This window comes from Pagrus pagrus (genome assembly GCF_965226575.1).
Source record: "Pagrus pagrus genome assembly, chromosome: 10".
Lineage (NCBI taxonomy): Eukaryota > Metazoa > Chordata > Actinopteri > Spariformes > Sparidae > Pagrus > Pagrus pagrus.
In genome coordinates this window covers 19,342,950-19,445,162 of record NC_140194.1, presented here as the reverse complement: position 1 = coordinate 19,445,162, position 102,213 = coordinate 19,342,950, and the positions used below count along the sequence as shown (strand labels likewise).

The following is a 102,213-nucleotide window of genomic DNA, read 5'->3' as shown; positions in this document are numbered from 1 at the left end:
GTGTGTGTGTTCAGGTGCCTGCTGCCCTAATGCTGAACTTACACACATGCTGCAGAGTGCAAATCAAAACACTTAAACGCACACACAGAATTGAAAACATGGCTTTCATATTAAAGGCTACACCCTTTGATTTAAATGTAAGATATACTTCACAGCTGACTGGAAAGCAATAGTTTTAAGCATTTTTCACCTATGACCACAACCAGTATCAATGCTGGGTGCGGACAGAAATGAGCTCTGTTGCACCTGTAACCACACCCAGCCGTTATGTCATAGGGTCCTGGAGTACACACGTACATCACAGCAGCGAAGTGGAAAAGTTAAACTGGGGGTCAGCCAGGACGAGAGACAAGATTTTCAAGGGGTGTAAGTCACTCATTAAAGGTCCATTAACAGTGTCTAGTTGTGAGGCTGCAGATTACAACCAACTGAGCACCCTTCATCTCACCAATTCCTACAGTGGCCGCTAGAAGTTATGGGGTTGGGGGTGCCCTTGATAGCTCACCCCGCAGAGTCCTCAGCAGGCCTCGGTTTGATTCCAGCCTGTAGCCCTTTGCTGCATGTCTTCCCCTCCCTCCCCCATCTCTTGTCTGATTCTCCTAGCTTTCCTGTCCCCATAAAAGCCCAAAACTATCGTAAACAAAAAAGTGATGGTTGTTAAGTTATGGCAATGTTATGTTAATGATAGCAGTGAGAGTGAACCAAAACAATAAAGCTGTGGGCCAGGAAACCAAAACAATTAGCTGAAAGACACTAAAATACTGAGGAGAGCCGCAGATATTTCTCTGTGGGTTCGTCACACTAGAACATCTTCCACATACACATTGTCATTTGATTGGTTGTTCATATAAAATATTGATTAGTGCAGCTTTAAATAATATGTGGGTATATATGCAGGGACATGCACTGTGTTGATGAATGTGTAGTATTCATATCTCACAACTGTATCAATTTATATCAGGTCGTGTCTGATTAACCTACCAGATAGAAGTCTTGAGTTCTGTGTCATCACTCTCTCCTTTCTTTCTTTGACATAAGAGCACACAATCCCTTATGCACAAAGACAATTACACCCACCAAGAAATACAATATCTCACTGATTGCCACAGGAACCTCCCTTATGACTGTATTTCCTGGATTAGGACTCAATTATACTAAACTTCCTTTGTCATTGCAAGCTTTTTATTGCAGCGGTATCACGTGTGAGCCCAGCTTCAGTCTGTAGCGTCCTGAAGACAGAGCGCTGAAGCCCCGCCCCTGCTGCTGCATGAAACGGTTTTCACTGTTTGTTCAAAATGTATTGATATTTCCATCTGCCAATTGCACCAAATTCAACCCTGCACTTCCTTGGATCCACAGTAGCAAGTTTGAAGTAGATCAGATGAACGCTTCTCGAGTAGTCAGTCAGATGTAGAGAGATCTGAAACATTTTCCAGTTGCTGCTTTATGGACACATGATTTTGGCCTGAATAGAGAAACAAGAGAAACAAGAGAAACGCCTGCCTTATTTTGGTGACAGAGCACAGAAAAGCTTAGATATAGAAGAGAACTGCAAACAGGCAAAATTGACTTCCACACTAAGGATTCTTTGTGCTGACAAGAGTTGGCTGACAGGAATGGGAGTAGTCTTCGTTTTGCTCTGGACCATTGCAGAGACATTGTGGGATCTCTTAAGCTCACTTTAAGCAACAGTGGCAAAGTTATTGTATGAACCATTTTGTAATACATATTTTCATGTTTTTAATACCTAAATTGTATCAAAAAGTCATAAAACTAAATTGTTGAGTACTTCAACCAGGGCCTTATTTTGACTGTCAATAGCAACAGTACAAAAAAGAGAAGTAAATTTAGCAAGTCAAAGAGTTTATTGAAATTATTGAAGAGGAAGTGAGTCCTGAAACAAGACTGCAGAGACAAATGAAAGCGAGATTTTCAATTTTATGCACAGAAATAATGGGATAAAACTGCTAAACAAGAAATGATGCTAAAGTATACATACCCAGCTTGTCTTTTATGCTTTATACCAGCAAGGGTACACAGAAGCACCTGATGCCAAGCTTAGCCCGTGTCACTCAGGTCTACCAGAAGTTGTCATTCGGGTAAACTGGGTTAATCGGCAAGGTCTCAGCCAGCGGGGACAGGATGTTTTCCTATCATTTGCCTTTCAAATTTAGATGTGTTTTACATAAAGGTCCCGTTTTAGCAGCAGTATATGGCGTGATTGTTCGTGTCATGGCTTTATTTCTCAATTTGTTTCTTTTACCATCATAAACAAATGCATTTATTTGTGAAAGTAGCAACAAAGAAATGTTCCCCCCGTGTTTCCAAGTGGTATTATTGTTGAACAACTGGATTATTTCTGTTTTCCTCAGTCTTAAATGACAACACAAGACAAAACATGAGTTTATTCAATCATATAGTCTGTAGTAGAAATGGGTTCAGTTAACTGCATGCCCAATGGCAGACAATAGTGATAGCCAGGTTTGTATTGAACAAATGGAAATGCATGGTTTCATTATCCTTGTCGTAATGACACGCTGAAGCAGAAAACGTGTCTATTGCCAGTTTAAATACTCCTGTTTATATATTTTCTGTTTTTTCCAGGCCTTTTTGCATTAACCGTTGAAAGGTGTGTGAAACAGATCTGATGTGTGTTTTAGTCAGTTATAAAAGAAGTTAGAGATGAAAAACAAATCACTGAATGAGTTTACGCTGCTGTTTACATTTTTTTTTTAAAGCGTCAGTTTTAATCTACACTTTATGTGGTTACCAGATGATTGTTATTAACCATATACTGTTATTACACAAACTCCACCCATCTGGCAAAACAGCACAAAACAATAATTATTTGAAATAAGTATTTGCAGCTACCATATTGTAGGTCTGTTGTCTCCTGTAAAATGTTACTGTTGAGTGCAGACTGTGATACAGGTTAGCATTTCTGGCATTATAGCTAAAATGACTTTTCAAGACAGTAAAGCAAATAGCAACACTTTCATCTAAAGTCTCGCCAATTCACCACAAAAGAAAGCCATGCTTGCAATATAAATCTTTTAATCGTTTTGTTGTTGGCGCACCTTATTACGCAGAACTATTTCATCATGGTGAAGGAATTCTGAAGTAATTCATGTCTAATCCAACCTGTGTTTATTTAACAATACCACAAACCTGTTTTGGCTTCAAGCCCTAGGCAAACAGAGTCCTCAGTTAGAGAGAGAGAGACAGACGAATGTGCACGTAACAATATCCGTCTTTATCTGGCAGTCTCTCCCTCCCTCCCTCTCGTCGTAATGGGTAACCAAGGCTCTCAGGGATTCAGAGAGGAGTTTGAGGGTCTTTGCCCTCGTCCATATTGCATCAACATCCGTTGGCAGAGCAGCAAAAACCTCAGGTGGCAAAGGAACTCAGAGAAATGCTCACACACTGAACACACAGCTCCGCCGTACACAATTCTCGCTCGGTTATGCCCCATTGTGTCTTATGTAAATGTAGGGTGAATAATGCATGGCTCGGCGCCATATGAGAGCTTGGCCTGCAGGCCCAATGGAGCTTCAACCATCCTGCTCAGACTTTCTTAATTTAAAAGCTAAATTTACTACCTGAGGGAGCCTGGTGGATTCAAAGCTTAACCTTTGGACTCCAGACAACAACCAGAGAAACAAAAACAATCCGACATTAGTCATTTTATGTATTTATTTATATCGAGATGCGCTCAATCTCTCTAGTCACTTTCAGCACCTGGAAATGTAGAAATTGTTGCTGGAGAAATCAATTATTTTATCTCAATTAAATGTTTAAAAATGTCATTTCTCAACCTTGAAACCACTATGTGTGATAGAACATTGTAAACTCAAGTTTCACTTACTTTTTCAAGATCTTTCTGTGATTTTTGCATCACAACACTGAATTTTCATATTGACACCACATGATGACACCAGAGCAAAATCCCCAGACCGAAGACGGTTGTGGGATATGGTCAAAAGCTCCAAAAAGAGGGATTTTCTATGACAAATATCACTGTCAAAAAACACATATGGGGTTTTCTGAGTCAAGGAGCTTCAACTGAACCGATAAAATGTCCTAAATTATGTCATATTAATTTTCTATTATATATTCCTGATTGTATATTGTGGATGATCATTAAATTGTCATCAACAAAACCATCTGAGACATTTTCTACATTACTCTGTCTCCCTCCAGTGGATGTCAGATATCATCGTCCTGCTGACTAAGACATAAGTATTCAGTGCAGATGGTATGTTGATTTTATTTCATCTAAATATGTTGTAAAATCCAATGAAATGTCAACAATATATGAAAAGGCAAACTCACTAAAGAGCTTTGCTGACGGGAATCATTACAGAAAATATTTTCCAGCTTTTGCATACAAACAAATTTAAGTCAAGCTGTTTCCCTGGACAAAAACATCAACAAACCAGAAAATAAATAAGACGTTCCTGCTCTTGGAAGTGCCAATTATTACCAACTGAATTTGTGTATGAAGTCTTTTTTTTTTCTTTTTCTTTTAGCTAGCTGTGTATAAAACTTCCTAGGTCACAGGAAAAACACATTTAGACTATCTAGATTAAATCAGAACAACAAAATTATTTTTGTATAGGCTAATTTTGTCGATATTGTGAATAAAAAAACAAGAAAGACAAAAAATGTATGTAAATCGTAAACAGAAAGACATAAAGGGAAAGTTAATCCCATAACACAAATTGTCCTAATTGTCCTCACAGACAGTTTTATTGTGATTCTCTGAGCTGTAGTTTACACAACACAAATAACACAGTTCTTGATGATAATTCATGGATTCATGAATCCCATTGTATCTAAAAACTACTTTCTAACAAAGTACGTCTGCCAGCTGTCAGAAGACTGCACACAACCTCTGTGAATTACACAGAGCATCTATGTAACAGACTACAGATCAAGTGGTTGAATCACAGCCATTATCCATCAGCCTCGGCAAAACACACCAATCCTCAGCGTTTCGACTGCCCTCTGGGTGTGCATTTGGGTGAACTTTGCTTTTAAACTGACTGCAACAATTTGGATAGATGGGATCTGGGGCACATTAGAGCTTAAAGCAACATTATGCAACTGTTTTACCTTAAAATAACAGCTTCAGAATCATGTTGATGGTTCAGTGTCTTGAAAAAGGGTGAATGGTGTCTCTGCCCCCTATCACTTGTTTCTGCACTATGTAACTTCAGTCAGAGAGTCAGCTTTACAAACATGTTTACTTCAACATACAAGTTTTCAACATTGTTATGATGTAATGAGTTTTGTTTTTAGTTAACACCTACTTTACTCAGAAACTGTGGGGGTGCCAAACCGAACAAAATGCCACAGGTTGCTTTAAATAGTCCCCCTCTACTCAAACATAAGTGTTTCTATTTGTTCCAACAGTTAAATGTTTGAGTTTCACTGTGCATGATATGTTTGCAGAGTTTGACAGCAGGAGTCTGTTTTCACCTTATTGCGGCAAGTGGAAAGTTTCCATTTGCTCATTTGAAATCCCATATTTAGGGGTGGGCTTACATGCATGATTTATGACATCACAAATAGTTTGTAAGCCAATCCTAGTCCAGTATTCGACTTCCATAGGAAACACCTGTTGTCTAGCAGTTCAACTTATATTTATAGATTCTTGATTTTAAATGAAGTAGAAGGAGTCGATGTCATTTCAATGGTTTAAACAAAAGGCTGTAATTTTTTAAAAACAATACAAATTATGATTAGAAGTAGAACATGTCCAGGGTGATCTTTAAATTGACCAAACAAATATGTGGATTAAAGGTCAGTCATGAATTTTCCTTTCATATCTATACTGAGTTTTACTGATGGTAAACACAAGGGGTAATGAGTCCTCTGAATGAAGACTGAGGACTGAACAGTTGTCTGCTGAACTTTGAACTTTCTCACTGCTGTAGAATTCCTCTATATGATGGATGCGAAGCTGTTTGGTGAATAACATGAGTGCAGCTAACTTTAGCACCACTGACAATGGAAAGCCTAAACCAGTCTGAGGGTGGCACGTCATTATAAAGGCACTTTGTTTATTCACACTGACTGACAGATGATGAGGATGTCACATGGCTAACTCTTTTTTTAATTTTAGCTGATGATTACACATTCTTCTGTGGGCTTAGTTCTTTGAATTTTTGCAGTTTTGGTCCTCCGTAAATGAATCCAGAATTTAAATGTATAAATGTATGACCATCAAATCTGTGATGAAACACTTGAACAACCTTCATAAACTCCAAAAACAGCAGGTTTAATGCCTTGTCGTCCATTCCTAGATGATCCCAGGAAGTTCATAAACTTAAATGTGAGGCTTTGTGATCATAAGCTTGGTTCTCCAGTAAGAAGACCACTGCTGCTGGTCAGTCAGGAGCTGGTCTATCAGCCGGATCAGAGTGGGAAATCCCCCTAAAGCAGCTTAGTGGATTGGATTACGGTGTTGTTCTCTTTCAAGCCGCTGAACGAAGATGATTTTGCTGTTTACATGATTCTCGGGGACCTTGTTGGAAAATCTGTTTTCCTCTCCTTTCAATACAGAATTCTTGGCATAGGGGTCCAAAGGGAAGTCAGTTGTAAAAAGTAATCCAGATTTAAATGTTTTTGGTGCGAAAACATGACTCTATTATGTTTTCCTTGTCGAGGTCAATGTCTAAATGTTTGCATAGGTTACTCCATTTCTTTCCTGAACAATTAGCTGTCTAATTCTACTCCACTGGTTCTAACAGATACAGGAAGTAACAGACAGGCTTGATAAATGATCAGCAAGATGAAAAGTTTTAACTGGAGCTGATTCTACCTTTTTCTTTATTATCAACTGGGGTCTGAATTTAAGTCACAAACAAGTGTCTGCAAGCTTTTTCTTTTGGCCTTGATGTTGTGAGTTTCACCACATGAGGGCAGCAGAGTTACATGCTTTTTGCCTGAGGTGACGTTAATAGTGTGTGTCCAAATATGGTCCTCTGGGTATAGCAGGAAGCTCCAAATATGTCCCACAAGTTGTAACAATAAACAGAGGTATGTTGATGTCATGGTGACCTAAAATTGAGGGCTGCGCCAGTCAGAAAGACCAAAATAACCCTCCTGCTTCCTTTTTCGACAGTAACTGCAGTCAAAACAAATGTAATAGGTCTATATATGATATCACTTGTAATTAAGTATTTTAAGGAGTTGTGTTTTACAGATAGGAGACAAAAGACAACACACATCCACACACACATCCACATGCACACACACACACACACACACACACACACACACACACACAGCAGTTCCAGATAAAATAAGATTGGTAAAAGTGACATTAAAGTTCAAATTAAAATACAACAAAAGAGACAATGTAAATAATGATACATGCGTACATCAATAAACAAATAAAATGACCTGAGTGAATCTTTGATCAACCAGAAAGGAAAAGGAGTTCTTTTTGACACATTTACTGTTTAAATGTGAAGTTTGGCGTTAAATAACTCTGACTCTAACACAACCACCTGCAGTGTGATGGTGGAAGGCTGACATGTGATTATTGCACTTGTTGTGGCTTTTTTGTGCTGTCATCTTTAGATAGCCATGATGTGTGTGCAGTGTCACGTACCAGAGGAGAGGTGTGTCCCCCAGTGGCTCAAATGAGACATTACACCTATTCAAACTCTTCACTGAGCAATGAGTGCGCTCACTGGGTGTTGGTCAGACAAACTAATCCTCATGAGCATGTGTTGGAGTAGATAAGTGTTCACCACACATGTACGTGTCACATACTATTCATACTTTCTGTTTCATCATGTTAATTATTTTTTTGCTGAGGGCATCTGGAGCCCCATTAGGGCCCCACAAGGGTCCATGACCAGGTGAATCTGAGTGAAACTATTAACCCCCTGTGAATATGGAGGATGCAAACTGCCAATATCAAAAAACATATATAGATAAATAAATTACTCATCCAATTCATTAAAATTCTAATAAATGCATTAAAATAACATTGAATGAATTTATAAAATGTGACACTGACATTTCTGTTTTCATTTGCTTCCATTTTATTTTCCATTTTATTTATCCATTTATTCCCTTTGTAAATTCTACTAACCAACCCAATAGGTGAAAAGCTGACCCCATGACAGACTGTGAATGACAGGAGAGCTACCCCTCATTTGCAGAATGAAGCAGAAATACATAAAGAAATGTAGAAAAAATAATAATGGGAAATACATTAAATATCATAAATTAAACGGAAAATACAATGGGAAAGGAAGTAAATAAGGGAATTAATAAAAAGGTAAATAAATACAGAGGCAAATTAAAACAGAAATTTAGATGCATAATACATTTGATAAATTATTAATGCCTGCATTTCTTTTTACTATTGTTTATATTATTTTTTGTGCATTTAATGACACATTTATTTATTAATTGTATCAATTATTTATTTCTTATTTCTTTGGATTTTGGCAATTTTGTTCCTCGATAAATGAATCAAAAATGATTTAATGGAATTCATAACAATAAGTTTAGACGTATGAGGTTTAAATGTTTAAGTCAAAAATAATGTAGAAAAATAGCAAATTAAGGCAGATGAGGTGTGGACTCTGCTAAATATCCTGGTGTTTTGTTTGTAAATTGTACCGTACAATACACAGGACAGTTAGCTTGTTTCCTTTTGTATTTCATGCGGTCTGTCTGCATGAGTTGGTGTCAGACACAATAGCTGCTGGTAGATTGCATCATCAGCTAATTGTGACCCAGGAGATCCCCTTCTCTGGCAGGCGAGAGAGAGGGGCAACCACATGTGTGTATGTGTGTGCGGCTGAAAACCCACTCACTGCTGCTGCTGATTCTGCCGCTGCTGCAATCACCTGCAATCCTTTCAACGCCTCGCCACTCCTGCTGGTTGCCTGGAGACGGGGTCGCCTAGGCCACAGAGCTAATGATGCTGGGAGAGGATGAGGAGGAGAAAGATGGAGACAAAGATGCAAGGAGAGGAGTGGGGAAGGAGAAGGGAAGGGGGCGATGATAGAGTAGAAGGTGGAATTCATGATGTAACTGGGAACCCCGCTGTCTGCTAGACATTTGCATCTTGTTGAAGTGCCCTTGAGCAGGACACTGAACCCTCATCTCTGGATGAAAGCTCCTCTGGTTGTTTTCACTAACAGCAAAATCAGAAACAGGGGTAGCAGACAGAGGGAGATCAAACAGACAAATGCAACCACCCGTCGCCTTGTCCTTGCACACCAAAGAAAAACACATATTAGTTTGTTTTTCACTTTCTCAGCTCACAGCTAGTGTCAACAGGTCAGCGTCAGAAGCCTCAGGAACAAAGGCACGGCATCTAGAAATGTACACTCTTGACAAACTGGTTCCTCATGCTTGTGTCGTAGAAAGCATTATTGTGAAGGCTGTAAATAAGTAAAGATGCAAGAAAAGCTCTGTAAATCTGAAGGTTTGTTACAAAATATTAAACTCAAAGGTCCAATTATAAGCTAATAGTCTTGGAAAATACTAATTTACTTACCAGATTTACATATAAAGCTGAAAATCACATATTTAACTCAAAGGGGTTTAAAGCAAACATCTTCTAGTTTCAGTCAATTCATACATTTTTGTGTTTCTTTTAAATTCATGAGATCCTTGTTTATTTCCAGCTAAATTTTTTATACTCTGGACTGGAATTTGGGCTGATTGGTTGGTTAAATGTCATGGGATGTGTAGCTATTCTTGGCTTAATAAAACAGGATTCAGACTTTTAAATTATTAAAAACACTTCCCTGAAAATGGTTTCCTTGCCTCATACCAGAGCAGAGATTTTCCTGCTGCTGTGAGAAACTGAAGCGACATGCTCGAGTGGTTCCACATCGATGCTTCATGATGCTTATAAATGTATTAAAAAATGCTTTAACCAATATTAATATGAACTCTTTTCACAAAATGTTAAACATTAAATTGATGTTTGAGTTTTTTGGTTCAAATTTGAACCACTAACGTCAACAAAGAACCTTAATTTTTCTGTGTGCAACACTAGCAGGAGATCAATTTACATAGACAACATGGAGGAGGGAGGGTGGGGGAACAAAATCAGCAAAAGACCCACCGCTGGGTTGACACAGCAACAGTGTCAGCGATTGCTCACCTTTGCACCATCTCGGAGTACGTGTCTTTGTGTGAAAACAGGAGGGGTGGGGTGGTGAGAGCGTTGGAGACCTGCTAATTGATTTCATGTCTCTGGAAAGTCATTTCATCATCCTTGGTGTTTTTAACCCTTGTCTTACGACAGGCTTACAGCAGTCAGTCTGCACTGAGACTCACAGTCCTCTGGGAAATTATAAGCTCATGAGTAAGTGTGTGTGTGTGGAGGAGAGAGAGAGACAGGATACATGAGAAAGGAGTCTAAAAAATGATGCAGGGATTGTTTAGGATGATGAATAAAGCAAAAACCTATGTATGAGAGAATTTCCGCACACTGCAGATATTTAATTGCATCCTGACTATGTTAGGCACATAAGAGGGAGCACATATTACAGAGACTGCAAACATACTGTAAAACCCAAGACACTGGTTTGATTTTTGCAGAAGACTTGTTTTACTTTTAGGTTTTATATATCTTTGTATAAGTGTTTGATAACCACATTTGAGGGATCACTGCAAAATTTTGTGATTATCTGCTGATATTTCAACATTAGAAAAGTCGAGTATTAGTCGGGCTCTAACACTTACTTGTAACATAGACAAAAATGTTCCTTTTTCAATCTAGAATTAGCCAGGTTGGCATCCTGATGTCTTTGTACTTATTCATCTCTACATGAATGCTTATGTGGAAGTCAAAGTTTGGTGTGAATATGTCACTAAAGAAGAACCAGGTTATGCAGTTATCCTTTGTCCCTCCTTGTTTCACCATAAGTCACACACAGGCGTGTACTGGTATGCTGGAAACCTTTCATCCAGTTTGGACACACCCAGTGTGTTCAATTTTTTGTTTGACCGCTGTGTAGGCACTGCCTGTTGTGTTAGATACAATAGGTTTCTTCAAATCTTTGTTTTAAGAAGGTAAAACCATGTGAATTTTCTGCCTGTTGATTCTGTTTTGGCAGCTGGAATTGTAGTTGTGATTGTGGTGCAGTATTTTAAAAGTATCAGTGGCACAGATCTTTTTAAAGCATCTGAACTGATTATGTCAGGCTGTTTCCAGATAATGTTATCTTGCCAGGCAGATAGGATTCCAGAAGTTTTGATGTGACAAACCATCTGGTTCGTCAGGTTACCCAGAATGTGTCCTCACACAGCTGATAACATTGCATGCATTTTGAACTTAGGAAAAACAGCTGAGAAATTTGACCTCCTGTGTGTGCTGTATACTTGTTCTGGGACTTTGTGTACTGTACTTCACTGTTACGCTCAAGGCAGGAAATGGCAGACAGACAAGTAATTCCAAAGAAATTTGCATGACTCAACAGGAAGTAATTCTGGTCAGGGTAAGATAACTGTGTCATTTGCTTCTCTCTTATATTAGTAACATAAATCTTATGTTACACCTCGTCCGTCTCTTGAAACTGAAAAGCAGAAAAATATGATACATTGTGACAAATTTTATTGATTTGACAAAAGCACCTAATGACAAATTTGCTACAAATGAATATTTTTGGCTACACGATGGTACCATGAGAAGCTGAGTGAGTCACAGGACAAAGTGTTCTAACATTTCCGGTCAATATAATAATGAAGACATCCATCTTCATGCCATCTTCAAGTACAAGACAACATAAATAAAGAACTAAAATATGTTAACATTTAATATTAACAATAAGACAAAAATTGCACCAAAACATTTAATGTATTCATCATGCTTAAACATAACTTTTCCAAACACTTTGTACTGTAAAGCTCTGCTTGCTTATGTTAGCATCAGTATCTACTTTTAACTTCTAGATTCACCACTGTCGATTGTTCACATATAAAACCACATAAAAACAGTCAAAACCAAAAGGTAGAAAATAAATGACAAGCTCCATAGGGCATAAATAAGTTACATTACTAGGTCATTAGTATATAAGGCATACAAAAACAACATTCCACACATCAATGCTGAAGTTAATATAAGAAAGTGTCAGTCAGTGCAACAGTCACACAATGTATAAAACCTTTTGAGGTACAAGGTTGTTCAACTTGACACCGAACAATAAAGTTGGCCTAACATCAAATTTCTAATTGGCCTAAATCAAAATCACTGTTGCATTGCAACCAATCACAAGTTCTCATCCAAAAAGGAAATTAAACATTCAGTGTTCAGGACTTTATTTCAGGAATTTATTTCAAGGCACCGTCCAGATACGCCTGCATCATCTCTCTGTGGGGCTGGGTGAAGCAGTGGCCGATGGCCTGCTCCGTTTCCTGGATCCGCCTCCTAAAGCGGTCCCGGTCTCGCACCATTTCTTCCCAGTGTCCTTTACGAGACGCCTGTCGAGCAAATGGCCAGGTCCGCATGACATGGACTTGGACCAGAGGAGAAAAACGCACCTGAAATCCAGAAGAAATGGAAACAAATGTTCAATAAATTTGGTTAAAATTATCATATGATGTTTGTGTACGTCTTTTAGGTTTATAACCTGCTACGGATTCAGGTAACTTTTTCATTTTATTAACTCTAAATAAAAGTTACTAAATGTATGATTATTACCACTCAAAGCTCAGTATTATGTGCATCAAAATCTATGGGAAGATACCCTACAAATTAAAAAAGAAAAAAACCTACACAACAAAGACCATGTACTTCCCAGCACTGACAGGCGTGTACTAAGAGTGTAGCGTGTAGACTAAGACTGTGACTTGTTTTTCTGGCTCAGGATTTGTTTTTTGTGCCTGATGTAACAGGGCTTAAATGTACAGGTGATTCAAAATGACTTTGCAATACTGCCGCAACTTCATTTAGTCCATGAAGAAGTAAAACTCTCTGCTGACTTTGCGAGGATCACATGACTGGCTTAGTCATGACGACCAGCGGCGTTGCTAACCAACAACAAACAACAACTCAGTTTAGCACACTGAGCAGTGCAGTACGTGTCTGCTGAGCCAGGAATCAACCTTCATCCTAGACTGTCTCACATGAGGGTGTTAAAGTCAGCAGAAGACACTCCCTTGATATATTACTTCCAGTTTAAGTGATTTGGTCTACAGCAGATTAAAGTAGAGTAGTTACATTTATTTAATCCTTTGTCTTGATGTATCAAAGCTCATTATAACTCTCTGTGGTATTTACAGAAAAGACTTATTATTTCAAATCCCACAGGGATCTCATTTAATGCTGCATCTAATCCTGTCTGGCAGTTTAACTATGAATTATTATAGATAATAACCTTTTTCTGGGTGTTGCTGTCCTTGCTTTCTTTCTTCTCCTCTGGCTGGGACTGAGGTGTTTGTCCTGGTCTTTTCCAGGGTACCAGGGTTTTGTCTGGGTGGGAGTGACTCTTTAAATGTCTCTCTGGCAGAGTGGGCTTGGTGACTTTGGATCTTCTGGGCATTTTTGCCCCTTTTTCACATTTCTTGCCCTTGGTAGGTGATTTTTTTGTGTGGTGAACATCAAGAGCATCTGGATCTTTTCCAGACTGGAGTGTTGTTGTTTGAGAGCTCTGGAGGCAGACCTGGAAGTTGAGAGGGTGGTACGGGTCATCATTTTTGCAGAGAGACTTCCACAGCTGCTCGTCATCCTCCTCTGTGTCTGTGTCAGACTTGGAAGGAGGTGCAGGAAGTGGGGCCTGTTGTTTGGAGACTGTGGTGGTGTTTTGAGGCGCTGTGCTGCTAACTGTGCACGCAGTAAAGCACATGGGATTGTAGGGGTCAGGACTGCTGAAAAACTCCAAGAGTCTTTCACTCTCTTCGTCGATGTCGGGGCTCGAACCGTCCGAACTGGCCCAACTGCTCCAACTGCTTTCGCTGTCAGAGCGACTGACCCAGATATTCAGGCCTCGAGGCCCCGACATCTCCTCGCTGGTCTTGCTCACTGACATAAAGTCAGTATCACTGCTGTCCCTTGCTTCGCTTTTACTTCTCCCCATGTTTGTCTTTGTTGAAATGCTTGCAGAGAAAAAAAAGGGGTTGTAAGGATCACTAGATTTTGACAGAGACTCCCAAAGCGCCTTACTTTCTTCACTGTCAAATTCTACAACGTTTGGGTCTTCCTCGCTGCTCCAGTGAGAGCTTCTCTCCTCTTCTGAAGTGTCCTGTTTGAAAATGTTCTCTTTTGAAATATCCTGTTTGAAGCCTCTTTCACTCTTTTTACTTTTACGGCAGGTGTCACTTGAACTGGAGCTGTCGTTACTTGATACAAAGATGTTCCACTCGCCTGGGAACCCCATTTTCCAGCCGGATTGGTGTCCAAGAAAGATGCCGTCTTCTTTGCCAGCTGTTCTGGACACAAAATCATCCACTAGTCCGCAGCACAGGTCGTCAGCACGCAGACTGGACAGCAGGGCCTCAGCAGTGGATTTCCCAGCGAAGGAGTCGCCAACATCAGCACAGAAGTTAGAGAGGGGATTGGAACCTCCAACCATCACGCCGTTGTCTCCGTCAAACAAGGAGGAAAACAGGAAAGATTCGGTTGGGTTTGCTGCCGTGGTCATGTGCTGGATGTGTTGACCTGTCTCGTCTGTGATTCTTACATGAACCTCAAACCTGAACATCTGGAAAACTGGAAAATCCGAAGAAAAGTGTTAGAGTGGGTTGAAATTCAAAAGAGAACGTTTTAAATTTACATTCTGTGTTATGTTAATTATTATCTCTTTTATTGCTTCTTTGGGTACTTGGTTATTTTAAATAAACATAAACTGCACTGTGCTTAAAGACCATAATAATAGAACCATGACATGGCCGGGTGATAGTAAAAATATAACTGTAATCAGAACTTTACTTTGATATAAATATACAGTACCCATTTATGCCACCTAGTGTCACTTTTAAGTATTTCTATAGTTAATCTGTGTAAAATCTGACAGCAGAACTGTTTTTTAATGACTTATAACATAATCTAATAATATTCAACTCACTATGAAGAATCAACAGCATCTTGACGGTTATTATTAATTTGGTAGATGGAGAAGTACAAAAAATGGATTAAAGGTACACTGTGTAGTTTGGGGGAAGAAATGATCATCAGGAGAGAAAGATCGTCATTAGCTGTTTTTTTTTCATGCCTAAACAAACTAAATAAACAACGACTGAATAAACAAACTGACCTTTAAACGACAGTTTCATACTGTTTTACTTTGTTTATATGTGGCGGACCCTGCCACCTTTCTAGCTCCAAACAGTGTTCTGGGGACCTATTTTCCTCTGGGAACAGCTTGTTTATTCAGTTATGGTAAAAAGAAATGTTTCTGAGTTTTTATTTTTACTTAATTCATATTGTAAATACTAAAATGCTGCATATTAACTTCTTCTCCAAAACTACATAGTGCCCCCTTTAAAACGAAACAAACGACGAGAGCTAGTTTATATATCTGAAAATAGGTAACGAACACCTAGATTGAACTTGTAGTTAAAAGGTATTATTATGGGGTATCATAATGAAGGTGTATAGTGAATTTACGTCGTGGCTTAAAGTATGTTAATAAACAAAGGAGAGTGTCGTATAGTTAGCGACTCCCCTTGTAAACACAGGAGCATTACCATTAAACCACAACTTTAACACAGTAATGGCGGATGTGAAAGCAAATAAACAAAGACAGAACAACAAAGTTTTTACATTTACTTGGCTCTCACCTGAGATGAAGGTGTAGTAAATGACCTGAACCAGCAACCGAAGCTGTTCCCACAGTACGGTTAGTATTTGTTTAGTCCAGGGAAGAAGCGCCATTCCTCCACTACCGAACCTCTCCATCGCCGCCCGCTCAGAACCTTTATCGGGACCAACAATCGTAGCCATTTTTACTTCTTTCCTCTCGGCTTGTGGCGGTGATGTTAGGGAAAAAAACCCTCACGTATTCTGATATTCCTCGTCGAAAACAAACAGATTTCGCGTATTTGTCAGTGACAGATAGGCGTCGATGTGCTGTCGCTTCATTTTCCGGCAAGTATGTGCCATTTTTCGATCTCCTTCGTCAAATGTGCTCATATATTTTCTCCATGTTTCTCTGTTGTGTTGTCTTCGTTGTTGTAGTAGAGGCGAATGACTCGTTGTTGCAACACTACCCGTTAAAAGACACAAGCGTCGTGACGTCAGGCGGCGCTGATTGGACGCAGCGGGGTGCGTTCACCGAAAGTCCCGCCCACACGTAACAGACATCTCCCCCAGATTACGAGACATCTGACGCATGGAAAGTGCCCGTAATTTCCTCGGTCTCCAGGAAAGCCCTTTCTATTGGATAGCCTCTCAGATTAAATGAATACAAAGGTTTTAAAAGCGAAATTAGGGTAATATTGTGCGAAAGTCTTAAACACTCACATTTTCAGTTTCCATGTAACATAATTGCTTTGTTTGAATTTAACACTCCCACATTTAATCAGGGTAACTTTAAAAATGTATTGATAGTTACCAATTACCTGTTAAAAATGTAGTCAGTAATCCAAGTATCACAGTATTAAAGTAATGTAACTTGATCGCTTTGTTAGAAAAATATAAATGACTTTTTAATAACAAGCCCGTTTCGTTTCACAATACTGACTGATAGTGTTTTGAGTCATGAAGCAATTGTGTGTGCATGAGTACAGACTCATTAATAACTTTATTCTAAATTGCAATCCTTTTTTGGATCCATTCTCACTAAATGTAATTACCATTTTCTGTAACTTTACCAGAAGTTACTTTTTGTATCCTAATAACATCCCATTACATGTTTTCAATTACTCCACAAACATGCATACGATGTCAGTGCTATAAACCATTGGCTAAACCATTTCTTGTTGAGATTTCATGATAAACACAGGATTTACTAGACAGTAACTTATAGTAATAAAAAAACAGCACAATTTCCAATTTCAACTGTTTTATTAATCCAAAAAGTGTAGTTTATGCCACCAGAGCAGAAGCTGTAGAGGACTCGCTGTAAACAGAAAGAAAACAAACCATTAGAGGGAGCACTCCTTATAAATTAGCATCGCAGTACATAGTCAATTTGTACAGTTTGTGGTTTGATTGTAATCTCAGACCAATAACAATCCATGTTTGTGTTTAAGTAAAACGACCCAAAACTTAAAACTCCAAAGTCAGTTAGTTCAAGATCTAAAGTCTTGTAAATGAATATAGAAGAAAACATGTAACAAAATATATGGTTTCATTGTGTGAAGGGGACTGGCAAAGATGGCACCAAGTAGCCACTCTGCTAATTTACCTCCAGCTTTTTTATAGCACAACAGAAATATCACAACTCTCAATAATGGGAAGAGCAGGACAATGATTTGTGCATCTTTCCATGGAATTAAGCCCATGCAGAACAGTTCATAGTAAATCTATGCAACTGTTGAGTTCAACTTTGCTAAAAAAGTTTGCTAAATTACATTTCATTTAAAAATTCTTAGATAGAAAAGGAGCAACTGAGCATACACCCCAGAAATAACCTGATAGGTTGTAAACCACTTAGCCACTTGCAAAAGAGACCAAGATTTGGCTTGTGATCTTTGTCCAACATTTAAAGAACAAGTTCAGAAAACCCAGAAGGAATACGTACTACTTCCAGTTGGGGGCCAGTACTCTCTTGGTCTTGTAGTAACGGGCCAGCCTGTGGATCCTGCTCTCGATGAGAATCAGGCGGAACTTGGCATCCTTGTCCTGCAAATAAAGCAACAACATGTTATATTATGTATGAAGTAATTACTGAATATCTGCATTCTCCAAAGTTTACCGCATTAATAAGGAAGCTATTGTGCTTTATTTCAAGCACATTTATCACTGCTGAGCTTTCTTTTGCATCATATTCCTTGAGCATTTTAATTTCAGTACACATTTAAAACAAATGTGAAATTTCATGAGACCAATGTCAGATAAAACAAAAAATGATTGCTACTCAAACTCAACCTAATAGGAATAGTCTTTGAAAAGCTTCCTTATCCAAGTTGGCATGCAAAGCATTGGGTGGCACTTGCAAATTACAAGTCTTGTTATACCTTTCTGTTTCTCTCCAGATGCTTCCTGACTGCCACAGCCTTCTTGATGAGGTGGTAGAGATCCTCGGGCAGGTCAGGGGCCAGACCCTTGGACTTGAGGATCCTCAGGATCTTGTTGCCAGTGACGAAACGCACCTGGGCCACACCATGGGAGTCCCTCAGAATCACACCTATAACACGGTGACAAACAGGCTCAAAAGTTAGAATTCTGTTGTTCAAATAAAATCTGTTTTATGCTTTGTCCCGTCAGCTTGTCAACAATTGAATGATGTTTGCAAACACATCAGGTTATGTAAGTGAGATTAAGCTTGTGCCAAGCTTTTTAAAAACTAAACAGATACAAAAAAGCCTTCAGCAAGGTACAAATCAAACATTTTTTGCTTAGAAAATATGTTGAGAAGTTAAAACAGATTACATGACTTAATTTTTGAACGTTTATCAAAATTGATGAATCTTATCCAGTAATCTAACAGCCCTAGCAGGATTCTTTACTAATGTTTGGATTGTGAAGGGTGAACTTTCAGTTCTAAGTGGGCCGAGATTCAGACGTTTAACTCCAATAGAGCCAATAAAAAGTTCAGATACAGAGGGAAGAAAAAACATTTACTGTAAGGAGCATCATCTACAATCAATGACAACTAATGTAGTTTTTACCAGAAAGATTCCCAACTTGCAACGCAATTTTGGTCCAATACTACTACATTACAACATTTTTTTTTAAAAGTGTGCATTAATGAGCCCACTAAGGTATGTAAATTACACTCACAGCTCCGTATTGTAACCTAAGCACTTGTTTTCACGAAAGAGATTGTTTTCCTGCCACTTTGTGTGGACACATTGCTGATCTGACAGCGGTACGTATGAACTGCCCAGCCCTGTTCTTTGTACTGACCCATGCCACAGCTAACATTTCACTGGACCAAGTTCATAAAGCTCAGTTGGCAGCTGATGCAACATAGCCATTCACTAAGTACCAGTGCCCTATGTTAAATAATACAATGACAAGCAAGCTAGATACCCAATATATACATATATGTAAGAATATAATATCAGATCTGATGTTTAAACTATTAAATCACCGTTTTACTGCAACCCACAAGTTGCCCTACTTGAATATACACTGGGTTTTTAACAGACATAATTGACTTATAAGGGGTGTGAATGGTCATGAGATGTAAAATTTGTATCTATATTACCTTCACCATTTGACAGTGGTCACATCCACTCTACATCACATTTGTTTTTCAAAGTATCCTTTTTCATATTAGCCAACACCAAAATCGAGTTAAAAAACCTTCAACAGTTTTGTAAAGGTCCTTTATAAACTGCTAAATTTGTCGGCACTTCAAATTCAATTTAACAGCTAACAATAAAAAAAGATAGGCCTCTTTTGCAAGCATACTCAATGTGGCACAAGCGGATGAGTTTTTCCTGCACACCAAGTGCAGTTAGTTGTCACACGATCAGTCCTGCTATATACTTACTACTTTAAGTGGTCACTAAATATACAATAAAAAAACATTTCTCTATCTAAGTATCTCATAGAAACACTTACCAATCTGAGAGGGGGTCAGACCCTTTTTGGCCAGCTTGAAGATCTGCTCTTTGACATCGTCAGATGTGAGCTTCAGCCACTGCAAGTAATATTTACACGATTACCGACTTAACAGATCGATCGATCCAGAATATTTGTACTCTTGCCACTGAATGAGGCTGAAACACATTTCTGAATACTTACTGTGGGAACACTGCGCCTGTAAGGCAGAGCTGACTGGGACAAGCCCTTTCTGTTGAATAGAAAGAGATGCGACTAGTTAGACACCACGGAAGTTTGACGGAGAAACGTTAAGAGAAACAACACATGCATGTTTCACAGTAATGAAGGAAGCCAATACCTAGACGGGCCAGCTAGCGTTAGCGCCACACTCGTGCTAGCGCTAGCTATTGTAAACTTGACATCAAGTTACTTTACAGGAGTTAGTTTTCGTCCTCAACAACACGTACTAATCTTGCATCTAGAATACAAATGTGTAATGTGTAACTGTCTAACTCGGCCGAGGAAGTCAAGGAGCTAAATCGTGGTGAGCGGCTAGCGCCGTTGGCTAATGCTAGCTAGCTGAAGATGGATGTCGATTTGAAGGTGCACATATTTTAGTTATTTTCTCGCTTCCATGTTGAATTTAAGAGCTCAATTTGTTCCTTGGCCGTCCACACCATGTTTACAAGCCATAACCTGCCGTCAAAACCGATCAAGACAGACAAAATCTTTACTTAATATTATAAAAAGAGAGCTCACCCGGGAGCGTGCATGCGACCCATGATGGCGGTAGAGGAAGAGAGGCCGCACACGCGACAGAAAATGGTATTTTGCGCCTGCGTCGGAAATGACGCAATGACGCAAAGAAGTCTTTACGCTGATGACCCTTCTAGTCTGTTCCAGTCAAACACAGCGATCTACTATTATGTAGAGTTTTAGTTTATAGAGTTTAATATAAATGCATTTCTATATACTGTCATCCTGACCACGTGTCGATAAAAGTTGATCAGAGAAGGATATCAGTCCTAACTGTTCAAACAGTGACGCATTCTTGTCCCACTCCTGTCCTTGTAATTTCTGCTCCTAATTTTTTTTTTCAATTTTTTCTTTGTTTTCAAAAACATTTTTTATATTTATTCTTATTTTATTTATTTATTTAATATTTCAATTCATGGATTATCTTCATGGATATAGGTGACAATACATTTCCAATATGGTCCCTGATGTCAGAAAAACAGGATGGGATAATTCTTTGAATATTCTGTACAGTAAATAAGCATCCCCTTCACTTTACTGCACACTTTACTTTGTATCTCTGTGGAGTACAGGGTCATTTCTCTAATCCCAGGTTACACCAAACATCTGATTTAGTAAACACATAGTGATTTAGTCCCCCTAAAATATTGTTAGAGGTTTCATTTTCAGCAGCACAGATGCAACTAAATGCTCACAGAAATGCTATAGGAATATTACAGACTATGACACCCAGCAGTGCGTCCAATGATCCTCTCATTGGTACTTGTCTTTCACAGTGTTCAAATAATCTAAATCTATAGACAATTTATTGCATGTTAAATTCCATATCAACAAACTCATGTTTCCATTCTTTAATTTTGTTTTTAGCATTTATAAATTTTACATTGGGAAATAACATTCACATAAATATAAATGAAAAAAAAAAAAACCCCGACTTATAATTATGATGTGATATATCGTTGCAATTGGTCTTTTATTGAATTATAAATGATTTTCATTTGGTTATTGAAATACAATCAATCTCAGTCATACTATGTTATGAAAATAAAAATATACTTCTTTTTGTTAATGAAGACTGTGTTATAAATATATGTTTTTGCTATTATCTCCTTCAAGTTCCACAATTAAAATCATTTGTGTATTAATAATAATAATAATATTAAATGTTGGCTGTGGCTGATTAGCAGTCCAGACAGCTGGAATGTAAACACATAGAGAAAATAAACTCTTTATTACCCTCTTAAATATTCTCTCGTCTCTTTCAGAAGTGATCTGCTGTGCAGACGGACAGGATGTAGAATAAAATGTAAAAAGGCAAATTATAACGATGCAAATGCCCCTGTACACCACAAACAGAACAGGTCCCAATTACTCCTCTCTACTATTTGAAGGAAACAGGCTGAACTGCAAACACACAATGAGCTAATATTGCTCATCAAACTAAAGTAAAACAACTGAACAAACTGATGTTTAAATACTTTTTTTTTTTTTTAGAAAAAATAGAATCACATATTACAATATGTAGTATTGGCCTATAGTCTTATGTCCTGTCAATCAACTGAACAGAATATATAAAATTTCATTAGATGCTTAGAAAAAGCTAACAGCAAGCTGCTTACACAAACTTTTGTTAACATTGAGGTGTAAAATAAAACAAAAAACAAAAAACAAAGAGACAATGAAAGTGAATGGAATGATGGACTTATTTGACAGTCTTTCAACACATGGTGACATCATCTGGTGCACCAAAGACCAGACAATAGCAAGTGGTGGTGTCACTTCATACACTAAACAGCAGATCGTCACTGGTGTGTCCAAATCCCCATTACTTTTCCAGTTTTAAACACTAAACATCTTTTAAAAAACAAACAAACAAAAAAAAAAAAAGCTTTCGGTTTTGACAGGAAATAGCAAAATATGTATGTTGACATCAATCAAAATTTGATTTTGGAATAACACTGCCAATTAAACTTCATAAAGAAAAAGCTAAATATTTACCACAGATTTTGCAGCTCCAAGTCTTTTCCCACTATATGAGTCAATAGTCACCACCACACTGTTTTTTAGTCTTTAATATTTATTTAAGTAATTTTGAATTCGAGCAGCTACGACTCAAAACTTGCTTTAAATTTTTTTTCAGTCTGGAACTGAGACCCAGCTACCCTGTGATGAAACGCAGGTTTTGGTTTAATTGACAGGTTAGTTAGCCCACACTCAGCTGTAGTTGACGCCACTCCCACCTGAGCTGCATTCAGACTCTAGCTTCTCTCTACCCATATTAGTACTTCCTGGCTGCCATAGGAAGGGACTGTGCCCGGTGGAAAAGCCCGAAGTCCAGGCATTTTTTAAAATATATATATTAGGCATGACCACACCCACTACCATTTCCCCTGCACCAACAATCCCTGCTGGTCAGTCCAACAAATCAACAAAATGGTTTCGGTCCACTTCCTGTTTGCTTTCTCACTTTGGTGCAGAATAAAAAGTCTTCTACTTTGCATGGTTTGTTGAACCACAGAGATGATTATGATGTCAGAGTCTACAGTCTGAGCTCCACATCAGGACCAGCTCCTGGCTGGTTTTCTTGTCAGCGTTGAATTCTGGTGACCAGGTAATAAAGCAGGAAGAAGACCAGGACCAGGCCCACAGACATGTAGCAGAGGATGCGACGGTTGTCTCTGCCGGATCGGACCATGGTGGAGAAACGTTTCACGCTGCCGGTCAGTAGACCCGTGGCACTTAGGAAGTTTGAGTCCTTATAGACAAAGGAGAGGAGAAAGGGTAAAGATTGTGAAGGGGCTTTCACAAATTGGAGAGAGTAGCAGGCAGAATATTTGAGAATCAAATCTGTAATTTAACACCCCTGTACACTAAAAAAAAAAATGCATTTAAACCCAGAAGAGTTGTGTGGATGTATCTGAGGGTCAGTTGACAGCAGCATCCCTTTTTGAAGCCTTTTTAATGGCAGTCACTTGATGTCCTATACAATGTAACAATCCACGCCATTCAATAACTACAGCTCCCATAAGGCTTAAAAAGTATACTGATGGCTCAGAATCACGGGATGTGTTGTTGCTGAATGGAAAACTTAAAATCAGCAGAGACAGATGGAAAAAATCGTCTGAGAGAAAGAATAGATGATGCATATCATTTAGATTGACACCTGTCAGTTAATCAGAAGTCAGCTCTTTCCAAGGATGTGGGATGTAAATGAAAATTCAAAAACAAAGGCTAATTATACATTCCTATATGGCTTCATAGATTGGAAGGACTCACCATGCCATCCAAATACTCGTTCTGATCATCTACTTCTCTGTCGATGTCGTACGCCAGCTGTCAGATTCAGAGACAGGACGGAGGATCAAAAGTTAAAATGGCAGGTCTTGCACTTTCATAAACAGAGGACTAATGACATAAATCAATCCGAGTGTCTAATTACAGACATAAAAGAGAACATCAATGCAGATTTCAAGAAAGGAACATACTGTACATCATAATCGTGGCTTCAGAGGAGCAGTAATTTCTTATTGATCTTATTGTCCCAAATATGTCTCAAGGGGCTTTACAATCTGTCCAACATATGACACCCTCTATCCTTAAACTCTCTTATCTGATTCATGTCAGTGTCACATTAATACTCAAAGCTGTGTGGACTGTAGGTCAGACTGAATTAACCATCTGAGGAATCGCCTCGTCTAAAAACCATTAACAGATTTATTGGAAATTATGATACTAGTAGATGAAGAGAGTGCTTGTTGGTCGTGACTCACAGATTTCAGTCTGGAGACTTTATTGGCCAGATTCTCAGCTATCCTTTTGTTTTCGGCATCCAGCATGTCATCCACAGAGCCATGACCTGGAAACGCACAAACATGTCAGATGAAAAACAAAACAGTGGTTAAAGAAATGACTTAGTTTGGGTAAGGTTTATCAGATTACATCAAGCTTTCTCTGTAGCTATGAAAGGCTTTATACTACTTTTTTCACATATGCAATAGTGCTCCTCAAGACCTGTGAACACACATTTTAATGTGTAAAACTGGTGGAGTTACCCTTCAAGTTTTTGGCACAGCTAGCAGATGACTGGTTGGGGTGAGGGATAGGGAATAGACCCAGATTTAGGTAACAGGAAACATATCCTTTTCCATGTCCTGTTTGTTCCTCAATGTACCGACAGTAAACAAGCCATCATTTCATCCTCGGAGTTTTAGATGGTAACTATGTGCTCATATTAAATACGTTTATCACTAACACCAGGAACAATAATGTTGGCATATTCATCGTAGTCCAGACCTGCTACATGTTCGGACAGCAACATGAACCCAGAAGCTCTAAAACGTTAAACTCCTCGGCTAGTTAGCATGCTAGCTAGCTCCAGACTTGTGTCCGGCTCTAAGTGAAGAAACAAACCCAGACACAAAGTAAACTACTAGTCTGAACTGTAGTTTATGTTATAAACTCCATTACATGGCTGTGACGTTAGTTCTGTCCTGCTAGAGGCGGTCAAAGGCTCAACATTTAGAAATGAATACGTGTCAAAAACATTACCTCTGTCCCAGTCCGCCATGTTGACGAGTGACGTCACGATCAGCTGTGCGCAGACAGGTTTGATGATACTTCCTGTTTGACACAGACGTTTTCTTATCTGGATACAGGTTTGAAAACAACTGTAATTCCAGGGTTTTCCAGAAACACCCGATCAGACTCGTACTCTTCTATTCTGATAAGAAAAATAATGCTGTTTTAAAATGAGTAAAACCTGTAGCTGTCCTAGATTATGATCCCAGTATTTACCCTTACAATTATGTGTTAAAACTGGTGGGTGGGAGAAATCTAGGGCTCAGTTCAAAGTCAAAATGTAAGTCCTTTAACACGTTGTCACTTGTTGAAGACTTATTGATTTCTTTATTTTATTTATTTATTTATTTTACAATTTATTGCTGTGGTCTGCCACCACTGCTGTATGAGTAGTATAGAGGAATATACAAGATCTGCAACAATTAATCAAATGACCAATTGCTTGTCAACTAAATTATAAGTCACCAAATATGGTGATTATTGATTAATCAGTTAGAGTAATTGGAGTAAAGTTAGAGTAAATTCTCTGATTCCGGCGCCTCCTCCATGACAGAAAACTGAATATCCTTGTGTTTTGGCAAACTTTGGGAAAATGCAGATGGGGAATTCACTATAATGGGAGCTCAAACTTTGTCCCTTGCGAGGCCAAAACTGAAACTTAATGGTGGGAAGCAGGCTTAAAGCAAGCACATATATTTTTTTGTATTGTTAAGAGGCTCTATGATACTAGGATCCCAAGCTCTCTTATTTGACTGACTTCCTGCAAAAAGTGTTAACTCTTCCAGCCATGCACAGATTATGAAATATAATTTATAGTTAAGGATCTTACATATTTAAAGAACGTTTAAAACTGTAATCATTATTTTTGCTGAAAACATCTGGCAGGCCACCTTTCTCCCATCTTGTCTTGAACTAGCCAAATACACATCTGCATTAATGGAGGCAGTCATAAGTGTAACTGCAGTAGTAGAAGTAAGTAACTATACCTATACCATGTAACTGGTTTGAAGGAATACAATCTTATAGGTTACTCACTCTTATTTGGATAAAAATAGGTTAAAAAGCACCAGTATATATTTGTGCATCAAAACATATTAATGTGCCACTAGCTGGCACTAGTTGCATTTATGTGATTTTTTTTATATGTACGGTAACTGTAAGAGCACTAAGATATAAGAATTTCATTGCCAACGACTGTTTCACTGTAATGGTGCATGCTATTTGACAATTAACAACTTGCCATGTGTCTATAATTCATGCACTTCACCTTCAGTACACCCAACACATTTTATACAACAGAAACAAACAAAACGTCACATAACATTTGTTCCAAAAACATTTAATATGCTTTAGGAAAGAGGGATTACAGTACACACTGATCCATTCGGGTTACAGGTCACCAATTAAGAATAAATAACTGGCCATGTTAATACAAACTCTGCTTGCGTTCTTTGTACAGTCACTAAAAGAGTGGATCAAGTCACTAATATTCATAGTGTGAGTGTTGCCCTTAGATCACAAATGTCTTGTAGATCTTCTCTTAAAAAAACGTTTCAGATAAATTCACCTTAATTTCTTTATTAAACATTAACAACAATTTATAGTTAGCGAGTGGAGAGGAAAGCAGCTAATCTCTTGCTCAGGATCTTGTTCCCTTTTTGTGGAGATGTTTTAAGATAAAGTTGCCTTTAAAGCGCTGATCTATGTTCAGTTTGCCTCAAAACTCAGAATGTTTTCTCATGTGAAAATAAAACCTTGCTGGATCTGAACTTCACTGGCAGTTTAAGTTATTGATAACCTTTTACCCATTTAATCATCACGGCGTCATTACACCACTATTAGGCACTGGGAGTGAGTGTGGTATTGCTGCCTGAGCTGAAACAGCCTCATGTCCAGACTCCAGTTTTTACTCAGTCTCTAAACTTCATTTTGAAAACTCTGACATGTGGTTTTAAACCACCTGAAGGAAACACTGAACTGACTTATGATCAGCGATATTGAGCAACCATATTCTCTTCATCCAGAGCACAGACAAGAGTGTTTCAAAGCTTATGATACAAATTCCCCTTTAAGGTGTGCTGTGTGAAAATAGTCAAGTAATCAAGAGAGACCTGGTAGTGTGCATTTAGTGGCAGTCCACTGTTACAAAAAAACCTTTAGACCTGCTCTGGAAGAACTACTGATATAGCTTTACAGAATATAGATTTTTATTTAATAAGGACATATCAGATTGTTAATAAAATATATATAGCAGTAAGGCCAAGATGAGCATTATAGAGATTGTGAGCACAAACAAAGGCACCCTGTTCAGCTCCCTACTCGGGAGAGTGGTATGATTTACTTTCCCTCTCATTACTTTTGGCACATTCTTGGGGAATCATAAGGTCACTGATGATTTCCTGGAGTCTGGTATGTTGGACTAATCTACCCAGAAGTGTCTGCTGCAAAGCAGGAAACCCTGATGCCTCCTATTTGTCTATATAGAAAATAAACAAGGAAAATGTAAAAATGAGCCCCCTTTCTATTCCTTAAAAAATAAATGTGTCAATCTATATATACTCTTTTGAAAGTAAGCCGTTTTGGTCCTCTAATATCAAAATGTACAAAACATTACAGCTCTTCGTTTTAGTTTAGGAAAAAAGAGAGACAAAATAAGTGGAGATTGTTTGTCACAGAAACAATCTTGATTAGTTAAAGAATAATAAGGGAAGAATGGAGAGCAAGGTTCCTCTTTGAGGGTTTGAGAATCGGACTGTTTGAACGCCCTTTGAGGGTGCGTCTGAAGGAGTTTTTAAGTCTGCATTCATGTCATATGGGAATAATCACAGAAGCACCATGGTCATTGTTACAAACAAAGGTTTGGAGGTGTTCAACCTTTGGTAGCTTTAAGAATACCGTGATGAAACTCTATAGAATCAGCCGATACTGATCAGTTATCCAACACAAATGTACTTAGTAATACATGCTTTTCATCTACAAACTGTAAAAGAAATGGTCCATTTGGTTTGTTAGATTTGAAATGAAAATATCACAACGTATACTTAAAATTTGATGATGTCAGAAATCCTTGAAAAAAATAAGAGTCTCCAGACCCCCCAAGTGCTGAAGTAAATTTTTATGAACTGACACTGAGGTGATTTTCAAGTAAGGCCGCATCTGCCACTTTCCCATGTGATGTGAATGCAGCTTGTATCTGGAGAGGTCGGAGAGGCAGTTGGGGGTTTAGAAGTAGGGGACGGCCGTAAGTTTGTACCACTTGACCGTCTCCTTGCTGAGGTCAAAGTCTTTGAGTCTGAGCGTGATGCCGCCCAGAAAGTAGTTCTCACGCAGCGACTCGGCGCTGAGCACGCTCAGTTGAAGCTCCCGCAGGCCCAGGGTTTCCTTGCTGTAGCCATTGTACACCAACTGCGGAGGAAGAGGAGGGACAAGTGCATTTTTATGTTTACTTTTATACAACCAAAACCATGTCTTTGAGTTGAGGAATATATAAATATAGGTAATAATGTTTTAGTATTTCCTCACCATCTCATTGAAAGTAGGGTTCCTGGTTTTCCTCGAGATCTTGGTCTTGCGTTTGGAAGTCTTGTGTGGATCTGGAAGCAGGTAGGTTTTCACATATGGGTTGGGATCTGCTCCGTCTTCGGAAACCTGAGATAGAGACGATGGATTATTAGTATGACAGCAGTTAGATAAACAAAATAATAATGAAACAGCATTAACTGTCTCAGGATATGTATGACATAACTGGTGTGTTTACCAGATCTCGGATGTGCATGACCATGATGAAGAGAGTGCTGTTCCTGTAGGAGATTGAGAGCTTCACTTCTCCTTCCACCCGGCCTGAAGTGGGACTCAGTGGAGGCTCTGCAACAATCAGATACAACATCACATTCATGAAGTTGTTACCATGAGAATACACCCATGTCTAATAGACACAGCCTTTGTTAAGAAATAAAAAACTAGAATTATTAAATGATTACCAACATTACAGCTGAATTGTTTGAGTTGCAACCTCCCTGTATCATACTCACTGTATTTGACATAAAATGAGTATGACAAATACTTGAGAATGGGACTTTAAAATGCAGGTTTTCTTTACCGGGGGCTTTGGGCGTGGCATCTAAACCTTCTGTCTTGTCATCTCGTGCAATTGGATGAAAGAAGGTGTAGACCAGGTCACACTAGAAACAAAGAACATGTTATTATTCACTGACTGGAACAGAATACTAACATTGGCCCCAAAACCAATGGACCAGCTTGAAAGCCTGGCTATGATAAACCATTTATCATAGCCAGAAACTTCAAAACAGAAATTATTGTGGTACTTTCAAGCTTAAAATAGTAATATTTCCTCCAAATCACTTTATTCTACAAGTCTCATTCAAAATTTTGCCCAAAAATAAACTGTTAGTAAGAATTAGAAAACCTGTAAAATCCTGGCACCTGAACACAGCTAGGAAGAGTTTAATCACTAGGCTGAGCGCAACAGTCATATGCATAGCATGTGGAAGCCCAATTTTTTCCATTATTGGTGAAACTTGTGGGCACTTGGAAAAATGTTTTTCATATTGATTATGTTTTGTACGTTATATTTTTTCTTTTTAGGATTTATGGCATTATAACTGCTTTACTGCACAAAAGACAGTTTTGAGTTCTCCCTGCTTCTAGCTATGATTGTGCTGAGTCCACAGTGAGTAAAAATGTGTGTACCTGCGTGACCTCTGTGGAGCTCCTCATTAGGTTGTGGACGTAGTTGTTGAGCTCCAGCTTCCTCTTTGCTGCCACCTCTTTGATGTGAGTGCGACCGAGCACCATCTTGTTAGGGAAACTAGAGAGAAGGCGACAGACAAGGTATACTTACTATTCGACAGAATCTGATGCAATTCTCCTCAATGTTACTGTACTGAGGTATCATCTGCATAGCATCCCCAGAAGGGAGAAAATTGAATGGGCTTGCAGCGTAGGGATATTATTCCAGAATTTGTGCATGAGCTTCTATTCGAAGCCCTGATGTCAATAAAAAAAAGTACTGTATCACATTTTTTTATTAAGGAATTCAGATCAGTAATTTTGACACAAAGAGGTTGAGGGTCAAAAAGGCTGTGATGCCTTACCTCGGGAGCTTCCAGAGGGGGAAGAGGATAGTGAGTTTGTTGTGAAGCTCTTGAAACTCATCAAAAGTGCGGAAAACAAACTGGGGCTCATTCTGACCTTCCCTCAGGATCCTCACCACATACGTCTGCACAGACATGACAAGGAGGGAGATCAGATGTCAGTACAGTTTATATTCAAAGATGTGATGAAAGACAGAAAAGACAGACAACCATGACACACTGAAACTCACATAGTGCTTGTCGGGGTTGTATCTCTTCTGGAAGGAGAAGATGGAGGCGTGGAGGATGCGGCCCTCCTGTTTTAGGGTGTAAGTCTTGGGGGAGAAAGAAAGGATGGGCTCGTCGTTGGCTGGCAGACCAGAGAATCGTAGCTGGGCTAGGTTGTGGATGAAGAAGTTGAACTTGGTGGCCACACTGCCCAGACTAGACTCTATCAGCCTGGAGAGGAGGGGATAGTGGGCAAGGGGAGAAAAAGAAGAAAATCAGAGGGGTGGAGGTAAAACAATCCAATCAATATTCTGTTTTCTCTTTGACATAAAGTTATAAACAAAGTTGTCACAAGGCAAACAAATTGGTTAAAAACTGTCTCACAAAAACAAGACAGAGGTTTTATTCTGTTCCCTCCTATGCCTATAATGCCACCTGGTGGATATTTTAGATAATAACAGCAAAGAAAAAAAAGTTGGCCTTGAACTCAAGATAAATGGTCGGGACAAAATAACAGCTCTGCAACATGGGAATACCCCTTTCCTTGTGAGGTTTCCAATTTTAAGGTTGTGTAAGAGTTTAGTGCAATTTATTATTAGAATTTATTTGTTATTTACTGAAACAGGACTGAAGACTGGAGACAGTTCAGCACTGGAAAAATAGAAGTTAATGCATGTACCTGGTGAAGAAGATAGTTGCCTCAGCGTCTGTATTGTGGGGCTGAAGAGCATCAAACACATACTTGAGATCCTGAGAGCCGGTCAGCTCTGGGAGGCCTGAGGACGTCATCTATGACAGACACACAATGAGAAGAGATGAATTGGGGGTTTTTGGGTTATTTCTTTAGAAGTTCAGAACAAATTTATGTTTTTTCTTTTTACAGTCACACTATTCCATAAAATCTACAATATACATATATACCACATATAATAATAGAATTGTTAGGATTTAATCCTGCCTTTATATAATCTTATACTGCCCTTTGTGTTTATGAGATGATAAAAATATAATTCACCCTTTAGGAATACAACTGTAGAAATTCTTGTGAGAAACATCAAGAGGCCATATACTAAAGCATACTCTGTAAAACAGACATTTCCAGGACAACAGTGAAGCACTGATTTATTATCAAGGCACAGCTGCTTTGTTTGCATATGTCCTGATCTGGCTCTTGCAGGTGCAAAAGAAAACAGCACAGCTACACAAGGAGGACACTTTAAAAAGGAGGCCAAAATCACTAAAAAGACTGACAAAGATGCTGAAATTTTGCAGCAAGATGCAAGAAAAATAATCTAGAACAACGCACTACAACTAGAGCTGCAACATTTTGCTGCTTTTCTCTGTTGTTTTATAAACTGAATATCTTTAGGTTTTGTACTGTTGGTACAACAAGACATCTCAAGATGTCATCTTCAACTAAGGCAAATTGTGATGGGTGTTTGTCACTATTTTCTGATACTTCATAGACAAAACAATTATTTAATCAATCAAGACAATTATCTGCAGATTTGCCAATTATAGAAAAAATATTTTGTTACCATGTCCTCACAACAACTACCTAATGTAACACTTAAGTGACCGAATGTGCTGTAATCCTTTCTGCTATGTATGTATGTATAATAGCTGGTGTCTATATGAATCTATGCTCCATCTGTTCATATGTGTGAGTATATATTGTTTGTGTCTCTGTGTGTGTTCTGTCTCACCAGTGACAACAGGTTGAGGAAAAGCCCGGAGTGCTTGCGGATGAGGTTGTAGGCCTGGCAGCACAAGTCTACAAACAGCTGGAAACGACTGGTGGGACGCTCGCCTCCATTGATGACGTACGCCATGTCAGAGGTCAGAACGAACGGAGCTCGGTCCCTGATGGGAAAGGCAGCAGAGAGAAAAGATTTACAATCAGCTTCTGACAAGGTTTAGCCAAGAAGTTTTTGAAAATGGTTTGTGGATCAAAGGTCTGTGGTTTAAATCCCTGGGAAAATCTGGATCAGGAAAGTGAATGCACCTTCTTCCCCTACAATAACCTCAGGGGCACCCTGAGGCAAGATACTACAAAGCTTCTAAATACTTCAGTGGAGATGCTCAGTGGCCAAAAATAGAAGACAGTTGTGGAGCGGCCCACCTGGACAGATCCCAGCTGGGAATGAGTGCAGTGTGTGAGCTACGAACCAGGTCATGCTTGGAAATACACATTAATTTTGCAAAGTGAAGTACACCAACTCCGACACCGGCAATTCAGTGACCCACAAAGGAGCCTTTGACTCATTTAATTCCTGATGCCATTCGTACACCAAAATTAGCAGGTTTTAGATTCTTTTAATACAGGTAAACCAACAGAAAGTCCTTTCCTTTTGCCAGTGGACGAGTTTGCCTTTCTGTTTTATTTGTTTCTGGTGTGTCACGATCGATATCAGCAATGCATCAGAGAAACGGAGACAGTAGAAAGCTGCATGGATGCTGGTGACAATGTTATGGTGGTTACTTTTCTTAATTTTACACCAGCCTCTCTCAGTCTTAACACTGACTGAACAATGTTTGAGCGTTGCTTGAATGGAGATGGAAGGTCAACTATTCACACGCCAATGTACTGAACTTCAAATTGCTTTAATAGCGCCAGAAAAGGGGTGAAAATTAGCATGACAGCCGGGTGCTTCTATCACTGCTGATCGTAGCTGGAGCCAATAGATTCTTGTGACTACTGCAGAGTCATTTGACCTAAGAATGAATGCCATTAGCCATGTTATTGGGTTTTTTGTCCAGGGGGAAAGAGTATTTGTATTTTGTATTTGGCCTTCTGCTGATCAACTCACCTAATGAGGAGATCAAATTATGCCATCAAATCGATTCATGTGTCTTTATTAAGTAAATTCTTCTGGTGGGTCCATTGTAACACTACGGCATAGATTACAACTGGGAAACATTTCTTAACTTTGAACAAAACTCTGGCACTCTGTGGGCAAAAAACTATTTGCCCACAATAAAACATAGGACTTGTTCTTTGGGAGTGGCAGAGTTTTGTTCACCGTTTATTCCTGCCACTTCTGTGCACCCATCATGTTTTTAAGCTTTGGAGATTGCTATTTTTTCAATGTGTTAACTTTCCCCTACTGAAAATCAGCTGTTACTTTTCACATATCATCTGGTAACGTCCTGGTAATAAAAACACAGTCATAGACATCCTGTTACACCCTGATGGAAAACCTTTAAACCCTGATAGCGCTCTAAAGCGTGTTTTAGCTGACAAGCACTTGCACAAACACATGCACACAAACACGCCCTAAACAGCATATCTGATTTTCACCTTTTGAAGCTGCCAAACATCTGGGCATGTCCCAGGAACTTCCCGAAATCGATGTGGAACATGTGACCAGTGGAGCGCAGCATAATATTGTCATTATGGCGATCACAGATGCCCAGCACGTAGGTCGCCACACAGCATCCTGCACATGAGTAGATGAAGTTCTCCGATGCCTGAAAAGAGGACGAAGAGAGAAAGAGTGACAAACAGAAAAAAGAGGAACAAATATGAACTATCTCATATATATATATTTATGTGTGGTATAAAAAACACTGTATTAACCAGCCTCAGAAATCCATAAGTGTGTATCTAATGACATGTTTATTCCCGCGTCATGCTTAAAGTTCAGGGTCAAATTTGGCGCAGTAGAACTTTAGGGTCAGAGGTTGTGAGTCAGGAGTGCGGTTTCACATTTATAGGTGTCAAAGGTCAGAAACTTCTACAACTGCTATAAACTTCAGGAGTGCATGAGTGTGTGTTTTTAACTCCTACAGAGCCAAACCATTGTGTCAAAGGAAAATTATGGCTTTAATATCGTTCGACACTGAGAAGCAGCTCAATTCCTTTTTTTAATTTGTATGGTTGAAGTAGTTTTACTGCTGTTTGCATATACTATATGTCTTTTTACCTTCTCATATTCATCCTCAGCAGGGTTGTACTTGCGGAGCCACTCTGCCAGCGGTTTGTCCTTGAAGGATCCGGTTACGCCGTACTCCACCTGGATCTTTCTCAGGGTATCGGAGGACGGCACCAGCTCCACCATGCCTAAACAACACATCACAACTTTTATTAACACAATGCAAATACAGAACAGTCAACTGGTGTTGTTTTGCCTTGGATGATCAGAATACACCAGGCAATCATAACCGGAGGCTGTAATGGAGATGGCATTACATAGATGTCTGCTTGTGAATCATAATTGAGTTTAATATGAAGTCTGTTTGGATTATGGGAACTAATTTCTGCCTGTCCCATTACAACAACAGAACACTTCCTTCTTATAAGTTCACACACCGGTAATGATTTAATCTGTTCTTCTCATGGCCATGGTGTTTTTAATCTCAGATAGAAAGGTAATTTCCTTTCCTTACAGTGTAGTTTGACGATGACTTATTACTGCTTTCAACATTGAACAGTTATATTAACTTGTGTTTATTTCTGACCTACTTGTGCTGTGAAGTTTGCAGTATAGAGCGTTTCTACAGTAGGTTTATGCTTTGGTCAGAGATGGTACAAAATATATGTTGACTGACTGATGTGAGTGTGTCAAACCCCATTTACCCCACGAGGTCACTTCATGTGTTTTTGGCAGATAAGATAGCTGTCTGATCTCAACAAAGCTGACTGTAAATGAATCAGAGAAGCATTCAAGATGGACTGAAATTTTTTCAAGATGCATTCTAGTCAGACCTCAAAATGGTGTAAATCCATCTGTCTTTCCAAGATGCAAATATAATCCTCCAATAGTGTAACTTTGTCTGTAAATTGTGGCAACTGCCACTCACCGTCAGTTTTCTTAATACATCTAAAGTGTAGCCAAGATACACTAATTCATTAATTTATGTTTGTGTTAGCTCATGATGGTGGTTCGCTAACGCTAGCCAAGCTGTTATTGTTTTAAGTAAACTGCTGAAGTGCAGAAGTTTGTCATCAAATGTATTACAGCCTCCTCCTGGACTAGAAAAGGACTGACTCTAAATCAAGACAGACTGTAATTAGAGTTGTGATCTGGCTAACAGACACTTGAATTGTAAATTAAAACTCTGTATGTCTTAGACTGTTACCTTTGTCCTTGCCGGTGGAGATGCATTTGAAGTTGACAATACGGAGGTCCAGCCCCTCCTGCAGCCAGATGCGGTCCATAATGCGGATCATCTGAAGAGCCAACATGTCCTGCCTCAAGTCTTCTCCAACCTAAAACACAAACAAACAGAGACAAATTACATCAACACAGTGCATTCTTAAAATAACTGGTGAACCTCACTTCAGCCACCAGGGGGAGCAGTGCTCAGATGAGATGCATGTAAACAACAGTTGGTTGCAACAAGTTTTGATGTACCTGATGACAGCTGCCCAGTTTAAGTTAAAGTGTGAAAGACACACAAGAACCAGCTACTATTTAAAATACTAATGGCAGTTCATGAGGTTCATCTGCAGCATTTTTCACTTGCAGTTCATGCCGCTGTGTGTGGGTACAGTACCTTAAACATAACATTGATCTCTTCTCCCAGTGGGTCGGCGTTGACCAGGGCCAGCTTGAGGGGAACTGCGTTGGAGTTGAAAAAGGAGCAGGCCTACACACACACAAACACATGATGTTATATTCTGGACTATATTGTGCCGTTTGTTGTTTTTTAGATCCAAACAACAGGATTGAGTTATGTCTTCGTTATTGTTTTCTTTGTATCTTTGATTTGTTTTAAGTTTTAAAAGACACTGTTGTTTAGTTTTGTTACCAGGGGGCACATACTGTATGTCATCATTATGCTTCGCCAAAGAAAAGTCACCATCCAGCAACTGAAAAACCCATTTTTGGTCGAAAGTGTCAAGTAGATGCAATTACTCTCTCAAACTATGTGGAACATCGCGTGGATCATATCCATATAAGAGACACATTTACTTACCAAATATATTATAATAATCTATAAAGCCCGAGGTAAAATGATAGGCCAGGCAGACAGGTTGATTTCACTTATTCCTTATGTGACAAGCAGTGATCGTCATCTAACTTTTGCGATTACATGCAGATATTCCAAAAGTGATATAAAAAAATTATCTTTGATGAATATCTGTATGAGATTTTTTCCAAATATGTACATGCATGTGTTTTATATTTTGGTTAAATTGTAGTTTAATGAGCTCATTTCCTCGGCGGTTTGAACCACAGAGGTTCTACAAGAGGAGGAGAATGTGACTGTTTTCCTGTTTCCTAACCAACAGCTCTGTTAAGGGTTCTCTTATTCTCCTGCTCTCTGTACTTCTATTCATTGTTACAGTAATGAATTCACTAATGCTAATTCTTTGCTGAGCAGGTATATCCAGTGTGATGGAAGGTGTTTTGACCTGAATACAATTATAAAAATTAAATCAATATTCAGAAGACTATTCCTCTTTATCCACGGTCCATGTATCTTACCTTGATGTTTAGCTCCTTGGCCACCAGACTGGGGCTGAGAGGCAGTCGGCAGCTGTTCCTCTGGAAAAAGTTCTGAACATTTTCAAGACCCTCCTGTAGCGCCACCTGAACAGACACAAAAATAGTATAACACACACACACACATAGAATATATAGTAACATACAAAATTAGTCAGATCACAACCCCACACACACACTAACCTGTCGTGTGGACCCCCCGGCCTGTCTGACTCTCTCGGCCACGGCTCCCAGCAGGGTCACCAGGTGAGTCTGTTTCTCCAAATCCGCCCTCAGCTTTGTTCCACACAGACACAGCAGGGCACCCAGCACCCGCTCATAGCGTCGTCCCCAGGCAGGATCCTGCACAGCATCCTTCAGTAGCCTGCAGCCATTACACCCATTGGATTTAACAGGTAACCAACCTCATATTCCTCATTTTCTGTAGAGAGCCTCAGCACTGAGATCATAATTTTAAAAAGTTGATTATTACAAACTATGTCTTTGTTTTAATGAATTACGAACTAGACCCTCTTAATGGCAGAATACAAGCAAAACAACATAGGCTGTATGTCTATTCTAAAAGCCACTGAATAAGACAGGAAATGAGGCAAACTTGTGTTTAGACCAATTGTATTATGAATAATGCTATAAATAGCAATGTCACAATTCACACAGAGCGAGTTGCAGATCTGCGTGAGATTCTGAGCAAGTCTTCTTGCATTCTAAGCAAATGATTACCAAGTGTGTTTTGTGGTGACCAGAGCTCATCATGTCATGAAATGTCATTTTCTCAGATGAGACTCAGTTCTCGCAACATTTCCTTTCAGGTGCTTGTTTGGAAGTAACTACATCAGCTTGTTGCTGTTCAGTACTGCTGTTGACTCACCAATAGAGGTAGTGAGCAATGTTGATGTTGCCTTGCGCTCTGGACAGCAGGAACATGACGAGGGCGCTCTTTAGGTGACACTCAAACTTAAATGCCTGGAAAGAGATAAAAGTGACTTAGAACAGGGGCGATAGTAGCTCAGTCTGTACTGATTTAAAATATCTTGTGTATTTGTGCATCTATTTTTAGCTTTACCTGTACAAGTTGTGGCAGATAGTCAGCCAGCTCATCATCACTGCTCTTCTCAATCCAACTAACAGCAACATTTCTCACTTCGGTGTCTGCAAACCTACACACATACAATACAAACACATGCATTAGACTCAAGACATACAACAAAGATCCACAGAGCGAAACAGAAAACAAACGTTTTTCCCTCACTTTAAACTTGTCTTTGGTTTCACCAACACACGTCTACATATTAACCACAACATTTTTTATATTTAAATCATGTCAAATGTCTTAAGGACTGATGATGCCATGGACCAAATATGTGTATAAGTGTATACAGTGCATACTTTGAGTCGAGCATCTCCAGCGCAGTGACGGGGGGCAGAGGGGTCCAGTGGTGCAGCAGGGAGTGGATGTGAGCTATGCTGGCCCAGTCCCAGCTGGGCACACTGGCCAGCACCTTGGGGAGGCTGCTGGGGTGGTCCTTCTTACAGTGGAGCTGATGATCCCATAGGAGCTGGTGGTCTGCCCGCTTCAGCCTGGAGACAGACAGAGGAAAGATGGATTAGATGGTACTTGTAAAAAAGATGAACTCAAATTTGTCCCATTTTATTTTTCAGTGTTTAAAAACTCTCTCTGTTTCAATACTATGAAAATAAACAAAAGGAAAGTATTAAGGACCTCCAATTGAGGATTTTACTTGGCAGGAACAGCAATAATGGTTAAAACAGACAGGAGAGACAGAACATTTAAATAGAATCACAAAAAAACAAGTATATTGACAGCAACGTGACACTAAGTTAACTACTGCAATTTTCTGAAAAATGTCTGAGAAAATCTGTATAAGGTAAGTGAGCAATACATTCTCTACACTTCCTCAAGAATTATAACACAACGTACATTTAAACAAGGAATACAGGCCCTACTTGAAGCACTTCCAATATATTCAGTGCAAATCCTTCTAGACAGCTTGAAAGAGTGTGAGTGTGTGCACTGTGAGACACTGTAAGGGTCCCCTGGTGGGCCCTGAAGCAAAAAAAAAAAGGTTAAATTCCTTTGACAGCTCTCTTTCCCCTTACTGAAGATGCCAGCGATAGTTGTTTTTACCTGACCTCTATATAGTAATAAAAATACAAATTTCTCCTTTGGGATTGATGGAATATCACACACACTGAATCAACACGCGACAGATCAGTGAGACTGCAGTCTTGTGCCCACAAAGGCTGTAGAAATGAATGAGCAGGACAGAAAGCAGGCGGTGAGAGACCAGTGAGAGAGCGCTCTGTGCTAAAGTGCTGGTTGAGTCTCATGGATGTTGGCAGCATGGAGGAGATTTGGCTGGCAGCAGGCATAAGAGAGCATTTAGCTGGGCCTGGAGCAGCTGGACGAGAACAGACACACTGGTGCAGACAACATAGAGGCGTGTTTGGGGAACTGTGGCTGGCAGAGTCAGTGGCATCTTTTAAAATCTCTTCTTAAATCTACTAAGTCCAACGGATTTTGGGTGGTCTGAGAGTCTGCCAAAAAGATGTCTGCTCAGGCAGAAATGTTACATGAAATACTGTTTCTGTGAAAGTTATTTAGACTTTTGTAACACTAAGTACTGTAATTATAATTAAAAGTAGAATTTGGAAGAACATAGATTCAAGATTAAACCAAACACCTTTCAAAAGTGCTATTTTGATTCCCCTGAGGTCACATTTTTCAATGAGGCAACATGCATTACAAACACTAAGAAAACAAAGCCAGTTTTATTAAATTGCTCTCAAACTTGTGACTGTTATCAACAAACACCCTAGTACAGAATAGTGATGTCTTCAGCACACATGGCTTTAAACCAAGTTTCCCCATAGCGATACTTTGCAAAGAATATCAGGTTTTGTTGCATTTTTGACTCGTGCAGATAGACATTTTAGATCTACATTTAAGAAGTTAATAAACTATCCAGATGCTTTGAGGCTCTTGTCTTTGCACAAGAAGCACTGCATTGTCAAATGTGAATTTCAGCTTTTTGGCCATCAGCTTTTTTGTGTTATGTTGCTCAGCCCGATGTCTGTTTTACACATCAAGCTGAGCACATTAAGACCATCTCTCTTGTGCTATTAATTGAAGTCAGTGCTTTTATTTGAAATCAGTCCAGCCAAGCAAATTTCCCTAAAAACTCTCAGAACTGAAGAGATGGAAACAGCCGAAAAAGCTGACACATTAATTGTTAGAAATGTCTATCATATCTACTCTCAGATTGCATCTCACGGGTGACATTCTCCTACCCAAAATTGGAAGCTCGGCTGCAGATTTTCTCTAGTTTGCGCCGCAGATCGGGGTCCAGCTCCTCCTGTGTGTTGGGCTCTGGGCTTGGGGCTTCCTTGGGTCCCACGTATAAAACATCCACTGCTGAGTTGGGGAAGTCCACCTGACAGTATCACAAATACCAAAATTGGAATCAGTTTATTCCTGTGAAGTATCTTTAATTCAAGTAGACACATTTCTTCAACTACAGAGCTTTTCTTTAAAAATACCCTATATTCTTTCTGAGAAAAAAAAAAACTCCAAAACAAAACTAAAAGGTTGTCGATATCACAGTTTGACAAGAACTTGTATTATTAAAACCAAAGTACTGTTTCAACTACTGAACCTTACAGTACTGCTACTTTTACGTACTATCACTGGCAGACGATTTTGGTGTAGAAGTAAAGGCGTAGAAGTAAAGGCAAAAAGATCAGTACTGCTCTACCACCATGACTGCCTTGATCACTACCTATGACTACTGCAAAAAAATCACATACCCAAATGACATGAATCCAAATGAAAACAGAACAAAGACAATATATTTATTTACATGTTTTAGTTCATCAGCACCACTGACTTTTGTAAATATACGTTCTGATTTCAAATAAGTTGGGAAAGGGGCAACACAAGACAGACTGAGTCTTTTTAGAATCAGGGTTGTACTACAGATGCTGTTAGCACCACCACCGACCTGTAGTACTATTCGCTCTGCAGGCACCCTCTTGCGGCTGCCTGTAGAGCCAGCAGCAGCAGCAGCTCCCTGGGCAGATGTCCACAGACACAACAACCTGCTGCCCCTGGCAAGCACCCTGAAAAACACATTCAGCAATAAACAACAACAACAAACCCAAAACAATCAAAGTAAGGAATTTTATTGGCATATTACTTCCACTGTGAAAAATATGTAAACTTTAATGTGTCAAATTGTAAGACTGATCTTTCACAACTGAGTGATAAGTGGGAGATCCACTCAAAAACACAAGTCCAGCCACCACCAGCCACTCCTCTCTCCTTACCCTCTAAAGTCAAAGAGCGGCATAGAGACTTTGCCCAGCAGCTCTGGAGCTTTCCTCTGTTTGTTGGAGTCTGGGGAGCCGCTGGCATTCTGGTTCAACACCCCGAACAGAGTGAGGCTCAGTATGGACTCCAGGGGGAGAACAGCTACTGCTATGGGGAAGTTGATCCTATGAGAGACAAGGAAAGTGTTGTAGCAGAGAGACAGTACAAACAGCATGTTGTTGTTGTTGTTATTGTTGTTATTGTTGTTATTGGAGAGGAGAGGAGAGGAGAGGAGAGGAGAGGAGAGGAGAGGAGAGGAGAGGAGAGGGGAGGGGAGGGGAGGAGGGTAGTGGCGGGGCCAGGGCAATCACTCACAGCTCGTCCCATTTGATGTGGTAGAAGAAGCTTTTGTATGTGCCCACTCTCTTGGACTGGACCGGTTTAAACAGGTTCTTGCCATTGTGTGTGAGTGAACACACCAGGAAGTACTTCTCATAACTGCAACAAAACAACACAATAAGTTTTGTTACTGCGTCTTTTTATACAGCTAGGCACTTTGACAAAACAGTTAGAGTTAAATTTCGATGATGTGTGTTGTTTTCATGCTCTTTAGTTGCTAGGATACGGGCATTATAAGGGTAAGGCACAGGAGTGACTGTATATGGACATACTGGTGCTTGCATGTACATTTTTTCATTTAGTTTATTTTACATTTAAGACACAACAATCATGCTTTCCCATTTTCAGCAATGACCTTTTTCACAGAATTACAGTTAAACATACATCCACTTGGGAGCAACTGTGGGCTGAGTGCCTTGCTCAAGGGCATTTCATTGGTATGATATGGAAGGGGACAGCATCTTGTTCATTCAAACATACTTCCCCAACAGTTTGGATTTTCCAGCAACCTTCTGGTCTGAATCAAACCACTGCTTGCCTGTCTATGTAGTACTAGTAATAGGTCCTGAACACCCATGCAGGTGTTTTCAGTTATTCTTATTAGACCTCAGTGATTCTTAGGTTGAATTTTCTAAAACCTTTTTTTAAACATTTATTTACTCAGGGAAAGCTGCTCTGTACCTGCCCACACAGAAAGGAAGAGGTCTAATCAGGCAACATAAGAAAAAACACCTGTGTGGGTGGACCATGGCTGTGCAGGAGCCTTTTACCACTATAGAGTATTATAACTCTCCTTTACACTCACACAATCTGCACCTGAAGCTGCCTACAACAACAGTCTGATCTGCTAGTCACCAAGCAGCTCCACTGCAGCAGTTGCAGCAACTTGAGCGACCTGATTTATCCTGCCAGGTTAATTTCTCTTCCACTAAGAATCACAATTTGTGAAACAACAAGCATTTGTGGGATTTACATTTGTGATGCTATGTGCGAACAAATAAATCACTCCCAGTATTTAGATTAGCTGCCCTGCTCAACAACACCTCCCAAAATAATAACTATGTTTCAGTTAGAGACGTGTGAGATATGTGAGTGGAGAGTGAAAATACAAGCACATCAGTTACACATTTTCACCACTACGGGCTTGATCCACTGCTCAGTGCCATCTGTGTTGGCAGCTCCACCACTAGTCACTGTGTCTCAATATGCTGGCAATGCCGTGGCATCTACTGAGGCTCCAGATGGATGACACCCTGGCCACAACAACGCCAAACACTCAGACCTCAATAACTGAGTATTATAGTAACACCACAACACAACAGATATGCCTAAATACTAGTCTGGGCTGGGCAACAATGTACTCGTTGCGCCCCGCTGGCCTTGGGTTGAGAGGAGCTAAATATTTTAGGAGGTGTCTTTGGAATGAGTGTCACTGCAGCAATGTTTGGTGCTGGCTTTAAATAGCTGCTGGAAGAGGCTGAGCTGGAGTAAATAGGCCTGTTATTAAGCAGTTCCTCTCTTTATATGAAGGCCTCACTGGTCGACCAGAAAATTACCATGGAAGGAAGGGATGGCAGCTTTGAAAATGCCTCCAACTCACATTGATAGTTGAAGTTTCTGTATTTCTGATTTCAAACGGCTGCATTTTTAATCTGATGTTGACCAGAATTGGACTTGGCTGGCGTTCATCACGATGTAACTCAGCAATAAAACAACAGCTTTAGAAATGTATTGCTGAGGACTATCCCTTATTGATGGTGAGGTGAAATGACATGAATCTGAACTCCTTTTTCAAACAAGATTATCAAAACTGTGTTCTCATACATTTCTAGACCTTCCAAACCTATGCAAATGTGGAAGGGCCTGTCTAAGATGTACTGATCCTGGTCAGTGATGCGTGACAGAGCTGGGAACGGAAAATTTGGCTCAGCTCTGTTCCAGACACACACAGGAGATAAAGTCAGGGTGAAACTGGACACTGGCATGGAAAAATAAGATGTGGGGAGCAACACAGGAGCCGTTTGTTTAGTAGAAGAAAACAAGACTATCTGCTGTGACAGCACAGCCTGTGACACTGTGCTGCAATGTTGTAGTGTCACAAAAATTCTCTCCTTGGTCCTGGCTGGTTACCAATAAATTGCTTGGCTTATTCTGCTGTTGCACTCATTGTGTGCACTTGGCAAATAAAGTGATCACAATTCTTATCTGGCTTCCTCTACCTTCTGTCTTCATCTTTGGCCCTACCTTGCTGAAGTGCAATTAAGTGAAATGTGGGTGGCACTAATAATAGTAATTATCCTGCAGCAAAGGACTTTAAACGTTAACACACATTAACAGCATCATCAGCTACAGAGTCAGATCACCTGTATTTCTGAGGCGCTTATCTGTGTCACTCTACGGTTTTGTCGTACAGGTAGAATACACACTTAGATGAGACACATTGATGTTATCTCAAAAAAAAAAAAAGAAAGATGAGAAATCCCTAAAAATAAAAGTAAGAATAGAGTATGTTCATCCTCTGACTGTTTACCTGCTGACCCAGTTCGCCGGGATGCCGTGCAAGGCAAACAGAGTGAACTGAAGGTGGTCTGTGGTGCCTGAAGCTTCTTTGCTACTCCCCCCCTCTACACCTTCGCTGTCTGTAGCCTGGGGCAACGGAGGGGAGCTGAAGGAGGTGGATGGGGGGCAGAAGGAGCGCAAGTAGAGCTTTGCCAGGTCGTACACAGCCTGTGTAAGCAAGGCCATGCTCTCCTCTACGGGACTGGTGTGACCTGTCAGAGTCGGGTAGTTATCAGTGAGGGGTCAGATAGAAATCGTGGTAATAGTTGCGACTGCAAATACAGTGTTTAGTAGGAGGTTATGTGTGAATGTGTGTATGTACAGAACTTACCATTTGATGATTGACCAGACGATTTGGACCCATTCTACAAAGCAAAACATGTTCTTAGAAATACATTCTTACACCTAATAATTTGTGAGCATGTATGATTCGAAAGCCTACCTTGGGTGAGCGTGTCCGGGGTAAATTGACGGAGTGTCGGAGCCTCTTCATAGCCTCTGTGATGGCTTGCGTCTCCACCTCATCTAGAGCACAGCACAGGTTCTTCAGAGTCTGCGCCAACCGGTCCACTGTCTTATATTGGGTACTCTGAATAAAGAGATACAGCGCAGGTTATTACAGCATTTGTGTCACAAGTGCATCAATCTTTACATACTCCACGAGCCTGTTGTGAAAAGGATATCCTCCTAATGTGTACTTTTCTTTTCAGCTCGTCTTTTAACAAAAGAAAACCCATTGTTAAACACAAGAACGACACATCAGGAGGTCTCTGTGAGCGAACAACCACCAACAATTCATTAAACAGATTCTCATCTAAACTTTATTTCAAACTACAGCCTACTGTGTGTGCATGTCTGTACAAACAAGGCTCAAAACAAACATACTTTTGCATTCTGAAAGCAGATTAATTATAGTACACGCTATGATCTTGTCATGGTTCACTTAAATAAATCTTGATGTGATTATGAGGTTTACGATGAGTTGAGGGCGGAGCATATTTCTCACTACAGTCTACATTCAATTACTCCGCAATAACCTACACTGGCTGAAAACAGATGTGCCATTTCTAGAAAGCCTGCTTTCCAGGAATGTCCTAGTAAACTTACATTTATGTGTGAAGTATTTGAATGGACACAAAAACCTTGAGGGGAGTTGAAAACAGTCTTTGGAGGCTTTCGTTATACAATTCAGTTCAACATTTTTGTGTTAACAAAGTGTAGCATCAGAGGTGGGATCAGAGGCTATGTGAGTCTCAATATAAGGGCAGCTACACAAAAATTCAATTTTAAAATCCATACCTTTCAATGCAGTAAAAGAGTTCACAGTAAAGTTAATTGTTTGATGTTTGAAGACTGGAATATAATCAAAATAATTTTATATCCTTTGAATTTTTCTTTCCAGACCTGCACAGGGACCACATGTACCTCATTTTGTTGGCAGATGTTGACTTGATTGTGATAGCCTTCTAAATAGTCAGCCAGGCCTTGTCTGCAAGAAAACGCACAAAAAGAGATTAGATGAGGAATGACAGGAGGACTTAAGACTGTGCTTATTATCAGCGCTAATCAGTTAAAGACTGAATATACTGTAAAGTTTACTTCAGTTAACTAAAAGAAACTTAAGCTCTTTGAAATCATGTCATGGAATTAACATGACAAAAAACTGTATGTAATTTCCAGAAGCTTTCTTATTAATTTGTTAATCCAGCATCCTAAACTAAAAGTGCACATTTAACTCAACCTAGGAGGACCAGACTCAGGATGCAACTAATATTGGATATTCATATGTACTGAAATTCTTAATGCAGGAGATTTTAATGTGGTAAAAATATTATTATTTTCTGAATAACCATGTTGGTAACACAATAGAGATTTGTTTTTTGCATGCCTTGATACATGTGTGGAGGGGATCTTTAAGCTTCACAACTCCCTTTTTTAATTTATTTTTACATTTTCCCAACCAGTGTAGGACCCTCCTACCTGGTGACATTCTCCTTGAATGGCCTGTCCACTTGGCCGAGGTGCTTCTCTAAATCTATGGAGGAGTTGTCATCTTCCTCCTAAACAAAAGCAGTCAAGGTTTACCAACCAAGCATTTCAGGTGACAGATAAGCAGGTGCCAAAGTCTAAGTGATATCTAATCATAACAAATCATTGAGATCATCATTTTCCTGAATGAGGATCAAGTGTTGTCAGTTTCCCACATTGGGTCAAAAGTTTAAAAATGAGTCTCAGTGGCACAACATAAAATGTATTATGTAACAGTTCAGTAAAATACTCCTATAAAGTTTATATGAGATCATACGTTTGTTTGACTTAGTGACTTACGGTGCGTGCCAAGTCTCTTCTCATGGTGGAGTGAGAGAGTAGCTGTAATGTGATCTCATTCTCCCACTTCCTGCAGTTCTGGACGTACTCATGGCTTCCGAGGCTGTGTTTACTGTGGCACAGGGCAACAGAGAGACAAGGTTCAGAAAACCACACTATATATGTTGAGGATAGTAAGGAGCAGTTATTGAAAAAAAGAAACAAGACAGAGACAAATATCTCTTTCAGTTGAGTGAATTGTGTTATTTTTGTGTAAACCACAGATACTTCCCTAAAATGCAAAGTAATATGTATTTACTCTGTATTTTGGGGAAGTGCTATTTAATTTGTTTTGGCATTCTTTTGTTTGCTATTTTTGTCACTGATGTTGTTTGGAAAGGTGTTAAAGCCACTTGTGCACCCACCACTCAACAAAATCAGTAAAGTTTAATGCAGCAATAGCACCCATAACAAATATCCCAAATTTACTTTTGGGCTATTCTAACAAGCTGATAAATAGAGCTGATATTACGAAGCCAATTTTTTTTCATTAACTTAATAGTTACAGCATCTACTCACTCTGTTACAGCAGATTGTGGTATGCAACTTTAAATTAGACAAAGAATGAGAGGAACAAGCATAGCATGCTTTTGTCACGCTCCTGACATAAAACTGCTGCACCTGGGTAGAGCAATGCAGTGTAGACTTGGGAGCCAAACATGTTGTTGGCTCGCTACATCTTAGCTTTTCATACCCCGAGTAGTGTATTAACTATAGATATACACTTAATTTTAGAATACAAAAATGTAAAATGTAATTTATCTTATCAGCATTAACCATGAGAAGCAGGTTATTATCGGTTATCGATTTCGGCAGAAAATTTTGTGCATCCCTAATATTTTCAACGTTTGGGATTTGTCAGATAGTTCATAGCTTCAGGCCGGATCTTGTATCGTCTTTATACAATAACTATCAGTGTATGTGTAAGGTTTGAAAGTTTTCTTCTAAGTAGCAGAGAATAAAAATAGTCACAGAGCAAATGAGATCTCTAACCGTTTCCATGGTTACCACAAGAAAAAAATTATCATAATGTAATGATTTATGGACGTTCTCAGTATGGCTAGAGCAAGGCTGTAAAGACTAGTTACAGTATGACAGAATGAATGATCAACATACTAAACATTTGTCAGTTCAGCAGCTATAACCACAACATATTACTGATGCAGCTTTGAACTTTGAGCTGCACTGGGCCTTTAAGTCCTGGTATGGGAGTAACTATTCCCATGTATCCAAGATTAGAGGGAGAAGATCATTTCTACGGTGGAGGAGGGTACAGGCGAGATATAGAAACATCAGGGAGTCCCTTCTGCACAAGATTTTGAAAGGATGCCAAGATAAGAGTAATAGAGAAGAAGATAGACAGAGGAATGAGAGACATTAAGAAAACAAATAAAATCCATCAAAACCATATGCATAATTAACAAAACTGTCAAGTCAGCCTGGGAAAAGCTGTTTCTCCCAATTCTTTAAATGTTAATGGAGATATGCATGTATTTTGCTGTTGTGTAAGTGTACTCACTTCTGCAGCACCTCCTCCCGACCACACACTTTGAGCAGGTAGCTGGAGAAGTCGACCTGGTCCAGGTCATCGTGGACCCAACAGAGAGTCTGACTGATCAACAACTCCACTGGAGAACTCACTGAGAAAGGAAAAGGATGGAGAGATGGACGATGAAGAAGATGGTGATGGAGGCCGAGAGGGAGGGAGAAAGGGTGATCAGGAATATTGATGGAAAGAAAGGGAACCACATGAGAATGATGTGAGGGAGGGGCAGTGAAATGGAAAAGCCAGAAAGAAGGGAGGGATCAGTGGTTGGTGAAAAAAGACAGAAGGAAAGGGAATGATGGAAGAGACCAGAAAGAGAAAATATGTAATGACAATAGGGTCAAGTACTTTTAAAACTACAAGATTATGCCTCAGTTTCAGGACACTGAAACAAGAGGGAAGCAACACGATACAAGACATGTCAACAATTTATCAGGGGGATCTGAGGTCATGTCATGCTACAATATCTAAATTATCATGTAGAGTTTTGGCCTGTTAATAGACACATATTTGCTGCTGTGGGAACTGAATTCTAGAACTCACATTTATCACAATTTCTCTCTAACCGCAAATCATCCTGCCACGTTTTGAACGGCTCATGTTTCACTTCAAGTCAAACCTCTTTTGGAATCAAAGGCATTACTGCTGTGAGTTGTAAAACGATTTTAAGTGGGGAGGATTTGGGGTCAAGCTCAAGGTGTTTGCGTATGCTCTGATATCTGATGTGTCCAGCCCAGGGAAGACTGGGTGGAGAGCGTAACCTGATACACAGCAGATTATTTTGCTGTTTGGCTACTTCTATAGAGGTTTTAGCACATTCTTAGCCATACACAAACACAGCCAGACAGATACACTTCATTCAGAGGACTATCTCAGCTTTGGACTAAGCACACACACACAACCTAATATACGTTCACATGGACACAAGGGAGGGAGACCACCCCTGGCTCTGGCAATAACAGACCTCCACCCTTCAAAGGAATGGTACATCTTTTCTTACTGCTTACATTTGTAGTTTTAGCTTCACCATCCTGTATGTGTAGACGTGGTGGTCAACGAGGTTATACATTTGTTGCAGTGTTTTGTAACAAAGCATTTAGACATGATTTTGTGAGCGCTCTGAGGTGGTAAGGGAATTCCCAGCAGAGCACTTTTGAAAGCACCAGTTAAAAGAGGAGAAAATTCCTCCATCGCTTGCCTTTAACCGTTTCACACATGGTTGGGGAATGGTACACACATACACAACTAAGGACAAGGAAGTGGGATGTAATATAAATCTATCACGGTAACTAGCATAATGAGTAACTTATGATGCAGGTTTTGGGTCCAATCATGGTCGTGTAGGATCCACAATGGAAAGGCTGGCGAGAGGGCAGAATAAAGCCAGAAGTCACTCAGCACTTGTTAAATCCACAGGACCCAACATATTTCAGATGTAAAAGAAGAATGATGTAATTCCTACATGACTCAGAGCAAATAGAGATTTCCAACAGTCAGACACAGATTCAGAGACAAAAGGAGAGACACAGAGGCAAATGGAAAAGGGTAATTAGAAGCAAAAGGACAATGTTAAAGTATAACAGTGGTAGAAAATTTAACCTTGAAAAGCATGCAAGTCCCTGATTATGATCCCAACAACTCATCTCATGTACTCTTGTTTTCTTTAGTTCAGCACTCTGCTGAACTCTCACCCACAGCTGAAATCACCTGCATGTCACGCTACATGAACTCAAACAAATGGGAAAACAAAGGGACTGTCAGGGAAAAAACGGAAGTTCTAAACAGGTTTGCCTGACAATTTGAATTTGCAGAGTCACTACTTCATAACTCCTCGTGGTATAAACTTAGTATAGAGACTGAAAAATTTTTTTGTGAGCCATAGTGTATCTTTATAGTTTTCAGTATAGTATAGTTTATGGCTAATTTACATTGGAATGATGGCACACATGAACATGGACAAGTTTAAGTCAAATTCTGTGAAACTGACACCACAATGAAGTGCAGAAATAAAAAAATTGTTGCACTTCGCCTTTTTACATGATTTTTTATTCTTCAGTCAAACAGATATCGTGATGCATGGTTAGATGACTGTCTTGCAATCAATTGTTTATCGCAGAATTGCTGTATTGTGATAATATCGTCATTGTGGGCAACATATCATGAATTGTAGCATATCGTGAGATACTTTGTATCTGAAACAATTCCAACAATACAGACAAAACAAATGTACGTAGTGTACATGAATAAATAGACTGGCATTTATTTCTTGTTCATATAATTTTTTTTGTTATTTGCGTTAGTATCCCTCTCCATTAGTGTCAAATTCCTGCACATTTTGAATGAAAAGGTTCTGGGAGTCTGTGAAGTTCGTCTCTCCACGCCTGAAAAGAGAAACATGGTTGTGTTCCCTCCTTTCCAACACTCTCACAGCCGCAGACAGTAACCTGAGCCAGACTTCCTGCATTTCTTCCGTCTGTCATCCTCCCTCCATCTATTTGATCTATTTGATAATACATAATTTTTTCTTTGTATCTCTAACCCTCTACCTTTACCACTTTCTTTCTCTTATATCACTTTCTTCCCTAGGTCTCTCCCTTTGTATTTCTCCCTCCTTCTCTCTGCATTCTTTCTCTCTTTTGCATTTCTTTCTATGCATTGCTCTCTCCCTCTCTCGCTGCTTCCATCTCCCCTCTTCAACCACAGTATGTTAGGAATCCACAGAAGCCAAGCAGTTCACAGCCAAGCCCTGGAAGAATCGATTGTCTTTCTTTCTCCCTGCCCTCTAGAAAAAGGCAAAGACTAAAAGCTACAACAGCATGACTCTAGCAAAAAACAATGTCAGAACATCCTAAACTCCTTTTTGATCTGTTGGGAAATATATTTCCAACTTTTCATGATGCAAATCTTGTAAATCATTCTTAAATCAAGTATTTTTTTCATTGTTAACGTCACATAAACACAAGACAATGCAATATTGAGGAAAAATCTACACAATTAAACATTTCCTCAGAAGAGAAGAGTCAGAAAGAAGTAGAAGAAGCAGTATAGCAAGTTTAGGAGGACAAAATAAGAGAAGATAAAGCAAGAATAAGAAGAGATGAAATATAAGAAAAAAATGAAGTGACAGCGAAAGAAGTCGAGAGAAAAAAACCTCATGTTAATCTGTACATAGTCGGAGGTTATGACAGGATTAAGAAAACAGAGTGAGACAGAGGATGGGGAGAGAAGAAGGGATAAGGAGATGCTGCACGGAAACAAGGGTGGAGGAAAATATTGTCATGCAAGAGAAGGGAGGGGAGACAAATTAAGTAAAAGGGAAACAGGAGAAAGTAGAGAACAAAAGTAATATTGACACAGAAAAGCAACAGAAAGGGGGCAGAAGAACAAGTGGAGAGGCAGAAAGAATGACAAAAAGGAGTGCGAAAGTACCCTTTCTGTCCTCTTTTTCCCTCTATCCTTCTATCCAAGCTTTGAGCAGAACTGAGGCCTATTGTTCCGACGAGCAAATTCCAGCAGTGTCTAACCAGAGGCATCGAAACACCAACAATGTGGGTCAACATGCTGCTGACAACATAGGAAGTCAACCAGGAAACGTACTAGACATAATTTTAGGGAAGAAGGAAGCTTTTCTGGGAAGTGACCTAGAAAGGAGGTGAACTCAGCAGAAGCAGGAAGACGAGGAGTCATCGCAGGAATCTTCGAAAGGGCAATTAGGATGTAGAACGTGGAAAGTAGTAAATATACTTCCTATAGGCTGTTGCTGTTGAGCTGGGGTATAAAAGAGTGAGTGGTGTCTGGGTCAGTAGGACAGTCTGTTACATACACACAGTAGAGAGTGCTGAGGAATGGCCTATGTGAAAATATATGGGTTGGCCGTCATACAAGAAACAAAACAGACCCTTATAGCAGACAGTCTCACACACATACTAACAGACTCGCATTACCACACAAACACACTCACAGTGGTATAATGCTGATCCTCAGGGACCTACATAGACAGTGGTGAACATGGTCACACAGTCGGAATAATATGTCTAACAAAAAAGCCCTCTGGGTTGGCTGACAGCCTCTAGTGTGCTTGGCTTCAGATCCCAAAAGATACGTCAATCACAGTGGTTGTAGTTTTGTGTGTGCTTAACGAGGGGTTAGCCAACAACAGCAAACACCCAGGGTAGGAAACCAGAAATCTTAGAGAAAAAAAAAAAAAAATAGACTAGAGTCCCTCTTGCCCCAACATGGCTTCTCCAGGGCGAGGGGACAAACCTTTATTTGTGCGGAAAAGGAACAAAGTGTACTTCCCACGACAGAAAAAATGAAAAGAACAAGAAAAAAATGAGGTGAGGAGGGGGTAAAGAGTTTGGCAGCTGTGAATGTCGTTTCCTCCTTCACAACTCTCATATCTGCAATCTGAGCAGCTCACTCTTAAAGGCAAAGTGGTACAAGGTTTCCTTTTTGGCTGACTTAAATGCGATGGTGTTCAATCTGTACAGAGGATTTTATGCACTTTTTAACACTAGGCTATTCTTGTGGTTAAATGTATGTCCATACTAGGGAAAAAAACTGTTGTTCAATATTTCTAAAATACAGAAGATGAAAGCTGCTAAAATATTTTTTCTGATCAACTGGTTACTTCTCTACTTGCTTACTATCATGTTAAGAACTGGTTCAAAGATGGCTTATATGATAGCTATGGGATGCTTACCGTCACAGGTGAATGTTACAGGCTGCTGAGACTCAGAGATTTCAATTGAAACCTTGACAGAGCAGCTAGTGTCACCTCCGCTGTCTCTCTGGGTAATGACAGGGCTTAGGACATAGCCAGGGTTGGTGCACATGTCGCCATGAGGGAATTTGGAGCGCAGGCTGGTATGGAAAAAAATACAACAGAGCAGAGTCAACACTTTTCTGTATTTTGGTCTACTTGGCCAGTAAAAACAGATCGGGGGCAGCCAGAGCCAGCCTAGCATATGGATCAGATTACTTGGATGAGACTATTGGATGCATCATGGGCAGTACAACAGGAAAACTGGATGGGGGGAGGCAAGAGAGGAAGAGATTATCTGAATAAAAAATGTATTTATATGCACACTGATACGGTTATGTAAAATCATTTGAGATTTACCATTTCTATCTGTTCTCCCAAGTTGAAAGAGTCTACATGAACAATGAGTCATCAGTCTGCCTGTAATTTTTATACTGTGATACTGTTGGCATGGGTAATTGGGAGGGTAAAAGATGATGAAAATGCTATGAAATTATTTTTTACATGTTTTCATTTACACTCTTATGAGAGGTTAAGTTCCTTTTAATTGCAAACTATCTGGAGAGGGTGTTGACCAACAAGCAGGCAGGGTAGATGCTGGGCAGACAGGGGGCGTTGACTCTGTTATCGAAATGAAAGTGGATTCCCTGAGCGCAGCTTCATCATCACTCCACCCAAACTAAGTATTGGAGTGAGAGATTCTGTACAGGCTCAAGGAACAAAACATGCAATTATGTGTATGTATGCATGAAAATGTGTAAGCATGCATTTAGGCTTGCATACAAACACGAGAGGAAATGTTGGTCAGTGGGTCCGCCACATCTGTTCATTAAGGCTTATACGCAATACTTCATTGCCTGTAGGTGGCAACAGCACCATCTCAAGATTTAAACTGTCTCTTATTATTTACTTTTCCTGTAAGTCCCACAAGTTGCGTGTGTAGGACTGCAACTTGCCCAATTTGAGTTTGTGAGACAGCTGAAAGCCAGCTCCATAACATGCTTTCCGTCTATAAAATGTCATTATGAATTTTGAAATGTAAAAGTCAGAGGAGGGCTTAATATCACAACAACGGGAAGGATCTTACGTTGCTACGTCTTCACAGAAGGCGACAACCTCCAAGTTTTGAGCATCCTGTTCTTCCAGTGCGGGATTCTTCACCAAACCTTTTCCTTTTCCCTTGTCCTACAGGAGCAAAAGAGTCACACACAACACACGAAAAGAGTCAGGGAGCTAGAAATATACATACAAGTAACCTGCTTACATACTTCAAACAGAAGCAGGCCAGATAAGACAGGCAGCAGAGCACATATGAATTCCTTCTATGAGTTTAAAAGGATTGATTGTGGACATGAAGCTCACAGTCTTCATGGTGATTTGTGTTTGAGGATCATTGCAGGGGCAATTTAATTAAAAACACCTCAGAGCTATGAATCCTACAGAGTGAATAAACATGTCAGTAAGAGCAAAGGTCTGACACAAAGAAACACACACCAGGTCTGCAGCTCTTTTACGCCTTTGTCTCTTAAATTTTAAAAAAGCATTTAGCATTTAAATTCAATTAAGGTTTAGTTTTACATAAATCTTTCTGGCATACACAATAACATTTTTTACCCTCTAGGGGCTGAGCTGGCTTTCTCTTATATTGGAAAAAAAAAAAGTCAATACATGGAGAAAATAGTTTTTAGTTGCTTATATTTTTTCCCTCTCCCTCACACACTCACACACACACACACACAGCTCCCTTTCCCGGAGGCTGGCCTGTTGCCGGGAACTCGCAGTTGCATTCTGCTTTTTACTGCTGTCTTACTGCCAGTGGCTGAGGAATGCACTTCCTATGGCACAGGAAATGAGGAGTGAAAGGGCCCTGCCCCTTCCTGCACCAGACTCAGTCTGCAAAAGTGCTCTGTCATGGCTTGGAAATCTGTGACTCTGACATCACTCTCAACGAGGGAGAGAGAGGTTTGCAGACCAGGCAGGAGAGGAAGGGAAGAAAAATGAGAAAAGGTGAGGAAAATGTTTGGAATGTCATAGTAAAAGCTTATGTTCTCTCCCCGGAGACTTCCGGGAGACTGTGAACAGAGTTTTTTGAGAAGCCCAGAGGGAGTAGAGTTGGTTTTCATATGCAATGACAAGGAGATGGAACAATTAAAAACTTCCTACTGGTTGTTTTGCAACTTCTATTTCTTTTCAACCAAAACAACACTTCAGATTATCTTTTTTTTTTTTTAATGGCAACAACAATTTTGCTATCAAACTGTCATGAGTTGCTCTTACAATAAATTATAAAAGGTGTTATACATTTTCACTGGTGATAATCCAGTGCATAAAGGGCCCAGTATGATTTGTATGATCATTTTCTGTCCTTACATTCATTTATTTTGAAATCGCACCACAGCCACACAAGACACGCTTCAAAGGATATTATGTCACGAAGTTAAAACTATACCCCAAGGCCCTATCCTTAAACGTGAAGCATTTCACTAAGTATGTGTCTGCTGTAGCTTTAAAAAGTGAAGACAATCATATGGATTTATGTTAGAGACACAAGGTTAGGGCTACGATTAACAATAACATTAATCGTTGATTGTTCTGACACTTATTGTCATGATTAATTGATTCATTTTTTGGTATATTGGCGTGAATTTTCCCAGAGCCCAAAGTGACAGCAGCAAATCCTCACCTTAAAGAAGCTGGGACCAATGGATGTTTGACATTTCTGCTTATAAAATACCATAAAACCACAATGTCCCTGGTTCAACAACATCAGCCAGTGATATTTTTTTTTACGTTGATCCCGTTCCCCTTTCTTCCTGTCAACTGTCACTAATCCACAAAAACTAATCTTAAAATGAAAAACAAGCATGCCAACCCTAATTACCAAGATCACAACATCTAGCCAATTAATCTGAGATATGATTTAGATCACAACTGTGCAGCCCTGAGAGGAGAAGACATCTTGTTCAAAGCAGCGAGCTGACCCGACTTAACACCAGGAGAAAGAAACCTCAAAGTCAGCATGGAGCTTGGAAAGGAGGCCAAGCCTGACACCAAACCACCTGCTTCTCCCAGCAAGGGAGCAACGAGACTGGGTTCCTGCCCGCACAACTTCTGTCTCAAATTTAGAATATTTTTTTTTTTGGTTCAATATGAATATTTGCAAGATAAACAAAAATAGAACAAGAGAAGAAAATCAATAAACAGTGTCAGGCGACACTGAGACAAAGAAAGAGAGAAAGACAGAAAACAAAAAAAGGGAAAGAGATTAAAAAACAGAGGGTCAAAGAGGGAGAGAGAAAGTAAGGTTGATAGAGAGACTGAGAGAAAACATTTGAAAAGCCAACGAGAAAAGAGACCAACAGAGCACATGAGCAGTGTTTATGTTTGGAGTCAGGATTGCCTCAGCAAAAACAAACATGGGCAGATACGCCAATGAGGCCGAGTTAGCTGAGTGTCACACAAAAACGCACACAGACACACACACTCAGCAGGCTGTACAGTGGGACAGGCCCATCTTTGTTTCACTCTATCGATTTTGTCAGACACGGACGCAGAGCTCCTGGTGTCTGAAGTCATGAGAACGGCTACATATGATTCACACATTGACTAATCCTTCATCCTCTCTCTGGTTTTACTGTGATGTGTCAGGGCACTGACTGTAATGCCGGGAACACATTGTACGACATCACGGAAGATTACAACCCTAATGATGGCTGATCTTCAGGGTGAAACAGTACACTGTGGGGTGTGACCCAGTAGTTTAAGATGGTTGATGACAGACATCTAAACAGAGATGACTATAATCCACAAAAGTCAGTTGTGGAATGTGTGATTCTGAGTCTTTTGACAGTCGGTTAGGGTTTTAAACCCTTACTGTCTACCAACTGATGCTTCTAAGGTTTACACATTAGAAATGAACCCCTCTTTTGGCCAAGAATTTAAGCATCTGTAAATCTCAAACTCACCACACTGATGTGAACTTCTTCCAACTTTCTGAATGATGGACTCATTTTTCCAAACTAATAGAAAGACAAGATATGGAACTTGTCAAAGGTTATTTTTCCACACTTTCCAAACCTGCTGAGATTGCTGACATAACCATCCTGACAAATGTCTATGTTGGCAAGATTCTAGTCTGGAAAAGAAGTGCTGTTGTACTGGGTGTCCTACATCACTTAGTTGGCCACATTCTACTCCTGAGTGAGACATAATCAATTATGAAATATGTGACTCCTGCTTCCACAAATTACACAGATGTAAAACTATTCATGCTATTTTTCTAGGGTAACTTGGAGTTGACTTAGACTCCTAGACTCATGAGCTGTTACACAACCTTCAAGACATTTTTTCTTCAATGATATATAACATTTTGGAAATCTGCACTTCAGCTAAAGTTTTTGCTGGAGACAGACTAAAGGCGTCATTGTGCTTCGGTGCTTGCCAGAAATCTCTCCACATGCATTTTTCTGACAACAAAATTGGGGTGGCCGCATCTAGCAATTTCTGTTACCTCCAGAAATCAACAATCCAACAAGCACGCCCACTGCATGGAGGGCTTGACCAGGTGTGCAGCTCCTCTCTCAGCTCTCTTTGTTTTATTCTTCTTGCCATTACTTTTCATGTGTGCAAACCAATGCAACACAATTAATATTTCTAAGTGCTATATCGTAGGCAACTGGACCTGGATGACTGAGAACCTTCATCAACATGTAACACAATGAATAATACTTTTGAGGAAAGATTGTCCGAAAGTCTGCCATCATCCCCACTTGTACGCTTTTTTCATCTCGCATCTCTCTATGACGTCCTGCCATCGCGTACAGCTGTTTGGGAAATGTATAAACACTTATGCCTCGGGATGTCGTTAGAGGACTCTCATTATGGACCAATGTTCTCATGAGTGGGTTCCAATTTTTCTGTTCTGGTGCATGCGCAAACGGACGCACATGGATGTGCATGTGGGTGACACAACACATAGTCGTGCCAATGGTTCAACAGTATTTCACTAATCAATAGGTTGTGTTAACATGCCATGAAACAAGGAAATGATCCGGCAAAATACAGGGAAGAAGTGGACTGCTAGTGGCCGAACTGGGTGGTTGCAACTTCCAGGATATCACATAATGCACATTGGCCCAAAATGCATCACCTTTGTACATGTTATCCGTTTTATCCATGATGTAAACGGTGCAAGTGCCAAAATGTTAATTATACTAAACATAATGTTCCATTCAAAAAATTTGTAGAATTAATTCAAAAATATAGTGCAAGCAAATGATAAAACACTGATGAACAATTCTTATTTATCAACCTTCTGGATGATTAAGTGTTCACAGAAAAAAACAAAAAAAACCAGCTAATTCATTGAGCTTGTGTCATCAAAGTTTACATCATCTACACCAATGCCTACTAGCTTCTACCCTACATCTCTCAAAGGCTTTTCATACTTGCTGCTGATCAAGGTCTGACTTTAAAAAAAGAGAAGAAAGGTTTTAGCAAAAACAGTTGCGTTGTCCCTTGAGTTTAACAGATGAGAACATGGTCAGCTTGAGGAACTTTGTGGACACAGACAGGCAGGAACTGAAAGGCTCAACTAACCGGCTGGTGGTAATTCCACGCCCCGCATCAGTATTGACTTACAGTACACATCTAGATATTAGACACCTCTTTTTGTCTTTATGCCAACCTAATGAAAATTACCCCATACTATCAACAGGAAACCTGCACTCAAACAATCAAAAGCCACTGTCAATATCTGAAAGCCTACATGTTCAAAAATTAAAAAGATGTACAGCAACATACTGCATGATGGCTAGTTATTTTTTAATTTTTGAACTACTATTTTATCAGTTTTAAGTTTTCCACTACTGCTCAACTTAGTGCAAGAAAATGTAGACAGGAGGCTTCCTTTTAACAGTAAAACTTTGTGTGGGAAATGCTGAGTGATGCTGTCATGCTGATCCAGCACTTACTGAAGAGATGAAGATTGATTTTAATGGACTGTGAATACTCAGCAACCTCTCTCAGCTAAAACGTTTTTGGCTGCATACATGAACAACTTTTCATAAAGACTTCTTGTTTGAATGCAGCTTCATTGGTGAGACTTTGTGCCGTGGTTGACATCAGCGGAACAAGCTGCAAAGAAAACACGAATCTACTTCTTCTTTCGATCAGGAAGTGACTGATGGCTAACTAACTCACACTTCCTGAGATGAACTGAAATCTCTGACTTAATAAAAGGTAGGTCAAGGGACACTTGGATCTGTTTTCTATTAGGTGACTGGAAAAAATTTGCAAACACGAAACTCTCACCAATCTTGACAAATCACTGGAATGGTTTTCTCCGAAACACTGCAGAATCTAGTCTATTCCCCAAATGCTTGTTAGCAACGTTTCTATTATGTGCATTAGTATTTGGTTTCTACCTGCTTCCTCACGCCATCTTCCACAATGCGACTCCTGTTTTCTGCCAGTAAACAAGGTCAAAGGTTAGGAGACATAGAGCTGTTTCCCCAGTGAGTCACACAGTTAACTGGAATGCATGTCACATCCTGGTACTACAACATCTTTTAACCCTGCAATCTGTCTGGCAGAACAAAATTTAGAGAGTGTTGAGTATGCTGCAGCATTTCATACTTCAGCTTAGGGTGTAATTAGACGATAATAAAAGAAAATGGTGTAGAGCCTGGAGTGGGATGGCATGGAGGTGTGAGAGATGTGAAAGAGCTGCTGGAGGTCTTAAAGTCTGCGGGGGAAGGAGAGATTTGACAGTGATTTAGGTTGGAAAAATGTACAGTGCATGCACCAAAACCCACAGTGCAAACCTACATACTGTAGGTTTTAGTTTCACACATGCACACAGTGAACTTGAAACACAGCACATGCTCAGATAAAAATCTGCTTCCAGGACATTTTGAAGGAAAACTGCAAGAACAAACAGGCAAGCTCAGTAAAACTGCAATGAAAGGGCAAGCAAGGAATTTCAGTGTGTGTTTTTACACTACTCCTCAGAATGTAATTAAGTTGACTAGTTCAGGAGGCTCGACACATGATTATAATCTCTATTAACCACAATCATACTATGCAACTACAGTATTACATTTTCTGAAAAACTGGTATTGTTAAATAGATCAAGTCATTTAGTAAAATAAAACAAATTTCTACACCTTTCATTGTTTCACCTTTGCATAGTTAAAGACATTGTGGCTTGATTCAGTCTGTGTGTATGCACTCACTAAAAATCCTTACCATTTCTTCTCTGGATTTGAAGATCTACTAGACGAACCAAAAAACACTTTACACTGCATCAAGTGGAGCTGCACTTCTTAAGGGTAAGTAAAATTAATCTGTGTTGCCAGACATGGCCATGTGTGGTAAATGACGCATTAACTTTTAGTGTTGCTTTGCAAACAGTAAGAGCCAGGTCTGAACAGGCATTGGTGCTGTAAGGAATGACGGCTGAAGTGCAGATAGAGCTATTTGTTTGACTGCTGATTATCACTTACCTACTGCTTTATATCTAAAGGCTAAAGCAAGGGATTAGTAGCATAACAGGCAGTCAGTGAATAGAAGGAGGAGGACTACTACCATTTTTACAGTATTAGTGTGTATAAGTGAGATTTTTAGACCAGTATATAAAGCACAAAGTAGGAAACTGACTCCGTTTTTGAGCGCTGCTTGACGTAGATAGAACAAAGATGGGTGGAAAAGTGTTGATGTTCCAACGTCCTTACCCTAAACATGCATCATAGCATCGCGACAGACAAGGGGTTGAAAATTAGCATGTCCACTGATAAACAGCCGATAAACACCTATGACAACCGCAGTCATTTGACACGAGAATGAATGCCAATAGAACCCTATCTCATTGAAGACAAAAGCCAGATGTTAGTTGGGTGCTATAATGAAAGGGAGAAGAAAGGTAGACAAACAATTGTAAAGCAATAGAGGTTAAGAAATTAATTGAGAGACTGCAGAGAAAAAAGAGCAGATAGTAAATATAGAAAGAAAAAAAAGCAATGAGTGAAAACCAAAAGAAAGTATGAGACAGACGGTTTGGGTGACAAATCTACCACAAAGTCTAAAGGAAGAGGAAGAGAATGAGACATATGGTAGAGGTGGTGTGACTCCACAGTAGATAGCCTGTTCTGACTAAGCCTCCAAGTTCAAGCTCGTTTGTTCCATTTTACACCCCTCTGCCCACACGACCACATCTTACACTAAACTCAAGCCAACCACAGCAAGGCCTGGCAACTACAGACGGACTTACAGCCATTAAGACACTCATCTTGGAAATAATTGTATTGAAAAAAACCTCTTGGGACACATACCCGGAATGAAACAAAAGTGTAAAACAATTACAATCAAGCCTAGGGCAACACTTTTTGCAGATAAAATATGTCGTCTTTTACATCTAGTTTTCTGTGCAGTAGGAGTTAATCTCATGTTCATGGGGAGATAAAAGAACACTGGTTTCTTTAAATAAAATCAATTCCTCAAGGGCTTCTGTTAGGCCACATGTTAAAGGATAACTACCGTTTTTTACAACCTGGACCTTATTTCTAGCAAAATATATGGTCATTTACTCACCCAGATAACTTCGGTGTCATTTGGAGTCGTTCGGACGAAATTAGATCCAGCGTAGCGCCGATATATCCATATAATGCGAGTGACGAGGCAGCGACACACAGCCTCTATATAACGCATTATCTGCCACGAAACTAGTTCATTTCACAAATATTTTGTCATGATACGCTAGCGCTATTCCCCTCTGAGTCCGGGCTCGTCCGTTATCAACATCCGGGGTCAAACTAGCAGTAGCAGCTACAGGTAAACAAGCCGAGCTGTCGTGGGTGCGCGCGCAGCTCAGAGACGACATCCTCCAGGTCAGAGGTAGTAGGTCAAACCTACAGACCCCGGATGTTGACCATAGACGAGGCCGGACTCAGAGGGGAATAGCGCTAGCGTATCATAACAAAATATTGGTGAAATGAACTAGTTTCGTGGCAGATAATGCTCATAAAGGCTGCGCTTCGGTGCCCCGTCACTCGCATTATATGGATATATCGGCGCTACACTGGATCTAATTTCGTCCGAACAACTTCAAATGACACCAAAGTTATCTGAGTAAATGACCATATATTTTGCTAGAAATAAGGTCCAGGTTGTAAAAAACGGTAGTTATCCTTTAAGCCAAGTTTGGCTCTGAATGGTAAGTCTGACCCCATTAATATGTGACATTATATACAACTCATAACAAGATTGTATCCAGAACCAATCTCGCCACATTTGTCAAAGTCACAGTACAGCCTGGAATTGTTTGCTTCCTCAATTGGACTGAAATGAAAAACTGTTTTGTTTTCTTTCCAGTTAAAATGTTTAGATGTTCCAGTTTACAATCACAACCATGATAAGACTCGAACCAGTATTTCAGAATGTGTTGCGAAGCATTTCATCAAGCTTTTAGAGTTAAGAGATACATTCAATAGCTTAAGCAAGTTTCAAATTGAAACCAGAGCCCATCTGAAATGGTATGAAAACCACTCAATCTACAACATAACAACATGCTTTGAATTTTTTTTTTTTTTTTTGCAGTGATGTAAATAGATATGTAGAAAAGAAACACATGCAAAACATTGGTTTGGTCAAAAACAAAACAATTTTCAAGTACATTTTAGTCTTTCTTGGAAAGCAAGGCCGACACACTGCCCTCAACCAAGCTGTGTCATCACTGTAAAATGATTCGCTCAATACGTGTGGCCCACGCAGGCAACTTAAAGAGAGCACCTTTGTAAAAAGACACATTATGTGGTTTAGTAGCTCCTGGTATTATAGTCTCTGTGAGATGGCCGTGAGAACATAAAAGCAGGAGTGAAACTAGACTTGCAACCACAGACATCAGCCTCACTGTTATCAGACTGTTGTTTTTTCCGTACTGTTGCAGATATAGATTCTGTGTTAAGCTACTGCTGCTGCAAAGTTAATACTTCAAGCTATTGCTTCATATAAAAACTTTCCACACAAAAACTACTGCAAATCTCTTATTGTGAGGCATATAAAGGAATTATTTTCTTATATTACCACAGCTGCTCAAAGTAGGGTATCCCACAGGTTTCCAAACTATAAGGCAACACAACATCTCTCTGTCTAAATGAGCTGCAACTTAGTGTGATTTCTTGGGTCACTCTTGTGCTTCTGCAGGGCATAGGGGAGCTGTACGGGCTTGTTCCTGTTTATTACAAAATGGGCTCCAACTGCCAGGCAAGCAAGCAAACACACATACCATCTCACCAAGACTGCAAACAATATGGATGAAGATAAAAAAGGGTCTAAGGGCCCCAAGTTGAAACACAACATGGTAGTCTGACTGACCAGCAAACACAGGCTTGAACCAAGACATAACATATAGATAAATGTAAACAAACACCATTTCATCCTTTCAAAGAAACAGACATTCCTCAACCCTGGAAGACACCGCTGGCTGTGCAGACTGAACAAGTTGCCTTTGATGAATGGTCAAGTATATGTCTGTAAAGTATCACGCATAGACATGAAGGACCTACTGGAGCAGTACATCTAAACTGCCCTTGACTGGTCATGGATATGACCTTTTCTACAATGATTCTTTATATTTTCTGACTGTACTGTATAGTGATCTGTCCAAACACTGTTTTCAGATTGTGGCAAATTTCATGGCTTTCTCCAACAATGGGGAATTTCGGAAATAAGTCCTTTTTATAGTGCTGCAAGGTTAATTATCACCCTAGTATAAGAAACATACCACAGAGACCAATTGTTTGGTCATGACACAGAGAAACACAATGCACAGGAAATGGGCTGCTTGAAAACTGCAAAAAAAACTGATACAATGTCCAACACAATAGCCTGTCCTGACCTTAAAAGTACTCTGTGGAGTTTGAGATCATTGGTGGTAATGTAAAACAATATCTTAATGTGAGGGTCTGGGTGTTGTTGATATTTTGTACTCTACCCGCACGTGTCTGGGGAGGAACAAGCACGAGTTTGAGTACATGGGTGACTTAACACATTTTGTGAGAGCAGTAAAACATATTGACAGCGGCAGACTTATCACGTCAAACTCCCCCTGTCCAAACAACCTAAAAGAACTTTTCTCTTCTGTCACGATAACTTTAAGGCACTTCTGATGAAGCCTGTAGTATCTTTTACTTAATCATTTCCAGGCAGAAGATGTACAACTTGGTTAACGTGGTTAATCTGACTCTCAAACACTGAATAAAGAGGAAGGGACATGGTGACAAGTTCATGTTTGGCTAGTAGGCCTCAGTACTGCTGTAGACTAAAATGCTTGTCATGTCTGAACTCAGGGCTGCCAGCAGTACAACCATACTGAGGCCTACCAGCCAAATGACAGATGGTTGTTTAGGTTTAGGGGGAAAAAAAGATTTAGAGGAAACAATATCCCATGCCACTTGCCCACAGCAGTGTCCCAAATGAAAGTTCTAAATATTCATCACAAGAAATTAGATCACTCATGTCTTTGCATGGCAAAATTAATCACAAAATGTGGTCAAGAGAAAATTGTGGGGTGAAACAGTGGGTAGCTAACCACGCTGAAAAACATAATTACAGGGAGCATAAGTAAAGAGGATGCTTAGCTTGTGCTAGTGATTGAATGAGGAGTATACATGAATGTACGATGAGAAGTTGAACACACTTTGGTGGGTGTTTTGGTTGAACATGAAGATGCACCATTATCTGTTCTGAATAAACTTTGCTCACACTCACCCATGCTATAAGAGGTATGGTTTTATTTAGTAACTTAAATGCAATGCATGATTATGCCTTGCCTATGCTGTCAATACTATACGAAGACAGTTAGTTAGCTGTTAGTCAAAGGACTTTTATGGGTGGCACTGGTCAAGCAGGTAGTATGCTAAAATCCCTGGTCATGGACATATTTGGGGATGTCGAATGACCAAAAACAGCCTATTAGTAAGGTAGTTAGCCAACTCGTTCGGCTAAACTGCACAGTGGCTAACTGCAAAAAGACTGCAAATGATTGGTGCAGTCACTAGGTGTAAATGTGAAACAGAATACTTGACATAAAACATTAATCCTAGCTCTTTTTAATTAAAGGCCTTGTCAACACAATTTTTGAGTTTTTGTAAAAAATGATCGCAGTCTAGACGAGGTGAAAAACACATATGACATGACCATTCATGTACACTGGGCCTATGCTTGCCTATTAAACGATTTCTACTTTCACATACTCTTTACTTACTTTTACTTTCTATCATATATGTCACAGGTAACAGGGCTTGTACTGCAACAAGTATTTTTTCCTCGAACAGGCAGAAAATGACAAGGCAGGAGAGCGTGACTGCTTTCCACAGAATCCCCCTAGAAAATACTTTTATACAAGACATTTTCAACAGACGTTTTAGTTTTTGTATCACTATATCAATATTGTCTGTTTGTGTCTTTCTAAACATAGACAATATAACATCCAATCTATCCATGTACCTCAAATACTCCACAATATGATAGCATGTACACCAAGTTCACATTCGCCATTGATACTACATTCACAGATAAGTCCCATTTAGGAAGCAAACGCGGATGTCTGCGTCATCGTTTCCAAAAATCACTGTTTCTGCCCGTCCAGACATGAACACTGAAAACAGAGTTTCGGATTATCTGTGTGTTTAAGTTTATAGAAATACCTGTGTACACATGGACAGGACCCTAAGTATCCAATAGGCCATGCCATTGAGCCAGCATCCAAAAAAAACAGGGTTTTGGGACTAGCATTTAAATGCAATTCATTCATTATTAAAAACCCTAAAAGTTTTTCTCTATAACATTACATATCAACAACTACAACTGATGATTAAACTAAAGCTAAAGTTCAGAAAAATACCGCATTAGTTATTGAGAGTTCTGCTCCACCAGAACTGTGTGGGTGTGGTTTGATCAGATTTGATTCATAGGGTATACATTACAAATATTGCTAAATCCTGATGTGGTGCACATGACATCACCTCTTTCCGACTAAGCCCTGCCCACATCAAACCAGTGAGAAGAGCACAGACAAAACAACACAGAGAAATGTCTGCTGAAACACAACCAAGCCTTCATCTAACTTTGTATGTTTATGTAGGACGCAGGGGCACATAATAAAAAGTTGATTGAGGAAATAAGGTTCAGGGCCTTCTATGTTAATAATCATTTTTGCTATGACTAAATGTGTAGTGTGAAAAGGCCTACAGAAATCTCTGCTGACTTTGCCTGAACTCATTTTCACTTTTCAAACTTTTACATTTTACTGTGATCCTACCTGACTGTTTGGTTTGTGCTGGGAGGAGGTCCCTGGGATGTTAAGCGAGTGACTCCTAGTGACAGCCGCTCCTGTTGATGCTCTCCTGGGCTGCGAGCGAACTGACAGTGATGCTTTCACCTCGGGCTTGGGGCTGCTGCTACTACTGTTCCCTTCAGTCTCGAGCACTGCATCCCAAGGATCCCCTGCAGCAACTCCTGGTACCGTCTGTGCAGTGCCTCCTGATGCCTGGGATACTTCCTCATTCTCAGGTTTGCGCTTTGTAAGTGGGTCCAGATCCAGCCAGTCTATGCGGCTGATGCTAGAAGACTCCATCACTGCTGGCTGCTGGGGTGGGGGGTTGGGTGCCAGAGAAGCTGCGCCCACTTGAGAGGAATCTAGGTCAGTGCTGGCCGATTTGCCATTCTTCAAGTATTCTGAGGTGCTGGCAATCTTGTCGAACAGTTTGGCCATCTCTGGGTCCACGGTTGGCTGTGGGAAGACCATGGCAGCAGCAGGCTGAATGGGAGGGAAGGCCATGAAGGGTGTCTGCTGTGCCGACAGGGGCATGAAGGGTGGCATGGTTGGAGTGAAGCCATTCTGAAATGTGCCTGGTTTAGGGAATGGAGCAGAGGGGAACAATGGTGTAGGCTGATGGGTGGGAGTGGACACACTGGAGCTAGACGGGGTGGACATAACAGGTGTCCACTGGCTGCTCTGGAAAGGAGAGGAGCTACAGACATGGCCTCCAGGGTAGGAGGCACTGAGGTTAAACCCCATTAGCGATGAGGGGCGGGACACTTTGCTGTTAGCCCCAAAGTTCTCATCCAGCAGGAGCTTTTCAAGTTCCTCATTAGTCAGCTTGTCCACATCAATATCCCTGAACTTGTTTTGCTCTGCCTGCTTCTTGGTCTCTGGGAAGACAATGAGGTCCTTTTCTGGTCTATTAGTAGAGGGTAAAGGTTGAGGAGCAGTAGTGGCAGATTTCGATGGTTTTGGTTTTGAGAATGATGAGGATGCTGCAGAGGAAGATGAGGGTGTTGAAGCTGAAACGGTGTGTCTCTTCTCCCTTTGCAATTTTGCTAAAGCCTCTTCCTCCATGCGGAGGGCTTCCTCTTTACCCACAACCCCCTTTGACTGGGGGACATCCAGCTTGAACCCATTACCACTTGATATCTGGGCCATTCTGTCAACTGGAAGGTGCCATGAGTGTGACAGCTGTTAAGTCAGTGTGGCCCAAAGGATTGCGTAGCAAATCTTTATACACCTAAAAAGGGAGACAAAACATTTGGGTGAATTTCATCAAGAAGTAGACAAATACATTCAAAAAACTCGAGCTATATATAGAAAATTAGATTATATGAGCAAATACAAATGACTGACTGTGACAAATTATTATTTTCACAATTAATTAGTTGGCAACATCAGTTCACAGAGGAAAACTCCCGAAAAAGCATTTGTAAACCTGTACCTGCCTGAAAATCATAAGGGTAAATAAGCTGCAATTACACAGCACATTTTTTACCATAGCATTTCACAATGTTCGACCCAACACACACACTAAGGCAAGTCGCTGGCCTGGACACACAGGGTTTAGCGTTTTGCTCCAGGACTCTGCAGCATGTGGACAGGAGGAGCATGGGACTGAACCGCCAACCCTTTGTTGTAGCGATTGACCTGCGTGTGCCTCCTCCGGTGCTGCAGCCACCCAAGGGCATCTTTTGTTAAATGGCAGTTCTTTATCTAAAGTTTCCCTTGGCCTTGTTGCTCTAACCAGGCTTTGATTGCTTATTGATTGGTAGCCATTTGTCACATATGCACACCCAATAATTGCATGTGCTTGTTTTGGAGTCAAGGGCATCAATTGGGGCAAATAACCAGCACGGGCTTCATTAGCAGCATGTTCATGACATTTAAATTGATAAGCTCACTCACAGCAAGCTGTGCTCTATCAGTGTACCATAACATTGCGAGGTGCACATTGCAATTGTTTAACCAAGCAGCCGGGCTGACCACATAACAAAAAAAGACTAAATCAAACAATTGCACAAAATGATTTATAACACTGAAGTAACATATGACTCATACTGTGTAGCGGCATGCAGTTGGGTTACAAATCGGTGTGCTACTGTGCAAGACAGCAGCTAACAATTCGTCTAATTTTTCTCTCATCATGCTGTTTGTTTTGTCCAATCCTAAATTGATGCCAAACAAGGGCATGATAATCTATTTTAGCCGTCAACAGGAGGGAACCAAGAGTATCCCAAGTCAATAGCATGAGAAAAACATTGCTGCAAAGAGTGTTTTGTGGTCCTAAAATGACACAGCGCCTCCTCAAAGCAACCATTCATCGAACGATCACTGCCCCAGGGTTGAGTGAGTTCCTTCCCTCCCCAGGCGTCACCGGCCTCTCCTGAGCTTCCCCTCCCATTGTGGTGGAGAAGGCTGGCTGTGCTGGGGCTCAGGCTAGCCTAGCACTATTGTGCAGCTGAGGAATTTGGCATGCTAAGCAGCCCGACGGGTCTCTCGCTCTCTCTCTTCCTTTGGCTTTCTCTCACTCTGTTAGCATTATGTTAGCACCATGGCCCAAGATTGTCTTATCAGCTGTGCTAACACCAGCGGGCGGTGACAATGTGGCTGCATTCATTAAGCATTTGACTAGGAGAGCTCAGTGCCAACTTTGCCAAGAACACAGCTTGTAGACACTAAATGCATAAAAAGAAAGGTCATCGTCTTTTGGTGCCTGCTGTCTCTGATGGCTTCATTCTGTGCAGAAATATCACATGCTCTGACCAAAGTAGTTCATCTGTATATCATTGATTTTACACACAGTAAGAATGCATGTCCTGACAAGTTGAAGCACAGAAGTTAAAGTCAGTTTTCCTTAACACATTGAGCCACACACTTAACAACAGCTACTTCCTGATTCTGAATGTAAACACTGTCAACCTGAAAAACCAAGTAATATTTTCAAGTTCATTAACATTAGTCTTTTTTTCTTGACTGATTTCCCTGTATATCATTGCATCAGAAAGGTCAATCCAATAAAATTCAGACTCAAAGAAGGCTGAGAAAAAGACAATGGGTTGTATGCAGTTATAACAAAGGAGATTCAACAGGACTCGAGCTACACTAAGAACAAAACTAAACACGAAAGATCCTGAATCGAGATAGCCATATGTTTAAAACCCATAAATAGCAACAGGAGAAAATACAAAGGAGGAATCCCCCTTAAGGGAGTGAAGTCAATTGCAGCCAAGACAAATACTGCAAACTCTGTAACATTGGTAAAGGATGGCAGAGCCAAGGTCCTGTAAGAGCTTCATTCAACATTTAAGCACATCATTATTTTTGCTGAAGTATTTAGAAGACTACAGCTACCCGAGCCATAACCCTCCAGTCAAATGCTTGCTTGAGAGGACTGATTTAAGGATGCAGAGGTCACATTAACAAACAGGACTCTGGGAGTCTCGATAATTCCCAGATCTGTAGCTTGATGGTTTGAGAAAACCACCATCATGTTTTCTTAACCCTTAATATACAGTTTATTTGTTTACTTTAAGTTGCTCTTTATGTAGCTTTAAAATTCTTCTCATTCAACTGACAGACAGCATCACATATACTGTATATAATTTATCATCTTGCTCCAGATTTTCAATCAAGCTGAAAGATGTTTACAGAGAGAAATATATTTACATACTGGATTCCATGGTTTTTTTTTTTAATGGTAGCATTACTCCATCAAATGTAACACTTTTAAATATTTTCGCATATTTTTTTGTGTTTGGCTGCACAGCATGGCATGAAGTTGCACTCGTACTCTGTAGAGATTAGAGGTTAGGTTTGTAACTTTTCAAGACTGTCATGGCCATGTGAACATTGTCACAGGCTCTGCTTGCTGTTGTCATTCCTCCTGCTCATACTGACCCTAAAGAGATCTGTTGAGGGACGGAGGACAAAACACAAAGAAAATACAAAGTATATCTGATGCTAGTTTGACGCATGAAGTGGATGTTTTCCAAAGTTACATTCAGAAGAGAGGATTTCAAACTAAAAAGACTAACTTTGGGAGATATCTGCTTCATTCGACTAACTCAGACTGCTTAAGATAAACTGTGGAATACATTTTGATTTTTCATTATAGATTTTGACTCCCATCATTCAGTTGAAAGTGCATTAGGAAGGGATCTCTTAATGTCCAGTAAGACCAGGAAGGATGATTATACCCAAACAATACCTGTTTTAACTTTGATTATTGTTTTAAGACAGATTTCAAAAACCTATCCTTTAATTTAACAGGTAAGTAAGTGTGTTGCTTTCAACAGCTGTGCAAAAGTGCTTGTGTTAGCACTAGCAAAGTGAGCAAAGTACAGATTACAGCTATAAAAAGGAAAATAAGTAACCCAGTCAAGTTTATAGATTTTTAAGATAGGTTCTGTGGTAGGTGGGAAGGAAACAATGCAGTTGAACTTCTTTTTCTATGTTCTTTACTTGTCGATTGCTGTAGCTCGCTTATGCAGAACAGAAGGAGATATAAAGAGAAACAAAAACAAAAACTGACAGGACCATTTAAGAGCCCTCTCCACTTGGCCAACACCCCAAACAAGTCATATCACTGTGAAACTGTGGTTTACTCTACTAAAGCCTATATATTTTTTTACAAATGAATGCAACATAAAAAATAAAACCTCCAAGTTAACTTTATCTTTTAAACTGCCAGACCGTTAGTTGGACAAAGAAATGCACATTTGGTGGTTGTGATAAGCAGATAAACACGCAATCACAAGCAGTACCCATAAACAATATCTGCTGAAGTTAGTTGTCCAGCTATTTTTCAAAGAGGACTTGATATAATGTTAATCTCTGCATTGAAATTAGCTGAAAAGCAGGACTTTTCCTCGAAAGACTGGAGAAAACACTGTTGATTTGGCAGCAGTGGGGTATTGCGTTAACACGTAACATTTTGGAAGACACTCAACCAACAGAAATAGGATATGTTTGTCTTAGTAACGCACCCTGTCAGATGATAAATTATCGCTACAGAACAATTGCATCGAGCACTTTCTAGCGCTTAACTAGCATATTTGTAGCTAGCTAACCTGTCGGCTGATGCTCACCTGACACCAAACGATGCGTTGTGAATTGTCAATAAGTCGTGAACGTCTGCTTTTCACACACTGTACACATCATAAAATATGAGCTAGCTGGTCGTTAATATGGGATAACACTGACTCTCAACAGATAATAACACAGTGATCAAGCTAACTAACCCGGCTAGCCCGATAAAATGTCACTTTCTGACACTTTTGTTGGCGGTTGGAACTTTAACTTTTGACTTTGTTGGATGCTAAGTTAGCGGCTAAACCTAACAAAAACGGGCAAACATATCGTCCACGGGAACATAACCCCGACTGAATTTAGCTACACAATGTTAACTTACACGTCTGCTCTGTACTTTAAGGAACACTGATTTATTAATTTAAAAGTACCCTGGCAACTGCTTTGGTCCTGCCAACTAAGTGCCCACAACAAGGAAGAAATGCAGGCTTTGTCAAACGGGAAACGGCCGGAAACTACGGAGCCGCAACCGCCGATTTCAGGCAACTACGAGCTAAAACTTTACCACGCAGACAGCTACTGTATAAAGGTCCATTTCTTACCTTTTAGCGGTGCGGTGTTTGGAGCCATTTTTCCTGCAGCTGCATTTTTTCCATCCACTTGCACCGAAGAGACGTCAGTTCCTGTTGAGGAGGCTGGATGGAGTTTTGGTTGGACACAGTTGGATTGCATTTCTGCGTGGCTCGGTCGCGTCACTGACGATTAAATGTGGAAGCAGCGCCACCGTGTGGAGGAAAGCAGCCACTGTCGAAATAAACGTGTTTATTATGTTCAGTCTGAAGGGATGTTCTGAAGTTCAGCATGTTATTTCCAGGATTACATCATTTCAACACCGCATTAAAATATTGTTTATTGCATCTGTAATTATAATCCAAAAACATTCATCTATCACCCGAATTCTTGTCCCGTACTGTAAGAAACATGAATTTAGCTTAACTAAAATTATTTACAATTTAATTAATTTGATTTAATTATTTTCTGATGTATCATTCATTTTTATTTGTTTCACTTATAAATAAAATATTCATTAGCGATCACATTAAACCAGTCTATACATGTACAGCTACATCACTGTTCACATGAAAGTTTTATTTATTTATTTATTTATTTATTTATTGTGTTTTGTGACCTGTCATCACAAGTGCATCAGAAGTAACAGGAAACCTTGTCAATGACTAAATTTAAAACAAATAATCAATACAAAAACAACACTGACATCCTGTGACATGGAAATAAACACATCCTTATTCTTATATATACAATAATGGCAACTTTTATACAAATTTCACACAAATGATACACTTTTGCATGTGGTAGTTTCATACCCATTGATGGAATGAAGCTAAGTACATTTACCTATGTACTGCAATTCAGTACAGTTTTGGAGTATTCATACTTTAATTGAGTATTTCTATTATGTGATTTAACATTTCAAATTCCACAGCAGTCCAGTATTTTTTCTTCTTCATTTTTGTTGCTGCTGACATTATCTTGCGTCAGTGATTATTGTAATAGACATAATAGTAATTGTGTATTCTACTATTTATTTTAATGGCATGTTTTTACATTGTTCTACTGCTAGTAGGTTACATTTGTAGGATAATACATGTGTTCGCTGAGCCATTTCAGTATACTTTGCAATTGTTAAGTTTTAACATTTACTGTTGATGTGTATTTTTCTCTCTACTGGTGTTAATTTGTTGTTAATTTGCCTTATCCAGCTTTTGTAACAAAGGGATTTCCCTCACAGGAATTTCCCATTCATCCCACTTGAATTTTTTTTACATTGTGCAACTTGAGAAAAGGTTCTGGATACTTGCTTAAGTGTGTGTAGTATTATTGTTTTGTATTCAGAATGACAGGATATACAATTTGCACTCTGAAAGTCAGGGTTAATTTAACACACCCATTTATTAGCTATATTATACTTGGCCCCTACATTCAAATTTAAGTTTAATTATTGATGATTAATTAACATTGACATCCTGTGACAAAAAAAATCACACAAATGATGAAGCTAAGTACATTTACCTATGAACTGCACTTCAGTACAGTATGGAGTACTCATATTTTACTTGAGTATTTCTACTGCATGCTACTTTACATTTCAAATTGTGCTACAATTCAGCTAGAAATATGTTTTCTTCATAATTTTTTGTTGCTACTTACATGGTGCTGAATCAGTAATCCTTGTGATAAACATACTATTCATTTTGTATTCTACTATTTCTTTTAACAGCGTGTTTTTACGTTTTGCTACTGCTACTTTTACCCAAATAAAAGATCTAAATGCTTGCTTATTTATGTTTTATACAGGAGAGGCTACACTGAACAAGGCACAGTATTCTCCATCTCCGTTCATTTATTTTGCACTGACCATATGCTGTTGTGTACACACACATAATAAAGTATCGCCATCCAGTTTTAAGCTATGAATAATGTTTCGCTTCCTTGCATCAAACACTAACTCCGCCCTCGTCGGAGGTTGAAGAACGCCACGTACAGTTTGGCTCAACGCACCTTAAGCCACGGTTTGACACTTTGATACACTTTGACTGACAGCTTGAGCGTCCAATCAGCTCTCAACGCGACTGTTTCACAAAGAAAGTGTACTTTTTCTGTCCAATAGGCACGACCGGGGGCGGGGCGTTGCCATGGTGAACACAACCTTTTTCTGTAGGTTGTGGCCATTAGGAGGCTTGTATAAATGACAGCTGTAAACAAGCTTCAGAGAGGTTCTTTGAGGAAAACTGGACGTTTAAAGCGCGGTTAAGTGTAAAAAGAGGAGCTCAAAGTAAGTGTCCGTTTATACGTAAGTGTTACTCTACATGCGTTATTTACTGTATATGCTGGAGGTTGTTTTTCAGCTTTTCTACATCAATGGGATAATGAATTAGCTACCATCTTTACTAAACCTTCCTCACTGAACAACCCGTTGTTTAAACGATACCGTTAGCTAATGTGTTTGTCATGAATTGTTACAGGCTCAAAATACCTACTCAAGTCATAAGGCGGAGGAATTGTTTTAAAGTAAGCTCGCTGTGTCTTTATCCATCAACACGTGCACAGTCCTTTGCATGTGCAGAGTTTTGAGAAGACTAACTTGCATAATCTCATAATATCTCAAGGTGATGTTGTGGCTTGTTCCCCATTTGCAAAGCTTGAGAAATTACGGGTGTTGTCTTTTGTAAAGATAAAGCACCTGCCCACATTGTACTGGCTAGACACTAGCCGCTATCAACATTTTAGTACAATTACAAAGCTCTGTGAGAGACGTGTGACGATCAGGTAACATCGCAAATAACTCTTTCTCGTTTCCCTCTTTTATGTACCAAACCAGATGGTGAGGGGTAAAGCCATGGCCCACTGTGGGCTGGTTCTTCTCAGTCTGTGGCTGTGTATCCAGTCAGTGCCTATCGGTGTGGACAAGACCAAAGACAAGCCTCAAGAGGAACTGGAGCCACCACAGAGTGCTGTGAGTCACTTGGACAGTGTCGGGGACAGGGATACAGGGATATTGCAAGTAAATCTGGGTCTTACAGATAATTACACTAAAGGAGGGAACCATATGGGCTTACAGTGTCTCAGACAGGGCTGTTTCTCATGGAGAGGACACTTGCCTGTGGGTATTTGCTCAGAACAAACAAGAGCAACATCAGGGTAAATTATCCGCCTCAATTCTTTTGCAAGTGTTAGGGCTGCAGTACACGTCGTTTTAGCTAACTTCCTGTCCATTTTGCAGTTAGCAGTTCCCTCCCTCCTCTCTACATCACCACACATGCATGACTTCTTTCTTTTCTTCAAGGCAGCTCTCTCGTTTTTCATCACTTGGCCTGTTTGGTAATATAAACTGTCACCAGAAGTGCTGGAATTGGCAGGTTTCTCTGTTACGCCATTGCTGGTGTAGGTACCAGAACAGCAGGATCCTGCTCTCTGGTATTCCCTGAGCAGACAGGACTGTCTTTTTATGGAATTCTCCATCCTGATTGCAAATGTATTTTCTCTTTTACTGCATGAGCAGAGGGAAGAGAGACATGAGTTACTGACCAAACACAACTTATAGATATTTAACACTTTTTTGAATAAGAAAATAACACTTACAGCAGCTTTAATTGACACAAGTGTTTTGCATTTTTGTACATCAGGACACCGGGCTGCACTACGACCGCTACCTCAGGGAAGTCATTGAGTTTCTCGAGAAGGACCCCCACTTTAAAGAAAAGCTAAAAAACGCCAACATGGATGACATCAAGGTCTGTCTGCATACTCACTAAAAACTCCATTATTTTGTAAGCTCTTTGTTGACATAAACACTTTGTACTGAACTGTGGCATGTTGGTTTTCTGCTTGCAGCAAGGTAAACTTGCCAAAGAGCTGGACTTTGTCCACCACAATTTTCGTACTAAGCTGGACGAACTGAAGAGGGAGGAGATGGGCAGGCTACGGATGCTCCTCAAAGCAAAACATGACATCCAGGAGGGGAATGGTAAGTGTCCTTTCTTGCTGATGTTTTTCAGAGAAATTTGTGCTTCTTTAAGTTGCACAAGAAGTTTTGTAATAGACCTACACATCAGCAGTCTGGTCATCGACAAAAATAGGATGTGGTTGCTAGACACAGGAACATGATGTATTACAGCAAGCACCTCGGCTGACACTGACTTATAGTGGCCGGTGTGAGCTGCCGAATGAAAGGTTCTATGGAATTGGATTGAGAATATATCAATGTTAATGCAGTTGTGGTTGAAGAACAGAAGTACAGGTTGAACTCATAACACAAAACAAAATGGCCGGGGATGTTATGCAAGATAGTGGAAGTTTGAGAAGATGTGTGAACAATTTTAGTCATGGTGTCATATTAAATATAAACACAGAAATCCCTTGCCCTGTGCTTAGAAATACATTTATAGGTACTTACTCTTACTTAACTCTTCAGGGTAGATTTGAGTTGAAGCTTAAGGAAACAAACTGGTTTCGTGATAGCTACTTCCTGATTTACAGGAGAGAGTAACCACTGAGTTAGTTCACGTAATGACACAATCTCTCAGTTTTGGTGCAGCTAGTCTAAATTAAATAAAATGTCCTTTTCATCTTTGAAGTCCCAAATCCCTGCAAGACAATTCATCTTCATCTAAGTGCTTTAATACAACTTTTCATTATTCCCTTGCTTGCAGGCCGGACGGTGGACCATCAGGCCCTTTTGAAACAGTTTGAGCACCTCAACCATATGAACCCAGACACTTTCGAGGTGGAGGACCTGGACCGCCTCATCAAATCGGTACAGGCAGTGATGACAAAAACATCTTTACGCTGTTTTACGGAATTACTTTTTCATTAAGTATTTTTAATTGGCAACAATAGTTGCTTCTCCTCACTGGTTTGAAAGTTGACCATTAAGGAGAAAATTCATCAGGTATGACAGTTGCTTTTTAGGGTAACCCCATTAACTATCATAGCTCATCCAAATGACTAAACATAAAGCACAGCAAAAGTAAAAATACTCATTACCATCAGCTACCAGGAGCAGAGGGATTGTTTAGTTGAATATGTTAGTCAAGTGTTTTTGACTCATCCATCACTTTATCTGACTGAAGTTTGTGCAAGTAAGAATCTATGGCTCCGACCATGGTTCTGAAATAGTAGCCTAACTGTGCTGTGCACTGATAAATGCATGACGCTTTCCTTGGTGCCGAAGTAGTAATCAGTACCCTTTTCTCTCATTCCAGCCATTCTGTGAGTTTCATATCTTAGAACTATATACTATATCTACTCACTTCTATACTATATTGTTGCACATATACTATAAAGAATTGTGTCACCTTAATCAAAGCGACAAGTAGCAACATGTATTTGCAGATGAGTGAGAGGATCATAGAGACACACTGCTGCCTGTTGTATTTCTATAATATTCCTGTAATATTTCTATGATCATCATTGTTTGTGCCGTTGAAAATACACACCCAGACCAAGCTTGGGCGGTATATGCACGCGTCTGTGTTGGTTGGTGGTGTGGGAGAAGGGGGTTCGCCACCCCCCTATTTCAAATTAACAAATCACTGAGTAGGAATAACTGTTGTTGCCTGATTTAGGCATATCTTTGACTGTTCAAGTAGCAGAAACAGCTGATAATTTGTTTGGTAACAACCACCCACACATACACAACATGGCAACCACACACAATCATTTAGTCATCTTAGATACAGATACAGAAACATTTTTTGGAGTGATTTATGTTTTTTTCTTAAACCCTTGGATGGATAAGACTTAACAGCTTCTACTGACCATGTTCCTCTACACTGTTTGTGTGTGCTGTAGTGCTGCTGCTTATATGTAACTTTATCACAGTCGTACATATAATCACTGCGAAAAACTGCTTAGCTTCATATAAGTGCTATATAATTAGGATGGATGAGCTGATAGAGAATTACAGGTGTGAGCTGTGTTTCTCAGAACTGCTTATTCATTTTTTTCTGCTGGCTCATGTGTCCGCTCAACCAGTCCGGCCTTTCTACGTCATTCACAGCTTTATGTCCTTTTTTGGAGAGGGCTGTTTGCTCAGAAGTAAACTCATCAGTTTCGAGAGAGCAACGTCAATAGGGAAGTCGGCTCACAGTAGAGTTTACAATCAAATGCATATACATTTTTTTTTAACTTTTGCGTAATTTATGTACTATTTATCACTGGAGAGTGCCGATCAAATGCAAACAATACTGATAAATGAGTGCTCGCTTTGTGCGTGAGACTTTTATTTGTCTCTTAACTGTCCACAAAAGTAAAATTTCCATAGACTGTATATGGAGTCTCTGCAGGGCTGTGGATTAACTAATTGCCTGTACATCAATCTAAAACAACAGTGCCAGATTCAGAAAGTTAGTGAACCAGGTGTGAATCATCCTGTCTTCACTTTTTGTTTTCATTCGTAGGCGACCAACGACCTGGAGAACTATGACAAGGGCCGCCACGATGAGTTCAAGCAGTATGAGATGATGAAGGAGCACGAGAGGAGGGAACGTCTGAAGAACATGAGTGAGGAGGACCGCAAGAGGGAGGAGCAGCACTACGAGGAGTTGAGAAAGAAACATGCCAAGCATCCAAAAGTGAACCACCCTGTAAGACTCCTGCTGTAATGAAGTTCACAATACAATAAGAGCTTACAACTCATTTAGTAAGAAGGAGTCAGTTAAGCAAGTTTTATTTAAATGGTCATAGGAGGGTTGTTTGTTTGTGTGTGTGTGCAGGGCAGTGAAGACCAGCTGAAGGAGGTGTGGCAGGAGGCAGATGGTTTGGACCCAGAAGACTTTGATCCCAAGACCTTCTTCAAAATGCATGGTAACCAGATACCATATATTTGTCCAAAGAGCCAAGAATGAGAAATGACATCAGAGGTTTCTACAGTTCTGAGTCTTGCATTGAATTGTGATTCTGCGGTCTAGTGATGGACATCTTTTGCCGAAAGTGTTGTGCATAGGCTTATTAAAATGAAAAAAACTATCAATGGATTAAATGACCTGATCAATTAATTAAAAATGTAAATTGTTTTGCAGACAGCAATGGAGACGGCTTCTTCGATGAGAACGAGCTTGAAGCACTCTTCACTAAAGAGGTATTTATGTTGATGTATTGATGTCTAAATACCTGGATCTCCTGCATGTTTTAGCATTATGTAATATATAAATGAAGAAGCCTTTGCCAAAAATGTTGTGTCCGTTCATGTCTTCAAGCTGGAGAAGGTGTATAACCCTGACAATGAAGAAGACGACATGGTCGAGATGGAAGAAGAGAGACTGCGAATGAGAGAGCATGTTATGAATGAGGTAAGCCACCCCATTAACAGAACAGATATGAAGGCTCTCTCATTAGTGTTATTATTAAAGAAATGATCAGCCCAGATCAGACGTTTTCTGTTGGAATTTTGTATGTATTTAACTCCAAAACATAGTTCCAAGTAAGTCACCCCTCCATGTTTTGCCAAAAGTGGAGCTTTGATATCTAAAATAAAATGTTGTAGTTAAAAATATTGAGTTGTGGCAAACCAGTTAGTCTGTTTTTTTAAACCCTGGATTACAGTGCAGAAATGCATTATCTATCTAAGCAGTGCTGAAATCAGAACAGTAGAGTGTCAGATATCATTTGAATTAGATCAAGATTGCTGGGATAAATAATAACTGCGTTAGAGGCAGTGCTTTAGCAGGAAGTTCAAGGCTTTGCTTCTCCCATGATTAATCTTGAAGACCAGTTATTGTCCTTGCCGTTAATTTTAGAAGCTTCATGTGTTGTTGCACAGGTGGACACCGATAAAGACAGACTTGTGTCAATGAGCGAGTTTCTGGCAGCTACAAAAAAGGAGGAGTTTTTGGAAAAGGACGAGTGGGAGGTAAGAGCCAGGTTTTATAGAAAAGTCTGTCATTCTACAATTTATTAAATTCCTTACATCCTATAATTCCCTGACCTCCACAGACTTTAGATCAAAACCCCCTTTACACTGAGGAGGAGATGAGAGAGTATGAACGGCAACTCGCTAACGAAGAGAACGACATCAACCAGAAGTCGGCCGAGCTGCAGAAACAGAGGGAGGAGCTTGAAAAGAAACAGGAAGAACTTAACGCTCAGAAGCTGGGGCTACAGCAGGTGAATTAAAAAAAAAACATCAACAATTATTTGCAGGCGAAATACAATTCAGAGTGAGATTTTCTTCCCTCAATAAGTCACTTCACAAGTGCAATAACTGGAGAAATAGCCATACAGTAACACAAAGTTCAAATGTTTTTAAATATTTTCTGACAGTTTTTTGGCATGTGAAACATTAACTCCCTTTTAACAGCACTAGTGAGCTGCACCCAAATGTTATTGTTTTCTGTAGATTCTGTGCACGTACAGTATCTCTTACTGCTGCCAAGTTTGAGATGCAGTGGGCGGGTTAAAGTAAACAAGATATAGCTATTTTTGTCAAAGCTCAGAGGATATAAGGGCATGTCAGACTGTAACTTAGTGTGTAGTTATGGCACCGTTGTGTTCCTCATAAAATATTTACTTTGATAAACTGAGCAGATGTTCCCACTAACTTTGTGATGCTCTAACATTTTCCATCTTGTTTTCTCTGCTCAGGCGGTAGACGAAATGGAAAAGTTAAAAGCCCAAAACTCAAATGCTGAGGTCAAACGTAAGTATTGCACTGCAATGATTGTTGTTTAAATGAGCATTGACACAGACCACACTTTTACCTTAACACGCACAGTTAAAGGGCTACTCCTGCTATTTAGTATTGCACTCATATAAAGTTGTAGGACTCACAGGAGACAAAAGAAAATAATCAAAGCAGCAGAGCCCAAGATGACCTGGAAATTACTCCATTATCAACTATCTTTCTCTAGAATTGCCTACTTCAGCTTTAAGCTCCAAAAATGCTTGAAGCTACAATTCCCATAATGCAACTCAGAATGTCTTTCCTAAGCCTGAACTTCTAGACTCTCAGGAGTGGCACCCAGAAAGGCTTGAAAACTCAGCTGCCATCAGTCAAAGTTGTAAATAGGGAGGGGACATTTGAAACAAACAAAGCTAGTACTCTAACCTAAAGGCAAAGAAGTGATCGATTACCCTCCTGGAACATTATCGAATCCGGTACCTATTAACCGAAGGTATCAAATCAATGTAGTGGAGTAAAAAGTACTGCCAAACAAACAAGCGAGGTGAGTATTACTAAAACACATTAAAAACAAATAAAATGTAAGAGTGACCAGTTCAGGTGACAGCCATTCTGAAAAATCAAAATCAAAAAGCTTGGTCTCCACTTGTTTTAAGCCTCAACTTAGGAATTAGTAACAGTCCTCTGCCAAGGATCTCAGGCTACATTCAGGCTTTGAGGGGGTTACTAGGTAAGTCAATGTAATCATTTAAATGTTAAAATCAGTTCTAAAACGTACAGAGTTGCTAAAATAGGCATAAAATAGTCCTCATGATCACGTAAATTCAGCTCATCAGCTTGGTCCAATATGACTTTCTGTTGCAGAGCTGGCAGCTCCTGTAGCTGGAGGTGAATCTGCACCATTTGTACCAGGAAACAGTCAACCACTCCCCCCCGGACACCAGCAGCAAGATGTACCAGTGGCAGGACACTCTTAGCAGACCTCAATACTTTGTGAGCTGTATGAATGCCAGTGAATGTGTGTGTGTGTTTGTTTGTTTGCCTTTGCCTTGTTCCAATTTTCCCTTATTGTTTAGGATTTTCAAAAAACCACTTGATAAAAATATGCCTAAATATTAAGAGCACATAAAAGATAATCTGATTTCAGGCTTCAGATTTAGTGCCAGTGCCCATTATGCCCCATTCGGCTGCATAAATCAGACTGGAAATGTGGAGCCGCTCCAGTTGTTTTTTGTGAACAATCAACCCTTTTGTTTTTGTCATTTTGATCTTGTATCACAACAAGTGCTCCCATGTTCTCCATGGGAAGTACTTTGTGGTGAAACGGGGAGGGCTTTTGGTCTGATACGTGAATGTTTTGTTTAGTGTACACTGTAGTTCATTGTCACTTATAGAGGAAATACTGATTTATTTCATTGAAGAAAGTTAGTTATTTTTAAAAAAAAAAATGAATGTCAGAAACTTAAGTTTAGAGTTTATGTTGTACTACTGACTAATGAATGAAATGGTCCTATTAACAAGCTATTATTGAAGCAGTTTTATGAAGTAATGTTTGAATGATATATTCAGCATATTTACTGAGAGGGGCAATCGTGGATCCACGTCCCTTTTTTAATAACTTGCACTTAACCATGTTCATGCTCACATTTCTTTATGGTTTCATTTAACACTGTGAACATGTACACCTACAGTATGTTGGTGTGAAAGGTTTGCTATCAATCAATGTTTCAAAATAAGAGTTTATTTTGTCCTTCAACATGTTACCTGTTTTTATCAAATCTCTTCAGGACTGTGACAGTTACCTCTTCTGCCATCATTTTATTATGTTTCTGCTTTTTCTTTTTCTTTCTTCTCTTTTGCTGTCAAATTAATCTGAGTTTTTTTCCAACCCTTTTTTTTTTTAGTTTACATCTACACATATTGAACTTTCTTTCAGTTATATTTCTAACTGTTGCCTCCGTCGTACCAGATGACTGAAGAACACATTTAGTTTACAGATGGTTACAAATTACATATATTATATTTAAATCTTTAAATTTAATATAATGTGCTGGTGTTTAGAGTGACAATCGTGAGGATTGTGAAGTGGTTGTATTTGTTTGTGTGTGAGTGTCTGTGAATGTGTCATTTTTCGCGATAGAATGCTTTTAATTTATTTATTCTCTACACCACCGTAAATCAAACTGGAGCAAGTTAAGTTTGACTTTGTCTCTGTCATAGGAAATGGAAAGCCTGAATTTAACTCCAAAAGGAGTCACAGGGTCAGAAATGTCTTTATTATAGATTAATATAACAGATAAGAGATTGAATAAAGATACAAACATAGTTACAGGTTGTTTTTATTTATTTTTTTATGTCCCTTTCAAAAAGCAGTTAAATCCGTCCATCAGCCAACATCCTGAATTCATGAAACTGTTGTACAAGGTTTGAGTGTGGACAATAAAGTGAATGTGCTTGCAGTTTTGAGATTTGTTTTGTTTGTCTTTTTATCACATACACATGGCTCATTGATTACCTAACAGTCATATATATTCAAACAAGAATTAAAAGTATAAAAACATTGTGGGGTCTCAAGTAAAATATTCATAATTTTGGTAAAAGTAACTATGATAAAACACGATAAAAGACTTTCCAGGCATGTATTTAAAACTCAGCAGGGCTCCTTAAACAAAATGGTTCAGGTCCGTGGTTCATACGACTCATTCAAGCGTTGGATGAGGTAATCACCGCCTGTAACTGGAGGGTATTTGTTGGAGCCATCGCAGCAGGTGATCAGAGCCTCATCATCTGGCTGGACAAAGAATGCCACAGACTGACGAGTGCGGGAGTCTCCAGCAGGGGGCAGCAAAACTTTGTGTACCTACAATAAGGAGTTTGTCATATTATTGATGCTTTTTTGGGGTTACTGAATGAATTCAAAGTGAACTTGACAGTGTTTGTGTTAGTTTAGGTAGGATTGGTATCTTACAGCATTTTTTAATACAATTACTGTTGTTCTCTTGTAGAGATGAATAACATCAATTACCATTAATAACACAAATTGTTGCTGTTAAACACTACAATTATTGCCTCTGCATCGCAGCCCATATATGCCATTTTTTCAGTGATGAATGAAGTGAAACAAAATGGTAATTTAGCCTCATTATCAGACTTAGCCAGAGTTGAAGGGTAACTCCACCAATTTTGTACATGAAAGCTTGTTTACAGATCTTGGATATGTGAACAAGTAGTATAAAGCCTTTTGTGGGTCCAGAGGAGCTGCATGTAAACTGATAAATTGCCTCCACTGATGTCACTTAGTGGCTGAGTTGCATTGTGGGTAATGTAGGCATCAGGTTTTGAAAGGAAAGAGGAAAAAGCTGTTATGTTTGATGTTGCTGTATCAATTTGTTTTTAAACTGTCCACAATATATCCTTCAGTGTTACTGTAGTGAAATGCTAGACTGCTTTTCAAACCCTGGTGCCTACATTACCCACAATGCAACTAGCCACTGAGCAACATCACTGGAGGCAGTTTGTCAGATTACATGCAGCTTCCTCTGGAGCCACGAAAGACTTTATATTACTTTTTCACATGCGCAGTAGAACTCACCAAGACCTGACTGAATATCAATTATTCATTGTATTCTGATATAACCTACTTTATTTATTGATGGATTACTGTAAGTTTTTCAGTTATCTTATTATATTTGCAGGGATTGGTAATTCTGCAGGACACCTTGGCTGATATCATAGAGACCGGTTAGACTTTAAATATGTCTAATTAAAAACCATGAACATACTTGTGACCTTTTTATAATCATAATTTGTATATCCCTGTCAAACAGACAGTTAATTCCACCAGCCTTTTCATCCAGTCATGAGACATAGTGTATCAGCAAAACCCCCTCTTCACTCACCACAGAGATGAACTGATCGCTGGTCCAGCGCTGCAGCAGGTCAGCGATATTGACGAGGACCGCTCCGGGGATGCTGGGAGCACAGATGAATTCACCTGAACGACTACGCACCTGTAGGTGAACAGGTGTCAGGTGGACTACATGCCTGAAGATTTCTTTGTGCAGAGGTAGCCCTCAGTTTGTCTTAAATATGGAAAAAGCAGTTTGTAGTTTGTCAGTGGTGTTACCTGCAGACCTTCAGAGCTCTGAAACAACAGGGTGATGGTGCCGTAGTCCGAATGCTCTCCACATTGCAGCTGACCCTCCTTTGCTTTCTCACTGTTTACTGGAGGGTAGTACAGAGACCGCAGTGTTGTGCCATTCTTATCAGCTAGAGGAGACACAACAACACTGTTAAAACTTGACTGGTATATTAGTATCACAAGAGTTTACATTAGGCTTAAGATTCAGTACTATACTGGGAGGTATAGTATTTTTGGCTGTGATATAAGTACAAGAAGGTACTGCAAGGCTTGGCAGTGTGAGGAAATGTTATGTTGTCTTATCTGTCTTCCAAGATGAAGATTTGTTGGTGATAGGTTGGTGAATGAACTCTTTTTTCATTTTTTTAAAAATCTTTAATGCTGTTGTTTCTTTTATTATCACTAATGTTGTGAGATGACATTTCTATTGCAATGTTTTCTTTAAGGGATCTTGCTTAAAGGCATAGTTGATTTACTAATCTAGTGTTTACAAAAACTAAGACAAAAAATGAAAAACAACCTTTTTTTCATGATGAGACGATCACGATGTACAAATACAGCTTTGATAAGACAAATTATAACAAAATGTATGTTTTGACAAGACTGGAAGTAAAATGTTGAGATGGATGAATGATTGTTTCCCATAAGTGCCTCTAGTCTGTCTGTTAAAATACATACAACCAATATACCCCTGTCATTGATTGATGTGCCCAGAATCCCAGGTGAAGCTGTCCCAAAACAACAACATGATGGCTTTTGGAGAAAGGATGGATGCACGCAAAATCACACTTCTTCTGGTTTAATGTTTTTACATAAATGCTTTTACATGTCTGATCTTTTATATACGTCTAAGGAATCCTCTTTTACTTTTCCTTTTAATGACTTTCTTTCTTTGGGTCTTGTCGGCTGAATGCTGTTGCTGTGGAGAACAATATTCACTCACATGTATGTCAAGTGTGTAATATGAGAGTGAGTTATAGAGAACTTGAATTTCGTCTGCAAAAAGGAATAGATCTGTGGACACACTTCATTTATAATTCAGCAAAAAGGAAAACACAATGCAATAAAGGGAGACTGAGAGATGACCTGTGCCTACAGATTAAGTAGACAGAACACAAACGACCTGAAGGACAGCTGAAGTTAGCTAACTTGACTTTAAGTCCTCATGTAGACTAAGCATATTTGCAGATGTTCAATTGGTGTTACTGAGCAGTTGACTCTGTCAACTTACAGCAAATTTGCTTACAAACCACACTGGCTGAGACGAGCCTGAAACCAGTTTTTCTTGTGAGAAAAGTTTGCAGTAACACAATAACAATGGAGTACAAGTATGAAGTTGCATAAAACTGAAATACTCAAATAAAGTGCAAGTACCAGCATTTTGTTTGCAAGTAAAGAGAAGTACGTAAGTAAAAATACTTCCTGACATTATCACTGAATGCGAGACAGGATGTGCCTGAGAAGATGCTCCGAATACCTTATGCAGATAAACAAGGATTGAGTCAGTGTTTCCAAATATCAGCTGATCCAGACTCATTGACTGTCCTGAATGACAAGCAGCTTTAACAACAACAGCACTCTCCACAGTGACAGCAATGAATGTGGTGTTTTGTACATACTTCCCATCAAACGGTGTGCACTCAGGAAAACCTTGGGGTCCAAACCCAAACTGTGAGCCAACACCCTCATCACCCGCAGACTCAGCTCTTTACAGCGCAGGAAGAACGACGTCTGGATCTCCTGGAAGTCTGCTAGAGCGCCTGACGGCCATTTCTACAGCAGTGGAGTAAAGAATTAGAGCCTGACTGATGCTGACATTTGAAAGTTAAAAAATGTGATCACAATTTATTAGCCGCTATTTCTTCTTTAACATAAACACATAACGTAATCAAACATTGATAAAGAGTCCTTTGAGTTGGTTCGACAGAATCACAATTAAAATATGGACTGAGTAAACTGAGTGACACTTAAAAATAAATTGATTATAATGAAATAGGGACTGTTTCTAAACAACCTCAAACACATCTTTAGCATTTCTGTAAAGCAATTTACTGTTTCAATACTAATATCTGTGATAATCAATATTGGCTGCTAGTATTGGTATTCCAATCAATCAAATGGGCTACAAACAGGACAGAGTAAAACAGAGTCACTTGTACTTTTACCCTAAAACAGATAAACTGCAGAACAAAGAGGGATCAATCCTCTACTGTTATGTGACCAAACAATCAATCCCCATGCAGGTTTGAGGTAGTATTCAGATCCTTTACCTGAGTAAAAGTACAAATACCACACTATGAAAATTCTGCATCTGAAACCTTACTTGAGTAAAAGTACTAAATGTTTTTTAATGAATGTTACCTGCTGCATTAATGTGCATGTCATCACATTTTGCTGATGTAGACGTTTAAGGTTGAGCTCATTTTAATCATTTTTTATACAGGTGGGTAGTTTAATCTATAGCAATGCATCATATTTTATATGATCCTCATACATTTGTAGTGTCGCTGTCCTGTGAGAACCACATCTATAAAAAACAATTAGGAAATTAAGAAATATAAAGTTGCCCTATTTATCAAATGTGTAGTTTAGTAAGTACAAAATTTCAGCTGTGATGGAATGTAACCAAGTAGATTTACTCAAGTACTGTTGTAAGTATTTGTTATTTACATGACTATTTCCATTTTCTGCCGCTTTATTCTTCCACTCTTTACATTTTAGAGGCAAATATTCTACTTTTTGCTACTTTTATTCAATCATTTTAGTCACTCGATACTTTGCAGATTGCTGTATCAGAACTAAAGTACAACATTTTTTAATTTATTTACTTTATCAACAATGGGATTAAAAATACTGATAATAGTATATGTAAGTATATGCATAGTTTGCTTTTAATTTTACTTTTGTTACTTAAGTACATTTAATATCAAATACTTAAGAGTTTTACTCAAGTACTATTTGTATGGGTGACTTTCAGTTCTACCAAAGTAATATTTTAAACACAATATGTTAACTTTCACTCAACTTTTGGGCACTTTTGGGCACATAACATTAATAAAGTCAAACAGTGACAGGGAATCATTACTATGTCAGGGTGAAGTGAAGCACTGTTGAATGCCTCCTTTAGATCTCCAGGGCGACGTGGATTCAACCTGAAAAGCAGTTATTCAGAACTTCATTTAAAAAAGAGTAAATTGTGCAGATCAGAAGTGTGTTGCGTTCATTCTCTGATTCCCCACCTCTCACTCTCCAGAGACACCCAGCCGTGGTTCGGATTATTGGCAAAGCTTTTCCTGCTGAAAGGTTGTTTCAGCTCATCTGGCTGCAGGAAGAATTTCTTAGATATGTCCATAACACGATCCACCTGTCCAAACACCACAGGAGAAAAGACGCATTCCACTTTAAGCCCTGAACACAAATCATAATCCCGCATTGTACTTTACTTGCTCTTCTTACCTCCTCCTGAGAGATCCCAGTGCCCTTCAGAAAAACAAATCCAACTTCTGTAAAAGCTGTCTTCAGCTCTTTGCTCAGGTGGCGCATCTGCTCGTCGGTAACATCTTTCTCACTCAGGCTGTATGCACCAAAGTCCACCACCGGGATGCTCATTTTAAGATTTAAAAGTGTATCTGACAGTAGCTGCAAGCAGAGCTGTACAATATCTCACACAACATGAGCAGGAAGTTTATCAGCCAGGGACTGGGTCTTCATTCAGATGTCATGTGACATCTACAGCCAATAGGAAAAGACATCCTAAAGACACAAAATTGCACAACACTTGATTACCTGCCCACCTTTGGATGATGTTTGCAGGTGATGTGAACGTGGCAGGTATCCATCAGAGAGCTCCATAATTTTAATTTTTACATCACAACAAGTTGGGTTCGTTTCTGTGATGGCTTTGCACAGTGTTGACTCTGAGAAGATGATAGATTTGAAGAAAGAGTGGAGCATCTCGTTTGCAGGATGCGGTTTTATGGGGATTTATTATGTTGGTGCCACCAGTTGTATCCTTGAGCGGTTCCCTCGCTTCATACAAGGCGCCTATAAAATCTACGGAGCCTCTGCAGGTTCTTTGATGGCTACTGTTCTTACTGTTGGAATCCCCCTCGGTGAGTTGTGGGTCCCTTCTCCAGTGACCAAACTTCATTCAAAAATCTGTCATTTTAACGCTACTTTGGAGAATATCAAATATAGTATGTTTAATTAAACAATATTCAAGATGTCATTTAAATCACTGCATTTTATAATTTAATTCGGCATAGATCTATTGCGCCAAACGGCATTGTACTTTGATAAATCTCCATGTCAATGTCAATACAGATATAAACACCATGGGGAGTATTTTTTAAACATAAAGTTTTTGTTTGTTTAATACTATCATATATTGATTTTATAATTGCTTAACCAGGTTTTCCTCTGTTTCTTCCATGGCAGATGAATTCTTAATGAGATATCACTGCTTGGACCCATATTAGTCTCTTTATTGACATACCAGAAAGCCACTGTTGACATTTTGATTTGTGAAGTTGTTGTTGTGAGTGCATCTGATTGCGACACCTCTGATTTAGTGACTTAGCCAGATGAGCCTTAAACACAAGCTGATAGTGGAAAAAGAACACTAGATAGATGAAAAAAAAAAAAAAAAAAAAAAATCATATTGCCAATATTTTTGTCAGATATTATGATTGTGACATGATTTACAATTATTTGGAAGGATCGTTTTAGATTTTCGAAAAGCTATTGATAGTAATAAAAATAAATAATGATGATGTGATAAATGATAAATACTTTAGTCCGTAGGTGACGAAATCACCTCTATTATCCAGATCTATACAGTCAGGATTCTTCAGGATTTCCATCTGCAGTGTTTTACAACCTACATTTTTCAGCTTTATAAACATGCAGAAATGTTTGCAGTTTTCAAAATATTTTATTATGCTTTTAGACATAAAAACAAACATATACAACACACAGTGGCCACAACATCACATAATCCCATTACAGTGATGCAATAAAAAACATGGAGAGAAAGAAGGTGAAATAAATAATAAAAATTACTTTCCCAAAAATATGTTAGACAATTTTCTTTATTGCCATCTATCCAATCTTTTAACATAATATTTGTAAGTCTTTACCAGCAGATCTAAAGAAGGATGTTTTTATATTGATTTACATTTAAATCTGTATGTAAGATATTCGATTGGTATTATTTTTAAATATCAGTTTGTACCAACTGATTATTGTAGGTGGCACATTATCAATCTATCTAAGCGATATATTTTTATACTTTTACCCCAATACATGTGGACATACAGTACATGTTCCAGTCAAACTTGGATTCATCCTGTGTCTGAGTTGGGGGGGGAGGGGGTCATCTGTAAAAAAATCAGTATCCTAAATTGGGTCTCTCTTTAACATAGCTTTATTTTGAAAATATATATATTTCCTGTTAACCTATAATTATAGAAACCCAGTTCAGAAATTCAACTATGTGTTTTGTGTTCCTCTGTGCAGAGAAATGCTGCGCTGATTTGATGTCCATGGCCAAAGAGGCCAGGAAGCACAAACTGGGGCCCCTGCATCCAGCCTTCAACCTGCTGCAGATCGTGAGGGACTCTATGCAGGCGTGCCTTCCAGAAGACGCTCATGTTCGAGCCTCTGGGAAGCTGTGTGTGTCCCTGACCAGAGTGTCTGACAGGAAGAACGTACTAGTGTCACAGTTTGACAGCAGAGAGGAGCTCATTGAGGTATATTTCACAACTTTCATCCAGTGTCTTCTGTGGTACAAGGTTCATTTATGAGGTGCAAGGTTTATTTATTTATCACCCTGCAACACAGGCTTGTCCCTTTTATGCTTCACAAAACAATAATAGATTATATATGAATGAACACTAGGTCAGGCCAGGAGACATTTTAGTGGCTTAATTACCAACATGATTAGTAGAGTAGTTAAAAGTAAGAAGTATTATCTCTCTGATAATACAGTTGTAATTTGATCAGTTATGATTAAGATTGTGAAAAGCTGATCAGACAGATTTTTGCAACAGTTTTGCAATGTGGAGGAAATGGAGATGGAACATGTGGAGTCAGAACTGGAGTGATTCTGCTGTTTACCGTCATATCTAATGTGGCTATTGACTCCTTATCTGGAAAAAAGGCTTAATATAAATTTTGTTTCATCTTTTCTTTTGTAAGAAACCATTTCTCAATTCTTTGTGTTGGTCTAAACTGGAAGTTCTGTTTCTAATGTGACTAATTTGCGGACACATCTGTCTTTTCCAGGCCCTTATATGCAGCTGTTTTGTGCCTTTCTACTGTGGTGTCATTCCACCCACTTACCGCGGAGTGGTGAGTGAACCAGCAAGCTGCTATACTCGAGCTGGGAATCTTTCTTTTAAGCCCACTCAATCTTTACTCAATCTCTCAGAATGCAGCCCAACTTTATTTAGCACTTGTTATGGTGAACAGCTTACCGTGAAACCCCATCATCCCCATGCTGAGTCCAAGAGGTAGACATTGAATGCAGCCTGTACATTAAACAGACTGATATGGTATGATATATCATAGTTTCAACACATTATGACTTGAAATCACACTGAGTGACCAGAAAAATAGAATATATATATATATATATATATATATATATATATATATATATATATATATATATATATATAATATAACAACAAGTGTTTTTATTTTCTTATTTTCTTGGTATTTTCTTGGCCAGTGTGTGTAGCCTCAAGCCAATAACAGTGCAAGGTCGAAGCTCTATAAGAACTTAGCTACCCGGTTAGATCGCTGTGTCATCTCTCTCTTCTTATCGCTGTCTATCATAAAGAGCTGCAGGTGTGTCTGTCCAACTGAGGGCAACAGTAACAGTCAAATCCTGCAAATTATGCCTTTAATCTAATGCAATATGCAAGCCCTGCAATAAATACTCTCACTCACTCATCGCCGTTGTCACTCTGAGGTGAAACATAGGCCATCAATGGCTTGTATCCATCGTAGACGATTTTTGGGGACCTTCTCGAGTCTACCCCAGGTGTATCCCCCACGTTTTCCTGATGGATTCCATGGCATTGCCTGTTTGGTTATATTGTCCTTCGGCTTTCTAAGAGTGTGGCTAATCCATGACCATTTCCCTCTACTGATAGGCATACCTGTTCTTGGCCCATTCTCTGCCATAGGTCCTCATTTCTGATGTTTCCAGCCACCAAATTCTCAGGATTCTTCTTAGATATTTGTTGATAAACGTCTTTGTAGTGCGCAAAGTTTCAGATCCGTAAAGCAAGATAGGTATGACATTGGTGTTGATGATTCTGCAATAAATACCACCTTACAGGAAAATAAAGCAAAATGCAGCAAACTACAGCCTGCAGAACTTCTATAAGTTAATCAACAGCTCATGGACACAGTGCAGTGTCAAGAAGAAAAGTTTCACAAAGTTTTATTTGTACAGGACTGTTGGATTGCATTCTAATATACATCTAATGAATAATTCACGTTTGAAACTTCATTCTTCCTCAAGATGAACCTGTCAAATTGATTTAGTCATTGCATGATCACAATATCTTGGACAGTGTTCACTAATCTGATTTGAGAACATGTGTTTTTGAATAAATTTGTGGTTCTATACATTGATCAACACCCTCCCTCTCCACTCAGCGTTATGTGGACGGTGCCGTCAGTGACAACCTGCCTCGATGCCACCTGAAAAACACAATCACGGTCTCTGCATACGCCGGTGAGAGTGATCTCTGCCCTCGAACGAGCTCGCTCAACTTCCACGAGGTACGCTTCAACAATGTGAGCATCCAGGTCAACTCAGAGAACATGTACAGAGTGACCAGCACCTTCTTCCCCCCAGAGCCACAGGTGAGACACCGAATATTTGAGACCGATATTCATTTGCAGTAAAAATGAAAATCAACGTACGAGGTACAATTTACTCAAGTACTTTTCTTAAGTACAATTTCCAGGTACTTTACTTGAGTATTTCCATTTTCTGCTACTTTAAACTTCCTCTCAATTACATTTATTTGATAAATTAAATCTATTAATTGTGATCTGTTACCAATCAGATACTGTTGTGGGTGAAACATTGTGTGAGAGGAGGCTGCATCAGAGCCAAAGTAGTACATTTTTAAATTAGTTTAATTAATTGGCAATCTGACAGAGAAATGACAGCTACCGATAATCCGAAAATGCTGAATAACGGCCCCACAATCAGCCAGGGCCAATAATTGGTCTACCCCAACTCAAAAATGACGATATAAATGGTGATGACTCACAAAGAAGTCTAGTTCATGCTATTTTGGTTATGTCAAATATCAGCTCGACAAACATTAAATTAACATCAGTTTGACCTCATTTCTAAGACTAATATCTGCTCATATACTTTTAACTAATATCCACACATACAGGCCATCTACAGTATTGTTTCATCTTCTCCTCTCCAAAGGAAATCAAAGCATGTTTCCAAAGCTTGTTGAGAGATAAATGGCTCTGAGACCAGTTTAAATTTCTGTTTTATTACATTTTTACTATCTCTTTTCTGCCCTCTGCTGGTCAGAAAGTGATTACTGCAAAGCACACAAAGTACTCTGGAGGCAAGTCTTCCATTTATTTTGACACCATTGCACAGTGAACACTTGCAATATTGTATAGATTAATAGATGTAGCTTGAATACTCATCGAGCACTTTTGGATTTTACAGGCAATGGCTGAAATCTGCCACAATGGCTACGTAGATGCTCTCCGCTTCCTGCAAGAGAACAGTAAGGAAATCTTGTCTTAAATACTGTTGATATTTATGTTACCAGAAGGTGGAGGGGAAAGGTTTTTATTCTACGAGCCATAGTGGCCGGCAGTGAGTAATTTAGTGCTTCTTATTGCAGAAATCAAATTAATTTGAATGCCTATCACAGATCTGATCAGCAGTGAGTGCCCCATGAGAAGTCTGGAGATAGATGCGCCCAAACCAGCCTGTTGTGAGCTGGCGAGGGAGTCAGATGAAGCTGAAGAGTCCAATGAGAACACACAAAAGAAGCCACCTGAGGAAGAACACTGGTGGCTGGATCCACAGCTCATAGAAAAGCTCCCAGTGAACATTAAAAAAGGTGAAGACGGTCTGTGAAGGGCGGCTGACGTGATCAACAGGGAAATCCTCCTTGTTGGGGAAAAACTTTGATACAAACTGAAGAAACAATAATATTTCAATGAGGACAGTAAATTTAATACAATAAAACTAAATGTGTAATGGATTTTTTTTTAACTGTATTTGCAACAGCGTTGTGTGAGGCCTGTAGAGAGACGCCGAGTGCTGGAGGTCTGTTGTCTCACATGAAGGGGTACCTGCCAAAGATTCCCCAACTTCAGCCTGTGCAGTCGGCTCGCTCTCTAGCCCAGAGGTACAATGAACTAACCTTTATTCAACCTGTTAAACCACACCCAAATTATTTCTAATATGTTAGGAGGCATTTCAGTATTTTCCCATGTGATCATCAAATCATTATCCTTGTCGTCTTGATGGCACCTGTCTGGAACAGTTGTTCAAACAAGTTACGACAAATTCTTCTTCTTTACTGCAAATACAAGTCAACTATATTTCAGTTGTCAAATTAACTGTAGGAATGGTAATAGATTACTTTCCCTTTATTGGTAGCTGATTTTACTTTCACCGATTTTGTTCCAACTCCAAAAAGTTGGGATGCTGTGTGAAATGAAAATAAAAACAGAATGCAATAATTTACAAATCCTTTTCAATCTGTTTTTAATTGAATGCAATCCAAAGACAAGACCAAATAAGTTTGAGCATCATTATCTTGTCTTTGTACTGTATTCACTTGAATATAGGTCACATTTGCAGTCTGTTTTTGTTTATGTTTTAAACAGCATCCCAACTTTGTTTTGCTGATTTCTGCTTTAAGACTTGTGAACTGGATCCCAGACGTACCAACGGACATGAGTTGGCTTTATGGCCTGGCTGGAGGCATATATAACCAAGCTGGGGAGAGCGAGGTGGAAGAATTTGACCGGTAAGCAATGTTAGAATCACTTCCTTTCCAGGTCTTCATAAATGTGCAGCCTCTTGCAAGTTGCCTCAAGAGCCATCACGCTTTACGTGACTTCAGTTGTTCATTGACCTGAATGCAGACATTTTCTTTAACTTTAGTTGTGGCCCGTTGGTCACACTAAAAAACAAAACAATAAAAAAAATGGGGTCCAAAGTGATGGACTGACACAACAACAGTGCTTTTCCTCAAGCCACAACCCCATCTTGGCTTAAACTGAACCATCCCTTCATCCCTGTTTCCACACTGTGCTCTTTCCAGTGAGACTCCACTGCGCCGAAGTACAAGTCTACCATCAGGCCTGGACCTGCGGAATCGGAGTGAAGGGGACATAAACGCTCTCCCATTGACCCCAGAAGCTACTCCCACCTCCAGTCTTACCTTCACCTGGGACACACATAGTGCGATTGACTACAAGTCCCTGACTCCACCCTCTACACCCACTTTAATACCCATCGTTGGGTTTGGTGAGGCTGCTGCAGAGTCACCAAAAGGTGCAGGTAGCGGCTGGGGTTTGGGCAGAGCTGTGGGGTGGATCAGAAATATTGCATCCGAGCGAACTTCAAACTACATCAAAACAGAAGATTCAAAGTCTTCTGCTGCATCCAAGTCCACATAGATTTAATATTGCACTGAAAGAGAAGAAGAAGAAGTGAAGTGTTGAATAAAGGAATGCAAAAATGTTTTGTGTTTTGTGGTGCCACTATCGAATGTCAGTGGGTTCCTTTAAACTATCTGTACAACTGCACTGTGATTTTCCTTGAGGTAAGCTTACATGTATGTCCTGTCCTCTCTTGTTGGAAATGTTCCTTTTGTTCATTTTAAACTTCACTTACCCATGTTGTTATATCAACAATTGGTCATATTACTATGTATAATGTAATGTGTACATGATTGCAGTTCCGATCAGCTCATTGAAGCCTTTTATCATCTCTTATTGTTTTGGTGATCTGGCCTGCAATTTAACTGTTTCAGTTCAGTCCCCGTATCTGGCATCTAAAGAGCCAGATATCATTCTCAGATGGTGGATGTATATGGTACATACTACATTCATCAGGAAGACATAAAACCAACTCTAAATGAACGCTCTGTTTCTAATGATATGTAAAAGGGATGCATTACATGTTAATGCAGGTTTAAAGTTAAATGATTACTACTGTGTTTGATTTTTAAAAAATGTAGCATATTTCAGTGTAACATAAATTAATAAATATAAAACAAAAGATGTACATCAGTGTCAGAATTCCCAATCAGTCGACTCTATATCAGCACTGGCCTTGTAAAAATCACAGCAGATGGTTTGTCGAGCCACATTCAACCAATGAAATGAAGATATTTCTTAAATAAATTTTTCAAGAAATGCGTTTCATATAATTTGATTTACAGATCAAAAACCTGTTTGAGTGTGAAGTACTTCTTCAGCCTACTTCAGATGATCTAAAGCTTTGGGAGCGATGATGGTTGAGCCAGCTAAGTTTTTACTAAATGCTAACCTGATGCAAGCAAAATAGTTAAAATGTTGAGATGCTGAAATATTAACATTGAGTACAGTGTGGACAAAAAAGCAGAATCAGGAGAATTTGTCAGCAGATTTCAGTTTTTCAAAAAGATGAAAAAACAGAACTCCTAATTAGGAAAATAGGTTATAATAAGGTTATAATACGTTTATACATCTCATAATTGTACATTTATCGACTTGTACCAATATTCTGTCATGTATGATGCTCTGTTTCCCCTTTATCTGTTATCACATGTCCAAAAATACTAAAGCAAGTCAAGTACAAGTTGAAAAATCACTTTGAGTTTGTTTTGCCCCCTTTGGTCCCCCCTACTTGTGTACACAGTATAGTGCTGGTAATGAAAACCGTGTCACATGCCATGCAGCTGGCCCAATGCAGTTTGTGAAGGCACTCATGTTTTCTATTTCCTAACGTGACGTTTGAGCCAAGTAGGTTGTGCAACACCACAGAGAAGGTGCCCATTGAACCTGAGAGAGTATAGTGGAGATAAGACGGTGGTTTACATGTTGATGAAATACTGAAGGGAATCCAAATGCACCAGGTGAACTCTGATAGATGATTTAAAGGAATACACTCTTAGAGATGTGGTTTTGAGTTTGAGATCTCAGAGAATATGTTTAACTGGGACGAGGAGTGGAACATCTCTTTTGCAGGCTGTGGGTTCAGGAGTATTTATTACCTGGGAGCTCTGAGCTGTATCCTTCAGGAGGTCCCTCAGCTCGTTCATAGAGCCTCTAAAATCTGTGGAGCTTCATCTGGTTGTCTCGTGGCTGCAGCTCTGACAGTTGGGATTCCCATCGGTGAGTTGTATTGTACATCGCAAATTTATTTTTTCAGCTCAAATCATGAGATTGGATGGGTACTTAGGACCTTTTGGCTAAAAACAGACTATTTTGCTGAGATGTGTCATCTGTCTCATGATGATCAACCAATGCATGGAGGTTACAGTTGTATAGCCTCTTACATTACACGATTACATGATAAAATCTGGTATTTTCCTCTCTCTACTATATAAAAATGAAGAAAACCTGATCCTTACTTACCAAATGTTTTATATTAGGAAATCTGGTATTTTCCTTTATTGCATGTGTCTAAGACAAACCCTGACCATGACTTTGCAAGTAAATGACTAACATAAGTTGTTTCTCAGTGGGTCTCAATTATTTACGAGCCCTTCATTGACAGTGTGACAGTATGGATCTAGTTATATTAAAGAAGTGATACCTGATGGAAATTTCTATTGTCTTCCTGTAATAAGTGAAAAAAGTGGCCAGTCAGAAAGGTCAGGTTCATGTTACCTCATTGCTGTTATTGATAGTTGAAGTAAACAATGTACTTGGCGGGTTCATTGACACACACACAAACACACAGTTAATGAGAGCAAATTCCAGAGGTCACATGGAGTTTCAAGCCAAGGGAGGCCAAATGAGGAAACAAACCTGTCAGTCACTGCCTCTCTACTCTTATCTCATTCACTTACTCATAAACACACCACAAAACAACAACAATTTAAATAAATAACATCACAATTAAAATAAATAAGAGCATATTTACAATATTGATCATGTAACAAACTTAAATCCTAAAGAGAAATGATAACAGTGACTCAAAGTAATTAAGAAACAACAAGCAAAGAACGGTGAGATAGGAAAACTATCATCTGAAACAATACACCAAAGACTTACCTACTTTTACCCAGAATGCATTTCACAGCTTACACAGAAGGTGCTCAGTGGGTCTGCAGTTGAGTCAGGGTACAACTTTTGCATATTCAATACATCAAAAAAACAAAAGGAAGCATAAAAACAATATCAAAAGATAACTTGATTAAACCAATCCCCAAGTGCAGCTGTAATTCATGACTGATTTTGTCACATTTTCCTCCTCAGAACAGATATGTGTTGATGTTTTGACCGTGGCGAAAGAGGCCAGAAAGCACACTCTGGGAATTTTCCACCCGAACTTCAGTCTGCTGCGGACAGTGCAGGAGGTCCTGCTGGAGAAGCTCCCGGCAGACGCCCACCTTCGGGCCTCTGGGAGGCTCTGCGTTTCCCTCACCAGACTGACTGATGGGAAGAATGTTCTGGTGTCTGAGTTTGACAGCAGAGAGGAGCTCATTCAGGTAGAAAGAAGTAGATAGAGGGACTGAAATATTTTGTAGCCTGGCCTGATTTCACAGCATCTGCATGTACTGGTAGCAGTTCATCAACATGAGGAGCTGAGGGTCTGATACCTGATGTCTTGTCCTGCATTGTTTGCCTCAGCAGGTTCTCATCTGCAGCTGCTTTTTCCCTGTTTACTGTGGTTTCACCCAACCGTCATACCGTGGAGTGGTGAGTAGATACCCTGTACATTTTCTAAGTTACGTTTGTTGTAAGGGGATTAGAAGGAAATCGTTACACACCATGGTTTTATTGTGTTCTTTACTTTAAAGCCCCTTTAATCAGAAAATCCCATAAATAAGGGCTTGAACTAACAAAGACCACACTGTAAAAAGTCATAATTGAATCTACAATTTGTTTCCCATTAACTTTACATAAATATATACTATACGTTTAATGTATTTCAAGTTTTTATTTTCAGAACTTATACACAACACAAGTTCTTCTAACTTGAAGTCTTTTGACATGACATGATGAGTTGGATAAATGTACTGTACATCTGAATCAGTCAACTCATTAAATAAACAATCAGGGTATGAGTACACTTCCCAGCATTTTGAGAGTTAAAACTATCCTGAGACCCTTCTTTTTTGTAGTTCAAAGAAAATATATGTAACCAAGTTATGTAAACTAGATATTTTAGGTAGACTGAACTGTAGATGAAGTATTTTCAGCTTCAGCATTCCAGTTGAAAAAAAACTGAAAAATTGTGTTGCGTCAACTAGAGAAATCTAAAGAAACTGAATTGTGAAGTTACATAAAGTAAATATTTTACACTAAAGAATGATAATTATTATCAAGTCTATATGACTAGAAAACCTTTTTTGTTTTGCACCATTACAAAACTACCTCAACTTGTTTTCTAAAATTCAGTCAACTTAAAATTGTAAGGCAGCCCTGACACTAATCTTTTTAAGTCAGAACAGTGTTTTAGATTTTTTTTTTACAGTACACATTTTCTTGGTGCATGGAGAAGAGAAAAAAAATTAAATAGGACAATATTCCAGCAACACTGTTAGAATAATACGATGAGAATGTCATCAACATTCAATACATCTGTTCTTCCTCTAGCGCTATATGGATGGAGCCCTGAGCAACAACATGCCCCTGTTTGAGCAGAGAAACACCATCACTATGGCCCCATTCTCAGGCGAGAGCGACATCTGCCCCAGAGAGGGAACATTCAACTTCTTCGAGGTGCACTATGGCAACGTTAGCATCCAGGTCAACACTGGAAATGTGCATCGGGTCTGTACGTCATTCCTCCCACCAAGACTTGAGGTGGGTACCTGTGCAGGTTCGTTTTACTTTAAACAGTTTAAAAAAATTTTTTTAAATTAAGTTAAGTGACAAATTAATCTTGAGTTGCTGCAAAACATTTCAGCTATCAACCATTCATTTTTTTTTCATCTTTTGTGTGTAACAGAAGCTGGCTGAGATCTGCCACAATGGCTACATGGATGCTCTTCATTTCCTGAGAGATAGAGGTGAGCTCTTCCACCTTTTTCTGGTTCACACCATGAAGTAACAAACAAAAAATAGTTAGTAGTCAACTCTCTGTGATAGATCTGCTTGGAAAGCAGCATATTCCCCCCAGTTTGGAGATGGAAACGGACACAATCAAACCTTGTTGTGAGCTGGTGGAGTCAAAGAAGACACTGTTGAATGGACAAAACTCTCATCAGGAGGATCATTGTTGGCTGGACCTGAAAGTCATAGAAAACCTCCCACTTAGCTTCAAGAAAGGTAAGGAGGGAAGGTAGGACTGGCTCGTAATCAGCAGGTCACAGGTTTTCAAGTCAAATAAAGAGTTAAGTTACTATAGCATCAAAAAGGTAAAGCAGAGCAGCAAACTAAACCTCTTTTCTTTATGCTTCAGTGAACAGTACATTTAAATGTAAGTCCTGGATTTATTGGAAGCTTGTTTCTGGACGAGCATTTGTTCAAAAGCCCGGAGGCAGGATACACAAAGAGGGAATAGGAAAGAGAAGATTTAACCTTTGACTAAAGCACTTAACCACATCATGCACCTATGAAGCTCCTCAGTGGAAATGTATATTTTAGGGGGTATATTCAAGGCTCAAATGAAACATGAAAGTGTGGTAGATGAGACCCAGAAAAAGAAACTCTCACAAATCAATTTAGCTCAAACTTACAGAATAAAAAGTAATTTTGAGATGATTCTTTTTTTTCTAATTTCTAATTATTTAATTGTCTTAATTTGTTTATGTCCTAAGAAAAACATTAATTTGTAAAATATAGAACTAAATTGACTTCCTGTGAACTGAAGGTGGTTTTAGCCCAAAAACTAAATCTATCACATGTAAAATAAATAACAGATATTACAGTTGGTGTTATGTCCTACATGTTGTGTGTTTATGTTAGTGCTGTGTGAGGCATGCAGGGACACTCATGATGGCAGCAAGTTTCTTCCATTGAAAGTGGTTATGAATCTGCTGATCCTACTGATGATGCCCATTGAGCTGACCGTCTTACTCATCAAAAGGTAAATAATTCGATCATCAGACCAGAGGGGAAGGGAATGCACTGAAAAACACAACAGTCACTCCAACTACTTTTTAATTTTTAAAAAAAAACTTGTATATTTTTTTCTTTTGACAGCATGATATTGTCAGGCTGTTCAGTGATTTTCAAACAGTTGACGTTGACCGCAGTTTTCTGCAGGCAGACATTGAGCAGCAGACGTGAGGATCTCAACAGGTTTGAGCACTTGTACTCATAATTAGATTTTTTTTAACCCTTAAAACAACACAATCAAACATTCTGGATAAAGGTAGTTGATTGCTGAGTCTCATACCAAGGTCGTCAAATACTCATGCTTCGGGTATGTGGCAAAAGTTGTCCCCAGCTTAAAGCGTCCATATTTGAAGAACAGTGCATGAGATTTTATCCAGAAATGTACATTTTATATCCTTAATTTATCAAATGAAGAATTCTAATCTCAGTTATTGTTTTGGTAATTATTTGTTATTCTTAACATACACAATTACATACACTATTTTTGATTAAGTCTTTGTGCTCTCATCTTTGTTTTCTCCAGTGCATCTCCAGAGCAGAGCTGCAGCAGCAGATCCTCTTACTCAGACATCAGAACCCAGACAGGAGGACACAAAAACATTCAAACTTTGACCTCAACAACCACCCCAAATTCTAACAAAACTCTTCACTGGGACAACAACTGTAATCTGCACCTCCTCACCCCTACATCTGGAGGTCCATCCAACTTCCACACCAACAAACCACCTACATGTGGCAAGGTGGCTTTAAACCACCGAAGTAAATCAACTCTTCATCAAACATAAACCAGACAGAAAAAACTAATATTTTATAAATGGTATGTAATATTTATCAATTGTGTTGTTCAATAAAGTGGATTTTTCTCAATTATACTTTAAAAAAAAAAAAAGTACCCTGACCTTAAGGAAATGAGCAAAAAGTGCTGGTGAATGCCCGACATTTTGAACACATGCGTACAATCACTCCAGAGACTTCATTTGGTTAAGAGTAGAGTAAGAGTAGCCACAATGATCTGCTAAATGTCCCAGTTTTATCCGGTTTAATCGAGATTGTATTAAATCAAGTTTTAGCCCTTTATCTAGAGTCAATTCACAAAATATATGGTGTGGCACTGATGTAGTGTTACAAGTTCACAATTTTGTAGTTGCAGAAACATTTCCATATGATGATAAAAGTAGTACCTTTAGTAGTGTATCATATAAAACCTTGCAAAAATTCAACTGAATTCATATGAAGATTTGAATGTTTTCTACTTTATCTTACAAATATGTGACTTGTCAACTACCTCGGAGTTTATGGTACATTGCTTGCAGTAACAAGCACCTATGTTGGAGTGTGAGGTCGCAGCTCAATTTTAGGACTTATACATGGCCAAAGCTCTGGTACTCTGTCACCATGACTCTAAAGTAAAGCAAGCAACATAACTGAAGGGTTGAAATTCGGTCCTGTGAAACTTTTGAAACAAAATTAGTTAGGGATATTGGATTATGTGTTTATATATGTATGTGCA

At 39.4% G+C, this 102,213-nt stretch overlaps 8 protein-coding genes across 10 annotated transcripts; 3 read left to right on the top strand and 5 right to left on the bottom strand.

Moving 5' to 3' along the window:
• Positions 1–11,585: 11,585 nt before the first annotated feature.
• Positions 11,586–16,180, bottom strand: LOC311263569 (uncharacterized protein). The gene is made up of 3 exons (XM_084363753.1): positions 15,766–16,180; positions 13,365–14,695; positions 11,586–12,528 (listed from the first exon to the last, which is right to left on the bottom strand). The coding sequence occupies exons 1-3, from the start codon at positions 15,926–15,928 to the stop codon at positions 12,319–12,321; spliced, it is 1,704 nt and encodes a 567-aa protein (XP_084219879.1). The 5' UTR covers positions 15,929–16,180; the 3' UTR covers positions 11,586–12,318.
• A 791-nt stretch (positions 16,181–16,971) lies between these two features.
• Positions 16,972–20,492, bottom strand: rps13 (ribosomal protein S13). Its single transcript, XM_084363761.1, has 6 exons — positions 20,402–20,492; positions 19,844–19,892; positions 19,661–19,739; positions 18,106–18,275; positions 17,670–17,770; positions 16,972–17,045 (listed from the first exon to the last, which is right to left on the bottom strand). Exons 1-6 carry the CDS (start codon positions 20,422–20,424, stop codon positions 17,012–17,014), a joined length of 456 nt encoding a protein of 151 aa, XP_084219887.1. The 5' UTR covers positions 20,425–20,492; the 3' UTR covers positions 16,972–17,011.
• Positions 20,493–21,234: 742 nt separating this feature from the next.
• On the bottom strand, positions 21,235–24,990 carry bet1l (Bet1 golgi vesicular membrane trafficking protein-like). Of its 2 annotated transcripts, none has more exons than XM_084363939.1 (4): positions 24,947–24,990; positions 24,169–24,254; positions 23,675–23,731; positions 21,235–23,153 (listed from the first exon to the last, which is right to left on the bottom strand). In XM_084363939.1, exons 1-4 carry the CDS (start codon positions 24,963–24,965, stop codon positions 22,986–22,988), a joined length of 330 nt encoding a protein of 109 aa, XP_084220065.1. In that variant the 5' UTR covers positions 24,966–24,990; the 3' UTR covers positions 21,235–22,985. The 2 variants fall into 2 exon arrangements, with proteins under 2 accessions (XP_084220065.1, XP_084220066.1); XM_084363940.1 differs by lacking the exon at positions 24,947–24,990 and adding an exon at positions 24,451–24,710.
• A 1,309-nt stretch (positions 24,991–26,299) lies between these two features.
• pik3c2a (phosphatidylinositol-4-phosphate 3-kinase, catalytic subunit type 2 alpha) lies at positions 26,300–71,810 on the bottom strand. 2 transcript variants are annotated; one of them, XM_084365038.1, is made up of 33 exons: positions 71,667–71,810; positions 66,028–67,273; positions 53,797–53,894; positions 52,650–52,810; positions 47,921–48,041; positions 46,363–46,474; positions 46,015–46,094; positions 45,460–45,523; positions 44,477–44,623; positions 44,366–44,399; positions 44,006–44,246; positions 41,452–41,574; positions 41,094–41,261; positions 40,769–40,886; positions 40,059–40,201; positions 38,136–38,327; positions 37,813–37,906; positions 37,618–37,712; positions 36,933–37,113; positions 36,732–36,836; positions 35,797–35,889; positions 35,380–35,509; positions 34,224–34,360; positions 33,599–33,768; positions 32,004–32,160; positions 30,977–31,086; positions 30,321–30,528; positions 30,091–30,215; positions 29,687–29,804; positions 29,076–29,157; positions 28,734–28,840; positions 28,499–28,624; positions 26,300–28,381 (listed from the first exon to the last, which is right to left on the bottom strand). In XM_084365038.1, the coding sequence occupies exons 2-33, from the start codon at positions 67,189–67,191 to the stop codon at positions 28,199–28,201; spliced, it is 5,187 nt and encodes a 1,728-aa protein (XP_084221164.1). In that variant the 5' UTR covers positions 67,192–67,273; positions 71,667–71,810; the 3' UTR covers positions 26,300–28,198. The 2 variants fall into 2 exon arrangements, with proteins under 2 accessions (XP_084221164.1, XP_084221165.1); XM_084365039.1 differs by lacking the exon at positions 71,667–71,810 and adding an exon at positions 71,124–71,339.
• A 2,006-nt stretch (positions 71,811–73,816) lies between these two features.
• Positions 73,817–82,722, top strand: LOC311263781 (nucleobindin-2-like). The gene is made up of 13 exons (XM_084364093.1): positions 73,817–73,918; positions 74,465–74,599; positions 75,270–75,377; positions 75,478–75,610; positions 76,296–76,399; positions 78,045–78,230; positions 78,360–78,450; positions 78,666–78,724; positions 78,843–78,935; positions 79,406–79,495; positions 79,579–79,749; positions 80,227–80,281; positions 81,128–82,722. The coding sequence occupies exons 2-13, from the start codon at positions 74,465–74,467 to the stop codon at positions 81,238–81,240; spliced, it is 1,338 nt and encodes a 445-aa protein (XP_084220219.1). The 5' UTR covers positions 73,817–73,918; the 3' UTR covers positions 81,241–82,722.
• Positions 82,587–88,102, bottom strand: LOC311263782 (uncharacterized protein). The gene is made up of 7 exons (XM_084364094.1): positions 87,861–88,102; positions 87,644–87,768; positions 87,490–87,556; positions 86,024–86,177; positions 84,390–84,532; positions 84,163–84,273; positions 82,587–83,123 (listed from the first exon to the last, which is right to left on the bottom strand). The coding sequence occupies exons 1-7, from the start codon at positions 88,011–88,013 to the stop codon at positions 82,941–82,943; spliced, it is 936 nt and encodes a 311-aa protein (XP_084220220.1). The 5' UTR covers positions 88,014–88,102; the 3' UTR covers positions 82,587–82,940.
• Positions 88,103–88,191: 89 nt separating this feature from the next.
• Positions 88,192–95,712, top strand: LOC311263833 (patatin-like phospholipase domain-containing protein 2). The gene is made up of 9 exons (XM_084364161.1): positions 88,192–88,516; positions 89,922–90,154; positions 90,690–90,755; positions 92,076–92,285; positions 93,127–93,187; positions 93,338–93,529; positions 93,700–93,820; positions 94,340–94,447; positions 94,745–95,712. The coding sequence occupies exons 1-9, from the start codon at positions 88,300–88,302 to the stop codon at positions 95,100–95,102; spliced, it is 1,566 nt and encodes a 521-aa protein (XP_084220287.1). The 5' UTR covers positions 88,192–88,299; the 3' UTR covers positions 95,103–95,712.
• Positions 95,713–96,616: 904 nt separating this feature from the next.
• Positions 96,617–101,340, top strand: LOC311263221 (patatin-like phospholipase domain-containing protein 2; the record flags this gene model as incomplete). Its single annotated transcript, XM_084363144.1, has 7 exons — positions 96,617–96,803; positions 97,893–98,125; positions 98,271–98,336; positions 99,237–99,446; positions 99,592–99,652; positions 100,551–100,671; positions 101,238–101,340. The coding sequence occupies 7 exons, from the start codon at positions 96,617–96,619 to the stop codon at positions 101,338–101,340; spliced, it is 981 nt and encodes a 326-aa protein (XP_084219270.1).
• Positions 101,341–102,213: the final 873 nt, after the last annotated feature.

What these genes read in the sequence shown, in the direction of transcription:
- LOC311263781 (XM_084364093.1), top strand. Translation starts at nt 74,465, where the DNA reads ATGGTGAGGGGTAAAGCCATGGCCCACTGTGGGCTGGTTCTTCTCAGT. An exon ending in ATCCAAAAGTGAACCACCCT is followed by an intron (nt 78,231 to 78,359) that starts GTAAGACTCCTG and finishes GTGTGTGTGCAG; the next exon opens with GGCAGTGAAGACCAGCTGAA. An exon ending in AAGCACTCTTCACTAAAGAG is followed by an intron (nt 78,725 to 78,842) that starts GTATTTATGTTG and finishes CATGTCTTCAAG; the next exon opens with CTGGAGAAGGTGTATAACCC.
- LOC311263569 (XM_084363753.1), bottom strand. Translation starts at nt 15,928, where the DNA reads ATGGCTACGATTGTTGGTCCCGATAAAGGTTCTGAGCGGGCGGCGATG. An exon ending in TTACTACACCTTCATCTCAG is followed by an intron (nt 14,696 to 15,765) that starts GTGAGAGCCAAG and finishes CGGATTTTCCAG; the next exon opens with TTTTCCAGATGTTCAGGTTT. An exon ending in ACAGCAACACCCAGAAAAAG is followed by an intron (nt 12,529 to 13,364) that starts GTTATTATCTAT and finishes TCTGGATTTCAG; the next exon opens with GTGCGTTTTTCTCCTCTGGT.
- LOC311263782 (XM_084364094.1), bottom strand. Translation starts at nt 88,013, where the DNA reads ATGAGCATCCCGGTGGTGGACTTTGGTGCATACAGCCTGAGTGAGAAA. An exon ending in GTGTCTCTGGAGAGTGAGAG is followed by an intron (nt 87,557 to 87,643) that starts GTGGGGAATCAG and finishes ACTGCTTTTCAG; the next exon opens with GTTGAATCCACGTCGCCCTG. An exon ending in GCGATCAGTTCATCTCTGTG is followed by an intron (nt 83,124 to 84,162) that starts GTGAGTGAAGAG and finishes TCCTTATTGTAG; the next exon opens with GTACACAAAGTTTTGCTGCC.
- rps13 (XM_084363761.1), bottom strand. Translation starts at nt 20,424, where the DNA reads ATGGGTCGCATGCACGCTCCCGG. An exon ending in TCTGACCCCCTCTCAGATTG is followed by an intron (nt 18,276 to 19,660) that starts GTAAGTGTTTCT and finishes ACCGTGTTATAG; the next exon opens with GTGTGATTCTGAGGGACTCC. An exon ending in CTGGCCCCCAACTGGAAGTA is followed by an intron (nt 17,046 to 17,669) that starts GTACGTATTCCT and finishes TTCTGTTTACAG; the next exon opens with CGAGTCCTCTACAGCTTCTG.
- pik3c2a (XM_084365038.1), bottom strand. Translation starts at nt 67,191, where the DNA reads ATGGCCCAGATATCAAGTGGTAATGGGTTCAAGCTGGATGTCCCCCAG. An exon ending in CGGGAGGAGGTGCTGCAGAA is followed by an intron (nt 46,475 to 47,920) that starts GTGAGTACACTT and finishes CCTGTGCCACAG; the next exon opens with TAAACACAGCCTCGGAAGCC. An exon ending in CCCGGACACGCTCACCCAAG is followed by an intron (nt 44,400 to 44,476) that starts GTAGGCTTTCGA and finishes TTTGCTTTGTAG; the next exon opens with AATGGGTCCAAATCGTCTGG.
- LOC311263833 (XM_084364161.1), top strand. Translation starts at nt 88,300, where the DNA reads ATGGCTTTGCACAGTGTTGACTCTGAGAAGATGATAGATTTGAAGAAA. An exon ending in TCTTCCCCCCAGAGCCACAG is followed by an intron (nt 92,286 to 93,126) that starts GTGAGACACCGA and finishes TGGATTTTACAG; the next exon opens with GCAATGGCTGAAATCTGCCA. An exon ending in CCGCTTCCTGCAAGAGAACA is followed by an intron (nt 93,188 to 93,337) that starts GTAAGGAAATCT and finishes TGCCTATCACAG; the next exon opens with ATCTGATCAGCAGTGAGTGC.
- bet1l (XM_084363939.1), bottom strand. An exon ending in AAGTCTCCAGACTGAAATCT is followed by an intron (nt 23,732 to 24,168) that starts GTGAGTCACGAC and finishes TGAATCTGACAG; the next exon opens with CTGGCGTACGACATCGACAG. An exon ending in ACGAGTATTTGGATGGCATG is followed by an intron (nt 23,154 to 23,674) that starts GTGAGTCCTTCC and finishes TTTGTCTATAAG; the next exon opens with GACTCAAACTTCCTAAGTGC.